The 144179-nt window shown below is 42.4% G+C and overlaps 1 protein-coding gene and 1 pseudogene across 1 annotated transcript; one reads left to right on the top strand and one right to left on the bottom strand.

Annotated features, from left to right (window-relative positions):
* Positions 1 to 34399: 34399 nt before the first annotated feature.
* On the bottom strand, positions 34400 to 34532 carry LOC141113038 (U2 spliceosomal RNA; annotated as a pseudogene).
* Positions 34533 to 39028: 4496 nt separating this feature from the next.
* SLC22A6 (solute carrier family 22 member 6) lies at positions 39029 to 137333 on the top strand. Its single transcript, XM_073604949.1, has 10 exons — positions 39029 to 39615; positions 49538 to 49641; positions 49740 to 49894; positions 54203 to 54371; positions 65059 to 65182; positions 78398 to 78513; positions 86806 to 87020; positions 87102 to 87210; positions 132879 to 133082; positions 135689 to 137333. Exons 1-10 carry the CDS (start codon positions 39232 to 39234, stop codon positions 135771 to 135773), a joined length of 1665 nt encoding a protein of 554 aa, XP_073461050.1. The 5' UTR covers positions 39029 to 39231; the 3' UTR covers positions 135774 to 137333.
* Positions 137334 to 144179: the final 6846 nt, after the last annotated feature.

Raw genomic sequence — 144179 nt, 5'->3', positions numbered from 1 at the left:
GCCAGGTTGCGTGCTCGGATAAGGGTCTGGTATGGATTTTTGGGGGGACCCCACGCCGTTTTTTTTTTTTTTTTGGCGCGGGGTTCCCCTTAAAATCCATACCAGACCTGAAGGGTCTGGTATGGAATTTAGGGGGAACCCCACGTCATTTTTTTTTTTTAATTTTGGCCGGGGTTCCCCTTAATATCCATATCAGACCTGAAGGGCCTGGTATAGAATTTAGGGGGACTCCCACGTCATTTTTTTTTTTTTAATTTTGGTTCGGGGTTCCCCTTTGGGGAATTCCCATGCCGTTTTTATCAATGAACTTCTATGTGTATTGTCGGCAATGCAATAGCCGCGGGTAGTTTTAAATGAGTTTTTTCCTTCAAAATGTCATTTTGCTGTCAGACTGTTCTAAACACAGGAAACATGCGCCCCTTTACAGGCATACTATAGACACCCCCCAGGTACGAAATTTAAAGGGATATTACACTTTTATTGATTGACTTTAAGCATTATTAAAATCACTGCTCTTGAAAAATAGGCCGTTTTTAAAACTTTTTTTTGCATTGATCCATGTCCCCTGGGGCAGGACCCAGGTCCCCAAACACTTTTTATGACAATAACTTGCATATTAGCCTTTAAAATTAGCAATAAAGTAGAAAAGAAGGCTATATTAGCCTATAGGGGGATAGGGGAAAAAGAAGAGAAATATTCTTTTTTCCCCAGGGACTTTTAAGGTGCTTCTTAACTCAACAATTTAGACAATAAATTCCGTACCAATTATAAAAAATTATTATTTTTATTTGATAAAGATTAAAAACATCTGTGCCTCACATAGAAAGAATGAGACATAATTCTAAAAATGCTTAAACATGAACAATTTAGCTTAAATTCATTCACTTTATACAGTGCTACATAAAGCAACTACTTAAAGGTGCCATGACAATCTGCCGCTTGCTCGACATGTTTCGCTCAAATGTGAGCTTCTTCAGGAGTGTTTAAAGGCAATGATTGTAGTGAACTCTGAATAATGAGAAAATAAGCAGTAATCAATACATCAATAGTTTAAATATGTACAGAATGTGAACCAAAGCTATTGGATATTGGTTAATAGAATAGTACAGAATATTACAATATGTACACATAGATTTGAAAAACAAAACAATCCAAACAATTGTATATGAAAAAGATTTGAATTTGCATATCTTACCAAGCTGTAGTACACCCGTGTAGCATAAATGCCCGCATAGAATAGAGCTGCTGCCAACTTAAAAATGGGGGGTTCTCATAAAGGTGGGACCTCACTGTCATAGAGTGACCACAGGGGAATATAAAGTATTTGAAGAGGCCCTTTAAGAAATACAGATAGAATGTATATTAGATGAGGGATCGCATCAGATATCAATTTGATACCAATCACCTTTAATTTAAGGAATGTGTTACCTTCAGTAGAACCAAATGTAAATCCTGACCTAGAACATGAGAGTCTCACAGCCAGTGCAAATTCTATAAATGGAGATAAACACCAAGTTCTGATGACCTAATCCCTGGTAAAAGCACAATTAAATTGTCCTAAGGGAGCGATTCCCATTACAGCAGTTTTCTGAATAGAGAGAAAAAAAGGAAATATAATAAAAGGACCATTAGAAATCAAAGAGCGCAGCACACAATCAGTGGTGACAAGGCTGCAAGAGAGCAACTTACTTTGGAGACATAAACACGGCACGTGGGCTTGAGGGGGCTTAACGCATCCTCTGTAGATAAGCACCGATACCAGAGCTGTGAGCGGTGTATAGCCACCTTTATATACCCCCATCTCGGCGGCGTCTGATTTCACCGCCGGGATGCGGACGTTCATTGAGATTGCCTGCGTCATGACGTAGGAGGGCGCAGCGGCGTCATTCTGACGCCAGCGGCGTCCATAAATCATGGTGCGCATGTCTGAATGGTTTTAGAGCCTGTAAAGCATGCAAGCGCCACCGGCGCCATCTTGGATAAGGGAAAAGATGAGGGAAAGGCAAATGTTTTCGCCTTAAAACAAAAAATATATATATCAGTCCAAGGTTGCTGTTAATGTTCTAGAGCTTTAAAGGAGATGTTTCCTAAAGGACTATTAAAGGCTCCTAAAAGTAGTTGTCTAGTCTAAAGACCTAATCCTACCATGACCAGACTCAATTGTATAGGGCCACCATCGTGGGGGTGATTGGTTCTTCATCCCCAGCGGTGGGTGCCCCGGGCGTCCGTGTGGTCTAGATTGACAGGGATGGCCCCAACCAGAGAATCTTTTGGAAAATTTTTTTTCTTTTAAACCAGTGAAGTGAAAACGGGAGCAAAAGTGTATTAATGACTACAGCCTGTAAGATAGGCAACCAATCCAGTGGAAATCCGATGATATCAACACAACAATACAGTATACATGGTCATATTACATCTATTAATATCCGTTTTATACCACACACAAATGCAGATAATACCAGCTAAATTTAGAGTTGGAAATATTGGATATAATGAATGACCTAGAAAAGGAAAAGAGGAAGAAGAAAAAAGGAGGAGGGGGAGGGGAGGAAGAAGGGGGGGGGGGGGAAGGGGGGGAAGGGGGGGAGGAAAGGGGGAACAGAGGGAAGGCCAAGTTAAGGCTGATAATGCCACAGTTTTTAAAGGAAGGGCTTGAAACTGAACGCATCATTCATGCCCGGATATTTGAGGGCCGACAACTCGTGTATCCAGCGCGTCTCCTTTTGAAGGAGGAGCCTCTCATAGTTTCCCCCTCTATCTCCAGGAGGAATATGTTCCAGCGCAAAAAAATGTAGGCAATTAGTGTCAAAATTGTGATGTAGACCTACATGGCGACTGATCGGAGTCTCCATTCTTTTTTTCCGTATCAGGGAGACATGATCCCTGATGCGACAGAAGAAGGGTCTTTTAGTTTTACCAATATAGAACATCTTACACTCGCATAGCATAATGTACACGATGCCAATAGATTGACAGGTTATTGCAAATCTTGGTTTGTATAGATGCCCATTGGGCAGTAGAAGATTTCGGGTCGCCAAAATATACCTACAGTAAGAACAATGATGGCACGGTCTACTGCCTCTATCAGTTTCTTTAACTTTAATGGTGTGGCTTTCATAATGACTGTGTACCAACGAGTCCCTCAGGGATCGACATCGTCTGAACGTGATCTCCGGATATGGGTTTAAATGTTTGGCCACTTTTTCGTCCCCCATCAGCAAATACCAATACTTGCTGAGAATTTCACGTGTTTGTTTATGTTGACTAGAGTAAGTAGTGATGAGTCTGACTCCAGGATTTGCTTTTTTGGGTCTGCTGTTGTGTAAAAGAGAAGCTCTATTTTGATTCTTAGCTCTGAGATATGCTTTTTTAAGGCATTTATTACTGTATCCTCGGTTAAGGAAGCGCAAACGTAAACATTTGGCCTCCTTTTCGAAGTCAGACTCATCACTACAGTTACGTTTAGCTCGCAGATATTGCCCATAGGGCACACTAGTGATGAGGGGGACCGGGTGGGAACTGGTGGCATGCAGCAGAGAATTTGCTGCAGAGGATTTGCGGTATAGGGTCGTTCTGATCCTGCCATCTGGTTTCAATGTGATTTGAGTATCCAAAAAGGTCAGACTGGATTGACTAAATTCAACCGTAAACTTGAAGGTTGAACCTATTGATTTTTAAATTTTCCAAAAAGGACAAGAGAAGATCTTGGGGGCCCACCCATATGAAAAAAACATTGTGAATAAATCTCCTCCATAGGGGGATTTGATCCATATATTGCTGCATGTCATCACTGGAGAATAATTCCCGTTCCCACCCCCCCAGATACAGGTTGGCATAAGAGGGGGCACACTTGGTCCCCATAGCCACCCCCTGTATCTGGAGGTAGTGGGATCCCCCAAATAGGAAGATATTGTTGGAAAGGATAAACATCAATAGGTTCAGAATGAACCCATTGTACTGAGAGGATGTCTCATGGTTTTGAGAAATGAAATTTTTGACAACCTCCACCCCCTGCTGATGGGGGATGGAGTTGTATAAGGCCTCCACGTCAAGGGCTACCAGCCACGCGCCCGGGGGAAGGGAAATCCCATCAAGGGCGCGTAGCAGGTCATTGGTGTCCTGAAGATAGGACACCAAGCCCTCGACGTGGGGCCTGAGAAAGTCATCAATCAGTTGACTGGCTGTCTCGGTGAGACTGCCATTACCAGAAACAATTGGGCGGCCCGGGGGTTTAGTCTGACTTTTATGGATCTTAGGAAGTGCATATAATGTGGGTATTCGCGGAGATGTGACATTTAGGAATTCCCAAGTGGACTTATTAATGAGGCCGCTGCGATAAGCAGAACCAATTAGGTGTTGGTAGCGGTTGATGGTTAAGGTGACATGAGTTGGTGATATTTTGCGATACCATTCTTGGTTCTGGACAATAGCCAGTACCATGGACTCGTATTGGCCCCTGTCCATCACTACCAGATTACCGCCCTTATCGGCAGGCTTGATGATAATATTTTGATTTAGTTGTAAGGATTTTAGGGCCTTGGTTTGGGAGGGGGTTAGATTGATCTCGGAAGTATTCCTCCATTTTGTTTGCATGATCTCTTTAGTGACTTGGTTTGTGAACGCCCATACGTTGGGATTGCCTTGCAGAGCAGGAAACTTGGAGGATTTAGGTTTATAGTTACGAGGTGAAACAGTATTGGGAAGGTGGGGATGGATCAATGGAGGTGGGGAAGGGGGCGGGGGGTCAACAGCCGTTTCGAGGGCACAGGCCTCGAGCAGGTCTGTTTCATTGATCCCCCCCTCCTCCCACAGCTCCATTAAATCCTCCATAGCCTTGATATCATTGATGGACATCTCCTTCCAAAGAGGATTGTCAAATGATGAACTCTGGATAGATGGAGGAGGCCTATCATATAGAATTTTAAACATAAGTTTCCTTGAAAATAAATTAAGATCTTTTATCAATTCGAAGGGGTCTATCTTTCGCGTGGGGCAGAAAGTAAGGCCAACTTTTAACACAGAAATTTGTTCTGCCGATAAAGGATATGAGGAGATGTTGATCACCTCGAGTTGAGTTTCTGTGGCTTGGGATTCCCCAAATCTGAACTCATGGGTCTTTTGGGATCCGGCATCATCTGAGTGAAAATCGGGGCCGGACGAAAATCCTGCTGCGAAGGGAAAGTATTAGCATTACTTACCGACGTGTTCAAACCAGTTGTGGGTGCACAGGTGGTTGTACAAGTGTTAGGAAATGATTCAGAGTGAACCGGTGCGCTAGTGAGTGAGCTTTTGTTCACACCCGCCCGAGTGACCATAGGTGTCTTAGGGTTTGGAGTGCGTCTAACTGAACCCATGGGTGCATTTTCTTTAACATATTTGGAATTCGATGAATCCTGAGTTCTTGTGAATCGAGTGAAATCTTGTGCCTGTAGTGAAGAAACAGAAGAGACGGATGAGTCAGAATCACTAGGTTCGCTATTCGCCTGTTTGGATTGGCGTGTTTGGTTGTTGCGTTTTTTTCTTTTATAATTATTTTGTGACCAATTGTAGGCTTGTTTATTGTCATACGCTAATTTGTCTCTGATATACTTTTTTTCCTTTGTTTTTAGAATTTCTGTTACATATGATTCTAAATTTGATTTAAGTTCGTTTTCCCGTGTGGAAAAGAGAGCATCTGCAATGATTGCTGGATTGTCATAGTATAACTTCTCAATTTCCTTGTCCACAAGGGACAACTCAGTTGTATAATGTTTGCATAGGAGCTCCATCATTTTTTTGGAGCAACTCTGCAAATTCTCCTCCCATTCAAGTCTGAATTCTGGCTCTAATTGGGTAATAGTGGGGAAGATCTGAATTCTCAAACCCCAAGGAGAGATATTCTCTTCAGTGTACTTCAGAAAGAACCATTTGTTCCAAAATAGTCTTGATTTCTTCTCGAGCATGCGTTGCAGTCTCAAGAAGAAACGTTCCATAGATAGGCCTCCATTGGAGGTATTTTGTGATTTATGGATGTGATCCATCAAACCATCGAAGGCATTCCCACAATAGTTGGCCATTATTTAAAATTGATAGTTCTCCACGATCAGACCCTCAGGAGGCGACCAAAAGAAAATACCTCACCGAGACGAACCAAAAGTTAAACCCTACCTCTCAAGAAAAGATGTCTACTCATTCAAGGAAGAAAACAACAACAAAATATAATGAATAGAAAAACAACAGAGAGATTTATCATCGAACAACGAGTACCACTGAATATTTTAATGTTAATCAGATCCAAAAAATGGATAATCCAGTGACTATATTTGTCCCAATAAGGTGAAGGGTGGGTAACACCCCAAATTATAAATAGAATTTAGAAAGGACAGAGATAGTCAACTGACCGCACCACATCCCGTATTTGACTATAAAGTAGAAAAGAAGGCTATATTAGCCTATAGGGGGATAGGGGAAAAAGAAGAGAAATATTCCTTTTTCCCCAGGGACTTTTAAGGTGCTTCTTAACTCAACAATTTAGACAATAAATTCCGTACCAATTATAAAAAATTATTATTTTTATTTGATAAAGATTAAAAACATCTGTGCCTCACATAGAAAGAATGAGACATAATTCTAAAAATGCTTAAACATGAACAATTTAGCTTAAATTCATTCACTTTATACAGTGCTACATAAAGCAACTACTTAAAGGTGCCATGACAATCTGCCGCTTGCTCGACATGTTTCGCTCAAATGTGAGCTTCTTCAGGAGTGTTTAAAGGCAATGATTGTAGTGAACTCTGAATAATGAGAAAATAAGCAGTAATCAATACATCAATAGTTTAAATATGTACAGAATGTGAACCAAAGCTATTGGATATTGGTTAATAGAATAGTACAGAATATTACAATATGTACACATAGATTTGAAAAACAAAACAATCCAAACAATTGTATATGAAAAAGATTTGAATTTGCATATCTTACCAAGCTGTAGTACACCCGTGTAGCATAAATGCCCGCATAGAATAGAGCTGCTGCCAACTTAAAAATGGGGGGTTCTCATAAAGGTGGGACCTCACTGTCATAGAGTGACCACAGGGGAATATAAAGTATTTGAAGAGGCCCTTTAAGAAATACAGATAGAATGTATATTAGATGAGGGATCGCATCAGATATCAATTTGATACCAATCACCTTTAATTTAAGGAATGTGTTACCTTCAGTAGAACCAAATGTAAATCCTGACCTAGAACATGAGAGTCTCACAGCCAGTGCAAATTCTATAAATGGAGATAAACACCAAGTTCTGATGACCTAATCCCTGGTAAAAGCACAATTAAATTGTCCTAAGGGAGCGATTCCCATTACAGCAGTTTTCTGAATAGAGAGAAAAAAAGGAAATATAATAAAAGAACCATTAGAAATCAAAGAGCGCAGCACACAATCAGTGGTGACAAGGCTGCAAGAGAGCAACTTACTTTGGAGACATAAACACGGCACGTGGGCTTGAGGGGGCTTAATGCATCCTCTGTAGGTAAGCACCGATACCAGAGCTGTGATCGGTGTATAGCCGCCTTTATATACCCCCATCTCGGCGGCGTCTGATTTCACCGCCGGGATGCGGACGTTCATTGAGATTGCCTGCGTCATGACGTAGGAGGGCGCAGCGGCGTCATTCTGACGCCAGCGGCGTCCATAAATCATGGTGCGCATGTCTGAATGGTTTTAGAGCCTGTAAAGCATGCAAGCGCCACCGGCGCCATCTTGGATAAGGGAAAAGATGAGGGAAAGGCAAATGTTTTCACCTTAAAACAAAAAATATATATATCAGTCCAAGGTTGCTGTTAATGTTCTAGAGCTTTAAAGGAGATGTTTCCTAAAGGACTATTAAAGGCTCCTAAAAGTAGTTGTCTAGTCTAAAGACCTAATCCTACCATGACCAGACTCAATTGTATAGGGCCACCATCGTGGGGGTGATTGGTTCTTCATCCCCAGCGGTGGGTGCCCCGGGCGTCCGTGTGGTCTAGATTGACAGGGATGGCCCCAACCAGAGAATCTTTTGGAAAATTTTTTTCTTTTAAACCAGTGAAGTGAAAACGGGAGCAAAAGTGTATTAATGACTACAGCCTGTAAGATAGGCAACCAATCCAGTGGAAATCCGATGATATCAACACAACAATACAGTATACATGGTCATATTACATCTATTAATATCCGTTTTATACCACACACAAATGCAGATAATACCAGCTAAATTTAGAGTTGGAAATATTGGATATAATGAATGACCTAGAAAAGGAAAAGAGGAAGAAGAAAACCTTTATGAGAACCCCCCATTTTTAAGTTGGCAGCAGCTCTATTCTATGCGGGCATTTATGCTACACGGGTGTACTACAGCTTGGTAAGATATGCAAATTCAAATCTTTTTCATATACAATTGTTTGGATTGTTTTGTTTTTCAAATCTATGTGTACATATTGTAATATTCTGTACTATTCTATTAACCAATATCCAATAGCTTTGGTTCACATTCTGTACATATTTAAACTATTGATGTATTGATTACTGCTTATTTTCTCATTATTCAGAGTTCACTACAATCATTGCCTTTAAACACTCCTGAAGAAGCTCACATTTGAGCGAAACATGTCGAGCAAGCGGCAGATTGTCATGGCACCTTTAAGTAGTTGCTTTATGTAGCACTGTATAAAGTGAATGAATTTAAGCTAAATTGTTCATGTTTAAGCATTTTTAGAATTATGTCTCATTCTTTCTATGTGAGGCGCAGATGTTTTTAATCTTTATCAAATAAAAATAATAATTTTTTATAATTGGTACGGAATTTATTGTCTAAATTGTTGAGTTAAGAAGCACCTTAAAAGTCCCTGGGGAAAAAGGAATATTTCTCTTCTTTTTCCCCTATCCCCCTATAGGCTAATATAGCCTTCTTTTCTACTTTATAGTCAAATACGGGATGTGGTGCGGTCAGTTGACTATCTCTGTCCTTTCTAAATTCTCTTTAAAATTAGCACTTTTGATTTCTCCCATAGACTTTTAAAGGGTGTTCCGCGGCATTCGAATTTGCCGCGAACACCCCAAATTGTTCGCTGTTCGGCGAACTTGCGAACAGCCAATGTTCAAGTCGAACATGAGTTCGACTCGAACTCGAAGCTCATCCCTATTCACGACTTTGAGTGGTTATACCAGAATGATGCTTGCAGGTTTAGGTATCATCTTGGTATCATTCTTTTCAGCCAGCGGTCGGCTTTCATGTAAAAGCAATCCTAGCGGCTAATTAGCCTCTAGACTGCTTTTACAAGCAGTGGGAGAGAATGCCCCCCCCCACCGTCTTCCGTGTTTTTCTCTGGTTCTCCTGTCTCAACAGGGAACCTGAGAATGCAGCCGGTGATTCAGCCAGCTGACCATAGAGCTGATCAGAGACCAGAGTGGCTCCAAACATCTCTATGGCCTAAGAAACCGGAAGCTACGAGCATTTTATGACTTAGATTTCGCCGGATGTAAATAGCGCCATTGGGAAATTGGGGAAGCATTTTATCACACCGATCTTGGTGTGGTCAGATGCTTTGAGGGCAGAGGAGAAATCTAGGGTCTAATAGACCCCAATTTTTTCAAAAAAGAGTACCTGTCACTACCTATTGCTATCATAGGGGATATTTACATTCCCTGAGATAACAATAAAAATGATTAAAAAAAAAAAAAAATGAAAGGAACAGTTTTAAAATAAGATAAAAAAGCAAAAAAATAATAAAGAAAAAAAAAAAAAAAAAAAAAAGCACCCCTGTCCCCCCTGCTCTCGCGCTAAGGCGAACGCAAGCGTTGGTCTGGCGTCAAATGTAAACAGCAATTGCACCATGCATGTGAGGTATCACCGCGACGGTCAGATCGAGGGCAGTAATTTTAGCAGTAGACCTCCTCTGTAAATCTAAAGTGGTAACCTGTAAAGGCTTTTAAAGGCTTTTAAAAATGTATTTATTTTGGTGCCACTGCACGTTTGTGCGCAATTGTAAAGCATGTCATGTTTGGTATCCATGTACTCGGCCTAAGATCATCTTTTTTATTTCATCAAACATTTGGGCAATATAGTGTGTTTTAGTGCATTAAAATGTAAAAAAGTGTGTTTTTTCCCCAAAAAATGCGTTTGAAAAATCGCTGCGCAAATACTGTGTGAAAAAAAAAAATTAAACACCCACCATTTTAATCTGTAGGGCATTTGCTTTAAAAATATATATAATGTGTGGGGGTTTAAAGTAATTTTCTTGCAAAAAAAAATAATTTTTTCATGTAATCAAAAAGTGTCAGAAAGGGCTTTGTCTTCAAGTGGTTAGAAGAGTGGGTGATGTGTGACATAAGCTTCTAAATGTTGTGCATAAAATGCCAGGACAGTTCAAACCCCCCCCAAATGACCCCATTTTGGAAAGTAGACACCCCAAGCTATTTGCTGAGAGGCATGTCGAGTCCATGGAATATTTTATATTGTGACACAAGTTGCGGGAAAGAGACAAATTTTTTTTTTTTTTTTTTTGCACAAAGTTGTCACTAAATGATATATTGCTCAAACATGCCATGGGAATATGTGAAATTACACCCCAAAATACATTCTGTTGCTTCTCCTGAGTATGGGGATACCACATGTGTGAGACTTTTTGGGAGCCTAGCCGCGTATGGGACCCCGAAAATCAAGCACCGCCTTCAGGCTTTCTAAGGGCGTAAATTTTTGATTTCACTCTTCACTGCCTATCACAGTCTCGGAGGCCATGGAATGCCCAGGTGGCACAAAACCCCCCCAAATGACCCCATTTTGGAAAGTAGACACCCAAAGCTATTTGCTGAGCGGTATAGTGAGTATTTTGCAGACCTCACTTTTTGTCACAAAGTTTTGAAAATTAAAAAAAGAAAAAAAAAATTTTTTTTTTTGTCTTTCTTCATTTTCAAAAACAAATGAGAGCTGCAAAATACTCACCATGCCTCTCAGCAAATAGCTTGGGGTGTCTACTTTCCAAAATGGGGTCATTTGGGGGGGGGTTTGTGCCACCTGGGCATTCCATGACCTCCGAAACTGTGATAGGCAGTGAAGAGTGAAATCAAAAATGTACACCCTTAGAAATCCTGAAGGCGGTGATTGGTTTTCGCGGCTAGGCTCCTAAAAAGTCCCACACATGTGGTATCCCCGTACTCAAGAGAAGCAGCAGAATGTATTTTGGGGGTGCAATTCCACATATGCCCATGACCTGTGTGAGCAATATATCATTTAGTGACAACTTTGTGCAAAAAAAAAAAAAAAATAAAAAATAAATTGTCACTTTCCCGCAACTTGTGTCAAAATATAAAATATTCCATGGACTCAACATGCCTCTCAGCAAATAGCTTGGGGTGTCTACTTTCCAAAATGGGGTCATTTGGGGGGGGGTTTGTGCCATCTGGGCATTTTATGGCCTTCAAAACTGTGATAGGTAGTGAGGAGTAAAATCAAAAATGTACACCCTTAGAAATCCTGAAGGCAGTGATTGGTTTTCGGGGCGCCGTATGCGGCTAGGCTCCCAAAAAGTCCCACACATGTGGTATCCCCATACTCAGGAGAAGCAGCTAAATGTATTTTGGGGTGCAATTCCACATATGCCCATGGCCTGTGTGAGCAATATATCATTTAGTGACAACTTTTTGTAATTTTTTTTTTTTTTGTCATTATTCAATCACTTGGGACAAAAAAAATGAATATTCAATGGGCTCAAAATGCCTCTCAGCAATTTCCTTGGGGTGTCTACTTTCCAAAATGGGGTCATTTGTGGGGGTTTTGTACTGCCCTGCCATTTTAGCACCTCAAGAAACGACATAGGCAGTCATAAATTAAAGGCTGTGTAAATTCCAGAAAATGTACCCTAGTTTGTAGGCGCTATAACTTTTGCGCAAACCAATAAATATACACTTATTGACATTTTTTTTACCAAAGACATGTGGCCAAATACATTTTGGTCTAAATGTATGACTAAAATTGAGTTTATTGGATTTTTTTTAGAACAAAAAGTAGAAAATATCATTTTTTTTTCAAAATTTTCGGTCTTTTTCCGTGTATAGCGCAAAAAATAAAAACGGCAGAGGTGATCAAATACCATCAAAAGAAAGCTCTATTTGTGGGAAGAAAAGGACGCAAATTTCGTTTGGTTACAGCATTGCATGACCGCGCAATTAGCAGTTAAAGCGTCACAGTGCCAAATTGTAAAAAGTGCTCTGGTCAGGAAGGGGGTAAATCCTTCCGGGGCTGAAGTGGTTAAAATGGCAACTTTCAGGTTCGTGGGCACAGTAATCGTTTGTAGTAAACATCATTCGTTCGCCCACTAATACGATGTTTAGGGCAGATGCAGGTCAACTACATTTGTTCATGCCTATTTGTATTGAAAGAAGTTTAGTACGTTGTTGTCTAGATGTTGTGGAAGAAGAAACTAATTTCACAAGTGCAAGTGCACACGTCCTCATCGGGGAGATCATGGTGTGCAATTGTGATTTACAAAAGATCAAGGAAGACATGATGTGGAAAAAAGACTCAAAAACATCATTGATGTTTTAGGCAGAATCTAAAACACACCAAAATTCTTCAATTTGTTGAGATTTTATAAATATTTTACCATTTTTTTTTTAAATTTTGAAGATGCACACAGTGTGTCAACATGTGCTATCTGCCATCACGGGATATCAAGGTACACTTTTTGTGGGTGCAACTCCTTCTTCACAACTAAAGTAGCTGAGAAAAAGGGGTTGCACCCCCGAAACATGTCCATTGATCTCCCATGATGGCAGCTAGCACATGTTGACATTAGTCATGGGATCAGTAGTGAAATCCCCATTTTGACTCTCAATTTGTGTGCACCTTCAAAATTTGTCTTTCATAGGGGTGACATCACCCCATCTGATGAAGGCAATATCAACACAGTTTGGGCATACTAATGTCTGATATTGCCTTCAATTTATCAAAGTTGAACTTTGTAAGTTCCTGAGTTGTGTATTGTTTTATGGTTTTAAACATGCCTGTTTACCACAAAAAGGCTATTTGTACTGTTAAACTCAAAAATGTTATTCCAAAAATATGTTGGTTTGTTTAAAAACCCTTTTCTAAAGCACATGTGAATGTGCACAGAGTAAAAAATTTTAAAATCCACAATGTGTGGCTTCTTCTTTAAATGCTCAATAGCAGTTTTGGTACTAAGTTGGTGTTTACAGTGGCAATGGGGGTTATTTACTAAAGGCAAATCCACTTTGCACTTTCAGTACAGTTTCAAGTGCACTTTTGCAGTGCACTTGGAGTGCAAAGTGGATTTTCCTTTAGTAAATAACTCCCACAGTGCTTTATAATTTGCCACAATCACGCCATTTTCTTGACTCCCAAAAATTAATTCATGGTGCTATAAATTATGAATCTTTTCATCATTAATGCATTACATACATTAACAACAAAAACAAGGTGTGTGTGTAGCAGACCCACAACATAACAGTTCGCTGAAGAAGAGATTGTCACCTCATGTATCAAATAAATTACGTTTGCACTATTTAAGAAAATGGCCAAAAAGAAAAGCCTATTGGAGAACCTAAGAGACAGCTAAAAGAAACACAAGGATTAAATTCAAGGAACTCTTATTTCAGTTTATCTAAAAATTTAGTTTAAAAATGTTTCTTAAACATTGTCTGGCATATCAATGGCCCCCCTACCCACAAAGCACTCTAGATACTTTTCGCTAACTTCGCGGGTGCTTTGGGGTGGCAAACCAGGACGGCCAGCTTCAAGAGCCGTCAGATGTGTTGGATCCGTTAATAAGTCGGCCTCAGTCCCAACTGAGTCCACATAGTTTGATGCATTTTTTCTTAAAAAGTTATGTATTATGCAGCAAACAAGAACAATGTGATTGATTTATATTCCGCCATGTTTATTGCAGTGAGGAATAGGCGGAACCAGCTGGCCATTATCCCAAAAGCATTCTCCACCACTCTTCAGCAGGTGGCAATCCCAAGCCACCATTCTGGAGCCGTCTGTAAAACTCGGTCTGGGCGATAACTCCACCATCCGACATCTGGCCACTCTTCCCCACATCCACATAGAGAAACTCATATGTCACCGACACATGACTGCTATTCCACCGCCAACATCACAAAACTATTAAACCCCTTATAGTTGTAATAGTATGACCTCGAGTTGGGGGGTGGGACTATGTGGACGTGCTTCCCATCAATTGCCCCTCCGCAGTTGGGAAAGTCCCACCGCTGGGCAAATTGGGAAGCCACAATCTGCCATTCCTGTGGTGTTGAAGGAAACTGTGGAGTCAAACAAGAAAAAAAGAATTAGTAATTTTGCACATAACATTGCAAGCAGATTAGACACAAACCTTCTTGGCCAACATCAGTATTAACATTTATTTTAAGGAGTATTTAAAGACAAAAGTATAAGGTCCACTTATCAGATTCCTCACCCCCTCTGATGGCCCATTTTGTGGGGCATTTTGTGCGGAGGGAGGAGTCGGATGTGGGCGGCTCACCTGACGCGATGCTGAGCCCGGGAGGCTTGGATCCCCTCCCTGAGACGCCGACCTATGCATAGCTAGGGCCGGCGCGTCCCTTCTCCCGTCCGCTCTGCTGCTTGTCTACCCCCCCCCTCTGCCCCGCTGTATCTCCCCACGGGGGAGACGATCTTCTGGCCGTCCGCCTGCATGACTGGCGGCTAACAGTCTCCTCGTAGCCCCGTAGCCTGCCCCAGCCTTCGCTGCCTTTCCGTTCACCCTCTGGTACATAGGAACGCCGTCGCTACGAAGATGCTGCGCAGCTGATTAAAGGGATCGAAAGCGGCAGGGAGCTGAATGCGCCCGTCCCCTGGCTGCCTCTCCTAAAACCAGACGGAGAAAGACGCGGCCCTCAGTGCGGGGGGCTCCGGGCTAAGGTAAAAAAGATTGGACTTCCAAAAAAAAAAAAAAAAACAAAATAGGAAAAAATAAAATGCAAATTAAAAAACAAACATTAAAGGAAAGAGCCTGGAGAGAGCCTGGAAACTGCAGGAAGGGGTAAGTGCTGTTAACCCCAGTTTTATCCCAGTAAGGGGGACAATCGAAGGTAATAAAGGAAAAATTAACAGCCACCAGAACAGAACGGTGAAAGAGGAAGACGGGCAAGTAGTTTTATACCTTATTTCTGGTTTTGTCTACCTAGTCTTATAGTGTGGACTGCATATTCTGGTGATGATGTACTCTATATTACAGTTAATATTGTTAAACACTGCATAAATTTGGCCTAATGGTTGCGTTCTAGAGGCTCTGCCCCCAGAGGGAAAGGATATTAATTTAAAAAAAAAAAAAAAACAGGAACATTTTAGTAAATTATATTTAAACCTGCACCTCATGACCACATATAATATAATATCTGTGGGCCTGGAAAAAAGAGGAGGAAAGAGGATTAGCTCTATCCACATAAAAGAAAAAAAAAAAAAAAAAGAGGACGGTTGTAACTCAAGTTGGCCATAGAGGAAAATCTGTCTGACCACACACCAAGGAACACCTGCGCTACATATCTATGATTAGAGTATAATTGTGGACTTGGTTGTATAATCATTCATCCCGAGTTAAAAGGCTGTTTCGTGTTATCAACATATTTTTTCATCCCCCATTGCTAATATATAGCTTAGGGGAGGAGATCGATGCCCCTGTGTGAGCCCCTGCGAGAGCAGAAAGACTGAACGCTCGGGAGGGGGTACCCTGCTGAGGGGGACGGGATTTATTATCCTACTACAGGGCAAAAAAAAAAAAAAAAAAGGGGGACAGTTACAAAAATTAATTTGTCAGAGTGTTGAATCACCCGGATAAGACGGCCCTAATTATACAGAGGGGAGCCAGTGGGCTGTTTAGTCGCCAAGTAGCAGTAATTAAGTCGAGTAAATTGTCCGGGTAGCCAATCTAGTCAATGGAGACGTCTGTCTAGAGACTCAGGAGCCCTCTTCTGATAGATATCACAAGTCTGGGCCAGTCCTGTTAAAGGAAGCAGGAGCTCCCTGGGTCCTAGAAGTGAGCCCTTGGAACAGGGCAGGCGGCTGGAACAAAATTCAAGAGCAGCCCTAGGAAAGAAATGAAAGGTAAAACCACGAAAGGATCGTCTGCTAATACAGCTAACCCACCCAGGACAAGCGCAAGCCCGGGAACCATCAGAAAGTACATGGTGCAGGATTCCGGCAAGAATAGTCCAGGCAAACAAAAAGAAATCAAAATCAAAACACCTGAATGCACCCCTAGGATAGGGACAAGAAGACAGACGGTGGAGGCAGACACCCATATAGGGAGCAGCGAAACAACTGAAGAGGCAACAATGGAACCCCAGCAAAAAAAACTACTCCCCACTAAAAGTGAAATGGCGGAAATGTTTGCCAAACTGGAGGTAACTATAAAGGGGGAAATAGGTTCTCTCCGAGAAGAGATGAATCATATGTTGCAAAGAGTGGAAGAAGCAGAAACAAAGATGGACAAACAAAATGAAGAGATAAAGGAACTTAAATCCCAGATGGAGGAGCTACAAAGAGAACAGAGGAATCTACGTTACAGAGCGGAAGACCAGGAAAATAGAAGTAGGAGGAAGAATTTACGGATCAGGGGCTTGCCGGAACCACAAGGGGGAACCGAAGACCTTCAAGGAGTAATGGACGATATATTTGGGAGAATGGTGTACACCCCGGAGAATGTGAAAAAAATAAAATTCGAGAGAATACATAGGATAAGAAAACCGGCAGAAATAAAGGGTGAGGTCCCAAGAGATGTCATCGCAAGATTTCACAAGTACAGTGACAAAGAGAAAGTCAAGGAAAATCTGAAAAAGAACTACCCAGTGAAGTACGGCGAGACAAAGTTGCAGATATTTCCGGACCTGGCAGCAGAAACTCTAGCTAGGAGAAGAATACTAAAACCACTCCTTGAACAGTTAAACGCTCATGATGTTCATTATTCATGGGGGTTCCCAGCCTGCCTTATTGGTCGTAAAGATGGCAGATCGGCCACTTTAAGATTCCCAGAAGAAACAGCTAAATTTTGCGATCGATTAGAGGTTCCTCTGGTTGAAATACCGGGGTGGTGGGTTAAAACTGGGGACGTAGAAGCTCATGGGATACAGCAGGCTTGGAAGCCAATATTTAAAACGAGAAAACCGTAATAGATCAGTCATAAGACCTAGTCAAACAGGGTTAAATTAAGATCTGGGGGTGTGTGGGGGATGGGGGGGGGGTGGGGGGGTGGGGGGTTGGAGGGGGGGGAAGGGGGGGGACTAACCAGGCTTGGGCACCCCCCAATATTAGGGGGAGCATTGTGAAAGGGGCGGCCCAGTCCGATCTTAACCTCAGGGGTAGAACCGAAGGGTCGGGTGGAGAAGGAGGAGCCACGGTTTTTTTTTTGGGCCATGAGAGGGCCTAATATACCCATGGGTGAAGGGGAGGGAAGGGGGAGTGGGGTGGGTCTTGGGAGAGGTGGGAGGGAGGGGGAGGGAAAGGGTTGGGGGAATTGGAAGGAATGGAGGGTAGGTAGGAAAACACAGCGACTAATTTTGAATCTTGAATCCCCCGGACACCACTCTGCTGCAGGGACTAGGATAGATGAGCAATATTAAAATAATTTCATATAATGTACGAGGTCTGAACGCAAGGGTGAAGTGTATTAATATTCTGCAGGAACTGAGATTTCGGGGGGCTGACGTGGTTTTTCTTCAGGAGACTCATTTTCTCCTGGAGAGGAACCAAAAAATCTTCTCCAAGGACTTTCCAGTTTGGTTCTATGGTGACTCATCCACACCACGCGCAAAAGGAGTAGCCATTGGGTTTGCCAATGGAGTAAGGTTCGAATTACATGAGAGAAGGACTGACCCAGAAGGTCGGTTTTTGTTCCTAAAAGGGAAACTCAATGGCGTTGAATGTTCATTTGCAAACATTTACGGTCCAAACAAAAATCCACATAACTTTATGATCAGGAGGTTGTCAGAATTTACCGAATTTAAGGAAGGACTAGCTATAATGGCTGGGGACTTTAATCTATGTTTAGAGCCAGAGAAGGATAAATCGTCCCATGTGCAGGGGGCAAGTTCGGCCTGGGTCAGTAGAGTGAGAAAGAAAATGCACCAGTGCCAAATGGTGGATGTGTGGAGGACGCAACACGCCGACAGTAGAGATTATACGTTCTACTCCCCTGTACATGGGACTTATTCTAGACTTGACTTCTTTTTGATTGAGCATTCCCGGTTGGAGGAGATCGTTAGTTCAGAGATAGGGGTGGTGACTTTCTCTGACCACGCGCCTGTAGATTTGACGGTAAACATGAAACAGACCCATAATAAGAGCTTTTGTTGGAAGATAAATGAAGAACTAATAAATGATAAAGAGATACGGGACTTGGTGTCGAGGGAACTAGAGTTTTATTTTAAAACTAATGAAACAGCTGAAGTTTCAGAGTCAATAATATGGGAGGCCCATAAAGCCTATATTAGGGGGATCCTGATTAAGGCAGGCGCGGAAAAGAAGAGAAAGAGAAGGGAAGATAAACTGGTAATCATGAGGGAAATAGAGGAACTTGAACAGATCCATAAAAAAGAGGGGGGGAAGAAGGTGCTCCTTAGACTCCACAACAAAAGAGAAGCCATGAGAACCCTAATAGAACAAGACACGCGAGAAACGTACAATTTATTAAAGAAAGAGAGATATGTGGGAGGGAATAAACCGGGGAAGTTTCTAGCAAAGATCTTAAAAAAAAGGAAGTCCAATAATTATATTGAGAAAATCAGGACTCTAGAAGGGGAGGTAAAATATAAAACAGGAGAAATTGCCAAAGTTTTCCAAAAGTACTACGAGGGATTGTATTCGATTAACAGGACTACCTCAAAAAGAGAGACAGAAAAAAAAAGGGAAAGAACTAAAGTTTTCTTCCAGGAACTCGGTTTAAGGAAAATAAAAGAAGATACATATAATCTACTTGAGGGTCCCATCACGGAAGAGGAAATCAAAAAAACTCTGAGGGAGACGTCTGTAGGGAAAAGTCCCGGGCCTGATGGTTTCTCCGTATTATACTACAAAAGGTTTCAAGATCTCCTAATTCCGAAACTCTGTACGTATATGAACGGGATAGGCACGAAGTGGGAGATGGGAAAAGAAGCGTCAGAAGCAATCATTGCCATTATTTTGAAGGAGGGCAAGGACAGTACTCTCTGTTCCAGCTATAGGCCAATAGCGCTCCTAAACGCAGACACGAAACTGTTTGCGAAAATACTGGCAGGGAGAGTGAAGCATATTCTAAATAATATGATACACCCAGACCAAGCGGGATTTATCCCGGGTAGGGAGGGACGGGACAATGGGATTAGAACACTTATGGTAATTCAAAAAATGAGAGACAGCGGAGCCCCAGGTCTACTCCTGTCAGTAGACGCTGAGAAAGCTTTTGACAGGGTAGACTGGGGCTTCATGTTCAGTGCGCTGGAGGAAATAGGATTCGGACCAATTATGATTAGAAGGATAAAGGCACTGTACACATGTCCCTCAGCAAAGGTCAAGGTCAATGGAGCGCTGTCAGAATCATTTATAATGTCAAACGGAACAAGACAGGGCTGCCCACTGTCCCCTCTTTTGTTTGTGTTGACGCTCGAGCCTTTGCTCGAACGGATAAGGCTCAACCCGGATATTTCAGGGGTTTCGGACGGTGAGGAAGAACACAAATTGGCTGCTTTTGCAGACGACATTTTGTTGTATATTACTAGACCTAGAATAACTCTTCCTAACCTGCTAAAAACTCTGAAAGATTACGGAGAAATATCAAACTTTAAGATTAATTCAATTAAATCTGAAATATTAGAAATCAAGACTGACAAGAAAGATCATATAGCCCACAAAGATTTCCCATTTTTATGGGGAAAAAAGGAGATAAGTTATCTCGGGGTAAAAATAACAGGGAATAGAGAGTCACTGTTTCAGGCTAACTTTATTCCCCTCCTAAATGAGATCAAGAAGGAGTTGAATAGAATCACAAGAGGACAGTTGTCATGGGGGGGGAAGAATCAATATTATTAAAATGGCAATCCTACCAAAAATTCTATTTAAAATGCAGATGTTACCAATTCCGCTTCCACAAGTATATCTCAAAAAACTGCATTCTCTTATTATTAAATTTATTTGGAGGGGGAAAAAGTCACGTATAAGTTATGACACTTTGGCAAGGGATAAAGAGAAAGGGGGGTGGGGAGCACCAGACATTAGATTATATCACGAAGCTATCACTTTAACTAGAATTATAGACTGGGCAAAAGGAAACAACGAGAAGAGGTGGGTAAAAATGGAAAACACAATTAGCAAAGTAGAGTTAAGTAAAGTCATCTGGATACCTTCACATTATAGGAAACTAGGTTTTGAGGCACACAGTATCACAAGACATACTCTGAAAGTATGGGATAATTTGCACAGGAGGGAAAAATGGGAGTACAACTCTCCTCTGATCCCTCTGAGAGACACCGAGTTTTTTGCACCGGGAATGGAGAATCTTAGTGGGAGATGGATACTGCAAGGAGGAGCTCAGCTAAAGGATGTTATGCAGCTAGGTAAAATATGTTCATTTCAGGACCTGAAAAGTAGAAGTGACCTTCTGACCCTCAACAGGTGGCGATATAGTCAGTTAAAAAACTTTATCGAAACGCTCCCCCAACCAATTAGAATGACGGATAACCTTAAACCGTTTGAGAAGCTCTGCGTTGGTCAAGATGGGAAGAAGGGGATCTCAAAAATTTATAGGATACTAGTGGACCTGAAGGGAACAGACATTCCAGCATACATCAAAAAATGGGAATCAGAACTAAAATCAAAACTTAAAGAAGATGAGGTTACAACCCTATTGAAACGAGTCCATAGTACTTCGGTAAATTATAAAATGTCTGAGCTAAATTACAAATGCTTGTCAAGATGGTACATCACCCCAGATAGAGTTTCTAAATACCAGAACGAAATTTCACAACTATGCTGGAGGGGATGTATGGAATTGGGCACAACGGCACACGTTTGGTGGTACTGTACAAGGATAAGGGAATTCTGGGACGATATTAGGAAAATCACTGGTGAGATAACCCAAATAGTTGTGCCGGATGACCCATGGGCATGTCTGTTCCACGGCTTCAGAATGTCAACTGAATCATATCTGAGAACACTAGTCCCTCAAATGTTGAACGCAGCTAAGAGTTTGCTTGTAAGCCATTGGCAGGAGAAACAAGGTCCAACAATACAAGAATGGTACGACAAAATAAACGAAACTCAGAATTTAGAGTATTTGGGGTGTACTGAGGAAGCGGAATTGGAAGAGTTCGAGGAAAAATGGAAGAAGTGGCAAAAATTTAAAAGTTCACCAAGGGTACTAGAGGTCTTGAGAACTGAATAGAGCTTGCTGGGGAAACCCAGTGAGAAGGATTGAAGAATATGCAGCAGAAGTGGTGTCCATTGTGGGAGGGGGATTCAATTAACATGATGGAGTACGGAGAAAGAAATATAAGTTTTTGTGAAAGAGTAGACCGAGGTAGGGGGAGGGAGGGGTAGGGTAGGGGGCTTGATTAGGGGGGTTTAAATGGGGTTTAAGTTTAGATCTATGATTAAAAACTAGTTAGATCAGTTTGATGCTACCAATAAGTAGATAGTTACAAAAGAGATTTGTAATACGGAAGAAAGAAAAAAAAAAAAAAAAAAAAAAAAAAAAAAGTGATTAAAGCCACCATGATGTGAGTAACGAGTCGGGAAAGTATTGAACCGTTAAGGTGAAACTTTTACCCCCCGAAAACGAACACTGATGTGGAAAAAAAAAAAAAAAGATGTGTTGGATCCGTTAATAAGTCGGCCTCAGTCCCAACTGAGTCCACATAGTTTGATGCATTTTTTCTTAAAAAGTTATGTATTATGCAGCAAACAAGAACAATGTGATTGATTTATATTCCGCCATGTTTATTGCAGTGAGGAATAGGCGGAACCAGCTGGCCATTATCCCAAAAGCATTCTCCACCACTCTTCAGCAGGTGGCAATCCCAAGCCACCATTCTGGAGCCGTCTGTAAAACTCGGTCTGGGCGATAACTCCACCATCCGACATCTGGCCACTCTTCCCCACATCCACATAGAGAAACTCATATGTCACCGACACATGACTGCTATTCCACCGCCAACATCACAAAACTATTAAACCCCTTATAGTTGTAATAGTATGACCTCGAGTTGGGGGGTGGGACTATGTGGACGTGCTTCCCATCAATTGCCCCTCCGCAGTTGGGAAAGTCCCACCGCTGGGCAAATTGGGAAGCCACAATCTGCCATTCCTGTGGTGTTGAAGGAAACTGTGGAGTCAAACAAGAAAAAAAGAATTAGTAATTTTGCACATAACATTGCAAGCAGATTAGACACAAACCTTCTTGGCCAACATCAGTATTAACATTTATTTTAAGGAGTATTTAAAGACAAAAGTATAAGGTCCACTTATCAGATTCCTCACCCCCTCTGATGGCCCATTGTAAAAATTTGAGGGGGGGGGGGGATGTTTTGGACAGGTACATGAGAGGGGTGTGGAGTCTATGGGGGTGGGTAGTATGTACATGAGAGGGATGCGGAGTGTATGGGGGTGGGTAGTATGACATGAGAGGGGTGCGGAGTGTATGGGGGTGAGTAGTAAGTACATGAGAGGGGTGCAGAGTGTATGGTGGTGATTAGTATGTACATGAGAGGGGTGTGGAGTGTATGTGGGGGGTGGTATGTACATAAGAGGGGTGCGGAGTGTATGGGGGTGGGTAGAATGTACATGAGAGGGCTGTGGAGTGTATGGGGGTTGGTAGTATGTACATTAGAGGGGTGCGGAGTGTATGGGGGTGGGTAATATGTACATGAGAGGGGTGCGGAGTGTATGGAGGTGGGTAGTATGTACATGAGAGGGGTGTGGAATGTATGGGGGTGGGTAGTATGTACATTAGAGGGGTGCGGAGTGTATGTGGGGGTAGTATGTACATGAGAGAGGTGCGGAGTCTATGGGGGTGGGTAGTATGTACATGAGAGGGACGTGGAGTGTATAGGGGTGGGTAGTATGACATGAGAGGGGTGCGGAGTTTATGGTAGGGTAGTATGACATGAGAGGGGTGCGGAGTGTATGGGGGTGGGTAGTATGTACATGAGAGGAGTGCGGAGTGTATGGTGGTGATTAGTATGTACATGAGAGGGGTGTGGAGTGTATGGGGGTGGGTAGTATGTACATGAGAGGGGTGCGGAGTGTATGGAGGTGGGTAGTATGTACATGAGAGGAGTGCAGAGTGTATGGTGGGGGGTAGCATGACATGAGAGGAGTGCGGAGTGTATGGTGTGGGGTAGTATGACATGAAAGGGGTGCGGAGTGTATGATGAGGGGTAGTATGACACAAGAGGGGTGCGGAGTGTATAGTGGGGGGGGTAGTATGCATATGAGAGGGGTGCACATGGTAGAAAAGTGGTATATGATGTGAATGAGCCCTGATTTATTGCTACATCACTGCAGAGGCCACCTTGCAGTGGAATGTATAGAGCAACTGAAGTTGCACAGCACCAGAACTGGCCTCCCAGCCTGCTGCAGACACTGCTCTCACCGCCCCCTCCCACATCTCAAGTCCCTGCACACAAGTCCCTGCACAAAGCCTGCCAGCTCACCTCCCTCCACACGGCAGAACGAAGTCCTCTCCTGCATGCGCGTGCATGCATTGCATCCCTCCTGGGTTCAGCAGTGGCCGGCAGCTCTGCCTCCACCCCTATAATCTGTCTGCAGGTGGCGCTGCCTGGAGGACACAGAAGGGGCGCTGGAGAGAGCCAAGTGTGGCAGAGGTAAGAAGCTTTTGGTCGGCGCAGAGCTGAAGATATAGAAGCGCAGTGGCTGCATACTAGGAGCGACCCTCACTCATCCATCTGGCCCACACAGTGGGGACATTGACAGGGTCACAGGGAGACATTCCCTCCCACTCCTACACACACTTCAGGTAAATTACGTGGCTGCGAGGCCCCTGGGAGTGCGAGGCCTAAGGTGACTGCCTAATTTTCCTAATTAGGAAGCCGCCTCTGCTCCTCCCCCCAGATGATTAGACTGCAACATTGTCATTTTTAAACAAGTCACTAGGTAAGAGGCTAATGGACGGAACAAATCTTGCTCAGACATTTTTGAACACAGCCATGAACTGCACAGGGTCTAGTATTCAGATGAAGGCACTTTCGAAGGGGAGTACTATGGTTTCTGTAAATAGTAATAAATATCTGTGGATAGTGCAGTGGCTTAGTGGTTAGCACCTCTGCCATGAAACTGTGTGGTCCATAGTTTGAATCCCAGCCAGGAAAATATCTGCTCTACCCGTGCTTTTGTGGCTTACCTGCTACCTACATTTCCTCCCACACCCAAAAGACATGCTGGAAAGTTAATTGGTTCTAGTTTGTGTTTGTATGTATGCATGTGAGATAGGGATTGTAAGGTCTTTGAGGGCAGAGACTGATGTAAAGTGTTATGTAAATTTTCAGTGCTGTTTAAATACCTCTAAAAAATATATCTGCATGTGCTTCACTTAACACATTGAAATGCATGCACTTCACATGAAAAAATATATCTGATACTGGGTCTACCGTACGGAGTGTTTGTGCATATAATATATATTGATTCCATAGCTCTATGATCTGTGGTTTCATTCCCATTAGAGGCCCAGAATGAGTTTGTATGTTTTTATGCCTCGTTTTTGTGAGCTTCTTTCATTTATATTTTGCTCTACAATCCAAAATGTACTGGTTCTGGCCAAAAACTGGCTTTAATATGTGTATGACATTGGTAAAGACAGAGTACGGCTCATATTCTAAGCTCCTTTGAGACCAAGGAATGATAACGGGCTCATAGAGATCTCTGTATAGAAATGTAACAAAAACAATTGAGAACCGTCTGTGATACTTTTCTCTTTTTTTTTTTTGCACTAACATTCAAATTCTCAGAAGAAAAACAGGGTAAACCCCGACAGCTTGTCCTGGAAAATGTTAGTGCAAATAACAAAATATCACAGACAGTGCTCAGCTTTGTTTGTTGCACATGCAATAATATACCTACAATCACTTCAAGCATCTAAAGAAATGTGAAATATGATTGCTTAATATAATTTACTAAAATATGTATATTAAAACGCCTTCCTGCCCACCCCAATGTCCCTTGAAAAAGTTCTGAATGCCTGGAGGGTTCAAAAGAATCGGCAGTCATGTGATCGCTGTGATTGGCTATCAAAGTGATCACATGATGAGGAGCTGGTCCTGCTAGCTACTGACTGTTAGTCCAGACCAAGAACTTTATTTGATAGCTCTATTGATCGCACAGAAATGTTGTCTGTCCAGTGAGGCATATGTACGGCTGTTGCCACTGCATATATGTGTTATGCAGACAGCAATAAGTTAAAGAATTTGAACACTTGGGTGGTGGTAAAAGTGGGGACCTTTTTGGTTTATACACAGAAAGGTTTATTTGTTGGGACACCTTTTGCTTGACATTAAATCTTATTACAAATATAAAAGGGAAGGTATGTTGCGCTAACCATAAGAAAAAGAAAAATTAATAATAAGTGCAGCTGCTCGTGTTAGTCAAAAAAATACACAAGACCCAAAAACAATTAATATATCCCTTTCATGACTAAGCCTATTTTTGAAATTTGGTGTTTACAAGTTAAAATCCGTATTTTTTGCTAGAAAATTACTTAGAACCCCCAAACATTATATATATTTTTTTAGCAGAGAATCTAGAGAATAAAATGACGATTGTTGCAATATTTTTTATCACACGGTATTTGTGCAGCGGTGTTTTAAACGCAAATTTTTGGAAAAGTGACACTTTCATGAATTTAAAAAAATCCAAACAGTAAAGTTACCCCAATTTTTTTGTATAATGTGAAAGATGATGTTACGCCGAGTAAATAGATACCAAACATGTCACCCTTTATAATTGCATGCACTCGTGGAATGGCGACGAACTACGGTACATTTGAATTTCCATAGGCGACGCTTTAAACATTTTTTACGGTTACCAGGTTTGAGCTACAGAGGAGGTCTAGGGCTAGAATTATTGCTCTCGCTCTGACGATCGCGGCGATACCTCACATGTGTGGTTTGAACACCGTTTACATATGCGGGCGCGACTTCCGTATGCGTTTTCTTCGCTGCGCGAGCTCGCGGGGACAGGGGCACTTTAAAATTTTTTTTTTTTTTTTTATTTACTTTTGTACTTTATAAATTGTGTTTAAAATTTTTTTTTTTTTTTTTTTTTACTTTTATTGCTGTCACAAGCAATGTAAACATCCCTTGTGACAGTAATATGTGGTGACAGGTACTCTTTATGGAGGGATGGGGGGTCTAAAAGACCCCCCATCCCTCCTTTACACTTCAAAGTATTCAGATCGCCGAAAACGGCGATTCTGAATACTGTGTACTTTTTTAAATTCGGCGCCATTGGCAGCCGAGTAAACGGGAAGTGACGTCATGACGTCGCTTCCGCGTTTACAACAAGAAGGCTGGAACGAAGCCGCTCGCAGCTTCGTTCCAGCCCGCCCCCAGCCGCCGAAGGCAGCCGAACGGACACCGGGCCTCCCGATCGCACGGGAGACCCGGTAACAGAGGCGGGAGGCGGCGGGAGGGGGGGGATGTCCCCTCCCGCTCCTCCGGTATAACAGCCGAGCGGCTTTTAGCCGCATCGGTTGTTATACACGGGTAGCCGATCGCCCGCTGTAAACAACGGTACCGGGATGATGCCTACAGCTGCGGGCATCATCCCGGTATAACCCCGGAAAGCCGAGTACGCATATCTGCGTACGGTCGGCGGGAAGGGGATATAATGTGACAAGCGCGCATCTTAACTCAGTGTATCCTATACAATATATGTGATCCCAATAGTTCTGAATACTATTAATGTGATAATAAAAAATATATAAACATTTCATGTGAAAAAAACTCATGTGCAAAGATTATTAAAAATCATGTGAAGAAATTACTTAACATCATTTAAATATTAATATAAACTAAACATAAATCACCATGCTCCAAATGATATTGTGAACGTAAATACAGTGCCAATAGCCACAATGTTGCTAAAAAAGAAATTTAAATCAGCAACAATGTAGCAACTACTCTACATATCAAATTAGTGCTGAAAAAAAGAGAACTTCTTCCCCCTGAATATCCTGTATGTAGGAATAGAAATTGTAATAAAAATCAGTCCTCATAAAGATATATCATGCTGATGGTGACACAAATCTTCTACTGGAAAACACAACAGTGATCTTCCCTCTCTAAGATATAGTAGAAAAGGCCGCTTACCGGATCAGATGGATCCCAAGTTAATGAGATCAAATAGGCATGTTGCAATAGCCTGCCGGCTTCTTTTATTACCACCTGGATGTCGATCGCGGGAGGTTCCCTCATCCACTTCTCCCAATCCGCAAACACAGGCACCCTCCGTTTAGTATAACGGATTTTCACAGCTCCACAAGGTTTTAAATCTTTGATTCACCCATAGGACAAAAGGAGCACCTCAGTGGGAACAAAGCGGAAAGGACTCCATAGTGCAGATGTGTATTTACAAATTTATTATAAAAACTCTTCACGGTCACTTCAAAAATTTTCAAAAATTCCACTGCAAATAGTCACAGCAATGATACACAGCACACCAGGAACCGCAAATCAACAACTTCAAAGTGCACAGCAAACGGGAACCAGATAAAATACAGCTAAAAATTAGCAGACATGCAGCGAGGGAGCAAACCGACTAACTGCATGGGGAAAAAACAGCAAAAACGTGAAGGCGTCACAGCCTCTAGCTCCACCCAACGCGTTTCCCCGTAACATTTCCACATTCCCTTCCTGTTGTCATTTAATATACAGTTATTTTCCTTTCCAAAATTACTTTTCAAAAACTAAAATTACTAACACTCCTTGTCCCCTAAGTAAGGGGGAAAATTGGTTAAAAAATGGGACTAAAAAAGTACAAAAAATATTCATTTTGTTCTTTAAAAAATGTTTTTCTTTTCTAAAAAAATCCTTTTAAAATTGCACTTATTTAACCAAAGGAGGGGTAGCAGATATTGTCTTTTTTTCTCTTTCGGAATACCTATATATATATGCATATCTTTCCAGATGTGTTATTAGCGTTCTTGATTTGCATTTCCATTTATTATACATATATCAAATATATATATATGCATATCTTTCCAGATGTGTTATTAGCGTTCTTGATTTGCATTTCCATTTATTATACATATATCAAATTATAAAATTACACATATATAAAATTACACATATATAAAATTACAATCCTCTGACTCTGTTTTACGAAATTCCTCATATAGGGTTATTGTCCTAAGGTTATGCAGCAGTCTAACCAAAAACAAGGAAAAAATCTTTTATTGAAAAAATCTTTTGAGAAAGACGATATAACCTTTAAACAAGGAATTTCCATTAAATTATTAAAATTCAGAAGACTTTACCACTCTTATCTATTATCAGTGTAGCAGTTAATATCCCATTCCACATTGAGTCCACAAATTTTATAATAAATTTGTAAATACACATCTGCACTATGGAGTCCTTTCCGCTTTGTTCCCACTGAGGTGCTCCTTTTGTCCTATGGATGAATCAAAGATTTAAAACCTTGTGGAGCTGTGAAAATCCGTTATACTAAACAGAGGGTGCCTGTGTTTGCGCATTGGGAGAAGTGGATGAGGGAACCTCCCGCGATCGACATCCAGGTGGTAATAAAAGAAGCCGTCAGGCTATTGCAACATGCCTATTTGATCTCATTAACTTGGAATCCATCTGATCTGGTAAGCGGCCTTTTCTACTATATCTTTGAGAGGGAAGGTCACCGTTGTGTTTTCCAGTAGAAGATCTGTGTCACCATCAGCATGATATATCTTTATGAGGACTGATTTTTATTACAATTTCTATTCCTACATACAGGATATTCAGGGGGAAGAAGTTCTCACTGAGAGACTGCTTTTTTCAGCACTAATTTGATATGTAGAGTAGTTGCTACATTGTTGCTGATTTAAATTTCTTTTTTAGCAACATTGTGGCTTTTGGCACTATATTTACGTTCACAATATCATTTGGAGCATGGTGATTTATGTTTAGTTTATATTAATATTTAAATGATGTTGAGTAATTTCTTCACATGATTTTTAATAATCTTTGCACATGAGTTTTTTCTCACATGAAATGTTTATATATTTTTTATTATCACATTAATAGTATTCAGAACTATTGGGATCACATATATTGTATAGGATACACTGAGTTAAGATGCGCGCTTGTCACATTATATATTAAATCTTATTAACCAAAGAATTAAATGTATTTTATTTTCCAGCACCACCCCCGCCTGCCTCTTTTCTTTTTCGGTGGACACCCCAAGCTGCCACAGAAATTGCTGGCTAGTTCTTTGGGAACTGAACGCCTCGGACCTTTGTGGACCACCACTTCTTTAATCGTGCCCCCTTCCTCTGCATCTATTTTCAATACTCCACCACAATGGTTGAATCTACTCTATGTCTTAATAAAAAGAATTACACATACTGTACATTTTTGGACCATAGTTAGACACTGGCACTATCTTTGCAAATTTTCTTTTCAAAATGGAAAAGCAATCAAAGCACAGATTTCTAATCCTCTTACTTAATTTCATAATTCATGTTCTTGCCCTAATTATAGAAATTGAAGAGAGAATACTTTAACAATGCACTTCTCTGCATCTTTCAATAGCAAAATGGTTCAATTGTCTCTAGCTGAAGCTTGGATTTCCATTAACAGTAAGATGCAAAGAATAAACAGGCTGTTGAACTATATGTCAGTATGCTCATATGTAATGCAAAATGGAATGTGTGCAGTTATGTCATTCTCTGAATCTCAAGGTATTCTGCTTTATCATATAAAACATACACAACATTTTTTTATAACAGTCACTTGTCACCCTTTATACCCCTTGCACTTTGCCCATGTTCCATTGCATTCCCCACATTTTCCACTTCCCCCTCATTAATCCCCCACTGATTGTAGTGATACTTTAACTCTGCCGGACTCTGACTCTCTATATAATCCTGAACCTCGAGCTCAAATACCTGTAATAGCTGTGCCCTGAGCAACAGCAGCCACATGTTCTTACTGGCATTCTCCATCAGAAAGGGGCACTAGGCTGAACTTCCAAAGTTCCTAAGCAGATCCTCAATTTTTACTGCTATACTTGTTTTGTCTAAAAAGCTTTAACCAAAAGTCCTCTTGTCACCTGCTTGATGGAACTCTTGACTAACTGCATATGCTGAAGGTAAGATTTTACTGTTAGCTCCAGAGTCACTCTTCAATGAGTATAGTTTATTAAGGAAATAAGTGAGTCAGTTATAATAAGCAATATATTGACATTTCATTGTATGACATTATTTTTAATTGCCTAATGTGGTTGTCAAACTCACTCAAATCACTTGTATTGGTGGTGTAAGCTGAGTACCTGCAGTATACAGATTTATGTATTCTACTCTGCAAAGTCTAATTGTAAGCCATGAAGCACTGTGTACTGCATACACAGTAAATGTTCCCTATTTAAATCTGGTCTGTAGAGTAGCTCAGGTATCTTAAAAGTCATGGCTAAACTCAGCATGCTTTAGATAAGTTGTGCACAAATGACAGGTCAGATTCCACAGGGTATAAGAATTTGTTTTGGGGGTCCTCTGTTTTTTAATATATTGACACACAGATTATTTCTGGTCCCAGACAAAAGAAAAAAAACTTTTTGCATCACACCTGTAAATGCACACAAGTAAAATTTATACTCCTTATTGGACTATGGGGTTGATTTACTAAAGGCAAATAGACTTTGCACTTTACAAAGTGCATTTGCACTCTGCAAGTGCAGTTGCTCCAGAGCTTAGTAAATGAGCAGAAGCCATGCTGACTTCCATTAATCGTGTTCAAGCAGAAATGCTATGTTTTTATTTCCCTTGCACGTGATTGGGTCTTTGCAAAGTGAAGCCTTACCTGTGCAAAGTATTATTGCCTTTAGTAAATCAACCCCTATATGTCCTTTGGCAAAGCATTCCATCTAATGCAGAACTGTCTGGAAAGGAAAGCATTAAAATTTAGTTTACTACTCAGTTGAAGAGAGTTTGCTAATTCCTATTTTGCTGACTCCGTGGGATGTGAAGCAAATTCTCCATAACAGCAGCACCAATAGCAATTAGAGTTAGACAGGGGTTCTAACCTCTTCAGGCTGGACATGGGATACACTCCCCTCGTGCCACCTTCATAGCTGCCGGATATTGCCCTGAACCACTAACAGCTGTAAGAAGAGTTACACTGCTTGCACACCCCCTTTTGCCCTTTCTGCTATTCAGGAACCCTGTAGTACTTTTTTACCACAATGTAACACACTCTGTGATTTGGCGGTGAAGATTTTGTCATTCAATGGCTCTCCCTCCATTCACAGAATAGTATTATCTCTGAATGGTTTCTGAATGGCAGAAAGAGAAAAGACAGGCCAGAACTCTTTGTGACTGCTTTCAACTCATACAGCAATAAAAGATAACTACAACTCACCAGGTGCATAGACATTCTATGCTCAATCTTTTAATACCTGTTTAATTGCTACTATTTGCTTTGCTCTCCTTTGGTGGACAAGGCATTTTTGTAGTTATTTTTTGGACTTGAGTCCAAAAAATAAAAAAAATAGTCGCAGCTATTTTTTTATATGTCTCTTTTTTTTATACATGTACGCTAAGGCCCCTTTCACACTGGGGCGGTGGGGGCGTCGGCGGTACAACATCGCTATTTTTAGCGCTGCTGTACCGTCGTTCTTGCAGCGGTATTCGGCCGCTAGCGGTTCGGTTTTAACCCCCCGCTGGCAGCCGAAAAAGGGTTAAATCCGCTCGTAGAGCGCGGCTACAGCCGCGGTATTACCGCGGTATTACCGCGGTATAGCCGCGCTGTCCCATTGATTTCAATGGGCAGGAGCGGTTTAGGAGCGGTGAATACACCGCTCCTTCCCCGCTCCAAAGAAGCGGCTTGCAGGACTTTTTTTACCGTCCTGCGAGCGCACCGCTTCAGTGTGAAAGCCCTCGGGCTTTCACACTGAACAAACAGCGGAGGCTGTTTAGGGGCGGTTTTCAGGTGGTATTTTTAGCGCAATACCGCCTGAAAACCGCTCCAGTGTGAAAGGGGCCTAAGGGAAGTGATATTGCACGCAGTATTCTGTGATACAAGATTGCTCCGTATATGGTTTTGTATAAAAAGATAACTGCTTAGGGCAATATCCAATAGCTATGAAGGAAGGAGCAGAAGCCTGCAAGATATTCATCATAATTCTCCTTTTTATAATTTATATTACTTTTCTAAATAGCCTGTATGCATGGCCAGGGTTGGGCAGGTGCCCTAGACGCAGTGTTTCCATGTCTTGGGGGACAGCTATGCCTACAAAGGATGCCAGAAAATCCGTCACCCTCTCCTGCAATTTAAATCAGTGTCGCTGATCAGCCTGGACAAGCAGCAGAGCCTTGTAGAAAAAATGATCGGCACTTCGGTTGTTGCTCTTAAAATGTTTTCATTTTATTGAATAGCCACAGTAAACAAACGCAGATTAAGTCAGTTGACAAGTTTCAGCCTATAAGGCCTTAATCATAAGACTAAGGCCTTATAGGCTGAAACGCGTCAACTGACTTAATCTGCGTTTGTTCACTGTGGCTATTCAATAAAATGAAGACATTTTAAGAGCAACAACCGGATTACGGATCATTTTTTCTACATTACTCTACTCAGCCAGCGACTGTGGATCATGCACCTGGGAGCTCTGCTATCTATGTAGTGTATGGGTAGTAGCACTGACTTTTCTGTTTAAACAGCAGAGCCTACCCCCATCCTGCAGCAGGCTGCCTGCTGCAATATCAATCCCTGCACTGTGATGCTGAATTGCGAGAGGACTTCTATGTGCCCAAAGTCATTTAGTTGATAAAGTGAACTGCTTGCAAGCTCCCTGATAGAGATGTGCTGACAGCTTTGCAATCATGTCAGCACACCACAGTTCAGGCAAACTGTCTGCAGTACAATGTCACTGACTCCAAAAATAAAACAGCTGCAAATACACTGAACCCCTATCCAGCAATTCAGCCATAGTGCAGGGAGGGATATCTTGGCAGGTGGGACAATAGCGGGCCCTGCTGCTGGTCCAGGCTGACCAGCGTCAAGGATTACTGCAGGAAACAGTTTTGGCTTTGCTGCCATCCTCTGTGAAAATCAGCAGCACCAGATCTGGATGAAAAGCCCTTAGTGTCAAAAGTCTGGTGAACAGAATATGCCTCCTTTTTTTTTTTTTTTTTTTTTTTTTATTGAAAGCCTATGGCGTGCATAACACACCCAAAAAACTTCACTCGGTGCCAAAAAAATGTGCACACACATAAAGAGTGTTCACAAAAAAGTGTGGGTACACAGACGTGCCAATTCCCTGATCCCCCCGGGCGTTAGGCTCCAGACGGGGACAAAGGTACTTTACAATGGTCTATCTGGCCGGAACCAGACAGGCCCCATTCTCTGGAGGCTCTGCCGAAACAGAACCCACCCAAGTACTAGGTGGGGCTCCCCCAAAGGGAGACCCCATGAGATAGGGCGAACTAAGCCAAAAGGCCATGTCCACCCCTTCCCAAGACTTTCATGGCTGGCCCGAGGACCCGTCCTTACTCGCCACACAGTGAGACAAACATGTACAAGATGTGACAAAACATAGGATTCAATCAAAAAAGAAAATAAATAAAAGAAAGTGGGGAAGGGATAGTGGAGAGGAGAGTGAAAAAGGTGGCCATTGTGTAAAACAACGACCAGGCCCTCCGGCCAGGAATAAAAAATTCCTCTGGTCCTAGCCAAAAGGCCCGGCCCAAGAGGCAGGTACTAAAAAAGCGTGTTCTATAGTGCAGTGACCGTGGTTCCTCAAATCAAAGTGACTGCCACTCACAGTGATTTTATGGCACCCCTGGACTGCCACTCCAGGGGCACTACTCCATAGGCTTTCAAGACCAACCCTGGCCACCAGCCCAGACCACAGCAGCCCCCACCCCAGGCAGGAAGGCATGGAGTTCTGGAAGCTTGGTGAGAGCCCTATACCATCAGGCCTCACCGTCGTTCCGTCCCTCCTACCTAATTACATTCAGGAAATACTGGCCGCTCCCCCGGTGGGAGAAAGGGGAGCCAGCGTTCTCTCCCGAATAACTGTCCGGAGCTAGAGCTGCTCCAATCCAGGCCAGAAGGCCAGGGTCCTGACCCTCCGGATCAGACCCCGTGGTTCTCCATCCCCATCAGAAGGCTTCCCTTTCGGCTACAAACCGCTCCAGGTCACCTTTACTCCAGCAGGTTTTGCATAGCAACCGCCATCCCATCTCCATCTCGCCATGGATCAGGGAGGGAAGCAAGCGCCACCTCCTGGAAACTGATAAGAACAGATACTACACTTGATCTTAGCCAAAAGGCCGAGAAGCCTGGAAGTTGATGGCAACATTGATGAGGACCACTAGTGACAACACTGCCCTCCATCCCTTCTTCTTTACAGTCCACCCCCTCTCCTAGTCACAGTAACTCCCTGTCTCCTTAAATATCCCCCCATACCACCTCACCTTCTCTCCTCTAGTCACAGCGCCTCCCACTCATCTTCCTCTCAGGGCACTGTACCTCTCTGCAAATTTTCTACCCTTCCAGATCACAGAAACTCTGAACCGTTTCCTCCTCATACCATTTGCATATCTCCATTCTACCCATTTTTTACTTCCCTTGGGAATAAGGTGCAGTTCGGCATCTTTGCCTGGGGCGCTACATGACCTTGTTCTAGTACTGCCTATATGTGCCTGCCAATTTGATTAGTCGGTCAGCTCATCCAAAACTGATTTTTCATAAATATATATATATATATATATATATATATATATATATATATATATATATATATATATATATTGGCGGACGGACTAACCCTCTTGACTTCCGATATGTCTTGTGACCTTTAGAAGTTAGGTCTGCCTACTGGAGTTCCTGGCTCAGATTCTATGAATAACAGTCTCTTAAACTGCTTGTACAAGCTACAGTAAAATCTCACTATGATCTGACAACAATTGTATAAGGTAAGGCCCTCCTTGATTGAATATAAACAAAAAGGATTGCTTAAAAATGTCCTTGGACTATACAGTTACTATTAAATCAAAAGATTGTACAATATGATTGTAATGTGTGTGTCCAACTTTAGATCTGCTCCATGAGTTGGAGCATTCTCCCTCATTCAGGTACAATGTCCATGACATACAGTACAATAAAAGAAAATCCAAGAAAGAAGAGGGAAACACAATGACAGCAACTGTTTGTCAAAAGTAGAAAATATGTTTCAGATATCTTTCTACATGATCCTCAATCTACTCCCATGCTACTGAACAAGGTATCTAATTATTCCTGATAGATTAGTTTTGGGTGGACTGAGTTCTTCAACCACCTCCAATCATAAAACGTTCTTGTAGTCATAGGAAGCCATACACATCCCCTTAAGAAGACCTACTATAGCGCCTCCATGTGACTGATGCAGTGATCTTTTTAAGAGCTGTGTATCCATAAATGAATGAACAAAATGTTAAACTGCAGCAGACATTTTATATTCACAGATCTTGGCAGTGGCAAGCGGGAATGCAGGAAGGGCACTTCTGCATATAAATATGTAGGGTGATCTTGATTAAAGAGGCTGTAGGTAGCTAGATCTGTTATGAGAAAAATAGCTGCCATTACCCAGACAGCAAGCAATTGAGCTGCATTTGAAAATTACTTGTTAAGCTATTGCTAGATTTTCCAGGCTTCACAAGTTTGTTGCACAATTGCAGCAAGTCCAAATTGCATGACTCCAAATCAAGTTTCTTTGCAAACATTCTGCAAGTCTGCTTCAAGTCCTGGTTCAGTTATGTTTTGCAATAGTCATCCCACCACAGTGGTCACTGTGACTTGCAGAGCTCTTGCTGTAGACTCTTTAGGGTTGATCTACTAAAGGCAAATTGACTGTGCACATTTGAAAGTGCAGTTGCACACTGTAAGTGGAGTTGCTCCAAAGTATAGTAAATAAGAGAGAGCTCTGCTGACTTCCATTATCCAATTATGTGCAAGCAAAAATGCTGTTTTTTTTATTTTCCTTGCATGTGATTGGGCGTTCTTTGCAAAGTGAAGCTTCACCTCATTTACTAAGCTCTGGAGCAACTGCACTTGAAGAGTGCAACTGCACTTTCAAAAGTGCACAGTCTATTTGCCTTTAGTTAATTAACCCCGCTGTCTCTGCAACTTTGCTCTTGCTAGAGACTTACCACACAAATTTGCAATAAATTGTAAAAGTGTCAACTAGAACTTGTGCTTCAAGTGTCCTGCAAGTGTACAACTTGCTAGTGAAAATGTGCAATTAACAAGACTCGCAATTCATCACTGTCACAAATTATTGGCATTTTTTCCTTGTTTTCAGTCATAGACCCAGAATAGTCATAAAGTCAGAACTCCTAATGTGAATGATTGTCTCAAGTAAGTAACAATAGATTATGAAACCAACATACCAGCATGGCAGCCTACATATTTTTCCCAGTACAAGATTCTTTAAAGGTAAAGTTTGTTTAGTTATTTATTTTTTGATAGAGCACCAAACACATTAGTTATGTATAATGTCATATATATCCTATTGGATCCAAGCGGCTGCTGCTGGTAAAAATCTTAGGATGGGTGCCTCTTTCACAACCACCAGATACCTGCCTGAGTGCCTGTTTTCTGGAGCTGTGAAAGTTAACTGCAGCCACTGCTACTGAGCAAAGTTGCACTGTCTGCCAGCCCCCTTCTTCCCTGTTTTCACAAAACATACTATTTCCCTACAGTGCATTGCATTCTTTAAAGGGCAGCTGAATGCCCACTGCCCACTCAATGCGATGCATTGTTGAAGAGTAGTTTTAGAGTAATATGTATGGCTGTGAGGGCAGAAGGAGGTGAATGGTGCAACTTTTCTCTGTAGCAGAGGCTGCTGTTAACTCTCACAGCACCAGAAGGCAACCGCTCAGGGCAGTCTCTGGTGGCTCTTAAGGAAGCATGCAACAGGAAATCTTTACCAAAAGCAGCAGCTCGCTTCCATCTTACATGGAACCTTGGGTACTTTATACCTGCCATAAATAAGGAGTGTTACTGTAAGTACATAGTTCTATATGCTTTACAATTAGATGTCGGAGTAAGATCATTTCATGTACGCATGTACTCAATATTAATGACACCACTTGTAATGGCTGGGATTTCACTTTAAAATGATTGTAAAGGCTTGTTTTTTTAAAATAACAAACATGTTATACTTACCTCCTCTGTGCAGTTGGTTTTGCACAGAGCAGCCCAGATCCTCTTCTTTTCAGGTACCTCTCTGCTGCTCCTAGCCCCTCCCTCCTTCGAGTGCCCCTCAGCCAGCAGCTTGCTACAGGAGTCACCCAAACCGAGTCAGAGCTCCGTGTATTCATTCAGACACGGAGCCCCCCCTCCCCTGATTGGCTGACTGACTTTGATTGACAGCCACGGGAGCCAATAGCGCCGCTGCTATGTCTCAGCCAATCAGGAGGAGTGTACTGGATGGCTGAGGGGATCGTGGACATCCCTGGAGACAGAATGAGCTCAGGTAGGTAATTGGGGGTGCTGAGGAGGCTGTTACACACAGGTTTTTTTATCCTAATGTATAGAATGCATTAAGATAAAAAAACCTTCTGCCTTTACAACTCCTTTAACAAGGATGTGCTATATAAAACTCAAATCCAAGATAACCTAAGATTTCGATGTTTAAGCATTTTGAATGAATATGGTTTAAAGGAAACCTGTATTGAGGACAATATACAGCATTCCTTTCCTGGCCCTCTGGAAGTTCTATTTGTCTGTCTGTCTAGGCTTCAATACCATCGGATTTAGGCTGGGTTCACATTAGCTGTGGCCGCGGCTCACAGTAGGGGGTCCGGTGCATCCCTGTTCTCCATTTCAGGGGCGAATCAGGTCCGAATGTTTGCCTGAATTTGGACCTGAAATGGAGCCAAAGATGCACAGGACCCTTTTCCAGTATGTTTCGTGGCTGTCCCAGAGATGTGTGAACCAGCTCCATTGAGAGCCGGTCACAGTCTCCTGTCATGCAAATTGGATGCAGGGAAACCACAAGTGTGAACCCAGCCTTACTGACTTAGAACAAGCAAGGCTAGAATTTCTGCTGTGCATTTTTATTTCAGATCAATTACGCAGTATGACAGCCAGGCAGCTAGCATTTTCAGGGGGAAGGTCAGCAGTTGTAGCCTCTATTATGTGTCCCAGTATTTTGCAAGGTTTTTGTTATTTTATTTTTTTTATATGTGAAGAGATTTCCCTGTTTAAATCAATTGAGAAATCATCCATCACAATCAGCACAGGTAGTGGAGGGTTGGAGTAAAACACAGTGGGGGTTTCTGGGAAATTATGTAATTCATATATAAACAGGAGAATTTTATATGTCATAGTCACTTAAGTTAAAACCATTCACATGATGTTCCCTTTAAACATTGTTGGATTAATAATCTCCTTTGTTTTGTGATTTGGTTGAACTAATTTGTTTTGAAGTTTTTCAAGAAACTGATAACAATCTTTAATCACTTTTTCTTCAAGAAGAAAGACATTTTATAACCAAGGAAAGTCACCGTCTTGACGCTGAAAAGGTTAACAAAGGAAATTACTTTCCAAGACAAAACATTAACTCAAGCACTGAACGCGATATTTTGCCTAAATTGGTGTGGAAAACAAAATTATGAACACCCATTACAGAGAGATGAAAATCTAAAGAAAATTCAAAGATTATCTATGAAACTACAGTGCTTATCAAAGAGTTTTTATAAGGGTTTCCAATACTCAAAGAATAAAGAACATAATTCTGAGCAAGAAGAGAGGATTTCATTATAATCCTGTTTAAGAATGCCTGTGGAAATGCTGGCATGAGTTCCTCAGAAAACAGAATATAAAAAACAGTGAATTTTCTCCAGCATTGTTCTGTCCTCTGTGCTGTGCTGTGGAAAAGTTATTGTTGAACTCCAATCTCAAGAGGAAAAACAACTTTATCTACAGTTAAATAAAGACCATTTTTTCCATATTTGGGTGGTGAAAGTGATTAGGGAGGTCAAAGTTGAGTTATCAGCCATGGCATTTGCAGAGCTTTTGGAAAAAGCTGGAGGCATGGGACGGTTCCAGATCATACAGGTTACATTACTATGCATTCCCATATTGTTGATGGCCAGCCATAACCTTCTCCAGAACTTCAGTGCTGCAATTCCAAGCCACAAATGCAAAATAAATGACACTGGGGTTGTTAACAGCAGTACGGAAAGCGGGGTTTGGGGGGGGGTCTTCATACCACTGGATGATCAGGGGAGGCCTGAGTCATGTCTGGAGTTTGTTGAAGTACAGTGGAGAATGGTGGATTCCAACAGCACATGGCATAATACTACAGATGCAGAAACAAGATCCTGCACAAATGGTTGGGAGTATGATCGGAATGAGTTCAGCTCAACCATAATCACTGAAGTAAGTGTATGGGTGATAAAGTTCTGAAATGTTGCACAGTTATAATGTATCCTGCTCAACTGAAAAGCACTCAAAACATCTGTACAAACTAAATTGATATTTCAGTTAACAGAGAACAGTAGCATTATTATCCCACTGGTTCCCTATAGTCTTTGGTAACTCGTTAATGTCTCCCCATTACGCTTTACCATCTTTGCCCTCTTGACATAAAGTTACACAGTCTCCTAATGGCTACAGTAGAGAAGGGTTAGAAAGTCTGATGCAGAAATCTTTTGGCCAAAGTCAGATAAAGGAGACTGATTATTAAGCCAAGACTAAGCTTCCAATCAAAACTCAAATATAGCTTTAGGTGAGCTAACCTTCTGATGCCTCAACTACAAACATCTTTGAAGCTTTGCAGTGCCTGTATGGCAGAGACTCATTAGTAGGCATGAGCTTTCTTTTCACATTTGTGGAAAATTGTGGACAGACATGGCTATGACCATATCTAAAAGATTGAGATGTTAAATGCTTAAATTTTTTCCAGAATTTTTAAAGCACTGAATTATTACACAGTGATGTACAGAAAACATAGATCCTTTGACATTAACCCTTGTTCCTCAAAGCAGCTCACAATTAAATACCCCCGCACAATAACATACACAGAAGGGGCAGTTTCAGAGGAAGCCAATTAACCTATAACTATGTTTTTGGACTTTGGGAGGAGAGCCACAAAAACCTCAAACTCCATGTAGAGAGTGTCTCGGGAGAGATTTAAACACAGATGAGGCAATCTCTTAATTTGCAGAAAATTGGGTAATTTGGCCAAGAGGCAACATGTTTTGCAAATGTGCTTGATTCATCTAGTAACTGGATAAGTGGTCAAAAAGCTCACTTCACTTTAGGTGGTCCAAAAAGGAGTTGCACACTCCCGCTACAGGGGTGACCTCTGGTCTTAACACATTCTTTGATTATTTGAATTCCTCAAATGATAACCCTTAATGTTGATGCATATTGCTTCTTTAGTTGGCCACAAACACAAGCAAGGATTCTCATTCCATAATCCCCTGCAGTATTGAAAGCAGGATTTTTATTGCATCCCACCCACTAGGTAGCTGGAGGCTAATTAGGGTGCAGGAGTAATGGTCCCGTTTGGCCTGTTTGGCTGCTTTGCCAGCCTACAAACAAAATAGCAAACTGAAAATCCAAAACCAGCACTAACAAATATAAATTCTGTGTACTGAAATATACAGTACATTATTATTTAAAATAGAACACTGATCATTGCTCCTTTGTGGTAAATGATCTGCTATTTATGCTGGGAGAAAAGAATATGCTCCCAGCAGTGCAAATTATGTTCTCCCACAATTCAGTGGTGGAGCAGATTTTCTATTATTTACTTGTATTGCAGGAGCTTGACTCAAGAACAGGGAATCCTGCACAAATTATACGCTTCCACAATAATTGCATACACTGACAAATGTAGTAATAAAGTCACAACTGTTCTCAGGTTTCTTCAACATTTGACCAAAATTTTATCAGCAGTGGTAGTGGTTTATCTTTTTCTCTCTGTATGCAGAGCGATTAATAGTAGACTAATCTTAAACAGCCTAGTCTGCAGAAAATGTCTAATTTAAACTAAAAGCTCATTGATCTTCACAACACATACATATCGTCACATGTCAAAAATCACTTTCTTTCAAGATTTTAGTATATAAGCAATTAAAAGTAATATACAATATATATATATATCTGAATACAAAGAAAGGGGATGAACAGAATTATGGAAAAGCCAAACCCTATCTTAGTATAGAGAACCTATTAAGAAGTAGGGTCAACCTTTCCTTCAGAACAGCTGTAATCCTTCCTGGAATGCTGGCATATAAGTCCGGAGTTATGTGTAGTAGGATTTTGCACTGTTCTGTATGAAAAAAGTCTCTAGTTCATTGAAGGTGTTAAACATCTACTTTACCTTTCTTGCCTTAAACTTCCTATAAATGTTTTATGGAGTTTAGGTCTGGAAACTGTAAAAGATTTGGGACATGTTTGATTATAAAAAAATGAGCTATTCCCACTGCACACCTTAATGGAAATGGCCATAGTAGCTAGGCTGTTTTAGCTATAGGCATTTCATTATTAAAAAAAAAAATATCTTACTAGTACATCTAACAAAGTCCAGAGCTTTATTCAAACATCAAGAAGATCACATCGCAAATAAGAAACATTTCAGAGCCATGCAGAGCCCCTTTATCAGATTTGCTTGACAATTTGTTTAGCAGTTGGCACATGGGTATTTTTATTCTGGCATTGGGAACATGGCCTTTCAAAGGCCCTTAACTTTCTTGGCTAATGCAGAACATGCACCAGAACCAATGAATCCAACAAGATGGCCACCCATAACATTTCAGAAGAATATTTTAGTTATATATTGTAACAATAATAAATCTTGTTATAGAGATGCACTTGCTTCAGCAGCCTCTCGATATCATTTCTCTGCACCAGATTCTTGATAGTAACAATAATGAACCATGCAAAATGCCTGCTTGCATGCCTACTTGTAGACTTTATCGGGTGCAGTTGAGACCCAATATAAAGAAGTAACTAAATAGGGGCCATTATGACAGGATCACCAGGTATTGTTTAACCGGATCCCGACCGGCTCACGTACTTATACTGCGGCACAATGGCACCGCTGGGCGAAACACCGTACGGGTACGGGGTTGCCTTTAAGAGCCACCAGAGGGCGCATGTGTGTCGCCAGAGGTGGGGGACCCGATGTGTGTGGCCGATGGGCGCAATCGTGACCGGCCACATGCGATCGCATGCATGAGAGCCAGCATGAGGATTTGTATGTGTAAACACACAAATCCCTGTTCTGTCAGGGGAAAGGAGACATATCGTCTAACTAAGTAGGAACAACGATCTGTCTCCTCCCCCAGTCAGTCCTATCCCCATACAGTTAGAACACATCTAGGGAACACACATTTAACCCCTTGATTGCCCCTTAGTGTTTTTATCTACAGACCCCCTTTACATGAGCAGTTGTTTGGTAAAGGTGAACTAACCCTTTACCAAATAGGGTGAAATTTGATTCATCACAGTGTATTATATATTCCACTGCTCAGAAGTCTATCCTACATTGTCCAAAAAAAACTGCAGTTATTGTTGCTGCTGGCATTACAGATCCCTTTCTGTGCTTAGTCTTTTCTGTGCCCAGCAAAGTCTTATGCCCCGTACACACGGTCAGACATTGATCAGACATTCCGACAACAAAAACCTAGGATTTTTTCCGACGGATGTTGGCTCAAACTTGTCTTGCATACACACGGTCACACAAAGTTTTTGGAAAATCCGATCATTCTGAACGCGGTGACGTAAAACACGTACGTCGGGACTATAAACGGGGCAGTAGCCAATAGCTTTCATCTCTTTATTTATTCTGAGCATGCATGGCACTTTGTCCGTCGGATTTGTGTACACACGATCGGAAATTCCGACAACGGATTTTGTTGTCGGAAAATTTTATAGCCTGCTCTCAAACTTTGTGTGTCGGAAAATCCGATGGAAAATGTGTGATGGAGCCTACACACGGTCGGAATTTCCAACAACAAGGTCCTATCACACATTTTCCATCGGAAAATCCGACCGTGTGTGATTTTTGTTTGAAGGATGTTGGCTCCAACTTGTCTTGCATACACACGGTCACACAAATGTTGGCCAACAATTACAAACGTAGTGACGTACAAGACGTACGTTATGTCTCCATTACAAATGCTAGTTGTATCTCTGGCTCGTACTTGATTCCGAGCATGCGTGGACTTTTGTCCAACGGATTTGTGTACACACGATTGGAAAGTCCGACAACAAACATTTGTTGGTAAAAAATTTGAGAACCTGCTAGCCAACATTTGTTGGCGGAAAGTCCGACAACAAATGTTCGATGGAGCATACACATGGTCGGACTTTCAGCCAGCAAGCTCACATCCAACATTTGTTGTTGGAAAATCTGATCATGCATACAGGGCATAACAGAAAACAAACACAACCTTATCCTGTAAAAGTTTCCAAATTTTTACAGCAAAGTTAACAGGCTTCAATATTTCTCACTGGCTGATCTAGAACAAGTTTTTAGATTGGGAAAATCAGGATATGAAGACATGAAAAAATTCCTTGTCTGTATATTTATTGCAGGTAAAGACAGCATAACAACCAGGGTAACTAGCATTTTGAAAAGGAGAGGTTGGGAATTGCAGACTCTATTTTTATTTTATTACAAAAGCTGAAAATTTCACTAACTGTATAAATCTTGCATAGGTACATATTGATGAGGTTGAATAAAGACACCAGTCCATCCAGTTCAACCTGTGTGGGTGTATAAGTGTGTACAGTGCCTTGAAACGATATTCATACCCCTTAACATTTTCCACATTTTGTCATGTTACAACCAAAAATATAAATTAATTTTATTGGAATTTTATCTGATAGACCAACACAAAGTGCCACATATGGTAATTGAGAAGTGGAAGAAAAATGATAAATGGTTTTCAATTTTTTTTTACAAATAAATATGTGAAAAGTGTGGGGTGCATTTGTATTCAGCCCCCCTGAGTCAATGCTTTGTAGATCCACCTTCCACTGCAATTACAGCTGCAAGTCTTTTGGGGGATGTCTCTACTAGCTTTGGACATCTAGAGAGTGACATTTTTGCCCATTCTTCTTTGCAAAATAGCTCAAGCTCTGTCAGATTGAATGGAGAGTGTCTGTGAACAACAATTTTCAAGCCTTGCCGCAGATTCTCAATTGGATTTAGGTCTGGACTTTGACTGGGCCATTCTAACACATTAAATATGCTTTGATCCAAACCATTCCATTGTAGCTCTGACTGTATGTTTAGGGTCATTATCCTGCTTTAAGGTGAACCTCCACCCCAGTCTCAGGTCTTTTGCAGACTCTAATGCCGCGTACACACGAGCGGACTTTTCAGCATCAAAGGTCCGACGGTTTTTCTGACGGACTTTCGACTGAGTTAATACGGACTTTCGAACGACGGGACTTTCCCACACACACGAACGGACTAAAGTCCGTTTGGAAGTCCGTTAGTTTGAACGTGATGACGTACGAAGGGACTAGAATAAGGAAGTTCATAGCCAGTAGCCAATAGCTTCCCTTGCGTCGTTTTTTGTCCGTCAGACTAGCATACAGATGAAAGGATTTTTGTTCTAAATGTTCATGTTCTAAATCTAAAGTCCGTCTGATTTTTTGACAGCAAAGGTCCGATGAAGCCCACACACGATCGAATTGTCCGGCGGATTCGTTCCGTTGGACCTTTGCTGTCGAAAAGTCCGCTCGTGTGTACACAGCATAAGAGTTTTTCTTCTTAGATTGCCCTGTTTTTGGCTCCATCTATCTTCCCATCAACTCTGACCAGCTTCCCTGTCCCTGTTAAAGAAAATCATCCCCACAACATGATGCTGCCACTACCATGTTTCACAGTGGGAATGGTATGTTCAGGGTGATGTGCAATGTTAGTTTTCCACTGCACAAAGCATTTTTTAGGCCATAAAGGCCAGATTTGTGGAGTGCACGACATAGGCCTCTTTCACACAGGCGATCCGTTCAGGTCTGCCTGTCAGTTTTTTTTTAAGCGGACCTAAACGGACGCTCCATAGACCTCTATGGAGCGTCGGATGTCAGCGGTGACATGTCCGCTGACATCCAACCCGCTCCGATCTGAAAAAGTGTGATGGAGGAAAAACCTACTTTTCCATCCGTCTGCGGATCGGATCGGGTGATGACGGACTCTACGGTCCGTCGTCACCCGATCCCCCATAGGGGAGAGCGGAGCTCTGACAGGTCCGTCGCTGCACACTGTGCAGCGACGGACCTGTCATCTGCCTGCTCAGCGGGGATCGACGGAGCGATCCCCCGCTGAGCAGAGTGGACTCCGTGCACGGACACGTCTGTGAGAAGGAGCTCTAATAGTTGTCCTGTGGACAGATTCTCCCACCTGAGCTGAGGATCTCTGCAGCTCCTCCAGTTACCATTGGCCTATTGGCTGCTTCTCTGATTAATGCTCTCCTTGCTCGGCCTGTCAGTTTAAGTGGGCAGCCATGTCTTGGTAGGTCTGCAGTTGTGCCATACTCTTTCCATTTTTGGATGATGGATTAAACAGTGCTCCGTGAGATGTTCAAAGCTTGGGATATTTTTTTATAACCTAACCCTGCTTTAAACTTCTCCACAACTTTATCCCTGACCTGTCTGGTGTGTTCCTTGGCCTTCATGATGCTGTTTGTTCACTAAGGTTCTCTAAAAAACCTCTGAGGGCTTCACAGAACAGTTGTATTTATACTGAGATTAAATTACACACAGGTGGACTCTATTTACTAATTAGGTGACTTCTGAAGGCAATTGGTTCCACTAGATTTTAGTTAGGGGTATCAGAGTAAAGGGGGCTGAATACAAATGCACGCCACACTTTTCACATATTTATTTGTAAAAATATTTGAAAACCATTTATCATTTTCCTGTCACTTTGTGTTGGTCTATCATATAAAATCCCAATAACATACATTTACGTTTTTGTTTGTAACATGGCAAAATGTGAAACATTTCAAGGGGTATGAATACTTGTTCAAGGCACTGTATATATTTATGTCTTTGGCACTTACCATATCCCTGTATATTGTGTTCGCTAAGATTCCCATCTAAGAGATTTTTAAAATTTTTGACACTTTGCACTGACACCACCGATTGTGGAAGGGAATTTCACATCCTTACCACTCTAACAGTAAAGAACTCACTATGCAGTTTAATGTTAAACCACTTCTCGTCCAACTTCATTGAGTGGCAATGTGTCTTCTGCATAAATAATTAATGTCACAATGTAGAGCAGCAGTATCAATTTTCATAAAATCTCTACTGTTAATCATTTAAGTGAATATAAATCTGATCTATAAATTTATAGCATTTCAAAATGTGTTTTAAATGTTTTTTTTTTAAATCAGCAATTTCTATGAAAACAATACCTAGTGACTCTAAGGCCCCTTTCACATGAGGTGGACTCCGCTTCCACGGAGTCTGCCTCTGTCCGCCGGCTCAGCTGGAGATCAGTCCGTTGATCTCTGCTGAGCCGGCGGATGACAGGTCCCTCTCTGCTCACTGAGCGGGGAGGGGCTTGTCAGGCGCCGCTGCCGCCTGTGGAGGGATCGGATGAAAACGGACTGCATGTCCGTTTTCATCAGATCTCACCCGATCCGATCCGCCAGGGACGGACCTGGACATAGGGCCATCCGTCTGCTTTTAGCGGATCAGACCGGGTCGGATGTCAGCGGACATGTCTCCACTGACATCCGTCGCTCCATAGGCTAACATGGAGCGCCCGTTCAGGTCCGCCGTCAAAGCTGACAGGCGGATCGGAACGGTCCGATCGTGTGAAAGGGGCCTAACATGAGGGCTCTTGCTCAAGTATTTGATCATATAGTATCTGTTATGGAGTGACAAGTGCCTCCCCAATCTGCACCTGCATTGACACACTGTCACATTTGCCTCTGACAGGCTACCAGGCTACTGTTGTCATTGCAGAGCCATACATGCTGAAATAGGTGCATGTAGACATTAACACTTGAGGAGATCAGCAGAGCTAATAAATACCAGGATGTGCAATACTTGAGCTGGCCCTAGACGGAGCGATTTTCTTTTCTGCAACCACGGGTTGCAGGAAATAAAATCACTCAATTCCCCCCTGGATCTACTGTGTTCTCTCTGCTAGGGGGCAGGGAATGCCATCTCTGCCAGGAGAACACAGTGATTATTGCTAGTGGCTATAACAGCTTCTAGCAATAATTGCATGTAAAATCCAACAGGCTGGTTGTACCCAAGTGGATTGATCGATCAGCTTGGGTACATTGGGTACATTCAGCCTGCCCATACATGGTTGGAATCTTGGCTGGTTTCTGCTAAACCAGGCTAGATTCAAACTGTCTATGGCCGGCTTTACACATTACATTACCAGACATCCCAAGTCTCCTGCGAGGTGCGGGAGCCGCCTCTGAAATGCACCACCAAGTGCTGCCCAATATCCTGGCTGCAGGGCTGATCCTGGATTGTCTCCTGGTTCAAAGCCGGGGATGATCGGTGCAGCATGAGGGACAGCTGTGAACACCGATCTCCCTGTATAGTTGATAGCCGCTTCTCCTTCTCTCCCTCCCGCGGCTGTAGGCTAAAAAGCTATACAGGGAGATCGGTGATCACAGCTGTCCCTCCTGCTGCACCGATCATTCCCGGCTGTTCCCTGTATCCTCCTCTTCCAGCCCCCCTCCATGGCCTTCTACCCCCCTTCTCCTCTGGCCCCCTTTCCCATGCCCCCCCCCCCTCATCGCCCTCCACCGGCTTCCCTCCTCTCCTGCCAGCTGTGGGGATCTGTCAGGATGGCGAGTGGAGAAAGGGACCGGTCATTTACCGGCCCCTGCCTTTTCTGAATTGGACACAGTGAGTGAGATCGCTCCTGTGTCTTGTGAAAACTGAACATAGTAATAATCTGTGTGTTACTCTGCTCAGTTTATGAATGGACAGAAGCCTCTGTCTTCTGTCCATTCATCTTCAATGCTGAGAAAGGGACTGGGGAATCCTCAGCCTCTTTCTCTGTCTCAAAGAGGAGCTGTCAGGGGATTGTTTAGACCCCTGATATCTCACCAACCCCCCCCCCCCCCCAAGAGGGTTGATTACAAAAAATGCAAAAAATATTTGTAAATAAAAATGATAAAAAATGAAATTATAAAAAAATCTATAAAATAAAAAACTACTGACACCACCCCCCTGCCCTAGCAACACTACCCACTGCCCCAACTCCCTCCCCTCAAAAAGCATTGTGAATAAAAAAAAAATTGAATTATTGAAAAACAATATGTAAAAATGAAAACTACTGACATCATCACTGCCACATACTCCCCACCCCTTCCCCAGAAGCACTGTGAAAAAAATATTTAAAACAAATGATTTAAAGAAAATAATAAACAACAAAATTGTAAAAAAAAGAGAAAATAATAAAAACAAAAAACTACTGACACACTGCTCTACTGGCACTGTCCACTAACACCCCCCCCCCACCCCTAATCATTGTGAAAAACAAAAAATAAAACAGTAAATTGTAAAAAATAATTTTAAAAATACAATTGTAAAAAAATAATAATAAAAATAAAGAACTACTGACACCATCCTGCACATACTACTCACCGCTGTACACTCCACACTCCTCACATGCACATTATACCCACCTACATACTCTCCACACTCCTCTCCTGCACATACTACCCACCGCCATTCACTCCGTACTGTATATTCCCTATTTAACATTACTACATTCTGCACTATGTAAGTCATCTCAGACTAATAAACCACACCATTTAAGCCACGCCCAATATGTAGCACGGCTTAAGCCACTCCCACCTCCCTGAAATTAGTTTTTGCAGGTTGGAATGACTGCATTACATCCACATAACATTATAAAATATATCTGATGTCAACTTTGGTTGTGCATGAACTGCTTTGAACTAATTTGCATAAGTCTTTATGCATGTATGTGTATATATGTAGATATTTAATGTGTTTTAGGGCAGCCTGTTCATTTCAATCAGCTGCCCTGTGCATTAGAAATGTGCAAAAAAGGTTCCAACATGATTTTTAAAACCAAGCTGCACCAAAACCCATGGTACTGTGGTACCATGGGTTTTGGTGGGTGTGAATGCATGCACGTTTGCTAGATGCAAGGGATGCTTATAAAAACGAGTCCTTAAGTTGCAGTAAGGTGAAAGTGGCCTGGCATGTTTTCGTTTAGAGATCTTGTAGCATACACAGCTCCAGAAAGATAGATGTCTTTATGGACACCTCAGTTATGTACTGCATCTGCACTATGTAGAGTTTCAGTTATCTATATTTACTTTTATAGTGGGATTTGGTGTGCAGCAAAAAACACAGAAGACAGCTGGCTCAGTCCTTGTACATGGCAGGTGTGCTTGTGGGAGCCATCATCCTGGGAGGCCTGTCAGACAGGTGGGTGACACTTTTTAAATCTATCTTACTCTAATAATCATAGATCTCATTATATGCATACCATGACCTTAAAATCACTGCTTCTTCATTTTTCCTAGGTATGGTCGAAGGGCATTGTTAATTTGGTCATACCTTCAAATGGCCATCAGTGGGATCTGCACTGCCTTTTCTCCAAACTACCTCTCCTATTGTGTATTCCGGTTTCTTAGTGGGATGGCTCTGTCTGGCATTGGACTGAACACTACTGCCTTAAGTATGTAGAAAGGCTATGTATAATATAAATATACACTATGTTGGCCCACCCTTTGCAGCTATAACAGCTTCGACTCTTCTGGTAAGGTTGTCCACAAGGTTTAGGAGTGTGTCTATGGGAATGAATGAGCATTCTTCCAGAAGGGCATTTGTGAGATCAGGCACTGATGTTGAATGAGAAGGCCTGGCTCGCAGTCTCCTCTTTAATTCATCCCAAAGGTAATCTAATGAGTTGAGGTGCAGGCCAGTCAAGTTCCTCCACCCCAAACTCACTCATCCATGTCTTTATGGACCTTGCTTTATGCACTGGTGCATTGTCATGTTGGAACAGGAAGGGGGCATCCCCAAACTGTTCCCACAAAGTTGGGAGCATGAAATTGCTCAAAATGTCTTGGTATGCTGAGGCCTTAAGAGTTTCCTTCACTGGAACAAAAAGACGAAGACCAACCCCTGAAAAACAACCCCACACCATAATCCCCATCTATCAAATGATTTGGACCAGTGCACAAAGCAAGGTCCATAAAGTCACGGAGTTGCGAGTTTGGGGTGGAGGAACTTGACTGGCCTGCACAGAGTCCTGACCTCAACCCGATAGAACACATTTGGGATGAATTAGAACGGAGACTGCGAGCCAAGCCTTCTCATCCACATCAGTGGCTGACCTCACTAATTCACTTCTGGAAGAAGGTCAAACATTCCCATAGACACACTCCTAAACCTTGTGGACAGCCTTCCCATAAGAGTTGAAGCTGTTAAAGCTGCAAAGGGTGGGCCAACCCAATACTGAACCCTACGGACTAAGACTGGGATGCCATTAAAGTTCTTGTGCGTATAAAGGCAAGTGTCCCAATACTTTTGGTAATACAGTGTGTATATACTGTATATATATATATATATATATATATATATATATATATATATATATATATTTATTTATTTAATATTATACAGTATTTATATAGCGCCGGTTTGCGCAGTGCTTTACAACATGAGGGCAGACAGTACAGTTGTAATACAATGCAATACAAGAGGAATCAGAGGGCCCTGCTTGTTAGAGCTTACAATCTAGGAGGGAGGGTCAAGTGATACAAAAGGTAATAGCTGTGGGGGAAGATCTGATGGAGAAAGTAAAAGTACAGTTGTTAGGTGGGGGCTGGATAGGCTTCTCTGAAGAGGAGGGTTTTCAGGGAGTGTCTAAAAGCAAGCAGAGTAGGAGATAGTCGGACAGATTGGGGTAGGGAGTTCCAGAGGATAGGAGAGGCTTGGGGAAAGTCCTGGAGGTGAGCATGAGAGGAGGTGATGAGGGAACTAGAGGGCAGGAGGTCTTGGGAGGAAGGAAGGGAACGAGTAGGCTGGTGTTTTGAGACTAGGTTAGTGATGTAGCCGGCGGACAAGTTGTGGATTGCTTTGTAAGTTGTTATTAGAATTTTGAATTTAATTTGTTGGGTGAGTAGAAGCCAGTGGAGGGATTGACAGAAAGGGGTAGCAGAGAGGGGTATATCTGTGGAATGTTAAGTGCACTGAAAATGTGTGAACAAAAGTTAAGATGTATCAATAGCTTTGGATAGAGTAGGGAATGGTTAGAACCCACGGTTTTACTTTTTGCTGTCCCCATTGTCAAGATTTCATCTTACTTGTGACCCTGAAGACTTAGCAGGAGGTAAGACGATATCTCTACAAAGTGGAGTTGCTGGTTACAATGGTCACTAGGGCAAATAGATAGGGTGAACCTCCTCAGCGGGGACACAGACATCAATAAAATCATAACAGGGGTTCTAACACTTCTACACTGTATTCAATATGAAAATACAATGTGGCGATAGACACACTTTAACTTGTTCAACATACAATACATGATGTAAAAACAGTGTCAAATTTGACATGGCAAATGGGATATAATTGTACAGATATTTTTCTACTTTACTGCAATTTTAGATCATTTTAGATGTATGCAATCAGCACTGTAATCACTGCCAATGGCTTATACATTTCTCATGCAGCTGTGGGTCTCATCTATAAAGTGGTAAAAAAAAGCCTAAAAAAGAAAATAAATGAAGCTATCACATCTAGGAACCGATAAGCTGCAATATAATAAAACAAATAACAATGTTTGCTTGTGGGTTTAATACTGAGATGCATATAGGAATCAGCAAAACGTATGTTAAAGAAAAGCTCTGGTCTGGGCAAAAAAAAAAAAAAGTCAGCAGCTACAAGTTTTGCCACACAAAGTTTTCCACACTAGGAACCGACAAGCACTGCAAGCACACTCACTAGAGACCAGAAGAAGAACAAATCTGATGTGACCTGTCATGTGACTGCAGTTTCATATAAGAAATTGGGTCTTTTAAAACTTTTTTTACATTTTTCCTAAATAGGTGAAGAGGAACAGAATTTTTCTTTTGATGCTTGGTGCGATTCTATATTATATTATTTTATTTGATGTTAGCCAAGAAAAAAAATTGTGACAGATTTTAAGCACTCTTTTAACAAGTACAAAGGTTGTAAACATGAAGTCAACAGAAATTTAGGAAATGTTGTACAAGCGTCTTGTTAATGAATATATTTTGTAATGCATGTAGTAGACTTGGTTACTCTTTGACTACTAGATGCTTTCTCACATACAATACTTACAACACTTCCAGTAAGACATGTCTCTAAAAAAACTTATTTACATCTTAAAATAGTTATTTATTATTTACATTTTATGCAGTCTCAAGTCACCTACCTAAAAAATCTTTATTCTTCGTACAAACGTACTGTATGTTGTATATTGTATTTATTCTCAGATAACAATCGTGGGGTATTTATGTGATTAAACTACAATGGTTTGGGGTACATTTTTTTGGTTCAGAATTTTTTAAAGCTCGACCATAGACAAACACAAAAAAAGCCAAAAACACATTTTAATAGTGAGGAAAGGTCAGGATACCTGACAATGCTTTAGTTGTTGTCTGCTCCTTCAATCTAGCTGACATCTGCAGCCCCTATTTCTAGTATGGAAGCAGTTAGGGCCATGAAGATAAGGTGGGAAGTGCATCTCAGTATCAGTTAGATGAGAGAGTGGAGACACTATTAACACCAGACAATGATGAGAGAACTGCCACAGATGGAGCCTCTGGTGAGAACAGAATTGTAATAAATCTAGTTGTGTAAAGCTGGGTACACACGACCTGAAGATTGGCCAGTGTAGTTTTAGCTATATACAGTACACAGTGCTGCGTTCCAGATTTGAGACAGAGACTTCCCCTCTCACATCTGGAAAAATATAGAGTTGGTCTAAACCAGGGATCCTCAAACTACAGCCCTCCAGCTGCTGCAGAACTACACTTCCCATGAGGTATTGTAAAACTCTGACATTCACAGACATGACTAGGCATGATAGGAATTGAAGTTCCTGAACAACTGGAGGGCCGTAGTTTGAAGACCCCTGGTCTAAACGGTGCTCAGCCATTTAAAGGCAGCTTTGTATTCTGTGAAGGAATACAAAGCTTTCTCTGGTTGACCGTTGATGATGTCACGCTCTCCGACTCAGCCAATCAGAGGAAGCTTTGTATTTATGCAGAGAATACAAAGCTGCCTACGAATAGCTGAGCACCGCTCAGACCGACTCTGCATTGTTGAGACAGGAACACTCTGTTTTACAGTCGGAACTCGGAACTGTGTACTATATCTAGCTGAAGCTACAGTACATGCAGTACTTACAGTGCTTAGATACACTGCAGCACTTAGTGAAGGAAATTATTAACTTGAACCGACTTGGTCTAAACAAACTATTTAAAATGACAGGAAACATGGAGATCAGCTTTAAACCCAAGAACAAATATGCAATATATTGCAGTTTACCAGTTCATAGATGTGGTGACTGCATTCATTTTTGGATTAGAACTTTTTCTATATTTACCAGACAATAGCTGTTAATGTTGTCAGAATTCCAGTCTCCATGTAAATTCCTGTGCACTGAACTGCCATCTGAAACAATGTTATCACCTTTCCCAGCTAACCACAAAATAACTTTTTCCTATGTAATGGAGATGGGAAGATGTTTTAATACCAATCAGGAGAGCAGCCTCGAGTGACAACATGACTTTTTCATAGATTTTGTTTAGTAAGCGAGCGCTGTCACTCTAGGACAGGAACTGTGTTACTGAACTAATAAGCTGCAATATATTACATTTTTGTTTATGGATTTAGACATACTTTTAATAAACTAAAACAGGGGAATTGTATATTTTCTGTGAAATAGGAAATAAACTGCAGACTATGATCTTCCAGCTTTTTGTATTGTTTATATGGTGCTTTATCATTTCAGTTGTGGAATGGGTCCCAACTAAAGTCCGCACAATCACTGGCACCCTGGCAGGATATTCCTATACTGTTGGACAACTCCTTTTGGCAGGTTTAGCATATGGCATCAGAGACTGGCGATGGCTTCAGCTTTCTGCTTCTCTACCATTTTTTGTGTTCTTCTTCTACTCCTGGTAGGTCAAATTAATTTATGATGTTACAGTTTTATCTGCTGGAGTCTACTAAAACATCTGAATGGCAGCTGCATCTAATTAATAATCTCTCAATTGAAGGATATTGGGCAGGAAGGGGCCAACAAGGCTGACAATTTTTGGCCTGGCTTCTTTGAATTCTTAATCCAGGAGCATCAGATGTGATAGGGCCAACAGGGCCACCCTCAATGCAAATTTCAGCTGGTTCTTCATTAACTGGACAAAACTCGTACAGTCTATGTCCAGCTTTAGACCTACATTGAATGTATTATTACTCCACATGACCACTTCACCTAGTAAAATTGTAGCAGCTGAGCTTATATAAAAAAAAAAAAATGATACAGTGCCTTGAAAAAGTATTCATGCCCCTTGAAATTTTCCACATATTGTCATGTTACAACCAAAAACATAAATGTATTATATTGGGATTTTACCCGATAGACCAACACAAAGTGGCACATAATTGTGAAGTGAAAGGAAAATGAGAAACGGTTTTCAATTTTCTTTTACAAATAAATATCTAAAAAGTGTGGTGTGCATTTGTATTCAGCCCCCTGAGTCAATACGTTGTAGAACCACCTTTCACTGCAATTACAGCTGCAAGTCTTTTTGAGGATGTCTCTACCAGCTTTGCACATCTAGAGAGTGACATGTTTGCCCATTCTTCTTTGCAAAATAGCTTAAGCTCTGTCAGATTGGATGGAGAGCATCTGTGAACAGCAATTATCAAGTCTTGCCACAGATTCTCAGATGGATTTAGGTCTGGACTTTGACTGGGCCATTCTGACACATGGATAGGCTTTGATCCAAACCTTTCCATTGTAGCTCTGGCTGTATGTTTAGGGTTGTTGTTCTGCTGGAAGGTGAACCTCTGCCCCAGTCTCAAGTCTTTTGCGGACTCTAACTCTGACCAGCTTCCCTGTTCCTGTTGAAGAAAAGCATCCCCACAACATTATGCTGACACCACCATGTTCACGTTGGGGATGGTATTTTCAGGGTGATGTGCAGTGTTAGTTTTCCACCACACAAAGCAAATTTTAGGGCAAAAAGTTTAATTTTGGTGTCATCTGACCAGAACACCTTCCACGTGTTTGCTGTGTCCCCTACATGGCTTCTTGCAAGCTGCAAATGGGACTTCTTATGGCTTTCTTTCAACAATGGCTTTCTTTTTGCCACTCTTCCATAAAGGTCTGATTTGTGGAGTGCACGACTAATAATTGTCCTGTGGACAGATTCTCCCACCTGAGCTGTGGATCTCTGCAGCTCCTCCAGTTACCATGGGCCTCTTGGCTGCTTTTCTGATTAATGCTCTCCTTGCTCGTCCTGTCAGTTTAAGTGGACGGCCATGTCTTGGTTGGTTTACCGTTGTGTCATATGCTTTCCATTTTCGGATGATGGATTGAACAGTGCTCCGTGAGATGTTCAAAGCTTGGGATATTTTTTTATAACCTAACCCTGCTTTAAACTTTTCCACAACTTTATCCCTGACCTGTCTGGTGTGTTCCTTGGCCTTCAAGATGCTGTTTGTTTACTAAGGTTCTCTAACAAACCTCTGAGGGCTTCACAGAACAGCTGTATTTATACTGAGATTAAGTTACACACGGGTGGACTCTATTTACTAATTAGGTGACTTCTGAAGGCAATTGGTTCCACTAGATTTTAGTTAGGGGTATCAGAGTAAAGGGGGCTGAATACAAATGCACGCCACACTTTTCACATATTTATTTGTAAAAAAATTTGAAAACCATTTATCATTTTCCTTATACTTTACAATTATGTGCCACTTTGTGTTGGTCTTTCACATAAAATACCAATAAAATACATTTATGTTTTTGGTTGTAACATGACAAAATGTGGAAAATTTCAAGGGGTATTAATAATTTTTCAAGGCACTGTATACTCAGTTTGAATCACCATATGCCCAGCATATAAATTTTTACCCACTTACTGTCTGGGGCAATTTTATTAATTTTGCACACACGGTAAAATGAAATTTTTTTGCAAGAAAATTATCTAGAGCTCCCAAACATATATTTTATGAAAGCAGAGGCCCTAGAGAATAAAATGATGGATGTTGCGATTTTTTATGTCACAAGATATTTGCACAGCAAATATACTCAAATGCCAATGCCAACATGTCAAAACTCAAAGTTGTGTGCACCTAAGTAATGGTGATCCATTACCTAAAAGTTTTCATAGGTGATTATTTACAGGTTATCAGTGTATTTGTGAATGGTGGCTCTAGAATTATTGCTCTCACTTTGATGTTTGCTGTAATACCTTAAATGTGTGGTGCAATTGCTGTTTACATATGCATGTGGGATCAACAGGGGCAGGGGGCTTTTCATTCTTTGAATTATTTTTATTTATTTTATTAAAATTATATTTTTTAAGTTTTTAAAAATAGTTTTAATTTCACTTTATTGCCATCACAAGTGGGCTAATAAGCCCCCATGTGATAGCTTTGGGCAGACATCATTTATGAAGACCTCAAGGGTCTATGGGACTCCCAGTTTCTCCCCTGCCCTCCAGAACAGCTAATCAAGCACAGGATGTGCTTGATTAGCTGCTCCCTTGGCTGTAACATTTAGAGAATGACAGCTCTGAAACCAGAAATGACAATATCATTATCACTTCTAGCTTAATTTATCATAGAGGTGATGGGAAAATGGATGTTCCTCCATCTCTTCTGTGTTCACCAATCCTGGATGTTTACTGCAGTCCTACCATCACCTTCATTACTTTGACTAAACAGTTGATACTGTAAAGAAGGACATCAAGATCTGCAGCAATGATTATGGTGTAACCATTTGCTGGCATGCTGTATATATAAAGTACATACGGTGGTCAGCAAGTGGTTAATGGATGATTTTAAGTTGAACAGTCCAATATAGTTTTATACATAAAGAAACACTGTAAAATAAAGCGCAAAATACATTTGTGAATTTCTTCAGATAGATACAAACATAATCCACTTCCTGTCTACTGTTTATAAGTGTCATACAAAAAAAATGCTCCAATTCAATAATCATTCATATATTAAAGAATATTGCGTAGCCACTGCAGATGATGGCTGCTATTGATTGCCAAATAATTATTTCTGTAGACAAACTATTTCCCTCTCCAAAAATGGTTAAGTCAAGAAAGTTGACCACCTCTTGACTAAATTGATATTCTAAATGAATATTAATAGAGTTTCTATTAAGTTCAGCTTAAAACTGATGTAAAGAATCGAAAGAGTCACGCCATGCCACGTCAAACCAAGCCACAGCAACCACTTCCAAAACCTCAGAGTTATTCACTTTTTTAAAGTTAAAAGTGTGTGTAAAATGATTTATGTAACTCCACTCTGTAATAACAAAATTAAAAAACAGAAGATTAATGAAATACCCAACCCATCTTTTTTTAAAACAAATACAAATAAATCACTGCTGCTACATAAACACCCCTCAATGCACAAATTTAATATAATAAACACAAAAAGTGCTCATTACTTGCAGAGCTGTGGCTAAATCAAGCGTCTATACAAAAGTGCACTTTAAACAAGTTCATAGTGTTCATTTAATAACAAAGTGCAAACTGAAATATATACACAGGTGTCCAACGTAATTCCTCTTCCACCAAAGAGCACCAGTGCTTTTGGTGATCACCAAACCTCACAAAGCAGAATAACACTAACCAAATTAAATTGCCTCTCATATTTCAGACAGACAAAAACAGCTCGATAGGCAACCTGGTAAAAATCCAGCTCAATGTGGCGATCTACCACATCTTCTCCTCATCACATGGGGTAAGTAATAACGCATGCAACATAAAAAAAAAAACACTCCAATAGTGAAGTATTTCCAAACTTCTAAATTTATTCCATAAAAATTAGCTCGCCAGATCAATTCTTGGTATAACACATGCCATATGGAACATAAAGAGCATAACCAGTAACATGTAAAACTGCTTTGCGCCACACTACAATTCCACCGAAATCTCACTGCAACAATTGACACCAGTATGGTGTCACTTCCTGTTACGTCATTTCCATTTACCGCCACACCATGCACTACTGCATTTTGTACATTCTGACTATTTCAAGGGCATGGTTTGCCAAAAATAGCAGCCGCCTTATATACGCTACCTATACCAGTAAGCTCCTTCATTACCATAAATGAATATGAATGGACACAGTTGTTTGAATACCACTATAAACTCATAACTTCCACAGAAAATTAAATAACTAAATTATTCAGTAATTAAATAGATAAATAAATCTATACGTAGATGAATACGTATATAAAGATCACAATAATATATCTTTACAAAATATATAATAAATGTAAAAACCACTAAGTCCATAATGATAATAAATATAAATATCTATATATTCCACATGTCTAATCTTAAAAACTCACAAAAAATTCCTACCTAACTTCATATATATTTTTATATGAAGTAGATAAAAACAAATATCGCATTTATTCAAAAAATAAATTAAAAGATTAAAACAAAATATAAAAAGAGAGATAATCAATAATCACTTATAAAGCAGTTGATATACAGCATAATTTTATACTCAGACCTGCTGGATGCAGAGAACCCAATGTACAGCATAAAATAGGTTTCCCCTTGGAAAGATCCCTCACTCTATTTGATCCTCTCCAAAAGGTAAAGACCCTGTTAATTCTCCTAAACTGGAGACTTGAAGGGTATCTATTGTGAAATACCCGAATTGTGCTGACACACTATGCGGTTTAAAACCAAGTAAAATATTTTGGATATGTTGAGCAATATGCTTCCTAATTGGACGTTTAGTTCGGTCAACATATTGCTGACTGCACAGATATTCAAGATCATACACCACATGAATGGTGCTACATGTTATCAGATCTTCAATCTTATTTTGTTTCCCGGTTGTTCTAGTACAAACGTATCTCTTCTCTCCTGTTTACTCTGCATGTGGTACATGGTCTACACAGCCTACAAGAGAAAAAGTCCTACTTTATCCAAGAAGGTAAGTGATTTTTAGGAGGATCTAAAACTCTCTTAACTACTTTGCCCTCAAAAGTAGAGGCCATTTGGTACACAAAGTAGGTTGTGGAGGAAGGTGTGTGCCCAAAACCTTATCCATCAAAAGTATGGGCCAATGTTTGCGGAAAATATCCTCTACTTCCCTGTAGTGTACATGAAAACCAAAGATAAAAGCCAGTTAATGTTTATTATAAGATATAGCACCCTGTTCACATTGTGTTTTCTCTCTCATACAGACTTCCCTCAGGATAGCTAGTGTATTTTGAATGGTCTTATTGATAATATTTACAGAATACCCTTTTTCTATAAATTTTTTCCTTAACGCTTGTGATTGTTCTAAAGAGTCACTATCTTTGGTACAGATTCTTCTTATCCTTAAAAAATAGTGGATGATGGCTGCTATTGATTGCCAAAGTAACAATTTGTGTAAGTGGCTTTAAAAAAAAACTTTAGTAAACAAACCATTCCCCTCTCTAAAATTGGTTAAGTCAAGAAAATTGATATTCCAAATGAATATTATCAGAGTTATTATTAAGTTCAACTAAAAATTATATAAAGAATCCAAAGAGCCATGCCTCGCCAAGCCATGGCAACCAACTGCATACATAGCTACAGATTTATTCACTTTTTAAAAATTAAAAGTATGTGTAAACTAATTGATATAACCCCAACCCCGCTCTGAACAAAATTAAGCAAATGAAATGAATGAAATACCTAACCCTACCTAACCTTTTTTCAAATAAAAACAAATAAATCACTGTTGATACATAAACACCCCTCAATGCACAAATTCAATATAATAAAGGCAAAAAGTAAATAACTCAGGTGGTACATTTCCTAAATAATAGAAGTCTTGATCTGGATATGGCTTTTCACCAACCTCAGGAGAGCAACCATATGGAGAGTTATAATAAGATCATGAGATCTCTGGGTTATTCTTTAGATAAACAGGTTAAGACCTGGTGGGATATTATTTCTCTAGAACGTTATCTAAAGGAAGGAATAATTGTAAGACGGCTGAGATGGGATGTGGCCCCTTAGGATGCTTTAAATTATCAGGAATCTAAGGAAGAGTTGCTTAATGTTATAATAGGGTGGGTAAGGAACTCCAGGAATTAAGTTTGAAATGAAGAAAATAAAAAAATTCAATACTGGAAGCTAAAATTAAAGATTTGCAAACCATGTTAGGGATTCTGTGGAATGTACAAAGTAAAGCCGGACTTTACAGATAGGAATAGAGAAAGTTGATCATGACATTCAAATTAAGAAAGGTAAGACATTTAGGAGGGGTTTGACAGACTTTAAGAATAATAAGGTGGCAAAAAAGGAGTCACTAATGAGCAATCTTGGTCTGAAATTGTAAACTCCACCATGGAATCTGTAAAGACTGACAGCAGTAATCCTGCTGAAGTACCGGATAGAAACAATGCAATCAAAGTTCTCAGAAGAGAACCTGTTATAGAGAGGCAACTAGGGGACAATTTGGCCAAGTCAGGGAACTGACCTGCAGTAAACCAATATTCAGAAAGGTTCCCTCAAAATAATTCAGGTTGGAGGGGTAGCCCTTACACACAAATGGGTGGTTTTATGGTAGTGGACATAATTTAACTAATTATAATGCCCCCATGTACACTAAATTTGAACCTCTGTCTAGTTATTGGGGTGGTAATAGAGAGATGGTAATGATTACTGTCCTACTTTCACTACTTCTAATTTTATGCCCTCGGGGAACAGGGGGTACTTAGGGAGACCTCAGGGGGTTCCATCCAAGGGCAAATGCATCAGAAAGGAGCTTGGCAGGGAGGAAACCCAGGGGATGTAGGGCAGGGAAAAGAGTCCAACAACAACAAAAAAAGAATTAGGGATTTGTGAACAATGGTATTTTTAATTTAACTAGTGTGCAATTGACCAATAACAAATAACAAAGCTTTTAAAATTGGGTTTAAAATCTGCACCCAAAAGGGAAATTAATACATTTGAGGTGTTTATTGACACTCATAAATATATTAGAACATTGAACTTGAAGAAATATTTTTAGGTTATCCTTTGGATTAGAGAGTAAAGGAAAGAGTGGGTTGTGTATTAAAGATTTTTTTAAAGCCACTGACAGAAATAGTTACGGTAATCTGCAGTGGCAATGCAATATTCCCAAAGGCCAATGATAAGAAAAAACTGTACCAAAGATAGTGACTTTTTAGAACAAGTTTTAAAGAAAAGATTTATAGAAAAGGTGTATTCTGCAGGTATTATCGATAAGACCATTCAAAATACACTAGCTATCCTGAGGGAAGCATGTCTGAGAGAGAAAACACAATTTGAAAAGTGTGTTATATCTAATAATAATGTAATCCTGCGGGTATAATTGAGAAAATGGTGCCACTACTCAAAATACCGCCACTGTGCCTCTGGATAGATACAGAGTATGTGGAAGCTGCCACTTAAAAGGATAAAATATAAAAGCTGAATTTTAACTACTGGTCAATCTGGGATAATGACACAAAGTCAAAATAGCGGCGCTAAATGTTTGTGCACAAGGAGTATTAAATCCCCTAAAGTGACATGTGACTCACAATTTACAAATGAGAATATAACTGACGTGCTAAAATATAATAAATGCTAAAGCAGTTTATTGACAAATAGCACTAAACACCCTGTGACAAGTGAAGTGATATGATGGAGCTAGTGAAGCTACAAAAAAAAAATAAATAAATAAATTTCCAAAATATAAAAAATAAAGTCCATAAAATATTGAAGAGGATCTATAGTCGATGTGAAGATCTCTTAATCCATTCACCACACCAATGTGTCTGTGATTCCACTCCCCTAAAGAAACGCACTCACCGAATTCCAATGTCTACATTCTCATGTTAGGCTAAAGCGCATTTAAACCACATGGATAGGGTTTTAGAGCAAGCATCCGAACTCCAGCCGTGCGTCTCATATAATCTCCACATGTGAGTAAAAAAGTGTACCAATAGTGTAAACAATAACCATAAACAAAGCTTTAATAAAAACACTAAACAGCCTTCAAGATTTAAACTCACATGGTACAAGTTAAAAGACAGCAAAAGTGACTAAGGTAAGCCTTTTTAAATCCTCCAGAGCAGCAGATAAAACGGCCACAGCGGACCCAAGGTGTGCAGGCATAAGGTTGAATCTCACCCCTCCCTTGGTCCTGGATCTAAACCTGCTCGTCAACTTGCTGGTGTGTCAAGCAACGTCCTGCCTCAATGATGTTGATTGCCGTACAGCCACGTGCCACATGCAGAATAACTAGGAGAAGAAGAGATAAGTTTATATCTAGAACAACCCGGAAAACAATAATGAATTGAAGATCTAATAATATGTAACACTCATGTGGTGTATGTTATCGAATATCCGTGCGGCCAGCAATATGTTGGCCAAATGAAACGTCCACTTAGAAAACGTATTGCTGAACATATCTAAAATATTCAACCAAACCCTTAAATAATCGGAAATGACGAAACGCAGGAAGTGACATAACCGGAAGTGATGCCATACTGGTGCTGATTGTTGCTGTAAGATTTAGATGGACTTCCATCTAAATGGATGTTCCATATGACATGTATAATGCCAAGAATTGATCTGGAAGCATTTTTTTTATGGAATGAATTCAGGAGTTTGGTAATACTTCACTATTGGAGTATTTTTCTTTTTAAGTGGCATAGGTTATTACCCCATGTGAAGAGAAGCAGAGGAGGTGAAGCACCCTATTGAGCCGTATTTTTACCATTGGGTCGCCTATCGAGCTGTCTTTGCCTGTCTGAAATAGGAGAGGCAATTTATTTGGTGAGTGTTATTCTGTTGGGTGAGGTTTGGTGATCACAAATAGCACCGTGCACTTTGATGGAAGATGAATTATGTTGGACACCTGTGTATATGTTTCAGGAGTTTTATTAATGGACACTATGGACTTGTTTTAAGTGCACTTTTTTAAATAACCCTTTTTGGGTTTATTATATCGAATTTGTATATTTTAAAGCATGCCGATGCATTTCACTCCACCTCCGTGCTCCACCTCTGTGCCTGCCAACCTTGTCCCAGGTACGTTTACCTACCAAAAATGATCTTTTATTTCTAAGAAAGGTCAGTATGCACTTCTGGGTATTAATCCAGTAGTTTTCCTGTAGGAACACTCTGTTTACACTCCTCTTCTATACTCCTCTTCTCATTCCTCCACACATGTAGTTGAACACTGAACAAGACACTGTCACGTACCTTGTGAATGAGCCCGACTTGCAGGGGATGGCCTCTCTTGCGGCTCCGACTCGAGGGCCCTGGTAGGATGTACAGGAAGCACAAGAGTCAGGAGTGGCACGAGTGCCTGGCAGGATCAACAGCAGGAGGTGGGTCTGGAACTCAGGAAGCGCTGTGCAGTAGAACTTCAGACTGAGTCGGAAGGTAGACTGGAACCTGGAAGGAGCTGGATCAGCAGACTGGTGCAGCAGACTGGAACTGGACAGCAGACTGGAACTGGACAGCAGACTGGAGCCGGATAGCAGACTGGAACTGGACAGCAGAGTGGAACTGGACAGCAGACTGGAGCCGGATAGCAGACTGGAACTAAAGTCAGGATACTAAGGCTGGAGAGTCAGACAAGCCAGATCGGTAGCCAGGCGGACAGTGGATATGCCAGAGGGTCAGGCAGAAGAGTAGTCAGACAAGCTGGGGTCGGATGCAGGCAAAAGACAGGGATGGTCGGAGACAGGCCGGGATCAGATGCAGGCAGATAACAAGGATAATCAGGAACAAGCCGGGTCTTAGCACAGAAACAGGTTCTCAAGGATCAAACACATGTAACGCTGTAGAGCAGACAGCAAGATCCCAGTGTGACAGCTAGGTTTAAATAGCCCGCCTGGTGCTAATGGGCGTGTGCGCGCTCCCGTGCGCCCGCGTATGTGCATAGGCACACGCGATCGCGCAACTGCACACTCAGGATGGCTGTTACTGGCAGGATCTTCCCGACACACTGACAGCCACAAGCATGATACCCAGAGGCAGAGGCATGATGGGACTTGTAGTTTTGCAACAGCTGGAGGTCCGCTAATTGCATATCCCTGGGTTAGAGGATGGTGAGAGAGAAGGGTAGTAGAAAGCTAGTTTTGGTCTGAGTGGGGCTTTTATAACCACAGATCATAGTATACACAAAATATTCCCGTCATATTATGCAAACCTGGTAGACTACTAACTTCCTTCTTATCAAAAGTATCAAGAAAAATAATAAAATGAAAACACAACTACAATTTATGGAACACATAGGTTCATACCTGGTCCTTCAAAGAATCATCTCCACTTACTATTGATGACCTTAAAATAAGAATACTAGTTAACTGGCAGTTTCTGGAGTAAGTACTTTTTGGATTACTGACTTGGAACAAGCATGAAGAAAATTTAGAGTAGTCAGAGCTCATGATCTAAATTTGTGTCCCCAGGTGACTCAGAAAGTACTGATGCCCATGGAAACTTTTACACAGTTTCCAGTTTGAAGGTCCCAAGAGGCCATCATCAGCCCACAGGGGTCTGTCATATGTGGATGGTGTTGCAGACTTTGGAAGCTGCATGAACTATATTCCTGTAACAATGTATTGTAGCATTCAGAAAAAAAAAAACTCTTCTGCTTTTTTCTCAGGTGGTTTCCTGAATCTGCCCGCTGGCTTGTTCTCTCTGGTAAACCTGCCAAGGCAGTCAGTGAGATGAAGAGAGTGGCCAAGCTTAATGGAAGGGAAGAAGAAGCTGAAAAAATGACTTTAGAGGTAGGTTACTGACTTTCAAAGCAACCTAAGAAATAAAATTAATAACATTCCACTCATTAAAATGGCCCATCTTTCAAAGGTTTACAAGTATAAAGGTTTAAAAAATAGAATAAAAAAAGGAAGCTACACATATCAGCTAATAAGTATGTTACTAATAATGTGTGTAGTGCTTAAATCGGAGTTCCACCCACTTTTACAACTTGGTCTTAAAGGAAAGACTACTCCTTTTTGGATAACAGATTAAACATTCTCTTTCTTACCTTTAATGAAGTACATAATGTACTTCCATCCTAGCTTGCCACAGCCAAGGGCGTCATTTCCTCCTGCTCCTCCGCTGTCTTTTGGGACCTATGTGTGTCCCAGAAGACGACGGGGCCATTCAGAAAGCACCGCCCGACTTGCGCATGCTCTGTAGGAAACCGGCGGTGAAGCCTGAAGGCTCCACTGCCAGTTTCCCTTAGTTAGAATGGTGGCACCTGCACCTAACCGATGGACGGATCGACCTCGGGGGCCGACATCGGGGGCTCCCTGGACAGGTAGGTGTCCTTAATAAAAGTCAGCAGCTACAGTGTTTGTAGCTGCTGGCTTTTAAAAAAGAAATGTTTGCATGTGGAACACCGCTTTAAAGAGGAACTGCAGTCTGCTCACATCATTTGTAATAAAAACATCTTTGGCATTCTGAAGCTTCCCTCCAACCACTTTGCATATTATGTTATATATACTGTGATTCTGTACTTGCCAAATATGCTGCAGAAATCTCCCTCCACTGATTCTGGCTGCAACCATTTTGCTGTGGGCAGCTGAAGCTGCTGCCTGTTCACTTCCTGGATTTACACAGACACTCAGATGCACACCTCCAGCTCTGCAGCCCTGCAGCTCTCATTGGCCATCTTATGACTCATCCCCTCTCCCTTCCTGGCAAACTCTCACGAGAGTTAGAGAGAGAGCTGTACATGATGTCATAAGCCTAGGCTTTTTACCAGACAAGAAACAGGAAATGGGCTGTATAAGGTATTAAGGCCTCTTTCACACGGGACAGATCCATGATGATCCGCCCCGTGAATATCCGCTTGCTCAACAGGGATTGCTCCGCCGATCCGCGCTGAGCAGGCAGATGACAGGTCCGTTGCATGCACACTGTGGGGGATCGGATGACGATGGACCATAGAGTCCGTCGTCACCCGATCTGATCCGAAAACGGATGGAAAAGTAAGTTTTTCCTCCGTTACACTTTTTCGGATCGGAGCGAGTCGGATGTCAGCGGACATGTCACCGCTGACTTCCGACGCTCCATAGAGGTCTATGGAGGGTCCATTCAGGTTCGCCTAAAAAACTGACAGGCGGACCTGAACGGATCGTTTGTGTGAAAGGGGCCTTACTGTCAGAAAAAAAAATGTTTTACTATCCAAAGTTAAAACAACAAAGGCAAAAGATTTAATAGATAGAAAGTTGAAAAAATCCTTCCTCCTGCAGTCCGTGCGGTACAGGAGATTCAGTTTCCTGTTCCCGGCCGGACTGACAGGAAGTGCACACACTGAGTGCTCACTTCCTTTCAGTCCGGCCGGCCGGGATCAGAAAACTGAATCTCCTGCTGCGCGGTACGTGGTAGGGAGGGGGGTTAAAAAGAACACGGGGGGGGGGGGGAGTAGTAAGGGGGGGAGACAGTCATCAAGACCCATTTAGTAATAAAAATATGGTAGCTTGCTGACCATAATAAAAACAATTACCATAGCTTTCTTTCCATTTTCTTCTTTCTTTACCATCCCATTTCCATCTTATTGCTTCTTTTTTGAATCAGATAATATTTATTAAAGCTTTTTGCAAAAATTTACAAAGCAGAGAAAAGACTCTACAGTACACTCTACTGTAGAGTCTTTTCTCTGCTTTGTAAATTGTTGTGAACCCCCCAAAAACTAAAAACCACAGAGGTGATCAAATACCACCAAAAGAAAGCTCTATTTGTGGGGAAAAAATGATAAAAATGTCATTTGGGTACAGTGTTGTAAGACCGCGCAATTGTCATTCAAAGTGCGACAGAGTTAAAAGCTGAAAATTGGTCTGGAATAGGGATGTGTGCATCCCTATTCGGTAGAGGATGGGCTTGACACTAGGGTTGCCACCTGTCCGGGATTCACGGGATTCATCGGGTTTGGAGTCATGCGTCTGGGTTTCAGACTGCCTGAAACCTGGACACATTATTCAGACTGGACTATGCCTTCCCAGCAGGGTTGCTGGCTGCAGTTGTCTAAGTTGAGAGTGTCTGTTACACTCTCTTTCATGCTGCCCAAAGCCAGCACTAACAATCATTTATGTACAGCAGCAGCATAGGTGTGCGCAGCCTATTGCATTAGGGTGTGCACCCCAAAGCTCAAACACACGTGCGTGCGTGTGTGTGTGTGTGTGTGTGTGTGTGTGTGTGTGTGTGTGTGTGTGTGTGTATATATATATATATATATATATATATATATTCTTATAAGTAAACAAACATTTTAAAATGTCAGAAGTGCTTCCACACTTCTCTTATAAGCAGAGCCACTCATTGGGAGGTCTTTCCCATCTCCCTGCCGGCACAGTGAAAGAAAAGTGCAAAATGTGGAGGGTATGACAGTGAATAGTATGTACAGGAGACAAGTGTGGAGGGTGTGACAGTGAGAAGTATGTACAGGAGATGAGTGTGGAGAGTATGACAGTGAGCAGTATGTACAGGAGACAAGTGTGGAGGGTGTGACAGTGAGAAGTATGTACAGGAGATGAGTGCGGAGAGTAAGACAGTAAGCGGTATGTACAGGAGACAAGTGTGGAGGATGTGACAGTGAGAAGTATGTACAGGAGAGGAGTGTGGGAGGTATGACAGTGGGCAGTATGTACAGGAGAGGAGTGTGGGGGTATGACAGTGGGCAGTATGTACAGGAGAGGAGTGTGGGAGGTATGACAGTGGGCAGTATGTACAGGAGAGGAGTGTGGGGGGTATAACAGTGAGTAGTATGTACAGGAGAGGCGTGTGGGGGGTATAACAGTGGGCAGTATGTACAGGAGAGGAGTGTGGGGGGGTATGACAGTGGGCAGTATGTACAGGAGAGGAGTGTGGGGGCATGACAGTGGGCAGTATGTACAGGAGAGGAGTGTGGGGGTATGACAGTGGGCAGTATGTACAAGAGAGGAATGTGGGGGGTATGACAGTGGGCAGTATGTACAGGAGAGGAGTGTGGGAGGTATGACAGTGGGTAGTATGTACAGGAGAGGAGTGTGGGGGGTATAACAGTGAGTAGTATGTACAGGAGAGGAGTGTGGGGGGTATAACAGTGGGAAGTATGTACAGGAGAGGAGTGTGGGGGGGTATGACAGTGGGCAGTATGTACAGGAGAGGAGTGTGGGGGGGTATGACAGTGGGCAGTATGTACAGGAGAGGAGTGTGGGGGGGCATGACAGTGGGCAGTATGTACAGGAGAGGAGTGTGGGGGGTATGACAGTGGGCAGTATGTACAAGAGAGGAATGTGGGGGGTATGACAATGGGCAGTATGTACAGGAGAGGAGTGTGGGCAGGGCTGGACTGGGACAAAAATTTGGCCCTGGACTTCCTCATGACCGGCCCACTTTAATTTTGAGTGTCCCCAACAGCGTCCCCCTTACATCAGAGTGTCCCCAACAGCGTCCCCCTTACATCAGAGTGTCCCCAACAGCGTCCCCCTTACATCAGAGTGTCCCCAACAGCACCCTCCTTACATCAGAGTGTCCCCAACAGCATCCCCCTTACATCAGAGTGTCCCCAACAGCGTCCCCCTTACATCAGAGTGTCCCCAACAGGAGAGGAGTGTGGGGGGTATAACAGTGAGTAGTATGTACAGGAGAGGAGTGTGGGGGGTATAACAGTGGGCAGTATGTACAGGAGAGGAGTGTGGGGGGGTATGACAGTGGGCAGTATGTACAGGAGAGGAGTGGGGGGGGTATGACAGTGGGCAGTATGTACAGGAGAGGAGTGTGGGGGCATGACAGTGGGCAGTATGTACAGGAGAGAAGTGTGGGGGGGTATGACAGTGGGCAGTATGTACAGGAGAGGAGTGTGGGGGCATGACAGTGGGCAGTATGTACAGGAGAGGAATGTGGGGGGGTATGACAGTGGGCAGTATGTACAAGAGAGGAATGTGGGGGGGGTATGACAGTGGGCAGTATGTACAGGAGAGGAGTGTGGGAGGTATGACAGTGGGCAGTATGTACAGGAGAGGAGTGTGGGAGGTATGACAGTGGGCAGTATGTACAGGAGAGGAGTGTGGGGGGTATAACAGTGAGTAGTATGTACAGGAGAGGAGTGTGGGGGGTATAACAGTGGGCAGTATGTACAGGAGAGGAGTGTGGGGGGGGTATGACAGTGGGCAGTATGTACAGGAGAGGAGTGTGGGGGGGGTATGACAGTGGGCAGTATGTACAGGAGAGGAGTGTGGGGGCATGACAGTGGGCAGTATGTACAGGAGAGGAGTGTGGGGGGTATGACAGTGAGTAGTATGTACAGGAGAGGAGTGTGGGGGGTATAACAGTGGGCAGTATGTACAGGATAGGAGTGTGGGGGGGTATGACAGTGGGCAGTATGTACAGGAGAGGAGTGTGGGGGGTATGACAGTGGGCAGTATGTACAGGAGAGGAGTGTGGGGGGGCATGACAGTGGGCAGTATGTACAGGAGAGGAGTGTGGGGGGTATGACAGTGGGCAGTATGTACAAGAGAGGAATGTGGGGGGTATGACAATGGGCAGTATGTACAGGAGAGGAGTGTGGGCAGGGCTTGACTGGGACAAAAATTTGGCCCTGGACTTCCTCATGACTGGCCCACTTTAATTTTGAGTGTCCCCAACAGCGTCCCCCTTACATCAGAGTGTCCCCAACAGCGTCCCCCTTACATCAGAGTGTCCTCAACAGCGTCCCCCTTACATCAGAGTGTCCCCAACAGCGTCCCCCTTACATCAGAGTGTCCCCAACAGCACCCTCCTTACATCAGAGTGTCCCCAACAGCATCCCCCTTACATCAGAGTGTCCCCAACAGCATCCCCCTTACATCAGAGTGTCCCCAACAGGAGAGGAGTGTGGGGGGTATAACAGTGAGTAGTATGTACAGGAGAGGAGTGTGGGGGTATAACAGTGGGCAGTATGTACAGGAGAGGAGTGTGGGGGGGTATGACAGTGGGCAGTATGTACAGGAGAGGAGTGTGGGGGCATGACAGTGGGCAGTATGTACAGGAGAGGAGTGTGGGGGGGTATGACAGTGGGCAGTATGTACAGGAGAGGAGTGTGGGGGCATGACAGTGGGCAGTATGTACAGGAGAGGAGTGTGGGGGGTATGACAGTGGGCAGTATGTACAAGAGAGGAATGTGGGGGGTATGACAGTGGGCAGTATGTACAGGAGAGGAGTGTGGGAGGTATGACAGTGGGCAGTATGTACAGGAGAGGAGTGTGCGAGGTATGACAGTGGGCAGTATGTACAGGAGAGGAGTGTGGGGGGTATAACAGTGAGTAGTATGTACAGGAGAGGAGTGTGGGGGGTATAACAGTGGGCAGTATGTACAGGAGAGGAGTGTGGGGGGGTATGACAGTGGGCAGTATGTACAGGAGAGGAGTGTGGGGGGGCATGACAGTGGGCAGTATGTACAGGAGAGGAGTGTGGGGGGTATGACAGTGGGCAGTATGTACAAGAGGGGAATGTGGGGGGTATGACAATGGGCAGTATGTACAGGAGAGGAGTGTGGGCAGGGCTTGACTGGGACAAAAATTTGGCCCTGGACTTCCTCATGACCGGCCCACTTTAATTTTGAGTGTCCCCAACAGCGTCCCCCTTACATCAGAGTGTCCCCAACAGCGTCCCCCTTACATCAGAGTGTCCTCAACAGCGTCCCCCTTACATCAGAGTGTCCCCAACAGCGTCCCCCTTACATCAGAGTGTCCCCAACAGCGTCCCCCTTACATCAGAGTGTCCCCAACAGCATCCCCCTTACATCAGAGTGTCCCCAACAGCATCCGCCTTACATCAGAGTGTCCCCAACAGGAGAGGAGTGTGGGGGGTATAACAGTGAGTAGTATGTACAGGAGAGGAGTGTGGGGGGTATAACAGTGGGTAGTATGTACAGGAGAGGAGTGTGGGGGGGGTATGACAGTGGGCAGTATGTACAGGAGAGGAGTGTGGGAGGGTATGACAGTGGGCAGTATGTACAGGAGAGGAGTGTGGGGGCATGACAGTGGGCAGTATGTACAGGAGAGGAGTGTGGGGGCATGACAGTGGGCAGTATGTACAGGAGAGGAGTGTGGGGGGTATGACAGTGGGCAGTATGTACAAGAGAGGAATGTGGGGGGTATGACAGTGGGCAGTATGTACAGGAGAGGAGTGTGGGAGGTATGACAGTGGGCAGTATGTACAGGAGAGGAGTGTGCGAGGTATGACAGTGGGCAGTATGTACAGGAGAGGAGTGTGGGGGGTATAACAGTGAGTAGTATGTACAGGAGAGGAGTGTGGGGGGTATAACAGTGGGCAGTATGTACAGGAGAGGAGTGTGGGGGGGTATGACAGTGGGCAGTATGTACAGGAGAGGAGTGTGGGGGGTATGACAGTGGGCAGTATGTACAGGAGAGGAGTGTGGGGGCATGACAGTGGGCAGTATGTACAGGAGAGGAGTGTGGGGGGTATGACAGTGGGCAGTATGTACAAGAGAGGAATGTGGGGGGTATGACAGTGGGCAGTATGTACAGGAGAGGAGTGTGGGTAGGGCTGGACTGGGACAAAAATTTGGCCCTGGACTGCCTCATGACCGGCCCACTTTAATTTTGAGTGTCCCCAACAGCGTCCCCCTTACATCAGAGTGTCCCCAACAGCGTCCCCCTTACATCAGAGTGTCCCCAACAGCGTTCCCCTTACATCAGAGTGTCCCCACAGCGTCCCCCTTACATCAGAGTGTCCCCAACAGCACCCTCCTTACATCAGAGTGTCCCCAACAGCGTCCCCCTTACATCAGAGTGTCCCCAACAACGTCCCCCTTATATCAGAGTGTCCCCAACAACGTCCCCCTTACATCAGAGTGTCCCCGACAGCGTCCCCCCTACATCAGAGTGTCCCCGACAGCGTCCCCCCTACATCAGAGTGTCCTCAACAGCGTCCCCCCTACATCAGAGTGTCCCCGACAGCGTCCCCCCTACATCAGAGTGTCACCAACAGCGTCCCCCTTACATCAGAGTGTCCCCAACAGCGTCCCCCTTACATCAGAGTGTCCCCAACAGCGTCCCCCTTACATCAGAGTGTCCCCAACAGCATCCCCCTTATATCAGAGTGTCCCCAACAGCATCCCCCTTACATCAGAGTGTCCAAACAGCATCCCCCTTACATCAGAGTGTCCCCAACAGCGTCCCCTTTACATCAGAGTGTCCCCAACAGCGTCCCCCTTACATCAGAGTGTCCCCAACAGCGTCCCCCTTACATCAGAGTGTCCCCAACAGCATCCTCCTTACATCATAGTGTCCTCAACAGCATCCCCCCTACATCAGAGTGTCCCCAACAGTGTCCCCCTTACATCAGAGTGTCCCCAACAGCGCCCCCCTTACATCAGAGTGTCCCCAACAGCGCCCCCCTTACATCAGAGTGTCCCCAACAGCATCCCCCCTACATCAGAGTGTACCCAACAGGTTCCCCCTTACATCAGAGTGTCCCCAACAGCGTCCCCCTTACATCAGAGTGTCCCCAACAGCGTCCCCCTTACATCAGAGTGTCCCCAACAGCGCCCCTCTTACATCAGAGAGTCCCAATCAGCAGCCCAGTTCACATCAGAGTCCCCATCAGAGAGTCCCCACCAGCAGCTCCCTTCACATCAGTGTTTCCCCATCAGAAGCCCTTCACATCAGAGAGCCCCCATCAGCAGCCCCCTTCACATCAGAGTGTCCTCCCCCTCCCACATGTACCCACAGTTTTGAAGGCAGCTTCTTGTTCCTCTCTCCAGTCATGTGATAACAAGTGATAGGGGAGAGAGGAAGGAAAGTTTACCGTTGGTCTATCTCCCCCTGCAGGCTGGAGGGAGCATAACGCCTTACGCTCTCTCCAGCATATGACGGAAGCTGCTCCTCCTGACAGGAGTGAAATTGCGATCACTCACTGTCAGAGAGGAGCGGCTCAAGGACCGCATCTGACTGGCCCACTGAGCCATCGGCCCACCGGAAATCTCCCGGTAGTCCCGATGGCCAGTACATGCCTGAGTGTGGGGGTATGACAGTGGGCAGTATGTACAGGAGAGGAGTGTGGAGGGTATGACAGTGAGCAGTATGTACAGGAGAGGAGTGTGGAGGGTATGACAGTGGGCAGTATGTACAGGAGAGGAGTGTGGAGGGTATGACAGTGGGCAGTATGTACAGTAGAGTGTGGGGGGTATGACAGTGGGCAGTATGTACAGGAGAGGAGTGTGGGGGTATGACAGTGGGCAGTATGTACAGTAGAATAGTGAGGGGGGTATGACAGTGGGCAGTATGTACAGAAGAGGAGGGTATGACAGTGGGCAGTATGTACAGGAGTGTGGAGGGTATGACAGTGGGGCAGTATGTATAGAAGAGAAGTGTGGAGGGTATGACAGTGGGCAGTATGTACAGAAGAGGAGTGTGGAGAGTATGACAGTGAGTGGTATGTACAGATGTACAGGAGGAGTGTGGAGGGAATGAAACAAGCAGTATTTGTATGTGTTAAAAGAAAGCACTCTGTGTGTGTTGTGTCCAGATAATGTGAAGTTAATTTATGATCATTCCATTTAACCCTGTATTGATCCAAACTCTGCACAATCCAAAGTGTAAATTCCCGACATAAACTAAACACTCTAAGGCTAAGTTCACATCTATGCATGTGGATATTGCATGCAAAATTGCATGCCCTCCCAACATGCAAAGAAATGTGCTGTCCTTAAGCAGATGTGCAGCAGTGCCATTATTTGTTAATGGCACCTCCATGCATCTGCAAACATGTGGACCAAACTACAGGGTGCTGCACACTTTTGGAAAAAATTCAGGACTTCTTTTCCATGTTGCTCGTGCGTAGGGCAGCTCATTGAAATTAATGGGCTGCCCTACACGTAGTGCATGAAAACCACACATGTGAAAAAAGCCTAACTGAGTAGATAAGTAACTGAGTAGTAAAAAAAACTCAATAAAAAAATATATTCTCTAAATAATCAGTGTTCATAAAATTGCACTACCATGTAAATAACTGTGAACGCTGTGCTCTGCTCTGTTTATTGAGGACTTGTATATAGAGTGTTTAGTTTATGTGGGGAATTTACATGTTGTACAGAGTTTGGAGAAGACAGGGTAAAATTGAATGGTTATAAAGTTTCTTCACTTTATCTGGACATACACAGAGTATGGGGTTATTTATATAGTGATAAGTGCCAGCTTCCAACATTAGCTGTGAGCAGGGCTGAAGACTCAGCCCATTCCCTCATACACACTCTCTTTTCCAATCCTTTGTATTAGCTTAATCATTCTCATCACACTGCAAACAAATCCTCCTGATTAGTCCTCATGTGAAACTGCCAGCTTACCTATCCAAATTGACTTTTCTTAGAACATCAGCTCAGCTCACCCCCTTCCCTGCACAGTGTCAGCAGCACCTGGCAGTAGCAGTGCCCCGCCTCCGGGTTCTCTGGGCATACGGAATTGTGGATAAGGGGGAGGATCTATTGAATGAGGGTACAGATTGAACATACACAGGAGACTTGGGGAGATGGAAAAACGAGATTAGAAGCTTCTAAATGCATACACTACAAGCAATGATACTGCTGTTGTCTTCACAGCCTTGATCCCAGGACTGAGCTGTGGCGGGACGGTCACTGCTGTTTGCAAGTATGTAACGTACAGGAGGTGATTAGGGTGTGCCCAGGCACACTTGGCACACCACCTGCGCACGCCTATGTACAGCAGGTAATAGTGTTATACTGGAAAAGAGATTTACTGTCATATTGACAGCCCTGGCACAGGCATTGTGATTGCACCTAGCACATACATGTGCATTAGAAAAAAAGAACATTACGAAATGCCCTCTCAGAACAACAGATGCCCTAACCACACATTTAATCACAGATGCTGGTCATGAGGTGGTTACAAAACTCTTGTGGACAGGCTAGAAAAGCCTTATTTAACATTAGGTTCTCTTGATCAGGCTCTGGACATTCAGATATTTATTTTATATAGCAAAAGTGCTTTAACAAAACTTATTGACCTCTGCTGAGTCACTGATAGAAGGGGGAGCAGGGGAGCTAAGCTGCTGGAAGCAGGATTTCAGTTCTTCTGCTGTGAGCAGGCAAATTATCCTCAGCTATGGAGGCGAGAGCTTGTGTTAAAGCTTATTTACAGCTTATTAAAGTAATACTAAAGCTTAGTTTGTTTTTTTCTATAACAACAAACATGTCATACTTACCTGCTCTGCGCAATGGTTTTGCACACAGCAGCTCTGATCCTCTTCTTTTTGTGTCCCCTGCCAGTGCTACTGGCTCCTCCCCCTCGAGCAGTGCCCCCAGAGAAATCTGCTTGCCCTGGGGGCACCGCTGCATGCTTGATCCCGAGCCACTACTCTATGTATTAATAAGACGCATAGAGCTGCGGCTCAACCCCACCCAAGCTCTCTCATCATTGGCTCACTGGCTGTGTCCCCATCCAGCCAAGGCTATCGTGAATATTGCTGGATCGGTAAGAATTGGGGGGGGGGGGGGTTGCACACAGAAGGTTTTTACCTTCATGCATATAATGCGTAAAGGTAAAAAAACTTCAACCTTTAGAACCACTTTAAGAACATGTTTTTATTTAAATATCCATAGCCTTGTCACACGGTCGCTTTAACTCCTTCGTGACCGCACTATAGCCAAATGACAACTATACAGAGCGGCCCCACTTTGCTGGGAAGCTGTCATATGATGTCCTCCCGTCTTTGCAGTGCCTGCATGCCCCCTGCGGCTTGCATCGGCAGTGATCTGTGATCGCTGCGTTCTTCGAATGCAGCAGTTCACAAATCTGGGTAAAGAGCCAATCACATCGGCTCTTTACCACGTGATCAGCTGTGTCCAATCACAGCTGATCACGGATGCAAACAGGATTTGCCGGTTTTTGGCAATCCTCCCCTCACGCTGACAGTGCATGAGGAGAGGAGAGCCAAAACCGGCAAATCCACACAGGAGATATCTGCACTGACAAACAGGGCATGGATCATCTATGTCCTGATTATCAGTGCAGCCCCAACAGTGCCCACCAGTGCTGCCAATCTGTGCCCGCGAGTGCTGCCAATCAGTGTCCATCAGTGATTCCTGTCAGTGCCATCAGTGCCACTAATTAATGCCCATCAGTGCTGCATATCAGTGCAGCCTCATCAGTGCCTCCTGATCATTGCCCATCAGTGCCCATCAGTGCCCATCAGTGCAGCATATAAGTTCAGTCTCATCAGCGCACATCAGTGTAGGAGAAAAAAATACTTATTTACAAAACAGAAACTAAGAAAAACGTTTTTTTTTCAAAATGTTCGGCCTTTTTTCATTTGTTTAGCAAAAAAGAAAAAACCCAGTGGTGATTAAATACCACCAAAAGAAAGTTCTATTTGTGTGAAAAAAAGATAAAAATTTCATATGGGTACAATGTTGAATGACCGTGTAATTGTCATTCAAAGTATGACAGCACTGAAGGCTGAAAATTGGCATGGGCAGGAAGGGGGTGAAAGTGCCCAGTAGGCAAGTGGTTAAAATATTTTATGGAGGCATCTTAACACGCATCGTTGAGGTTTCACTAGTGATATGGTAATTGATGGAAGGTATTTGTCCCTGCTTTAGTAAGGAGTGAGCTGATCAAGGGAGGTTTACTAGCTATTCACTTGTTCCTTGTGAGGTATGTAACCCTTGTCATGGCATACTGTAGGTCACATAATTAGAAGTGTGGCTAAAAAATTCTTAAAGCGGAGTTCCATCCAAAAATATAACTTCCACTTTAAGTGACGGCGACCCCCTGACATGCTACATTTGGCATGTCATTTATTTGGGGGGGGGGAGCGGATACCCTCTTTTTAGGGGCATCCAGTTCCCACTTCTTCCCGGGGCTCCAAACAGCTGGGCATGCGTAGTGCGTGCCCAGCTGTGAAGCCACAGCCAGGTGCCCACAGTAGTGATGCCGGCGCCGCAGAGGGGGAGAGAAGCAGGGCTTTGTTCTCCCGCATCTCTGGACCGTGGGAGAGGTGAGTATCTGATTATTAAAAGTCTGCAGCTACACTTTTTGTAGCTGCTGACTTTTAAATGGGTGGAAATCCGATTTAAAGTGTATTTAAATCTCAAACGTTTTATTTTACATTTTTTAATACAGTGGTGAGGGGTTATGACCCTTGCTAGATTTTATTGTTGTCTGTGTCCCCATTAGGGAGATTTACTCTCTCTGTTCATCCTGGAGACCTATTGTCTTTGGGACTAAAAATGAAGCATAATTCAAAATGTTAAGGTGTCAGCAGATAAGGATTAGAGAAGGAATCTACCAATGTGGACACTTGCCCCAGTGACAGCTGTATAAGAGGAGATGTACATCATTTTGAATAGATTTCTGTATCTACAGGACAGAAAATGAAATGTCCCAAGTGGAACAAAGATGGCACCAAAACCCTTATTAGAGTTTTAACCTATTCGATATCCATTACCTACTGTATCCAAAATGAAAAAGTTTTATTTTTATTGTATGTAATCTATTTATTTTTCTTATTTTTTTTTTAATAAAACTGAATTACTTTATTTAATGTAGCATTTCATGTCTTGCATTTGCTTTCCCTAAAATAATCAATCATAGACAAATTTGACAACATTAATCAATCAATTGCAGGCATACAGGCATGGCCAGAAAAAAATTGCATAAACTATTATCTGCACAGAATTATCAAAAATACAATGATATAATTATGATATTTATACATAAGTGAATTTTTTAAATAAAAGTGTAACAGTAAAACACTGGAAAAACTCCTGTTATGGTGTTTTTCCTGAACTTTCTTTTAATACAATTGGGCAAGAAAAGCCCTTAAAAAAAAAGAAGAAGGTGAGTGGTTGGGTCCTTAAAGCTCTACCTTTGATGTTAGTTCTCACAATATATAGAGCTCATAGAGCAGTTCTGCATCATAACCATGAGCACCTCAATGTTTCCCTTTTCCTGCCCTTAAATATGCCCTTATGCTCTCATTTTCTTTAACCGTAGACACTAAAAGCTGATATGGTGAAAGAGGTGGCTTGTGGGAATTCAACGTATACAGTGTTTGATCTGGTTCGAACTAGTACTATCCGCAGAATATCCTTTGCTGTGAGCTTTGTGTGGTAAGAAGACTGTCAAAAGTAGCACTACCCTAGAACATTTGCTAATTTTGTATGTTAGTTGTTAAAGCTGCAAGAGAAGGTAAACTGGAGTATTTTGATATGGAGCTAGAATTTCAGCTTTTGACAAACAGATCCAAAAAGTGAGCATCCCTAGGTAGTTACTCTTGAAACTACCTTGTCAAGTGAAGACACCATCAACATGAAAGCTCCCTGCAAAAAAAAAGAGCTCTTATACTCACCTCTATGGTGGGAAATGTCTCCTAACTTCCCTCTATCCCAGTGCTGTGACCGCCACCAGTGTCTTCTCCCAGGGCCGTCTTTATTATGGATTGGACCCTGGGCAAACATTTTCTTGGGCCCCCCCATGCAATTTGCCCCCCCCACCATCATTACACAAGACCCCTTTCCCCATGCTACCAGGGCCATTTTTAAGTCAGGCAAAAGGGGCAGCTGCCCTGGGCCCTGTCGTTGTTGTGGGGCCCAAAGCATCTGCCTCATACTTGCCAACTATCCTGGTTTAAATTCCCTTGTCCCTGGAGGTTTTAGTCCCGTGCTGTGTCCCAATATCTCAGTATGAAGTGCTGCTACTAATGCTGCCCAGCTCTGCCCTTTTGTTGTGTACAGATGACTCACCTGCAGACCCTGTGTTTACATGTAAATCACCAGCATTCATATGTAAATAGCGACGTCATTCATATGTAAATAGCGACGGCAGGCGGCATTGATATGTATATCATACCCCCCTGAGGTCATATCCACAGTAATCTCAAGCAGCCAATCAACAAGCAGAAATCATGTGCTGTAATCTCTAGCAACTAATCAGTGAGCCGTAATGTGTGCTGTAACCTCTAGCAACCAGTCAGTGAGCTGTAATGATACACTGTAACCTCTGGCAACCAATCGCAATAGCTGCCTGATCTGATTCAGTAAACTGATTGTGAGTCTAGCTGCTATTTATTGTATGTCTCAGAGCAGGTGAAGAGCGAAACTGCATGGGGGGCCCAAGAAAAGTTTTGGCCAGGGTTCAATCATAAAGACGGTCCTGCATACTACCCCCATTATTACATAGGACCCCCCTCCCCCATACTGCCCCCATGATTACACAGGACCACCTTCTCTGCTCCCTCCCCCAGCATTCTCACCTTGACAGTGTCCAGAGGATGTAAGGAGAACACCAGGCACAACCCGCCAACCCCCCCGGCGAAGAAGGTCTTCAGCGGGCCATGGTCTGCGGCTTCTCAGACATGGTGAGGGAGAGGCGTTGATGAGACTGTGCCCGGGACTGACAGGCGCTCTCCCCAAACAAGGTTTACCTTACCAAGCTGGCCAATCACCGCACAGGCAGCAGACATAACACCCAAACAATCTGCTTGCATTGCCTGAGTAATAGCCAAACTCAACTATTTGTGGGCAGCGCAGGCTCATGGAGCAGCTGCTTTGGGCCCCCACAGCAATGACTGGACCCAGGGCAGCTTCCCCTTTTACCCCACTTTAAAGATGGCCATATCTCCAACCATCACTTTTGGGAGTGGTGGATGCCTTTACTCCCCCTTTACTAACGTTGTTCCATCCATCCAGTCCTGTAATGATGTAATGGTCAAAAGATGGAACCACGGGAGTCTCCTCACTCCCACAAGCGTTGAACAGTGAAGAGTCTTAAAGAAGCAGCAGCATTGGGATGAAGGGAAGGTAAAAGACATGGATCACCAGGGAGGTGAGCATCTTCTATTGTAGGGAACTTTCATTGTGATTTTATCATCACCTAACAGGATTGCTTTAATAGGAACTTGCCAGGATAGAAAAATGAGAGCTGCTATAAATTCTCTGACCTGGAACAGATATGTGCGTATGAAGTGGTATGATATGTAATATGCACACACTTGTTTTGGTTCTGTGCCTTGCTTACTAGTAAAGCATGGACAAGGAGGCAGCCCTAAATCATGCAACTTTAAAAACAAATCAGCAAGGGCAGCTTCCATATTCTAATTCCAGCAGATTCCCTGTAATCTGCATTTAAAATGCCGGAAATGAGAAAAATGTGCAGCGAACTTCACAAGTCTTATACTGGACACCTGTTACAGTATTCTGGTGGCAGTGGCTCTATCTATCTATCTATCTTTATTTATTTTCAAATACTATCACTTTTCATCTTTGCCTCCTTACCTCAAATACAAAGATATCTCTATTTGTCCTGGTGACCATGACACTGTAGGACTTAAGCCCATATACCTAATACCATCCTACCTGTACATACCCTCCCTCCAAAAACATCATGGATGACTCGGACTAGTTTTTGGAGTAAAATGGCCTTGCGGCCTTTTATTCAAACGTATAAATTAACATAAATATTATAAATAACTGTACTTTCTTAAATAACTTGTGAGGGTAACTTTCTCAGTAAGAACGATGACTATGACCCTGGTCACTGGTACAACCTCCTTAATTTAAAACCTGCCAGTCGGAAACCCCTGACACGGCATAATCACAACATACCCCAGTGACCTCGCATTTTTAACTCCTGCAGGTTAACCCTTAAGGCCTGAAGGTACCAACTTCAATCCCCATCCTTCCATGTATGGGTACCAGCAAAACAACACCCCCATCCTTGGATGGGTACACATGTTACAACTTGTAACCAAACTTATCCTATTAAAGGAAAACAACAACTGCCACAGCACGAAAGGGGTAACCCCTTACCCTTGCGAGCACCTCCACACACTAAGCCCTCTATGTATGCCTTCCTGTAAGCCTAATGACCATAAGTCCGTGCCCACCTCATTAAGATGTACACCATCGCTGCGCAAATAACGCCATGTGTCAACCTCGAACTCCCTATGACGAATGGCTAAGCCCCCATTCCTTATAAAAAACCATCTCACTTCTTTATTTACTTTTATCCTAGCCCTATCCACTTTTTTATCCGACAAAGCCCAGCGCCACGATAACCTCCCTACCATATCAGACCACACTAAGACCATCTTGGGATAAGCAGCTTTTAAACGCAAAAAATCGCACTTGATGTCTCTGATAAGGTCCCTCCACCCACATGCAATACCAATACGTCAGGGGCCCTGTCCAGGTGGGAGAATCTATGCACTTCCCCAAGCATCCTATTCCACTGCATGCCCGGGACCCAATCCACCTTATGAGGGCCTCTTGTCTGGGAATACGAAGCTGTCTGCCATTCGGCCGAACGTCCGCTCTCTTGGCCCCCCAAAACACGTAGGAGTGACCGAGTATCCAAACCAGACATACATCTTGACCTGTTAACGAAATAAATAATACAACCTCATGAACCTTAATACCCACTCCCACTCATAAACATCACCAAACTAACATTACATTTGAACCATGTGAGGGCGGACATACAGTTTGAATCTATCCGAATCCCATCTGCCAATACGTCTAATTACCTCTTGACTCAAGCCCGCCCTGGCAGCCTCTGTGGCCGCCCCAATCCTGAAAGAATGCAAGGAAAACTGTAAAGGGTCACATCCCACCCTGACCACGCATTTCTTAAAAACTGTTACAAACTGATATTTTGAAAGACACAAACCGTCCTCCTGTATCAAGAAGGGGCCGGTAAAAGCAGGCCTGACCTCCATGAAAGCTCCCACAATCCTAACCGGGCATATGCTATGCTCCGCAATCTTCCCAAACTCCAGATACTTGCCTCTCCCCGCTTGATCCGTTTTGGACCTATTAATCCATATGCGGACCCTATCCACCCATACTTCAACCTCCCCGTTGAAAAGCCCGCCCGGAACCGTCTTGGAAGGGCTCACCAGCTCACTTATCCTCAGCGCCCCAAAAAAGGCCAGCGCGAACGCTGCTTTGAATAGTGCACATTCGTACTCGGATCTGCTGACCCTTTCCAAACTAAGCATCAACTGCTTAAGCATTTCAAATGAGACGGGGCGCCTCCCGTCCCTCTGTTTGTACGCTTTTCTATATCCCTTGACTGCTTGTCCCAACCAAAATTCCTTAGTATGGTCCCGACTCCCCTGCCATTTAAAAAGGAAGGCCAAACCTGCCAATTCACGATTGATTGCAGCTGCCGAGATACCGTTTTCAAAGTCCCTAATGATAAAGTACAGCACTGCCTTGTCCACGTCCGGATCATCAGATCCCATGCCCAAGTCATTCAGAAAGGCGAACCACTCCTTCCATACATTAGAGTAGGCATTCCATGTAGCCATACTCACGGAGCGCTGAATCCATTTTGCTGCTGTTCCAAGGCAATGTTCCATATCCAGCTGGGACAGGCGACCCCCTGATGATCTGCCTCTGGTGCCAACCTCCGGAACCTGTCCCAATGAAAACGAGACAAAGCGTCAGCCAAGGTGTTCTCGGTCCCTGGTAGATGCACAGCATAAATGAACGCATTCAATTGTAAACAACAAAGTACTAGATGGCGCAAAAGCCTGACCACCGGCCCTGATGCCGCGGTCAGCCGATTAACCACTTGCACCACCCCCAGATTGTCGCAATTGAAGCGGACCTTAAGGTTTTTAAATGACTCGCCCCACAGCTCCATGGCCACAACAATGGGGAACAACTCCAAGAGTACCAGGTTCTTTAAGAACCCAGCTTCCCGCCAAGCCGCTGGCCACTTGTCAGCACACCAGTGGCCCTTACAGAAAGCACCAAACCCAGTTGAACCGGCCGCATCAGTAAATAATTCCAGGTCGCAGTTGCTGGTCGGCCCAGACATCCATAGAGCCCTTCCATTGAAAGACTTCAAGAATACCTGCCACACCCGTAAGTCCTCCCTGTGGTCCCTATTCAGACTCACGAAATGTGACGGTGCCCGGATCCCTGCAGTGGCGGCTGACAGCCGCCTGCAGAAAACTCGGCCCATAGGGATGATTCGGCAATCGAAATTTAACTTACCTAGCAGAGATTGGAGTTGGCGAAGCTGCAATTTCCTAACTCCAATAGTCCCGCGAACCTCCTCTTTCAACTTCAACAGTTTGTCCTGCGGAATCCTGCTTTCCATCCTCATCGAATCTATCTCTATTCTGAGGAATGTGATAGTCGCCGCTGGACCCTCCGTTTTTTCCGGGGCTAGCGGCACCCCAAATCTTTCCGCTAAATACTGCAATGTCCCCAAAAGCACTGCACATATGTTGGAACCCGCTGGACCCACACATAAGAAGTCGTCCAAATAATGGATGACTGAATTGATACCTGCCACATCCCGAACTGCCCATTCCAAGAACGAACTGAACGTTTCGAAAAGAGCACAGGATATAGAGCATCCTATTGGAAGACATCGGTCTACATAGTAGGCCCCTTCTCATTTACAGCCTAGCCACCTGAAACTGTCGGGATGAACTGGCAAAAGCCGAAAAGCCGATTCGATATCGGACTTGGCCATTAAAGACCCCTGCCCATATCTCCTCACCCATGCGACCGCTGCGTCAAAAGATGCGTACGCAACCGCACACTCTTCTGGAGCTATCGCATCGTTCACCGACCCTCCCTTCGGGAAAGAGAGGTGGTGTATGAGTCTAAACTTGTTTGGCTCTCTTTTTGGTACCACACCCAAAGAGGAGACCACTAACTCTTGTAGTGGTCTTTCCCGAAAAGGACCCGCCATGCATCCCAATGAAACCTCTTTCTCCAATTTTTCAGAGACCACTGCTGCATGCAGCAAGGCCGACCGCAAATTCTTGGCCTCCGGCGGCACCTCTGCCAAGGCACAAGGAATGTGAAAACCATCCCTAAAACCTGCCTCTAGCGTGGCGGCCGCTGCCGGTCAGGGTATCTATTGAGGAAAGGCCGCATCCTTTCCACCCGTACCAGAGTCCTCCCTCTTACCTGAAGTATCTGCGGAGCGTCCTTTTCCTTTTTTGAAACATTTTGCCAATGCATGGGATCCCGCGCAGCCGGAACACAAGTGCTTGAAACGACAGTTGGCTCCAAATCTGCAAGTTCCTTCATTAAATTGCCAGCCTTATCCCCATTTCTTCTCGGTCGGCTGTCCTGGGGCTGCTGAACCTCCGACCCCTGCCTGAAAAAACTGACTAGGGGCCCTCGCTGCCGTCATCAACCTCATCCACAAGCTGATGTCCTTGTGATCCCAGCGTAGATTCGGTCTCACAGCCATCCTCTGACAAAATTGCTCATCATAGCGTAGCCACGCCATGCCCCCGTATGTCCTATGGGCCTCACTAATGGCCTCTAGGTACACGAACAGCGCTGAACAATGTTCTGGCGCTTTCTCGCCTACCACACTCGCCAAAATGGCGAACGCTTGTAGCCAATTGGAGAACGTTCGCGGGATCAAGCGATACCTACGCTTCTCCTCATCCTCCTTTTTTCCCTCCACCGGTTTTAACCTATCAAGATTAAATTTCTCTAACGGCAGCAACGTGAAAATTTCCACGTATTCGCCCTTCCATATTTTTTCCTTTATCTCGGCTTTTAAATGAGCCCCCAACGGGCCCTCAAAGCAGACATATACCTCGCTCCTTGCCGCATCTGCTAATCTAACCAAATCGGCTTTTTTCTCAGTTGTCTTCACCTGGTCCCCTGAAGTCGTAGCCACTGCTGTGGTAGAGGGGGGCACCCCAACCGCTGTAACGACCGCCACCGGCGAAACCGGGACGTCACCCGCAAGAGGTGGGGTGGTCCCCGTCTGCGGGGTATTCCTCTCTGTCGTCCACACAGTCGCCGGACCACCTCCTGACCCTGATTCCACGCTTGCTACTAGCTCTTTTAGGCCAGTTAGCAACTCCCGCAAACCCTCATTCCCTGTTTGGGGCGCTGATGCTGGCGGTGGAGCCAATACGTTCTCCGCCCCCCCAGCCTGACTATACCCCCCGACCAAGAACTTCCCCCCTGCACCTTCCGCCCCAATAGATTATGCAAAAGAATAGTAACAGGGTTAGAAGAATCGCACTCACCGGGCTGCCCTGGACTGGGGCCAACAGCCGCCACTCCTGGAACCAGCGATGCCTGATGTCCCTGATCGTCGCCTCCGTCAGACCTGGACAGCTCTCCTTCCGACCGATCGTCGTGGTCGTCCATCCTGCCAACTTCTTGTTGCACCCCAGCTGCGGTCGCAGTGGTTGCCGAGGGCCTGCGGTGCTGAGCTCGACCACTCCTCCCTTGATTACCGCTAGGCCCGCTGGATGCCCCTGGTGACGGACTCCTACGTCTACTGTGTCACGGGGTGCGTGCTGACCATCCATTACCTCCCCTCACGCTGGCCCTGGCGTCTCTGGCTGACCCACTGTCGCCCTGCGGTGGACTCCTGGCCATCTCTGTCGCCTGTGCCCCTCCTCCACTTGCCGCGGTGCGTTCTCGTGTGTCCCGAGCCCTCCGTCCCTCTCCTGCTGACCCCTCAGGGGGTTGTAAGCATCTGCGCCTTGCTGGGGAGGAAGAGCCGCGTGCATTGCTGGGCACCCTTCCCCCAGTCACTCCGACCTTCCTCCGATTCCCCCAGGCCTCTCCTCATCCATCCCTCTGCCTCCCCTGCATGCTGGGTGTCTGGGCCTCTCCCGCTGCTATCCCACGCTGCTCCGATCTGGATGAGCCCGAGCCAGCCTCAGGGCTGTATCTCTCTGGCGGCCGTGACCGCCGCGCCCGAGGAGTTGGTGGCCCCCCCGCTCACCGTCGCCCCGCCGTCAACGATCACCCGCAGCTGCTGCTGGAGCCAGTCCGTGCCATTAGCGGCAACCGCCGCTCTGAGCTGATCTATAAAGCCCTCCATCGCCGCCATGCTGTATTAGAAGAAGGGGAAGGTGAAGAGCGGTGAGGTGTGCTGCTAATCTCGTCCTCCACCGCTCTTCGACTGACGTCACTTCCCCTTCCTACATCTCCTACACTTTCCTCATCCAGCCCCTCCCCTTCTCTAAAAGGAGAACTGTACCATTCTGAGACAGGCAGATGTGCAGTCCAGCACTGTCATGCCGTCCCTGCGTTTAGGGTCCCCCTTTGGCTCCGTGACTCTCTTTGTTACCAAGACAGACATTAAGGGGAAATACTAAATTTTATAGATGTCATATATGCAAGAGGTGAGGGGAAATCTTCCCATGGGGGTGGGGACATATTCTGATGACAACACTGAGAAGTGAACATCCCCTACTTTTAATAATTTGTTAATAAAGTCCAAGGCCAGAAATTGCCCAGGAAAAAAATGCAGACAGTAAATATTGCAATGTCCAATTTCCCTTTCCCTGATTTAGCCAAAACTCAAATAAAAAAAGTTTGGGCTGCAGTTGCGCTTTAATAGTCTGTACTTTTCTGTACCATATTGTACTTAACTTTTCTGTATTTTCATAGGTTCTCTACTAGTTTTGCCTATTACGGCTTAGCAATGGACTTACAAAAATTTGGAGTGAGCATCTATCTTATCCAGGTGATCTTTGGGGCTGTCGACTTTCCAGCCAAGCTAGTTTCCACCACATGCATGATCTACATTGGTCGGAGAGTCACACAGTTCTTTTCCCTTTTGCTTGGAGGACTGGCAATCCTAGCTAACATATTTGTGCCAACTGGTAAGACAAAAGGCCCTCATATTATTGGTGCACCATTAAAATAGCTGCATTGAGGAAATTAATAATTATTTATCTTTTTAGAGCTGCAGGCATTGAGGACCAGTCTGGCAGTTTTTGGAAAAGGCTGTTTGGCTGCTTCTTTTAGTTGTGTTTTTCTATATACCACAGAACTCTATCCTACAGTCATCAGGTAGGTACAATCAGTCATGTTCTGCACTCATGAAAAATGATGAATGTGAACAATATTTTAACTCTAGGATTTGCTTGAAGGGTTGGTGTTCTTGCAGCTGGACATAGATGATTTAATAATTAAAGATGAACTTCAGGCATATGAAAATACACATTAATGCAGCTAGGTAATAATTAATAAATACATTTTTTTTTTTTTTAATGCAAGTAGAGTAGGTATGTTCATTTGACTTGGTGTTGGCTTTTTTGAATACCCTATACAGCAGTGTTCAGTCTGAGAGAGAGGGTGGAGCAGGACAGGTAGCCAATTAGGTATGCTGCATGCAAATATGGTGACATAGAACATGAAGATGGTGGAAGAGAGATGAGTGAGCAGAGGGATGAGCTCACCAGTCTTCTGCTGCTATTTTACTGTCCAGTCAGAAGGTTCAGGGTGAAGAGAGGACACGATTGTATTTGTTAAAGTGCATGTATAGCCTTAATCTTTTTATATTTTGGATGAATTAGAAAAGGGTTAAAACCCTTGCCAGGTTATTTTTGCTTCCTGTGTACTATTATGGAAACTTCTAATCACTGGAGTTCAGCATACCTCCCAACATTTTGAGATGGGAATGAGGGACACCTACTAACAAACATATGTAGGCATAGGACGCACCCCTTGCCACACCCCCTTAAAGGAGAATTACCAAAAAAAGGTTAATTAAATCCACAAGTGCTTTTTTTTAACAACTACTATTCCATTTTATTTGCTTTTAAAATGTACAAATGCAGCAATATAGAAATTGGATGAAAGGTTTAGAACTGGGAAACACTTTTTGAAAGATAAAAAGTGCATTTTATATACAACTATATAGATCAGACCAAAATGAGGGACAAATGAGGAGGAAAGAGGGACAGAGGGACATTTCTCCAAATCAGGGACAGTCCCTCCAAATCAGGGACATTTGGGAGCTATGGTTCAGTCTTGAGGCTGGGTTCACACTTGTGCGATGCGGAAACCAGCATGATTACTGTGCGGGTTCCCGCATCGCACCTGAATTGCAAAACTGAACCTGGGAACCACTGCGCGTGTCAAAGTAAAGTTAATGACACCCATAGATCACTTTGCAGATCACAGTGCGAACTGTCAAATGGTGCCATGGTGTGAACACCCATGCAATCCGATTGCACTGTAGATCAAAAAAAGGGTCCTGCATCATTTTGGTGTGAATGCAGTTTGTATGGCTAAATTTGCATCGCACAGACATCGCATGTGATCTGCACAGCAATGCGGTGGGAATCACATGCGATGTTTGTGATCGCACAAGTGTGAGCTCAGCCTCAAAGAGCTTCTGATTTAGAGCCTGATTTGTATGCATGCAGAAAAGTCAAGTCTTAGAAATCCATGTGTGCATCACTATCAGCAATGATAATGGCAGACCCTAGCTTGTGTGCAAAGATGGACAGATATCCTCTCGTCCATCAATCTCAAGTAGATCTCTGTATTTCTGCTGCCATTAACACCTGTAGGTACATCAATTGGCGTTATTGAAACTATGGAAATTTCTGCTTATATGCCCTATCTGTAATGAGTTAATACGTCAGTATAATATTTATTTATAACAATTTATAACAATATTTATGTCTTGTTGCTTCATTGGACTTCACAAAATGTTCTCTGCATGAAAATATGTATTTTTTCATAATGTCAGGGTCATTTTGTAACTCCAGTTTTACACTGGAAATGAGTCACGCTGAATACATTAGTTGGGAACCTTATTTCCCAAAGAGAATCTAGTCTTTGTACCAGCAATTATCACTGAGTGTTTGCACCACTAGGTGTTGCTGCTGTTGCATTTGCAATTAGAAACAAACCCTGCTTTCTGTTTTTTATTGTTTTAGCACATAGGAAATCTATTATTTATCTTCTGGTTTGCACAGGATAATTTAAATGTCATGCGGGCAGGTGTTTCAGTAAATATTTATTTATGTTTTAATTGCTTTACTGACCTGATATGTCCACTGTGATAAATTTCATTACGTATTTAAAATAAAGTTAAAATGAAGATAACCAAAGACTTTCTCTCAAAACATTAGCATTTTTTTTTTCATTCCTGGTAAACATTTGAAAATGTGTATTATTTTTTTCAAATATGATAATTTTTTATCTTGTCAATCCTTTTCATGCTTGTAAAAAAAGGTGATTCTATATTCTATCTCTGTAGATGCCTTGTTATGTTAAGGATATGTGCGCACTTACTCTATATGTGTCTACACCACCAGGTGGGACTGCCTGCTGTGACCGCACCAGCCATGTCCCATTACCAAATGAACCAAAAATATGTTAACCACTAGATTTTTGCAGCAGACACATGGGTGTATTTCTGTATTCCTGAAACCTGATAGTAAAATCTGTAAAAATATATTTTATATGGGCTTTTGAAAGAAACAGAACAGTCATGTAGGTGCTATGGACATTGGCCCAAATCTATGGGGTCATCATGTAAGTATGTGTATATATATATATATATATATATATATATATATATATATATATATATATATATATATTCATATTTATACCGTATATTGGATTTTAGGTTGATTAGATATAGATAAGTTTTTTACTTGCTGTTAATTTTGTGGTTGCAAGCAAACTGAATTATCTTTTGCTAGCATAGAGCTTTGAAGGAGTTACACAATGCAATTGTATTTTTCAAAAGATGTTTTACTTCCCAATGCTTTTTACAAGTTGCTTAATACTATGGCTGCTGTTAAGATTACCTTTTTATCCATTTGACCTGGAGTTCAGACAAGCATTGAGTTTTGTGACTGTGTGCCACATGCAGTGGATATAAAAAGTCTACATGCCCCTGTTAAAATGTCAGGTTTCTCTGATGTAAAAAAATTAGACAAAGATAAATAATTTCAGAACCTTTTCCACCTCTAATGTGACATATAAACTAAACAACTCAGTTGAACAACAAACTAAAATCATTTAGGTGGAGGGAAGTAAAAATAAAAAAATAAAATAATATGGTTACATAAGTGTGCACACCCTTAAACCAATACTTTGTTGAAGCACCTTTTGTTTTTATTACAGCACTCAGTCTTTTTGGGTATGAAATAGGAATGTGGAGGTATAGGGGGATTATAACGGTGCCAAAACATGCAGGTAGATAGATATATTAAAAATATACAAAAAACACTTTATTGAAGTATATTAATACATAACGTAGACAGGGCATATACAGATCTAGAACCTTAAAAGAGGTGCAATACACAATTAAATTGTAAAAAACAATACAGACAGATAGGCCTAGTGGTGAGGGCCTCCAAATCAATTCCTACACGTCTCGCCAAAACATTGGCTTCCTCAGGGAAATGATATAGGCCTGTGCCAACATTGAAGGTTTCTACATGAAAAAAAAAATAAGAAACTTTGTGCAAAAATAATACAAGACACAAGTAACATAGTATAATAGATAAATAACTGAATGAGTGTGTGACATGACAATACTCCTAGAGTGGGAAAGAGAACCTAGCGATCCAAGCACGTACCTGAGAACCACTCACCAGAACCAAATCGGGAGAGGGCACCCCAACCTAGGGCCGACAAGGCCGCATCGCATCTATGGTTGTAGTGGGCATACAAAGACCTAGCGATCGAGGGTTAAAGAAAGAAAGATTGTAAAAACAATAAAAGAATCACCAAACAAGGTGGGATGGACATTATCCCAAACCAAATCAATAGGGCTAACAAAGCCTTAGCAACTTACAGTTTAAAATCAATATAATCCGAAAAGGAGCGCCTGGAGAGTGTTAGGAAGGCATAATTGAGAGGTGAATGAGATGTTGATCATTAAGATGTATGTCTCTAAGGGAGATAAATCCAAAGTTAGCCCTGATCGTGTAAGGTTAATATAATAAAAGAAGATATTATAAGTGTGGATTAATGTATGAGAAATCAACTTACCCAAGGGAGAGCAAAAAGAGGCTCAAATGAGCCAAACAGTACTCTTATGGGAATGTAAGGATCACTAAAGTTAGAGGGTATAGTAATGCGAGGCAGCAGGAGTTCTCACGTCCTGTCAAAAACCAATTTGTATAGGATCAGAAAATAGGCAAAATGGTCTATCGTGATAGTAAATGGATAGAGGGAAATAGACATGCTCGTGGACATTTCTCTTGAGACCTTCACTACTATTATGTACTACTTTAGTTTGAAGCTAAAAAAAATAATTTTAGATATAAAATTCATTTGTCCAGCCCTTTGTTCCTTCCATTTCTTATCTTGTTTCAGTCTCCCTCTCTCTACCTTCCTTCTTTTTCTCCCACCCCTCCTTTTTATTTTTATTTTTGTCTTTTCCCCCCTTTTTCATCCTTCCTTCCTCCTGCCCTCCTTCCCTTTCTTTCCCAATCTTCGGTTTCTTCATTTCCAATCCTCATCTTTTTTCTTTAGCCATGGATCCTGATTTTTGGTCTCTTGTATTACAGTTCTATTCTTTTATGTACTTTTTGTATGTATTTCATTCATAATGACCATTTGAGTGATGTAAGTAAATCAACAATGGGTGTTAAAATAACCCAACCTACTCGATTATCCATATAAATAATTTTTTGTTATCCAAAAAAACGTTTTTCTTTTTTTCATTTCCTTATTAATGTGTGACCTGGCTATATGCGGTGTGACGTACCCGGGGCTTGCCTCCCATTCCCCCCAGGTGCTGGGTTGCGTTGGCTTACTTTGTGCCCCGTTCCGTCTCACCGCCCCTTTTTCTCCCCGAGTGGGGATTCACCTCGTTCTCCCTAAGTAGTGCCCCTTGCCCTCCCTCTGGTGCATGGTGTAATCGGGATCCCCTTTCTTTGGCCCCCAGGCTTGCGCTGCTGTTGGCTGTATGGACGCCCAGGGCAGCACCCATCCAGTGCTTGCCCGCCCTCGCCCCCCGCCCTCACACTCTTCGTCATCTTGCCCCCACCTATACCATCCTGCCTCGGGGTATTGGGTTGCTGCCCTTTGGCTATTGCTGACTGACAGCATACTTTCTATATCCTGCAGAGCCGCACTGACACACTGTCACACGATACCGTCCGCAATGCACCATGGACCTTGTAGGCTCCTTGGTTGTCATTGCGGGCGCATGCGCGGGAGCTCTTTTTGTCCGCTCACCTAATCAGCCATGCTGATCAGGTGTGGGGGACTTACTTTTTTTTTTTAATTTCTTTTTATTAATTTTAAAGACAAAACAAACAAAACATACATTCTCCGACCGGCAACATACCAATCGAAGTCGGCCTCGCAGGGCCTACAATAACTAATTAAAACATTCTTAATCCTCCCTCCCCCAGACCTTCAACCCGACCAACAGTCATATAATAACGGATAAGAACCTTTGCATCAAGAATTTCAAATTATTTATAAGGACATCCTCTCTTTACCCCTACAATATTTTACATACAAGGCATATATATCAGGGAACAAAAAATAGTTAATTATTTACCAATAACAGATAATCGGTAGAATGTTAGGTGGACCACTCCTTTACCACCTATCTATTGAATATCCCTCCTAACTCACTGTAGCAGTGGAGTCCAACCACGCCTGCCATACCTTTGTGAATTTCTTGGGACAACCTCTAGAATGGTACGTTGCCTTGTATAAGGAAATAACCGAATTAACCAATTTTTTCCAAAATAATAAAGTAGGAGCAGTAGTTTTTTTCCAGTTTAGTAAGATAGCTTTCCTGCCATAGAATAACCCAATATTTAATAATGTGCGATGCGCACGGGAAGGAACAACCTCCTCCACTAGTCCTATTAAACAAACTCTAGGCGTTAATGGAACTGGAGTACTAAGTACCTCCGCCAAACATTCTATTATATCTGACCAGAACCTTTGAATGTGCGCACAGCTCCAGAATATATGCTCTGCGTCAGCTGGAGTGTGAGAGCATCTCCCACACTGGCTACTCACTGTTGGGTGAATGCGAGACAATCTGGCAGGAGTGAGATATATCCTGTGTAGAAATTTAAAATGAATTAAGCGGTCCCTTGCCGAAACTAGATATTTAAACGGATGATCCCACATATCGTCCCAATCCTCGCCCTGAATATCTGTAATCTCTCTCTCCCAACTTGCTCTACATTTGGTGACCCCCAGAGGTGTTTTCTTAAAAAGAGATTTGTACACTGAAGATAAAGGTTTGGCTAAGTCCTCCTCCAATAGCATGGTCTCCAATAGTGATGGCAAATATTCTATCCTTTGGCCTGCAGTTCGCTCTTTAAAGGCATGACGCAGCTGTAAGTAGCGGAAGAAGAAGGAGTTGGGAAGGTCATGCCTGGTCTTCAGCTGGTCAAAAGTACAAAGTTCCCCCTCACTAGTAATGTCCTTCAAAACCTTAATACCTTTGCATGCCCATAACATAGGATCAGGAAGAGAGAAAAAATGTGGAAGCTTCGGATTCATCCATAAGGGAGCTGATGGCGTAATTCCCGTATAACTGGGAGACATTAAGGTAGTGGTTATTTCCCAAGATTTAATCGTTGCTTTCATTGATTCCGTCAGAGGTAGACAGGATTTCGGGCCCCTATACAATGCCAGCTTTAAACTTTCGTAAGGCCCCAGGTGTGCAGTTTCAACTACTGTGGCAGAGTCACCAGAATCCGCCATCAGCCATCTCCTGGCAAAGACCATCTGTCCGGCGAGAAAGTATTTCTGCTAGTCAGGTAGAGCCAACCCCCCCTGACCCCATGGTTCCTGTCGTACTTTAATACTTATACGTGGAGAATGTGAGGACCATATGAAAGATCCTATGATGCTGTTTAGTGTTTTAAAATACCTTTTGGGAATCCACACCGGGGACCGAAAGAAATTTCATTTTTTTGAGACTGACCCGCCCCATCAAGGAGAGGGGTAGGTTCTTCCATGCCAACGTTTTTTGCTTATGACTATTTACCAAGGGTCGGAGATTTAGGGACAGGTAATCCTGAATATTGGCTGTGACTTTAACCCCTAAATAAGTTATTGATGAGACCCCTTGTAGCGACAAAGTATCATCTGCTAATTTTTTTGCTTCAGTTCCCAACAGTAAGATGGATGACTTACCCCAATTTACTCGCAGACCTGAAAAGGTGGCGAATCTATCCATAACTAACAAGGCTGCCCTAAGAGACGGGCCGGGATCTCTGAGAAACAGAAGCAAGTCATCGGCGTATAAAGCAATACATTCTTTTATGGACCCTACCCGAATTGCCTGCACCTCCTCCGAACGCCGAAGGGCCCTAGCCAAGGGCTCCATCATCAAGGCGAAAAGAAAAGGGGAGAGCGGGCACCCCTGCCTGGTGCCTCTACCTATTTGAAAGAAGTCAGAAACCATGGTGCCAAGCCTCACCGCCGTCCTCGGTGCACTGTAAAGTAAATTGACCCAGCGACGGAAGCCAGGACCAAACCCCATGCTCTCCAAAACCTTATGCATGTATTGCCAGTCCACAGAATCGAAAGCTTTCTCGATGTCTATAGAGACAACCACTTTAGCCGGGAACTCCGTATTATCCATCTGAATATGTGTAAACAGCCTCCTTAAGTTTGTATCCGTAGACATACCTGGCATAAAACCTGTCTGATCAATGTCAACCAGAGTCGAAATGACCGTGGCCAGTCTCGTAGCCAACACCTTGGCAAGAATCTTTAGATCCAAATTAAGTAAAGCTATTGGGCGATACGAAGAGCACAGCTGTGGGTCCTTGCCTGGCTTTAGGAGAAGCACCATATAAGCCTTCATCTTTGAAGTCGGCAAGGAGCCATGTTCCCAACAATGCTTAAACAATAAGTTTAGTCTAGGGGCCAGCTGTGACATGTAGACCCTATAGAAGTCAGCAGGAAAGCCATCCGGGCCCGGAGCTTTTTTTGGGGGAAATGCAAGTATGGCCGCCTCAATTTCCAGATCAGAGATATCTGCATCCAACAGTGTAGCTTCTGTATCTGTTAATTGAGGCATGGAAAGGCTCTGAAGAAGATCTTCCAGCTCTGCCACATCATAAGACTGAATTGGGGAGTATAGAGTTTGTAGAAACTCACAAATTCATCCATGATTCCCGCTGGATCTGATATTAATGTCCCTGCGCTGTTTTTTATTACCGGAATACTAACAGGAATCTTTAGGTCAGCCACCAGGTTGGCCAGCAGCTTACCATTTTTATCCTCCTCAGCAAAAATATTTTCTGCCTGCCTTTTTACCTCGGTATGAGCCAATTCTGTGAAATTTACTTCTACTGCCCTCCTACTATGCAGCAAGCAGGTATAGTTAACCTTCGAGGGGGAATCAGCCTGAAGCTGTGCACATTCCCTCTCCTTAGTCACAAGGGTTTCATATTCTTGATTATGATCTTTCCTAGCTGTTTTAATTGCCGATATAAATTCACCTCTTGATACCGCTTTCAAAGTATCCCAAACAATAGGCGGGTCAGCCGTATCCACATTTGTCACCCAAAAGATTTCCAATGCAGTTTGAACTTGTGTAGTTACTTGTTCCTCTTGCAGCCAACCCGGCGCCAATGTCCAACCCCCTTTTTGGCCTCTGGTGGGAGAGGTCAGGGTAACCAACAGAGGTCTGAAGTCCCCCCAGCTAAATATTCTGATTCGTATAGACTGTTCAATAGTAGAGCATTCCCAAATACTAAGTCTATTCTAGCTGAAGATTTATGGGTGGTAGACAAATGTGAATAGGACACGACTCCCGGGTTTTTCCACCTCCAAAATTCAGTCAAACCCGCTACCGATGCCCACGTGCAGAGATCCACCGAGGCTGTCCTATTAGCATTAGATGATATATAACAATTGCGCTTTAAAGGGTGGTGGTAGGTAGACATTCACAAGTAATTTTTTTTTGATATGCCAGATCTAACACTAATGCCACATATCGTCCTCTTGGGTCAGTGAACACCCGGTGAATGGTGCATGGTGCATGCAATCGCTTTACTTATCAATATAGATGTTCCTCTAGCATAAGATGAATAAGAGGAGTGAAAGGACCTCTGTATCCATGGTCTGCGCAAAGAAAGAGACTTATTTCCCTCCAGATGTGTCTCCTGCAGGAGAACGACATGTAGCCTTACTTGTTTAAGATATTGGAATACAGCTGCCCTCTTGAATTTATTATTCAGACCTCTAACATTCCACGATATGATTTTTATCCTACTATCCATCATCTTTAGGTAACTAATGTACGAATCTTCCCCAATGACAACACAAATATGTTCAAGCAGAATAATTCTGAGAGTGTGAGCAAGAAAGGAACATCAGATGCAGTTTGTACAGAATATATGACTGTGGTCTAACCTTCCCAACCCCCCCCCCTCCACTGTTATACCAGAAACTGGGAACCTTACAATTAAACAACACCTACTAAAAAAATTTAAAAAACTAAAAAAAGTCCGGTATGCAGCTTTGACCCTATAACAAAAAACTCCAAAAGAGCTCAACCAAAAGTGTCGATAGTTCAGCATAAAGAAAAAAAAACAAAGAAAAAAATAATTTACAGTGTCTACTTCTTGAGACTCCTTGTTGATTCCATATAAAAGTGCAGCCGATTGAACATGACAATGCTAGAAGTAATACAGTAACAGTGGGAATAGTTGCGGTATTATTTATACATCTCCATATAGGCCTCTCAGTTTCCAGTGGCTATCAGGTTTAGCGTAGAGAATAGTACCTCACATGTTGAAAATACCCCAACTGGGGGTGACCCATCAAGGCACAAGCAGCAACAATTCTGTGCTAACATTTGGGCCCCTTCTTCCTCCTGGTGCTTCCTCCCCCAAGTAACATGTGTAGAAAAAGGAGAAAAGTCATGCAGCGTAACAAGGGGGCAAGAAAAAAACAAAAAATGGAAAAGGCCGGAGTATAGATCCAGAAACTGTGTGGCAAAGAAAAGAGAATAAACAAAAAGAACTTTGTTATAGTCACGCCAGCAAGGAACAGTGCTATCACACATTATGATCCAGCCAGTCGTTAGCATCTTGTGGGGTTTCAAAGAATTTCACAGTACCTTTATGTTGCACTCATAGACGACTGGGGTAAAGCATGCTGTATTTTAGTTCTCTCTCCCTGAGCCTTCTCTTTACATCCGTAAATGAACGACGTCTTTTCTGGGTTTCTGCCGAGAAATCTGGGAACAGCATGATACGGGCATTTTCGAATTTTAACTCCTTATGCTTCCTGGCCTCTGCTAGTAACATGTCGCGGTCCCTATAATTAAGGAACCGAACCAGAAACGGCCTCGGTGGGGCACCTGATGGTCTGGCTCCTGTGGGGACCCTGTGCGCTCTTTCGGCCACATACGTGGGAGGGAGCTCACCAAGAGAGAGCAATGATTTAAAAATTGTTCTGCAAATGCGGTCGCATCAGTGCCCTCCGCTCCTTCCAGGAGCCCCATCACCCTCACATTATTCCGTCGCTGGCGGTCTTCAGAATCATCTGCTCTGCATTGCAAAGCGCCCACCATTTCCTTCAGTTCCCTTAATTGCGACCCTTGACTGTGTGAGGCATCTTCCACTTCTGAAATGCGATCCTCCGCAGTGGTTAATCTGCCCCTAATCTTATCCAGATCGTGATGAATGAGATTGCACTCGGAAGCTAGGAGGTCAATGCGCCCCATTAGCTCCGATTTAGATGCCATTATGGCCTCTATGATCGGACCGGTTATAGCTGCAGTATCCAGCTCAGTCTCTGCTGGTGAGAGGGGATTATCCTGCGGTGCAGAGGCTGTGTCCCGCTGCGCCATCTTTACCTTCGTCGTCTGGGCGCGCTGTGTTGTATTCACAGGAGCTGGAGCGGAGGAGGAGTGGGCGGGACTAGTCGCCATGCTGCCCTGGGAGCGGAGATTTCTCTGTTCCTTCGGCGGCTGAGAACGGGGGTTTCTCTGCTGTTTTGAAGCCGAGGGTGGCATAGCAAGCCACCCAGATGCCGCCGCTCGTTAAGAGACACCTTCACTAGTATTTCAAACCGCAAAATCAGCTGTAATCAGGATAAAATACCGGAGGTTCACAGGAGCTCAGAGCAAACACGTCCTGCCTCGATCACATCCCGGCCACGCCCCCCGTGGGTGACTTACTTAAACCAGCCCGTCCTTCATTTCATTGCTGGACAGTCAAGACAGAATTCATAATACAGAGTAAAATGATGGAGCAAGTGTTTGTGTTTTGGGAGGGACACAGGATAGTGGCGAGGTCTGGGGCATGCTCTGCACCACCATCCTGTAATGGTTAATCGTCTTGAGAATATGACGGTGGAACACTGGTATCCGTTGGTTCCAGGTGTGAAAAGGTTAAGTGCCTGGGAAAGTTTTGGAGGGTGGCAGCCCTATGTGGTTTACTATATAGACATATAGTAATAAAAATGATATTTGAATAAAAACGATTTTTTCTGTAAAAGGCATGTTGATGTCAGATGGCCTTAGAGAGTTGCTACAATTGAAAGTAGAGGAATACAGCTGTAGCGCTTACCCCCGCAGGTGCTGCTTGATATGATGAGTTCTTTGTTCTGCCATGACTCTTTAAAACCACTTGACTGCTGGAAGATTTACCCCCTTCATGACCAGGTCACTTTTGTGATACACCACTGGGTTATTTTAACTGACAATTGCGCAGTCGTGCAACACAGTACCCAAATAAAATTTATGTCCTTTTCTTCCCACAAATAGAGCTTTCTTTTGGTGGTATTTGGTCACCACTGGGTTTTTTATTTTCTGCGCTATGAACAAAAAACACAAACAATTTTGAAAATAAACAATATTTTTTACAAACTATGGGATATATTTAGGGATTTTTTTTTTAAACTAAAAATGGTGGCAATCAATGACTTATTGCGGGACTGCGATATTGCAGTGGACTGTCGAGATACTAATTGACACTTTTTGGGAACCAGTGACACGAATGCAGTGATCAGTGCTAAAAATATGCACTGTACTAATGACACTCGATGGGAAGGGGTTAAACATCTAGGGTGATCAAAGGGTTAAATGTGTGCTTAGCTAGTGTTTTTGTGTTTACTGTGTGCCTGCTCCCCCTGCAGGCAGAAATGCAGAATCACGCATATATACATGATTCTGCCCACAACTGCCTCCCTGTAGCAGTAAAAGTACTATAGGACGGTCAGCAAGTGGTTGAGCTGCTTGGTCCCCACTGATACACTTGATTATAGGCTTATTAGAAGGCTTTTCACATCTGTGTAACTTAAACATTAGTATGCCACCACTCCATCAACTCCACCAACACAAAAAAAATAGCACACAAATAACTTGAAATGAAATAGAATAAATATATTAAGCCAAGGCAAGGTAACACAAAACACAAACCATTAAATAACCAAAGATCACATTAAAATATGTTAGGCTAACTAATTTCAGTACTAGCCTTATGTATGGCAATTAGCTTAAATGACATTAACCAAAACTAAAGCTAAACCAAACTAACATGATATCCACAATATTATAAGGAACCACATAAACTGTGAGGCATATATAGCAGTAAAGGGAATCTAAGAGTAACTCTGTAATAGCCAATTCAAAGAAAGTGTTTCGGAGTGCACACTATAATCATGCTCCCAGATGTGGGTATGCGTAAGTGTTCCTGAATAGGGTACCCCTGGTACCCCTTATGTTGTGTACACACGGGTGGACTTTTCAACCGGACTGGTCCGACAGGATGAATCCGTCGGACAATCTGAACGTGTGTGGGCTTCATCGGACCTGCAGCCGACATTTTCGGATGAAAATCAGACGGACTTTAGATTTAGAACATGTTTCAAATCTTTCCGACGGACTGGAGTCCGGTTGAAAAATCCGCTCGTCTGTATGCTAGTCCGACGGACGAAAACCGACGCTAGGGCAGCTATTGGCTACTGGCTATCAACTTCCTTATTTTAGTCCGGTCGTACATCATCACGTACAAATCCGTCGGACTTTGGTGTGATCGTGTGTAGGCAAATCCGTTCGTTCGAAAGTCCATCGGAAGTCCGTCAAAAGTTCGTCGAAAGTCCGTTGGAAAGACCGTCGGACCTTTGATGACGAAAAGTCCACCCGTGTGTACACGGCATTAGGCAGCGCTCCTCCAGCTGACAGCACAACAGCAGGGGAGGGATCAGCCTAAGGAGAGCGAGCACAGAAGCACAAGCCTGCTCCTTAGCTAGTTTTTAAGGAACACATTGATTTTAAGTCTAACACACAGGCTTGGTGTTTTTCGAAATGGGACATGGTAAAGTAGGGTTTTGGTAGTACAACAAGTACATTTTAGAAGAAGGCAATTAAAAAATGTAATTGTCAACTTTTATAACAAGTACAACATAAGGTGTGATACCAAAATGTTTCCTCTGCAAGCACTGTGCATTTGCACTGTTATTAAAGGAGAAATAGGGCCAAAGCTCTTTAGCCCTACTTCTCCTGTGGCTCACAGGAGTGCACTAAATTCTTTGCTCTTTTGTGACTCATATTCAGCTGACAGCGGGTTAAAGTCCGCTGTCGACTGACATTACGGAGCCAGTCCAGGCTCTGTAGAGATCCCAACTAATATCGGGATCCACCCAGATGCCTGACCTGCAGCTGAAATAGAAGCAGAGGGGCGCCAGACTGAGTGCAGTAGGTTTAATGATAAAAACAAGTAGTAACCCACAAATTAGATGAATAAAATCAACATGGGTGGTGAAATAGCCAGTCCTAAAACTCTAGAAATCGTCCTTATAGCCGTGGAAGCCTGGGGCACAAATGGTGTTGTGATGAATCCACAGAAAACCAAGGACCAGGAAGCAGTCGATCATGGCCGTGACCAGCGTGAACCGCACGATGGCGCCGGGCCAGACGTGACATCACAGGAACATTATTATCGGCGTTCACACACAGAGGGGGCGGTAATGCATTTCAAAGCAACTGCTTATTTTTCAGTCCGTGATTGGCTGTGTGTGAACGCTGATAATCTTGTTACTATGATGTCATGTCCATCCCGCTGCCATCTTGCTTATCACGCTGGTCATGGCCGTGATCGGCTGCTTCCTGGTCCTCGGTTTTCTCTGGATCCATCACAACACCATCTGTGCCCCAGGCTGCCATGGCTATCAGGACGATTTCTAGAGTTTCAGGACTGGCGATTTCACCACCCATGCTGATTTTATTCATCTAATTTGTGAGTTACTACTTGTTTTTATCATTAAACCTATGATTAACACTGCACTCAGTCCGGCGTCCCTCTGCTTCTATTTCACTTACAGAGTTCATTGCTTCGCTCTAATGCCCTGTACATATGGTCAGACTTCCCAACGGAAAATGTGCGATCGGACCTTCTTGTCGGAAATTCCGACTGTGTGTAGGCTCCATCGGACTTTTTCCATCGGAAATTTCCGACACACAAAGTTTGAGAGCTGGATCTAAAATGTTCCGACAACAAAATCCGTTTGCATAAATTCCGATCGTGTGTAGACAATTCCGACACACAAAGTGCCACGCATGATCAGAATCAAGCAGGAGAGCAGCACTGGCTATTGAAATTCATTTTTCTCGGCTCGTCGTACATGTTGTACGTCACCTTAACGTTCGGAATTTCTGACTAACTTTGTGCGACCGCGTGTATGCAAGACAAGTTTGAGCCAACATCCGTCGGAAAAAAATCCGATGGATTTTGTTGTCGGAATGTGCGTTAGTGTGTACACGGCATAAGAGTGCTGCCCCCAGGTGCTGATCTAACAACATTACGGACTATTTGGACTACATGATTTATTATCCATTTGTTCATGTCCATACACATATATGTGTGCATCTTGATTATTCCAGTTGCTATATAATCTTTATCTTATCACTAAATCTAGAGCCAGCGGGGGACAGGTGCTGCACCAGACCAATGCTGCACCCACCTAGGTATATAAATGTTTTTGCATTAACATACTTCTCTTTCTCAAATGAAAAACCTGTACATATGTCAGCTTTGCTGCCTTGTAATCAAGAATGCAGCCACAATTTGTCTCCTCTGTAAGCAACTTGCCATACGTGCAAGCACTCTAGTGAACAGTGAAATGCAGATGTAGAATGTCTCTCGTGTTTTTTCTTGCAGTTTAAAAAACGGAGATGTGATTGAGAGCAGTTAAATCATTATCATAGACTGTAATTAATTCTGATTTGTGCAAAGTCTTTACCTTACAGCTGTCACTAAGCTCTCCCATTATTCTAAATAGTCCAAAGTACATGAAATGCTGTGACCAGTGGTAAACATTTTTCCTAAGTCAGAGGGGATGCTAGGGATGAAAGGGAGGCCCGCCAATGTCTCAAGAAAGGCATCTATTTCAAATGGTGGTGGACCTGATCATCCAATACCAGCGAGATACAGCTTGATTCATTGTGAATTCATGGAAGCTGGTTGACTCATTTCTGATTAAAGCAGTATTAAATCCAAAACCAAACATTTATTATTAGGGTTGTCCTGATACCACTTTTTTAAGACCGAGTACAAGTACTGATACCTTTTTTTCAAGTACTCACCAATACTGATTACCAATACTTTTTTTTAATGTCATGTGACAGTTTTCAAAGCACAATGCAGATTAGGTGGCACTGATATGCAGGCACTGATGGGCACTGATAGGAGGCACTGATTAAGCAGCACTAATGAGCACTAATAGGATTAGATGGTATTGATATACAGCACTGATGAGGACTGACTGATGGCTGGCACTGATGGATGGCACTGATGGGTACTGACAGATGGCTGGCACTGATGGCTGGCACTGATGGCTGGCACTGATGGGTACTGACAGATGGCTGGCACTGATGGCTGGCACTGATGGCTGGCACTGATGTGTACTGACAGATGGCTGGCACTGATGGCTGGCACTGATGGCTGGCACTGATGGGTACTGACAGATGGCTGGCACTGATAGGTGGCACTGGCAGGTGGCTGGCACTGATAGGTGGCACTGGCAGGTGGATGGCACTGATAGATGACACTGACAGAATGCTGGCACTGATCAGCGGCACTTATAGACATTGGGCACTGATAGGTGGCATTTATTGGCACTAATGGACAGGCACTGAAATGCCATGAGAGAAAAGGCTGCCTGCCAAGTGCCCAACTTGGTACTCTTGCACTCGGCCGCATAAAAGCAGCAGCAGCCATCTTGTTACACCCAGCCCAAACTATATGGGCTGGACGTAACAAGCTGTCCGCTGCTGGCTTACTGCGGCCGAGTGCAGGGTATACCAAGATGGGCGTCAGGATGTCGTCACTTCCGTTGATCCGTTCTCTGACTTGCGGTCGCGCCAGGTCGTCTAATCTGAAACACGGCACCTCACAGGTATCGGTACAAGTATCGGGAACATTTGCGGGAGTATGAGTACTCCTGCAAATGCTCGGTATCGGCCCCGATACCAATACTAGTATCGGTATCGGGACAACCCTATTTATTATATTGCAGCTTACCAATTCTTAGATGTGTTGGCTTCTTTTTTCAGGTTTTCATTCCTTCATTTTCATCTGGCGATTCAGCCAGTAAATCTGTTGCTTTTCAAAAGAACAAGATCCGTTTACAGGAATAAGACAAACCATTTTACCACTGACAAGGGTGCTTACAATGATCAGCTTTTATTTATTCATGTAAAACGTTTATCCCAAACCTTTATTTTGGGTTTAATAGTGCTTTAATATTGAAACACACTGACTGAATGTGTATTGACCACCTGAGGACTTGAAACATCTGAATTTACAGAAAATATAAAGAAAAGTTAATGATACTACCCCCAATCACACCCTATGAATAGAAAAACACAGCTTGAATCATTTTGCTAGAGACATGCAGAGACATTTGCTATATAGTCTTATTGGTAATGTGTGTTTAATTCATTTTTAAAGCTTATCAAATCTACATGAAATACACATTACAAAACTAATCTGAATAAAATCTGCATGCAAATGTTATCAAGTCTAAATAAAGAAATGTGTCTTTTCAAAAGTTTCTGGTGTGTTTTGCTGCATGTAAATACATCCAGAAGAGACAAATCCATTTGAGTCCTACTTTCTGGATCTGTTTATTAAAGGTGCAGGAAATTATCAACATCAATGAGAACAAAGAGGCTGACTCTGATAAATGACAAGGGTGGGTAGATGAAATGAATACACAGCAGGGGCATTTTTTTTATTGCGGTATCAAGTCTTGTAGCATTTAGAAAAACTAAAGAGGAAGCCACAGTCACTGAGGATCTGATTGATGAAACATGGAGCAAAAGTTTATCTCAGTGGTGAAGCACGTCTGTAGGCAGGTGGAGATTTTCCTCCACTTAGTAGGTGGCCCTGTGCCATTATGCAGATGGAATTGAGTTTGTCCCCTCTTGGAGTCTCTTAGTGTCTCAGAGGGAGCAGAAGTCTAATTGGGCACTGCAACGTCTGGGGAACTTTGGTGGCCATCTAGCCTGTGGCAAACATTTATTTTTTTAAAATAAGGGTCCCCATGTCATTTGGCAAGCTTTTGATGACTGAATGGTAGGGAGAGGCAACTATTTGTGAAGGACAGTGAATAGATCAGGGTTAGATTCCTGGTGAACAGGAACAGTTTAAACAAGGATTACACACGCTCTGGTGCAGGAGCCAGTGCAGACTGCAGGAATCTTGCTTACAGAAGCTGCCCTTTTTTTTAAACATATTCTGTAAATGCTGGGAGACTGTACATGTTCTGAACTGTTAATATCACTGCTGAAGATCAGTTTATTTGTTACTATGGTCTACTATGCAAGAGTTATATAAAGTATTAGAGCTATATACACTGTGTGCCAGTACTGCCTCCCTAAGGTCAGCCATTGACAGTCTCACCCGGTTCCATGGGAATCGATCAATCAACTTGGGTACAGCCAGCCTAGCGCATTCACTTTCAATTATCGCAATCGGCTGCTATAGCCACTAGTGATAATCATTGTCTTCTCCCAGCAGGGATGGCTTCCCCCGCCAAGATAATTGCTCAGTAGGAGGGATTCCCCTGTCAACACTGTCTGTGGTTATACATGGTACCCAACTTGGGCCTCGCCCACAGGCCCATAGTTTACCACTGTCACTCACTTGGAGTGAATGTGCTTCTTTTGGAAACATGGCTGGGGCACATCCTTAACCTATCTACCTGCATGGCACTAAAAGATGCCACTCTTTCTCATCTCAGAAAGCGGGCAGTATGTGATTCATAGATTTGTGCAAGCATACTGAAACAGAGAGGGGGTTTTCAAACACTCACTTAGGCTTCATGCACACAGGGCGTTTGCCCATCTCTTCTAGATGCCTTACCTCCTAGCAGTAGTGTTTTGGCAGAACAAAATGCTTTAACGCTCGTTTAGACGCGTTTACAAGCGCCAAGTGTTTTTTCTGCCAAATCACTGCTAGACCTGGACGCACTGGCAGTGGGGCTTTTTTTCTGCCTCGAAAAGCCTTTGGGGGTTATTTACTAAAGCTGGAAAGTGCAAAATCTGCTGCAATTCTGAATAGAAACCAATCAGCTTCTAGGTTTTATTGCCAAAGCTTAATTGAGCAAGTTGAAGTTAGATTCTGATTGGTTACTATGCACAGATGCACCAGATTCTGAGTGCACCAGTTTTAGTAACTCTACCCCCTATGTGTGCATGGACACATAGGCTAACACGCAAGGGCATTTAGAGGCAAGAAAAAAAAAAGCCAGACGCCCCTAACAGCTGCGTTAAAAACGTCCAGTGTGCATGAGGTCTTAAAAAACATGCTTGCAAAATAATCACAATTTAGAAACTTGCTTTATAATAATTTACCAATCTTTTGAAGTTGCAGTTTGGTATTGTGAGAATCCGAGATAAATTATCTACACTACAAGACCCGTATTCTAGCTGTCCTTCTAGGCAAGCAAGTATCACAGGAAATCATTCAAAGACTCTCACAATTGTAAACTTGTACAAATAAAAAGCAATTACAGCTAAAATCATTTAGTGAGCTAATGACAAATTGTCCTGCTAAAGTCAGAAAGTTCAATTTACCTTGAAATACACAAACACCAATAATAAAATCTATCCTAAGCTTTAATATGTTAAAGTAATTTTAAAAATAATTTTCAATATTTTTACATTTGTAGCTATAAAAAAATAACTATATCCAGGAAATTGCTGGAAATTTGATGCAATTGCTAGGTCATTACCAAAACTTTTAGATCTCTCTGTGAGAATGATAGCCACAGTGAGTGCAATAGCTGTGGTCCCACAGTTCACGGAATGTGCTCACGCATTGTAATGTATAACCAATAAGACATCTTGACACTGCAGTAAGTCTGAAAGTTCTAATACATGTGACAGTGTCAGTACTTTCCTGATTGGCTGCAGTTCCAGAATGTCTAATGAAGAGACTGACCCTCTGCAGAAAACCTTTCATCCAACCTTTAAAGTGACACTGTCACTACATTTTCAGGGCCACCTATTGTAAGGTGGGTAAATTTCTCCTGTCAGGTTAACTGTACAGTGCCCCATAATTAATAATGGTGGCCCTGACTGCAGCTGTTTTTTTTCACACCTTTTGCCTGTCACAAGTGCACACCATTAGCCACACCCATCAGCTTGCCCCGATTCTCAGGATTTATGATTTTCTAAAGTTCCCAGGTGTGATAATATCTGATGATCCTTACAAAAACGTCATTGTTCACGCATTTCCCTTTATAGAGTGACAACACTCTGTCCCTTTCTTCCAATTGCTCTCCTGTGTTGTCACCCTGTCATCCTAGTTGTGAACCTTCTGGCTTTCACCTAAAGTTGCTAGCTAAGCAACATGACTACCAGAACTCCAGCTACCTCATTTCAATTTCAAGTACCCTTGCTAACTGACAGCGCTAGAGTCACTGATAGTTGATAATAGTAGATAGTAAGGTACTCATAGACACTTGAATGCTTTTGGGAGTATAGGTACAATTCAGCCACTTAGAGTCACTTCTACAGGCCAGTTTGTCTCCAAAACCTGAGTGTTGAGTGCAGAGGTGGGGAGGATACACTACCTTTCCTCTCAGAGAATAGCAGTAGTGATTGGATAGGGCTTTCTCACCGGTCCTGTCTTTCTATCCTTGTTTGATGAGAAGTGTCTGTGGGAAGTTCCAGGAAGAGGTCCTCTGGCACCAAAGGTAAAGATTCCACAGTGCACCCCCTCTGTCCCCCCCAAAGCTTAGATGGATGGAACCTGCACATTCGTCTGTTGTCCAGGCCAGCACTACAGAAATGACAGCTACTGTTTCATGGGGGTCCAAGGCAAAGTCCAGATTTGTTTTGCAATTTACCCCTATTATAAACACATTAGAATCATGTTTCTGATACAAAGCATTTTTTTAAATACAGCACTACAAAAATGAATGAACAAACTAACACATGATTTTGCTGATTGTGAACAAAATAGTAGGCATTCCGTATGCATATATTATGAAACCACAGCAAAGTATATAAGGTTCTCCAGGAATTGCCTTTAAATAGGACCACCGTCTGATAAGAATAGTATAATAGAAATAGTCGTCCAAATAAGGAGCTCCTGCTTTCTGCCAGCTTGACCTCGGGATTTGTCCCACAAGCCACTGGACAAATGCAACTCTACCTTGCTTTGCTATATTGTGGATAGTGGCATTGACCACATGAACTGCTGTAGCCAGAATATATATACTGTGCATCACGCGAGGCTCTACACTGACTTTATCAGTACACTCTAGTGGAAAAAAACATGTTTCTACTGAGAGTTTATTAGCAATTAGCACTATTTACTGAATTTCTACTGAGATTTTATGGTGATTATTTAGTTATTTATTTATTTTATATACAAGATTTATATAGCGCTGACAGTTTGCGCAGCACTTTACAACATTAGGGCAGACAGTACAATTCGATACAGGAGGAATCAAAGGGCCCTGCTCGTTAGAGCTTACAATCTAGGAGGGAGGGTCAAGTGATACGAAAGGTTAATAACTGTGGGGGATTTTCTTGTTAAAAAAAATAACTGTTAGGGATGAGCTGATGAAGAAAATAAAAGTGCAGTTATTTGGTGGAGGCGGGGTAGGCTTCTCCGAAGAGAAAAGTTTTAAGGGATCACCTAAAAGTAGATCGATTTGGAGATAGTCTGACAGACTGGGTTAGGGTATTCCAGAGGATGGGAGAGGCTCGGGAGAAGTCCTGGAGGCAAATATGGGAGGAGGTGATGAGGGATCTAGAGAGCAGGAGGTCTTGGAAGGAACTAAGAGGACGATTAGGTTGGTATTTTGAGACTAGGCTAGTGATGTAGCTGCGGGCAGAGTTGTGGATGGCTTTGGAACTTATTGTTAGTATTTTGAATTGAATTTGTTGGGCGAGTGGTAGCCAATGGAGGGATTGGCAGAGATGGATAGCAGACGCTGAGAGGTTTGTAAGGTGGATGAGTCTGTCAGCAACATTCATGTAGGACTGAAGAAGGGTTAGTCTATTTAAAGGTAAGCCAATTAGGAGGGAGTTGCAGTAGTCGAGGCGAGAGATAACCAGGGAGTGAATCAGGAGCTTTGTAGTTTCATTGGTTAAGGAAGGGACAAAGTTTGGAGATGTTGCAGAGGTTGAGGCGGCAAGCTTTGGAAAGGGATTGAATGTGGGGCCAAAAGGAGAGTTCAGAGTCCAGGATAGCACCTAGCACCCTGGCATGTGGTGATGGGTGGATGGTTGTGCAATTGCTCTTGACAGAGAAGTCAGGGGAAGAGGCACGTGGAGGAGGAAATATTATGAGCTCGGTTTTGGACAAGTTGAATTTGAGAAAGTGGTGTGACATCCAGACAGATATGTCTGTTAGTAAGTTAGTGATGCGTGAGGAGACTGATGAAGTGAGTTAACCTCCCTGGCGGTATTCCCGAGTCTGGCTCGGGTTGGATTTTTTATACCAAAAGCGGTATCCCCGAGCCAGACTCGGGCTTGCATCGCAGGATCCAGGAAGAGTATACTTACCTTGTCCCCTGGATCCTGCGATGTCTCCCCGCTGTGATCGGCGAGCCGCTGTGTCTCGCTCGATTCACAGTGCCGAGCTCCGTTCCCTGCGAGCGTTGCGACGCACGGGGACGGAGTTCGGCGGTAAATTCAAAAGTGAAACACACAGTATAGATACAGCATACTGTAATCTTACAGATTACAGTACTGTATCAAATAATTACACATCCCCTTTGTCCCTAGTGGTCTGTCCAGTGTCCTGCATGCAGTTTTATATATATAAAACTGTTCTTTCTGCCAGGAAACTGGAGATTGTCCATAGCAACCAAAACTGTCTCTTTACATCAAAAGTGGTTTTAGAGCAGCTAGAAAAAAGCGATAATAAATTAGAATCACTTGCAGAATTGACAGAATTGAGCGATAGTGATTTGTGGGGAGATCCGTCATCAAACACTAAAAGTAACGAAAGCTAAAATTCTGCAAATGAGCAAATTTCAGTGTTTTTGATTTGATTACATTATTATATAATTTTTATTATTATTATATTATTATTTGTTATAATTATTTATAGTTATTTATTATATTATAATTTTTTATTTTGTTTTTCAAACTTTATCATACCCGGGATGTCTACTAGACTCTTGTTTGGACAGATTTAAGTGAACTATTCCTAAGAATTACAGGCCTACAATATAAAACGCCAAATTTCTGTGCAAAATAATTGTACCGCTTTCAGCACCTAAAATCAGAAATAATCATACCGCCAGGGAGGTTAAGAGGTGGAGAGATAGATTTGGGTTTCATCAGCGTAGAAATGATATTGATATTGGTGATGATCTTATTTACCACTCAGTCTAGAACAGTGGCTGTTATTGCTTCACTATGCACATTAAGCTTTCCTTGGGCTGGCATCTGCTTTACTTTACACCATGCATTCCTTTAGACTGACCGAACACATGACAATTTGTCAATCATAAGATCTTGTTGGATTACAATTATGATGCTTAACAGAACAGTATTCTTGATTTTATACATGTACTAATAGGGCTGATGCATGTTTCTGGCAACACTCACTAAGCAATATTACTAAGATGACTATATTTGATGACCCATAAGATTTTAGATCAGAATTTCAATAAAACTATTCCTATCAGACCGGGTCTTGTTTAAAGGCAATTGTGGAGAACTTGATATACTTTGCTGTGGGTTCACAATATGTTCATATAAAATGCCTACAATCAGCAGATTATTTAGCAGATTTGCCATTAATGTTGTTTACAACAGTTCATATGTGTAATGCATGTAATTATTTGTATACAGCAGGGCCCTGTTAGATATATTGCATTTACAATAAATTGCTGTCAGATAATAATAAAACTATAATGTTTTATTAATACTGGCATTTTTCTACATACTTTTTACTAATGTCCATTACATTGGAACCTTTAATATACCAGTTTCTCATATACATATAGGGAAGGAAACTAGCTTTATTGCTTATTTGGAGGTTCCATTGGTTCAGTTTTACCTTTTATATTGTCTTATACACTATATTGTCAAAAGGATTGGGACGCCTGTCTTTTCACACACATGTACTTTAATGACATCCCAGCCTTAGTCTGTAGGGTTCATTATTGAGTTGGCCCACCCTTTGCAGCTAAAACAGCTTCAACTCTTCTGGGAAGGCTGTCCACAAGGTTTAGTTTGAGGGGGGTTGTTTTTTAGGGGTTGGGCTTGACCCCTTAGTTTCAGTGGAGGGAACTTTTAAGGCGACAGCATACCAAGACATTTTGGACAAGTTCATGCTCCCAACTTTGTGGGAACAGTTTGGGGATGGCTCCTTCCTGTTTCAACATGACTGTGCACCAGTGCACAAAGCAAGGTCCATAAAGTCATTAATGAGCGAGTTTGGGGTGGAAGAATTTGACTGGCCTGGACAGAGTCCTGACCTCAACCCTATAGAACACTTGTGATGACGCAAAGACTTCGAGCCAGTGCCTGACCTCACAAATGCATTTCTGGAAGAATGGTCAAACATACACATGGCACATTATTCAGCATTCATTGTTGGATGGGGCCTTCGTTGTAGCATGTTACCTACTGTGGTACTCGTGATGGTATGTCATTCTCAATAATATTCAACACGTTCTCTGCATGCCTTGCTCTGGATATTTACTGCTCAATGATCTGGGTTATTTTAACAGTGAAATGATGTGGAAAAATATTTTCCTTATACATTAAGGTAAAGACATGTTTATCTGTATATGAATGCTTTTAAACAACCCTATGTAAGAAGTAAAGGTGGTTGCTAGCACACCTTTCCCCATCAACATAAGTTCTTCTATGGAAAGCCTTTATGAAATCTAGTTTGCTGTAGTTAAACATTTTCTTGCAAGGTTAACTGCAGAGAAAATCCAGAGTGTTATTTTTTAAACTGATATACTGCATTTCCCCACAAAAATAGAATTATTGCTATTAAATAATAACTATTATTATTATTATTATTATTCAGGATTTATAACTAAGTTTTGTCTTAATAAAATAAGTACAAGAACATTTCACAGTGAAACTGCTAATTTCACGTTCCACATTATTTTGATAAATTTTCTGTGTAATGTGTCCTATAGATATCTTTCCTGTACACACTACCTGCAATCACGCTCCTATTATTTCTCTCCTGCACATACGGCCAGCTATTGGACACTCAACATTCTTGTTCTTGTTCTATAGCCTGCTGTTATAGCCTCCTCGCTGCTGTCCTGCACATACTATTGACTTTCATAACCTTTACACATATTTCCTTCTGTTATATCCTTTACATTTTTCTTCTGTGCATACTGCCCACCATCATACCCTCCATAGGTGTGCGCAGCCTATTGCATTAGGGTGTGCACCCCAAAGCTCAAACACACATGCCTTTCTTTGCAGCCTCAGCTGAACATGGCAGTGAATGAATGGGAAGTGCTCTGTGCTAAGTGGCTTCCTGTTCATTCTCAAGCTGAAGTATAGCAAAAAAATGTTTTCTATGCTTCAGCTATGAATGGACACAGTGAGCGAGTGTGTTCACTGTGTTAGTTTAGAAAAGGAAGGGGCTGGTAAATTATATATTTTCTAGCCCCTTTCCCCGCTCTCCAGCCTGAAACATCCCCCACAGCAGCCAGGGGGAGAGGAGAGAAGCCAGAAGCACTGTGGGACGGGGGGGGGGGGGCAACAAGAGGGGAGGAAGCCCGGGCAGCAGGGGGGAATTGTCATAGGGGTTGATTTACTAAAACTGGAGAGTGCAAAATCTGGCACAGCTCTGCATAGAAACCAATCTGCTTCCAGGTTTTTTTTTGTCAAAGCTTAATTGAACCAAAGTTGGTAGCTGATTAGCTACCATATAGTGTTGCACCAGATTTTGCACTCTCTGGTTTTAGTAAATCAACCCTTTAGTGATTAGGGTGTGCCCAGGCACACCTGGCACACCCCCTGCACACGCCTATGATACCCTCTGTACTCATCTCCTGTACAGACTGCCCACTCACTCCACACTTCTCTCCTACACCTATTACCTTCCACAATCCCATCCCACCGTCATACCCTCGGCGCTCCTTTCCTTCACATATTACCAAAGGGTATACCCTTTGAATTCCTTTCCTCTCTCATACCTCTTGTAGTCCTTTTGTGCACATATGAAATTCCATCATATGCTTCATTTTTCTCCTTCACATGTTGCCTGCCATCATAACCTTTATAAACCTCCCCTACACATACTGGCCAATGTCATACCTTTTTCAATCCTCTCCTACACACATTATATTTTTTGTAAGATGCCCAATTCTGTCCGTTCTGGAACAGGCACACGTGTGCTAGAATAAATGAAATAATTGAAAAGGGTGCAGCAATCCTCCACACATTTGATGAGATGTAAACCATATCAGCCAAATGTAAGGCAGCCAAGGTTCATGGTGTAAAAGGTTTTCATAGCAATAGATATCAGATGAGGAATAACACAGTTTTTTTTAAAAGAATGTATTATGCTCTGCTGCATATTTACCCAAGCTTCCATTTCCACATATCCTGTATCACTCTGCTCAGCTGTACTGTCTGCATGGCCCATATACTCGTCTTTGCTGTGATGCCCCATGTGTTTGTAGCTTTGCATCTCTCCATTTACTGTATCCCAGCTGACAATGATCTCTTCCCTAGAGAGTCACTCCAGACATCTGTGTAGTTGTGGCAGACAGAGTTCCAGACTTCCTCACTCTCCAGGATTTGCACTTGTGCTTTAGAGATTTCATCTGATACCATATCCACTATAAATGTTTATTAAAAAAAAAAGCAGTTTGATTTTTAATATCAGAGCAATGCGTTAAATATTAACAGGCAGTGCCACTGTTTTGCTACTGCCGATCTTGTATTCTACACTTTTCAATAATTTTATGCAAGATAGCAAAAGAAAGTAAGATGGTGAAAGTCAATGGGGGTAAAAGAAGACATAAATAAATTAAAAGGCAAATGTTTTGCATTATTAGTATTTTACCAGTAATATTACATTTCTGAAATGACTCAAATCTACAAAAAACATATTAAAGGGACTATACCCATTTTTTGCACATGCACATGCACATGTTTCTTTTGGGTTATTTTTACATAAGTAGGTAATCAATCTTTTCTATGGTCTTCATTCTGGATTTCCATTAAAAAAAAATCTTCTTCAGGTTTCTCCCATCCTTATCACAAAGCCTAGCCAAATAAAATGCTGGTTTCTTGTATACTATTATTATTTACAGTTTACGCAGCATGTTACAATATAAAAAGGGAGACAGTACAGTTACAATACAATAAAATACAAGTGGGTTAAGAGGGCCCTCCTCATAAGCGCTTACAATCTAATAGGGTGGGGCAAGTGGTATAAAAGGTTATAACTGTGGGGGATGAGCTTATGGAAGTGATAAAAAAATAATTAGAGGCGTGATAAGTTTCCCTGAAGAGATAGATTTTCAGGGATCACCTAAAGGCAGCTGGAGTAGGAAATAGTCAAACAGATTGAGATAGAGAGTTCCAGAGGATGGGAGAGGCTCTGGAGAAGTTCTGGAGATGGGAGGAAGAGACAAGGGAACTTAAAAGCAGGAGGTCTTGAGAGGAGCAGAGAGGACAGTTTGGGTGATATTTGGAGACAAGATTGGTGATGTAGCTCGGGAAGAGTTGTGAATGGCTTTGTATGTTGTTGTTAGTATTTTAAATTGAATTCACTGTGCAATTGGAAGCCAGTGTAGGGATTGGCGGAGAGGGGTAGCAGACAATGAGCGGTTGGTAAGGTAGGTGAATCTGGCAGCAACATTCATGATAGACTGGAGAGGGAATAGCCTATGGAGAGGTAAGCCTTTAAGAAGAGTTGCAATAGTCAAGGCAAGAGATAACAAGGAAGTGAAGGAGTAGCTTGGCGGTTTCATTCCTTAAAAAAGGGGTGAATTTTAGAGATGTTACGGAGGTGAAGTCTACAAGCTTTTGACAACTATTGGATTTGGGGCTGAATGGACAGGTCAGAGTCTAGTATTACACCTAGTACCCTGGCGTGAGGGGAGGGATTGATGGTTGCATTATTGAGGGAGGAGGTGTAGATAGAGAAGAGTAGGGGTCCAAGAACAGAGCCTTGGGGGACCCCTATAGAAAGCAGAATTGGAGAGAAAGAGTCAGAGTTGTAGGCAGTAGCGGCCCATCCATTAGGGGCGCATGGGACCATGGATTCCAATGGGTGGGGTTGAAGCACGTGATTAGAGCCAGAGGCTCTAATAGGCTTCTAAAAAGGGTTGGCTCGGGGAGCAGAGCACTGCGCTCCGAGTTCACCCAGTTGTGTGAAAATAGCGAATGAATATTCACTATTCTCACACTGATTCTCCTCTCGGCCAATCAGAAAGTGGGTCCTGAGACCCGTTTCCCGATTGGCTGAAAGAAGAAGCAATCCTATTAGCCTAGAGGGAGGAGGAGGGAAGAGGGAGGGAAGAGAAGCACAGCCGGACACTGGCCAGCTCCATGTCCCACGTTTTGGACTCTGACTCAAATTTTCCGCTGTCCCTGGCTGGCTCAGAGGGGCCAGGATCGCTCAGGGGCCCCGAGATCTCCAAGAAGGACCCAGGCGGCGGGACCATCGATGAGAGGTTTCCCGCCTGTATCCGCGAGGCCGTGTCCCAGGTACCGAGGGGCTACAACTGGTCCTTGGTGACCATGCCGGTCCGGGGCTCCGGCTCCCTCAAAGCCAAGCCCCATGTCAAGAGATGAGGGGAAGCCCAACCCACCAACCAAGGCTAATACACAGACCAGGGCTGGGGTACTGGGCCTCTAATTCCGAGTCTTACGGTGCAAGGAGTGTTTGGAACATCTATGCAGCCATTCAAATTACAGCTTACCAGATGATCCTCTGCACAAACAAAGGTCCTGGCTGGGTTTAAGCCATCCGCCCGGTTTTGCTTGCCAGCAGGTAAGCAGGTTTTTCTTAAGGTGGCGGCACGTTTTATTTGATTAAGCTCACTTTGGTGTCTGTTTTCAATCAGCATTGAACTGTCATTGAATACCTGTTATCTACAAGCAATTGCTTGATAAAAACCTTCAAGCAGTGCAGCTTCTCTCTTCCATTTCCGACCCACAGATTCTCCATGAGAGAAGCCCGACCCACCAGTTGCCACTGCTTCCAGCACTCCCCAGCTCGGACAGTGGAGATCGGCATGTCATCATGTAAGTTAAGAAGGCTTTCCGCCTCCCTGTCCTTCTCCTGTGGAAGGGGGGGGTTGGGGTGGTGCTGGATTGCCGCCCATCAAGTTATTGAGCACCAGCCACCACTGGTTGTAGGTAACACTGAAGGAGAGCTGTGATAGATAGGAGGAGAACCAGGATAGAGCAGAATCTTGGAGGCCAAGGGAGTGGAGTTTATTGAGAAGGAGCAGGTGGTCAACAGTATCAAAACAAAAGAGAAATCCTAGTACTGAAGTACCTAATATACAGGGTGACTCTGTAGGTACTTAAAGGTCACTTGTGCCAACGTCCCCGATAATGTCTTAGAAGCAACAAAGGACTAAAAAATGGGACTTTTAAGGCACAACTGTAATGGACTACAAAAAGTATGTAAAAAGGTTAAATTTTATTAATAACATACAAAGAACATGGGGAGTGGACATGTTATTAATAAAATTTAACCTTTTTACATACTTTTTGTAGTCCACAACAGTATCAAAGGCTGCAGAGAGGTCTAGTAGGAAGAGTATTGAGTAGTGGCCATTGGTTTTAGCAGTTAGTAAATCATTAGTGAGTTTTAGTGGGGTCATTTCTGTGGAGTGTTGAGAGCGAAAGCCAAACTGTAAGGGGTCAAGAAAGTTGTTTTCAGTGAGGTAGGAGCTAAGACAGTTGTAGACTAAGCGTTCTAAAAGTTTAATGAGATGGGTCTTAAGTTGTTCAGCTTGGTGTGGTCTTTTGAAATATGGAAGTGATCTGTGCATGCTTTAGAGGGGAGGGAAAAGCGTCAGTTGTGAGGGAGAGATTGAAGGTGTCATAGGATAGAGGGAGCATAGGATAGAATAAGAGGGTGACTGTAGTAGTTGCAAGGAAATAGGATCCAGGGGACAATTGGTTAGGTGGGCATCTAAGAAACATTTTGTAACCTCTTCAGAAGTAGCCAGTTCAAAAGAGGAAAGTGTTGACTGCACTGTTAGACAAGGTATGTTAAGTGGGGAAGATAACTGTACAGTGGGGGTGTTCTCACGTATTGCATCAATCTTGTCTTTGAAGTGATTGACAATCTCTTGGGCAGTGAGTGAGTTAGTGGGTAGAGGGGGCAAGGGACAAAGCAGAGAGTTAAAGGTATAGAAGAGCCGACGAGGACTGGATGAAAAGGTATTAATAAGAGTGGCAAAGTAGGTTTGTTTGGCAGCATGGAGGTAGGAATTGTATTTTAGGAGGGCAAATTTATATAGGGTGAAGTCCTGAAAGGATTTAGTTGTACACCAGTCATTCAAAAGCACGGCAATGTCTCTTGAGCTTTCTAGTGTTGTCAGTTTGCCAGGGTTATAACATGACTAACGGAGTTGTAACAGGGTTATACATGACTACAAACTCAATATTCATAGTTGTGAATATTCTGACGCCCCAGGAAAGCCATAGGGAAGTCCTCGTGCGCCAGAGGGGGGCGGGGTCACCCGGGAACATCACGGTGTGGCCCCGCCCTCAGTTATAAAAGAACTATCAAAGGGAAGATGCGTGATACGGCGGGAGCCTCCCATGGAGGTGGGTCGGTCGTGATTTTTTTATTCTTTTTTGGTCTAGTGCAGAGCAAGAGAAGAAGAAGAAGACTTTGTGGGACATTTTTATTTTTTTATTTTTTAATAAAGGACTTGTCCCAAGCTGTGTCTTGTCATTTTTACCATTTTGACACTTTTTTTGTGAAATGGTAGGGGTACATTTGTACGTCCTTAAATATCGGGGATGTACGGGTTCCCCTTAATATTCATACCAGACCCAAAGGGACTGGTAATGCACTGGGGGGATCCCATGCCGTTTTTTTCAATTACTTCTTTTATCTATATTGCCGGGACCGACAATTCATTATAGCCGCGAGTAGTTTTAAATTACTTTTTTTCCTTTAGAAATGTAATTTTGTGCAGGGACTGTTCTAAACATGGGAAACATGTGCCACTTTACAGCATACTATAGACACTCCACAGGTACGAAATTTTAACGAGTATTTCACTTTTATTGTTTCACTTTAAGCATTATTAAAATCACTGCTCCCGAAAAAACGTCCATTTTTAAAACTTTTTTTTGCATTGATACATGTCCCCTGGGGCAGGACCCGGGTCCCCAAACACTTTTTATGACAATAACTTGCATATAAGCCTTTAAAATGAGCACTTTTGATTATTCATGTTCGTGTCCTATAGACTTTAACGGTGTTCGCGTGTTCGAACAAATTTTTTGCCTTTTCGCATGTTCTGCTGCGAACTGAACCGGAGGGTGTTCGGCTCATCCCTACTACAAACCATGTCATTACCTGATGTGTGACGCCATCAAACTCCCTGCTCCCAGCCCTGGCTGCACTCTCTACAGCAGATTTCTGAGGATGTAAAAAGTGAGATGAGGAAGACAAATAGGGCAGCCACAAATGATATACAAACAATATATATATATATATATATATATATATATATATATATATATATATATATATATAAAATATTACCAAACGTATTGGGACACCTGCCTTTACACGCGCTTGAACTTTAATGACATTGCAGTCTTAATTCGTAGGGTTCAATATTGAGTTGGCCCACTATTTGCAGCTATAACAGCTTCAACTTTTCTGGGAAGGCTGTCCACAAGGTTTAGGAGTGTGTCTATGGGAATGTTTGACCATTCTTCCAGAAGCGCATTTGTGAGGTCAGCCACTGATGTGGACGAGAAGGCCTGGCTTGTAGTCTCCTCTGTAATTCATCCCAAAGGTGTTCTATCGGGTTGAGGTCAGGGCAGTCAAGTTCCTCCACCCCAAACTCGCTGATCCATGTCTTTATGGACCTTGCTTTGTGCACTGGTCCAAATAATTTGGTGGAGGGGGTATTATGGTGTGGGGTTGTTTTTCAGGGGTTGGGTTTGGAACCTTAGTTCCAGTGAAGGTAACTCTTAAGGCGTCAGCATACCAAGATATTTTGGACAATTTCATGCCCCCCACTGTGTAAGATGGACCCTTCCTGGTCCAACATGACTGCACACCAGTGCATAAACAAGGTCCATAAAGACATGGATGAGTGAGTTTGAAGAAACTTGACTGGCCTGCACAGGGTATTGAACTCAACCCGATAGACCACCTTTTGAGATGAATTAGAACAGAGACTGTGAGCCAGGCCTTGTGGTCCACATCAGTGCCTGACCTCACAAATTTGCTTCTGGAAGAATGGTCAAATATTCCCATAGACACACTCCTAAACCTTTTGGACAGCGTTCTCAGAAGAGTTGAAGCTGTTATAGCTGCAAAGGGTGGGCCAGCTCAATATTGAACTCTACATACTAAGACTGGGATGCCATTAAAGTTCATGTGCATGTAAAGGAAGGCATCCCAATACTTTTGGTAATTATTAGTATTATTATTATTATACAGGATTTATGTAGCACCAACAGTTTACACAGCGCTTTAAAACTTGAGTGAGGGTAGACAGTGCAAATACAATACACTTTGATACAGTAAGAATCAGAGGGCCCCACTCGATAATATATTGTATATATATATATATATATATATACATATACATATACATATACACATATATATATATATATATATATATATATATATATATATATATATATATATATATATATATATATATATATATATATCACCCTCTACCTGAAGGTAGGTGCTAGACTAGTATTTTATATAGCTTAGGGTCCAAGTGCAGGTAAATTTAGCCAGGCCTGTGCTTTAGGCTGGGCCTGATTGTTCTGATTTGGGACTGGGGGTGTTGGTGTAGTGGTAGGTGTGGCCACCTGTGCTCTAACTCAGAAGCGCCTCCCCTGCTTTCAGACAGATTGTTCTGGAAGAGAGGTTAGACCTGAGGTTTGAGTGGTAATCAGCTCATGTGAGGATCTCTGACCAATTACCCTTGGGTATTATCAGGGGGCAGGCCTCCCATATAAGCTGGGGTCACATGCTGCCAGGGAGGAGTTCTGGAAATCAGGAAAACACAGAATGGAGTATTGAGCTGCTGTTCTGGGCATCCCCATGCGGGGATGCACTGAGCATGGAGGAGGGATGGAGGAACCCCTATTAGGGAGTCCTAGGTAAAGATCTTCATCTCTGAAGTGGTGTCAAGTTGCTGTGACAGGGGAACATGAGACTCGTATGCCGGAGAAGATCAGTCCAGAAGAATTAGCAGCACAGCGGAGGAGAGTAGATCAGCTTTCTGTGACCGGGGACACAAAACTATCCCTTTTTGGGAGAAGGTCAGTGTGAGAGAAACAGAAGAGGAGAAGCTATTGAGAGTAATGCAGAATGCTGTGGTCGGGGAATGCAGCATTGACAGTTATGGACTGGCTGGGAACAGTAGTCCGCCCATTACAATGTGTCAGGCCGTCGGGGGGAGGTACCGTGTATCTCTGGTCTGGTTAAGCGCATTGGTAATACCTTCCAAAAGACTGTGTGGTTGTTTGGTTCATTGAGCCATCAGGGAGAGGCTGTGTAGGCTTCTGGTTCCTTGGTTTGCTGGGGCAATACCATTATAGTCTGCAAGGAGGAATTATTCAGAGTGATTCTTTCTTGTCCCAATGGAAATGAAGAAATAGCATTTCAGTAGTTTGCAGTAAGGATTTGCACAAGAAGGAGCAACAGTCTACAGAGAAGTTATTTAGGGGAAGGAGACAAAGGGTTCAAAGTGTGCATCAATTTGCAAGGCCAAGGCCACTGAATAATGTCTTACAATGTTCTAAATGCTATGGGCATCTCATATCTTCCTTTATCCCACCCAAGTTGTATCCTGCAATAAACGTAAAAAAACTGCGCAAATGACTGTTCATTGTCTTAACTGATGGATGGGGTCTGGCAGCAGTGTGATTGGCAGATTGCTAGTAACCAAGTGGTGACCACACCGCTACATATAAATATAAAAATATATATAAATATATATATAATTATGTAGACAGGCAAATTGGTCATAGCCCATCTCATGTTCTTGGTTTTGTAGAAAGAAAATTATTCTTGTAATTGAGATTTTGTTATAATCCTTATAGTTGAACAATAGATTAATTGTGATGTACTGTACATTGAACTTTTGCATGAAGTTTTTAGCTATGTCACTGATATAATGAAGTGATGTAATGCTTAGACCAAGCCTAATAGCTTCTCAAAAAGCCAGTAAATCTAGCTTACACAGGGATTTTACAAAGAAGCAAGAAATACAGTAGTATTTAAGAGCTCACGAAATAGAATAAATTACAGATTTTTAGTTGTGAATGTAGATTACATTTTCCTACATGTAAAAGTAGGTTTTTTTCAAAGGTTAGAATGCTAAACATAGAATAAGATGCTATACATAGAATGATAACAAATATAAATTTCAAATATATCAAGTTCTGCGCATGTCTTCATTTATTGTCAATTACAGTTGAATCAGTTTTTTTTCAAAGAGAAGGTATACACTGTTTGCAGGTACTTCTTTTATTTGGTATGATCATAACAAAAAGATAACACCAAATATGTAAAATTGCATATAAATACATCATATTTACAGTTACAACCAACAAATGGGCCATTAGGCTCCTTTTCACATATTTGCCAAACCAATCTTAACTGCTTTGTGGGCAAAAAAAACAGTTGTTTGCAAAACTAAATAGCTTAAACTCAGATTTGCTCCCAAAATGGAATGATGTTGTTTTACTTAAAGAGTAGAAACTGTTAACTTGGCTTAGGGGATAAGGTGAGGCACTGTCTATTTCAATCATACAATCATGTACAAGAAGAAATCTTGTTATTTTTGATGGTTGGACAGTCAAAGTGAATGCAGCTACACTTTATTCACTAAGATTAAAAGATATTTTATACTCCTCTAGTATATCTACCATAATGAACCACAGGAGTGACATATTCTCCCTACCTCACCCTATCTGCCTGCCCACTTGAGACTGAGCAGTTATCACGTACCTGGTAGCAGAGCCTAAAATGATGAGAAAGACCCCTCTTACATCTCAGATTTGGGGCCCCTGGTAGTGTGGACAGAAGGTGCAGGAGTGCAGAGTGGCACGAGTGCCTGTGGGTCTTGCCAGCAGCAGAGTGGGTATCCATGCCAGGCAGAAGAGGTCGACAGTAGACGTCAGTGCAGCAGACAGGCTGGTAGGCAGCTGGAGCATGGCAGACTGAAGCAGGCTGGTACTGGCGACAGTGGGCAGGTGAGGTATGCGCTAGCAGCAGACTGTAGAACCGCAGGTACAGCAGGATGAGACAGGAAGCAGGGTCAGGCAAGACAGGTCATACACTGGCAGGACAGAACAGGTACAGAGGAGCAGGCAATAGCGTGGTCTGGGTACAAGCCAGGTCAGGAGCCAATCAGTGCAATAGAAGCCAATGGAGCAGGCAAAAGCAGAGGTCAAGGACAAGCCGGGGTCGGTGCAAACAGGGTTCAGAGAGTGGTCTGACAAGGCAGGTCAGCAACTGGAATCAGGATACAGGATAACAGGAACACAGGATGCAGAGAAGGCTGAAAGACAAAGCAGCACTGATCTTGAGCACTGGCTGGTTTTAAATAGCCTGTTTGGCACCAACATCTGTTACAGGTGCACGTGTGCGCGCAAGTTCCCCCATGCGTATATTTTTTTGCCAGTGCCCAATTCTTGTGAGCATGAAAAGGAACATGTTTTAGCCTGTGCACAAAAGAAGACCTCCCCTTACCGCAGTATAATGTTTCACATAGACTGGGAGAGATCTGAATACCTGATGCTGGCCCCCCTTTTAGGAAACCCATGATACTCTAGGAGTGTAGTGTCATTAAATAAGAAAATTATTATCGATAGTAAATATTTAAACATAATATGAATATTGATCAACAATAAAGTTTCCATGTACGTTCTCAAAGTGGTGTTGGCAGAAGATATAACATTTTATATTGTACACACAGACATTAAAACAGGCAGTTTTCAGGCTTTAGGGGGGCCGCACTGTGGCCAGTGAGAGTAGGAAATGCCCCGGCGTCAGTGCCCCATCATTGTTTTTAATGGGAGGAATAGCACTCCATTGTTGATATCAATCAGAGGAATAGCACCCTATTGATGGTCTCAGTAGTAGGAATGGTGCTCCATCATTGTTGTCAGTTGGTGGAATAGTACCTCAAGGGCCAGATAAAGGCAAACAAATGGCCACGTCTGGTCCCCGGGCCACAGTTTGGAGACCACTGATCTATAGAATTGATTGTTTCCAGTCTCTCTTTTGGTTCTTTGCTTCTAATGCTTTTTAGCACTCCCATTCTTTTAGTCATTTTCTAAAGCCTCTTTCCATCTTAGGTTATTCCTATGTAAAGGACTTTTATCATTACATTAAAGTTCTACTTTGATGATTGTTGTTTTCACAGTACACTTAATAAGACTATAAAGGAAGAATGTTTGATACCAAATGTCCTTTCAAGCACATTTATGTGACACTATGCTATTTATCAACAGGTAATTCGTTTATGAAATTTGATACATTTTCCCAAAATAAAAAAAACATGATTTTTTTTTGCAAGTTTGGATAAGGGAAGTCAATAAAGGTTGACTCTTGGTTTGACTCTGGGCATTAGCAAGGGGACTTGGCCGAATTTTCGGTCCGAACTACCACCTAAGGTTTCTTGGCCCAGTGACCCCAGTTGAGTCCCCTCTTTCCTGGGGTGGTATTTTTGGGCTCTGGGCTTAGCAGGGGGACTTAGTCGAATTTTGGTCCGAAATACCACCGAAGGGTTCTTGGCCCAGTGACCCTAGTTGAGTCCCCTCTTATTTTCCTATGGGGTGGTATTTTGGGCTCAATCGGAGACAAACTTCCAAACGGTTGGTCACAGGAGGGTCGGTCTACCCGCTTCTTGATTCTAAAATCCACCGATACCCACCTGCCAAATTTGGGGTCCGACCCATGGTGCCCACCAAAGCCAAGGGGGCAGCGAGTGACCGCTAGATTGGAACCGGTCCCTTGGTGCCCCTTGGTCGATATGAACTTTTCGCTTTACCGGTCCATATCTCCAGGACCATAGGTCACAGGAACTTCAAACTTGGTAGTTGGGGGTTCCTAGAGGTCCCCTAGCTGTAGGCCAAAGTTGGGGTCTCTGGAACCAAAGGGGCCCAAAATGACATTTCTCAGAAAGACCAAGCAGGCTTTGTGTCGACCTAACTTTCAAACTCAAGTAGTTTTTGTGGCTCAAAGAATGTCATTTTCCAAACCGTTTGAGCTAGGAGTCCAATTTTTGGATATGTTGTAGATCTAGATTCCCTGAGTCTGCACACCAAATTAGGTTCCTAGACCCAAGGGGTCCGGAGATATGAGCCATCAAAGTCATCCATCCGGGAGATGCCAAAACCTAAGTCCGAATTTTTCTGGGTAACTGAGCTTGGTTGGTCCCGGTTGACTTTGAGGGCCACCGCCGGGCCGTCATATGGTCCCTGGACCCCAAATTTGGCAAGTGAGTACCTGAAGAGTTTCCCTACAGCCTCCCGGTGTCGGTGTATTTTTAGGACCCATGGCACCGGGAGTGCCGCGCACGTCTTTGCCGGTGTTCTGTGAAGCGGCTACCGGTTCCCCAAACTCTCATTGTGTAGAAAAGGCCTGAAATATTCTAATGAGACCCCCAGAGCTTTCCCCGGTTAACTGGGTCCGAGCTACACCGTTTCAAAGTGTCATTTTCCGGTTACCGGAAGGTTGCGGTTGGGGTACCGGGCCCGGGCTCGGTGTGGATGTACCCATACAGTCCCTACAGCACTCCCAAATTTGGTATTTTTGTGACCCATGGCCGGGAGCACCGGTACCGTTTGGTGCAAGTTTGGTGTCGGTAGCACATTCGGTCCTCGAGATATTGAGCTATAAGTGAAACTCGCCATAATTTGCCCTGATTTCCCCATAGACTCCAATGTTAAATTTTTGGTCCTGGGGTGCCATTTTTGGGGGACTGGTACCGGTCAACCGTAGAGTCCAGGAACACCAAATTTGGCCCACATGTAGCGCACGATCTCCACTACAAGTGTACTATGTTTGGTGGTCCTAAGCCTCACAGCCGGGGAGATACGGGGCCCCCAAGCGAACTGAGACCCCCCATAGACTCCAATGTTAAGCCTGAATTTCTCTGGGTAAGCAAAACCGGTTGTCACTGGTTTTTACGGTCCTAGGGGTGCCGTCTTTGGGGGACCAGTACAGGCCAACCATAGGGTCTAGGGACACCAAATTTGGACCACATGTAGTTTGGTGGTCCTAGCCCCAAAGGCCGGGGAGATATTAGGCCCCCAAGCTGACCAAGTTTCCCCATAGACCCCAATGTTAAATCCAAATTTTTCTGAGTACCAAGTCCGGTTTGTCCAGGTTGACTTTTTCAGGTGCCCCCAGGCCGCCATACATTTCCTGGACCCCAAATTTGGCAGGTGAGTACCTGAAGAGTATCACCACACCCTCCCAGTGTCGGTGTATTTTTAGGACCCATGACACCGGAGAGAGCCGCACATGACTTTAGAGTGTTCTGTGAAGCGGCTACCGGTCCCCCAAACTCGAGGGGGGGTCTCATTCTGTATAAAATATTCTAATGAGACCCCCCGGAGCCTTCCCTGGTGAACCGGGTCCGAGCTACACCGTGCCATTTTCCAGTTACCGGAATGTTCCGGTTGGGGTACTGGGCCCTGACTCGGTGTGGATGTACCCATAGAGTGTCCCTACAGCACCTCCAAGTTTGGTATTTTTGTGACCCATGGCCCGGAAGCACCGGTACCGTGAAGTCTGTCAAATTTGTTTCCCCGGTAACTCCCTTGTATAAGGTCCCCGAAACTCTGAAAAAATTTTTATGAAGGGTACCTGCAAGGGTCGTGAAGAGTAGGTGCAAGTTTGGTGTTGGTAGCACATTCGGTCGTCAAAATTATTGAGCGATAAGTGAGACTCACCATAATTTGGTCTGATTTACCCATGGACTCCAATGTTAAGCAAGGGGCCCACTTTGGGGAGTCGGTACCGGCCGTCCTTTAGATCCCTGGACCCCAATTTTTTCCACGTGTACCCATGGGTCTCCCATATAACTGTGCCAAGTTTGGTGGGTTTTCACCCAGTGGGTTCCCGGAAACAGGAGCTCAAAGTAGGCCCCTTGGATCATTTGTGCGCGCCAAGCTGGCCAAAAACCTGCCCGGCCGGGGGGCCCCACGCCTCCACCACTGCTCCCCAAACTTTTTTCACACTACCCTCCGACCTTGGCACACTCCCCTGGGGCAAGTCCACCCAGCTTAAGTGTCGTTGGCCAGCTTGGGGAGAAAAGTGGGGAGTCGTTTTTCACTCCAAAAAAGTGGGGTCATTTTTTCAAGAAGAGTCCACCGGTAGCACCTGTATCCCTGAGTCAAATTTAGTTGACTCGGGGATACAAGTGCTACCGGTGGCCCCTTCTTCTTCAACCGGCAGCACCGGTGCTTAAGAGTCCACATCAACCGGCAACACCTGTGCTTAAGAGTCAACATGCTGAGCTTCTCTTCATTCACTGGGCCAAGGGAAAAAAATCTCTTTTCAAAGTTAAAATTCAAAGTTAAAAAGTAAGCAGCCCATTTGCCTTTAGTAAATCAACCCCTCTGAGGCCAGCCAATCACACTATTGCCTCACTCACACAACAATAACTAACTCTACTGCTACAACTACAATAATTACACCTACTCTGACACTTTATATACATACCTCAAATACATATCTATCCATGTCTAATTACAGTATATGGTATAGGTTGAAACATTCATATTCTAGATTTGTCTATAACTGAAATATTACAAAGTTATAGACAAATTAATTATAGACAAATCCTGTATTAACTTATTATTTGTAAAGATAAGATGTTATGCAAGTTTTTAAAATCTAGAATAATTATAATGTAAAACTATCACTATTATATGTATAATATATGTATAATACGTATAATTAGTTAAAAATGTATATCAATATAATAAAATTGATCAACAACCATTATAGGATTTGCCCTTAGGTTTCTGTGCCAGTCAATGCATCCCTAAACACAAGCAATTGCATTGGGTTACAGATTGTTGTCAGACTTCCAATCTATGCTAAACTGATCTGTGCTAATCTACAATGTCGAAAATTAGAGCAATTTTCTTACCTGTCCAATCACTATTTCTCTCTGTTAAAATGGCCATAGATGGATTGGAATTTGGCCAGTTTAGCAGAGACCGGCCAATATTTAATCAATCAATGCCCTTTCTTGCTTGACAGAAGTTGATCTAATGGTCAACTTTTGTTGAATAGGACTTTTCAAAAATTACAAATTGATCATTGGCTGCAGCCGCAGCTGCATTTGCTGATCATAATACCATAGCACAGAGGGGGAGAATGCCTCCATACACCTCGCTTGTGTGGATGGGGAATCTGTTTTCTTTTTTGATCAGCATGATCGCTTATCGAAAAAAGTGATCCATCTACTGTCAGCCTCGGTTAGTAAGTTTTAATCATCGCCTCATTAAGCTGAAAACAGTTGGGTCAGGGGACTGCCATCTAATGTCTAGGAGCACTTTGACTGCTTTTATGTTAGACATTGTTGCATTACAACTTGTACAATTTACTATCTTTATACTGTTGCTCTTGATGTAGACATTTAATGAGTTATGTTATAGTTATGATTTTCTTTGTTCATTTTAATGGTTTTTGTACTTAGAAGACCTGTAAAGTTCTTTATAGGACTATTGCATTCCCTTCAAAAGTCTTGTATTCAGTGGTGGCTGGTGCACAATATCTTTTATGGGGGTGGGGGGGCGTAAAAGCAACACCACCACCCCCCCTCCTGTGGGAGACAGACGGGAAGGCGACGATCCCCCCTCTTGGGAGACGGATAGGAAGGCAGGAGATGGACAGGAAGGGGGCGATCAGAGGCCTCCTTACCTTAGGAGGCACATGATGAGGATCCAGGGTAGGGCTGTTGCCCCACGCCCCGTGGCCATTGCTTCTCCTCCAGGCCGAACAGAAAGTGGGTCCTGAGACCCGATTGGATTCCTAAGACTTCCTGGCCAATCGGGTCTTGGGACCCGCTTCTTGATTGGCCAGGAGGAGAATCAGGAAGATAACAGAGAATATTAATTCGCTATTGTCACACAACTGGGTGGGCTCAGGGCGCAGTGCTCTGCGCCCAGAGCCCACCCTTTTTTGAAGCCATTTAGAGCTCAGGCTCTAATCATGTGCTTAAAAAAAAAAGAAAAACATTGAAATCCATGCGTCTGGCGCCCTGCATGTAGATTAGGGGCCGGGAGCATGGATTAGGGGGGTGGTGCCCCAGCGCCCCTTATGGGAGGGCCGCCACTGCTTGTATTCATTGGATGACATCCATTATATGTGACATGTAAGTTGTGGCTAAACGTAATGGTAGATTACAGAATGAATATAAAAATAGCTCTGATGGCAGAACTTTACTTGAGAATATACAAAGGAATTATTGCAATTGCGGGTTCTGAATAAATGAACAAGTGATAATTTATTAACGCCATATAATAACTTATTCAAGACCTTTGAGTGTAGTAACTTCTCGATATATACACGTTATACATTTAAAATACATTAAATGAACGTATCTCTCTTCTGGCAGGCTTCATCTTCAACAGTCAAGAGACTGCTCTAATTCACAGCAGACTGCACATATTCCACTATTCCCCAGTTTTCTGAGGCTCACAGATCATTCTGTCTGTTCTTAGGAGCCATCAATATGTAATTCCTTAGGCAATAGTTTATTGGAAAAAACAAAACAAAAAAAAACAGAACTGGGTCCTAAAAGTTCTTGATATTAATCAGAATTGCTTAGTTGTATCTTATGTCATTCAGTTTCATGTGTTCCAATTTACAAACATATAATAAGAAGGGTTATGCAAGAGAAAATGTCATACAGTAAATGAATGCATTCGGGAACTTGGTGGGCCATTGCTGCTGATATAGGAGTTTAGTGGGTTGGAAAAAAATGAACCAGTATGCTATAGCTCTTTGATGATATGGCAGATGTAAGCCAATGCCACGTCGCATTACCTACAGAAAGTAACAGATAGCTCACAGGAAAATCACTGGACTTTAAAGGTACCTGCTGTTTAAAAATATATCTTTGGAGGGATAAAAGGGTTTTAAAAGAAATTAACCATTATTATTTTTAGCTATCACTGTGGAAAAGCCCTAGGGCTAAGTGAAAAAAAAATCTTTGATAATTCTGAGATATCAGAATTCTAAAATAATTTCTTAAACTACTGAGATAATATCTTACAGCTGAATAAGATAATATTAAATAAAATTCTGTGTAATAAAATTATGTAAAGTATCTAAAATATTAACTCTGAGATAAGCGGCTGATTTACTAAAGGATTTGAGAATGTTCACACAATAAATTGTTTAACGCTTTAATCCAATTATCCAATGATGTGGATAAAAACCCCCATGGGGTTGATTTACTAAAGGCAAATCCACTTTGAACTACAAGTGCACTTGAAAGTGCACTTGCAGTGTACTTGGAAGTGCAGTCACTATAGATCTGAGGGGGACATGCAAGGAAAATAAAAGACAGCATTTTAGCTTGTACATGATTGGATGATAAAATCAGCAGGGCTTCCCCTCATTTCAGATCTACCCCTCAGATCTACAGCCACTGCACTTGTAGTGCAGAGTGGATTTGCCTTCAGTAAATCAACCCCTATGCCTACTTATTTCATTCTGCAAATTACTGAATAATTAAAGCATATATTCACACAATTTATGGTGAAAACCTTCTTAAAACCTTTAGTCATTCAGCATCATTTTGTCAAGAATATGAGATAAAGAGGCTGATTTAATAAAGAATTTGAGAGTATTCACAAAATAAAATGTGTGAAGATTCACTTCAGTTATTCAATTCCGGATTGCTTATTAAATGTGCACATGATTGGATAATTGCAGTGAATATTCTCCAATTCTTTAGTAAATTAGCTAATAAATGCTAGAATATTTATCTTAGAATTTTGACATAGTGGAACTTCATTTCTAAAGGAGAATATTCTTCCTTTATCACTCCAAGCACCCAATCATGCGCAAAGTAAAGTAAATACACATTTTCTTTTCACATGAGCAGATGATTGAATGCAGTTTAATTAAGCTATGTGAAGAATAAATAGCTTTAGTAAATCCACTTCTGCCTAAAAAATCTGCCATATTATGTAAAACTTTTTACCTGGCCCATGGCTCCAATGCCAGTGAATAACCAACATTTTCTTTATGACATCTTTTCTGCTATTATGAACACAAAGTAGTAGATACATGAAAATATAAGGTCTGATTTGCTGATAACCAGCATCACATAAATTAAAAAAACACTTACTCAATGGTGCCTAAAATATAGCTTTGTGGGAAAAGATTGAAAACATGCTTACCTTGGACCAAGCGTCTGCCCACCTCCTGGAGGTATTGGTGACATCTTTGTGCATCACCACTACCTAGGAAAGTTGGGTGCTTGAATGCGCCCCAGCACAGCTTCACAAATACACACAGTGCCATTTTAAATGAAAAATAATATCTTTGTATCACAGATTATAATGAGTAGTCCCTATTAACCAAAGTTGATAATGTTGATCCACAATATATGTTTATGCTCTTGTGTATGATCATATCTTGACTAAACTAAATATATGATTTTACGTTATTTATTGAGCCAGAGAGGTGCTGTGTTTGTTTGTTTGTTTTTTATGGATTTTGTTTAATTTAATTTGATTTAATTTATGTAAGTCAATGTATACTATAGGGAACTTCCTTTTGGGTTACCCCTACAACGATTTATATTTGTTATTGTATTTAAAAAAATGTTTAATAGAAAAAAATGACTTGAAAAAAGAAAAATAATAAGGCACATTACTGCAGAAGAAATAAAGTGCTAAATGAATAGCTTTTCCAGAAAACACAGTTTGACAAAATGTTCACTATACTGCCAATCATGTCATGTTTATTTTGAATGCAGATTTTTTTGGTTTATAACCTGCTTTCTCTTAAATGCCCCTATGTCAATAATTGTCCCTAAAAGATAAGTTCCTCCTAGCATCTGACCCTTTCCAACCTGACCCTTTAACAGTTAAGCTAATCCTTAAAGGAGTTATAGAGTCAGAAGGTTTTTTTAATCTTAATGCATTAAGATAAAAACCCTTCTATGTGTAGCAGCCTCCCCAGCACCCCCTAATACTTACCTGAGCCCCATCTCTGTCCAGTGATGTCCACGAGTCCCTCAGCCCTCTGGGACTCCCCCTTCTGATTGGCTGAGACACTACAGCTGCACCATTGGCTGCCGCAGATGTCAATCAAAGTCAGTTAGCCAATCAGGAGACAGAGGGGCGGGGCTGAACAGCAGCACCGTGTCTGAATGGACACACGGAGCTGCAGCTTGGCTCAGGTGCCTTCATAGCAAGCTGCTTGCTGTGGGGGCACTTGACAGGAGGGAGGGGCCAGAAGCAGTGAAAAGGGACCCGAGAAGAGGAGGATCTGGGCTGCTCCCAGTATGGCTGTAGGATATGGAAATAAACAGAATGATCAGTTAATTTAGTGTTGAGGCTTTGTTTAGGGGTTACATTATATTAGGGTCAGGCATTATGTGGGTAGTTAAATCACTGTAGAATGTGATTTTCTATTAGTATTTGGTGATGAGCAAGTGGTTTACAATGTTCAAACCATGTATTAAGAACTAGAGAATGGAAAGGAATCTGGTAATCAAAAAATGGATCAGCTACAAAGGAAAAAAGAGAAAGAAGATGAAAGTATGGAGTGTGGAAGTAGATGTGGTGACAGTCAATATTAGTATTAACTTTAAAGAGGTTGTGAACCCCAATGTAAAAAAACAAAAAAAAAACCTGTAGGACAAAGGCATATTGAGCTAGTATGCATTGCATACTAGCTCATTATGAAATACCTACCTTAAAACAAAGCCCTGCAGCGGTGCCCACACGTCGCTGACACAGCTGACATCTTTCCCGGTGTTTCTTCCGGGTTTGCGGGCTCCGGCAGTGTGATTCGTGGGAGCCACCGGTCACGGCATGGGCCCTGAAGAAACGGCAAGGGCGGCTGTTCCTTCAGAGCGCATGCGCCAATGACAAAATAGCCGGCGTATACAGTAAATATCTCGTAAATGGTGCAAGTTTAGGAGATATTTACAGTACCTATTGGTAACCCTTCTTATAGGCTTACCTATAGGTAAAAACAAAATAGGGGAGTTTACTTCCTCTTTAAGTATAATAGTTATTTTATGCAGTATTTGTAATTTTTTCTAGTTGCCTTGGAACAAAATATCCACATGTCTCTTAAGAATGACATCTGTAGGGCATAGGAATAAATATTCATGGTTTTGCACTAAGATATGCCAGTGCATAAAACTAACATTTCTTATAAAACGAGCAAGTGGGCTGCAATACTCAAACCATGTATTAAGAAAGAACTAAACAAGAGAATGGGAAGTTTAGGAAACTGGCAAAAAATCTGGCTATGACTTCAACTCCTGGATTCTTGCAGTTACAAATATCGATGACCCCCCCCTCGCTGATTATTTTTGTGTATGGGCACCTCCCTAGAGGGTTGGGAATATAGCTGAGGGGGACTTTGAGGATTTTATTTGTTGGTTCTCCACTGTAAACTGGCAATAAGAATTACATCTGTAGGTTATAAAAAAGACCTATATGAACAGCATAGAAGATATTTGGAGCTCCACACATAAAAGTAAAAAAGTAGCAAAAAATAAAAAAAACATTCCAGTGTACTGCATACCTTTACCAGATTTTGCATATGTTTTGTAAAACTATAAAATGCTATACAATTCTACACTGTGTTGTTGTCAATGTCACAATATACCCATATATATATATATATATATATATATATATATATATATATATATATATATATATATATATATATATATATATATATATATATAAAATTTGTATTATTTTTCTTTGCAGAAATATCTCAGTTCATCTTGTGTCTGTCTGTGCTGAACTATTTTGTTTAACCAATGTATTAAAATGTCACTCTATAAAATACTAATGAAATAATCAATTTCAGACAGAGTGGTCTCGGTTTGGGCAGTACCATGGCACGTCTGGGTGGAATTGTGGCTCCTCTAGTGAAGATGCTGGGTGAATTCTATCCTTTCTTACCATTGGTCATATATGGAGGTGCACCAATTCTATCTGGACTACTAGTATATTTCTTACCTGAAACAGTTAACAAACCACTGCCAGACACCATTGAAGAGGTGGAAGAAGGGTAAGTACAGTATTAATGTTTTCACATACTATAGATTTAGGATTATTCTTTCCATAGCTATATTTAGTCCAAAAATCTGCAACATTGTGAATGGAAGATTATAGATTACCCAGAAATAGAGAGGAAACAGGGTAAAAACTCACAATGGTAAGAAAAAAAGAACGATTAAATGTAAATATACCTGAATAACATTTAATTTGCTCAAGCACTAGGTACCATAAGCAAAACCAATTTTATTTTTACTTTTAAAGAGTTTATTAAAGATTTAACAAAGTAATAATGCAGGCATCAATACAAATGTACCACCAACAGCAGAACAAAATAAAAAAACAGGTGCACTACGTAAAATATTAATACCCACATTATCAGTCACAGAAATAAAAGTAACAGCAGGTTATGCAGGGATCAATGTTCAATCACTTGAAGCACCAGGAAGATAATACATACCCAGTGAAGACTACCCCAGGATCAAAATGCAGGGCTTGTTTGATGCTAGATTATTAGGCTCCCGGATACTCAAACATACAATAGAAGGAAGATAGAGGAACAGGCGAAGAACAGGAAAAGAAAAAGAATAAAGCAGGGTGGTAGAGGTCCTAATCAGAGTCAGGGGGAATAAAGTATTCCCCAAAACAAAAAAGACAAAATATACTAACGCACCAGAGAGACATGCATATAGGTTGCCCACGGCTCCCAGATCTGTTCAAATTTTTGGACTGTATCCTTCAATGCTAACAATATTCTCATGCAACATGGTCCAGGAGACTTATTTCCTAGCCTGTGCTAGGGATGCAGTAGGTTGTTTCCAGAATTTAGCAAGAGTCATCTTGGCCCCTAACAAAATAAAGAAAATTAAACATTGCAAGCATTTAGGTAATCTAGGCACAGGGGCATTGAGAAGTGCTATACGTGGAGTCTGGGGAGCTGACTGTCAGGTTATTCTATGAATCAGGGTAAAAATGCCACTGCAAAAGCTATGGATCCTAGGGCATTCCCACCAGATATGGCACGTTGTCCCCAACACCTGACAGCATCAAAAACACAAAGGCGACACAGAGGGGTACATTTTGGCCAGCCGAGTTGGCACCAAGTACCAATGGGTGAGCACCTCTAGATTTCTCTCTATCAAGGCAATATTCAAGATACCCTTATATGACCTTAGGAAACAATTATGCCATAATATATATATAACTCTGCGTCCCTTTCCTTGCCCAGATCTGTATCCCAGTTCATGTAAGGGAGTCTAGAGGGAGAGCCCAGTAGTAGCTCATAAACCAGGGAGAAACCCCCATGCTGATCTGCATCCTGTCCACCATTTTTCATATGGAGTTACTTGATCGTGGTCCAGCTTAACCTGCCAGAGGGATTGTAAAAAGTGCAAAATTAAAAAAAAAAATGGAAACGCTCCGACTTAGGCATTTCGAGAACCTCCGTACTATGACGGAGCGTAAAAGGTCCCCTGTGGGACCACCACTTAAAAGCCCTAATGTTCTGCCCTGGAGGGAAATCCGGGTTAATAAACAAATGAGCTTATGAGCGGAAAGGAGAGACCAAGTCACTGTTAGAGCAGAGCTTATCCCACAGCAAAACTGAATGGGAAAGAGTAGGATCCAGGATGGGAGGCTGGAGCCTAGGGGGGGCACCACAAAAGGTAGTCCAATGTGAAGCATGGAGTCGCCATTCTCTCCATATGTACCCAGTCTGGTTTAGCGTATCAAGAGTATACTACTAAGAGTTGTGTGAGGTGAGCCGCCTGAAGGTACCTAAATAGGTCAGACAACCCCAACCCTCCCTGAGGCTTTGGGTAAAATAGAATTTTCAACCATTTTTATTTTTAATAAAATACTTGTTTTCACCTTTTTCATCATCTGTTATATCTTAGTGTTGCTGATTTCTTGCACCTTCATTGCTATTATTTCCTGTCTAGATGCATGCACTCTAATGATCACTGCACGGTATTTCTCAGGGTGAGTTGATGACAGAGAACAATTCCTGCATTGCCACTAGCAATAATCACATGTAAAACTTGGCAAGCCAGTTGTACCCAAGTTGATTGATCGATCTACTTGGATACATTCAGCCTATTCATACATGGTTCGAATCTTGGCCAGTTCCTGCTGTGGTACTGGCTGCGATTTCAACGGTCTATGGTTGGCTTAGGCTCTGAGCTAGACTTACAAAGCACATAGTCAAATTGCCTTTAGTAAATCCACCCCAATGTGTTTTCAAATGACCACTTGTAGTCTCCATTAGAAGCCCTTGTGGCATTGTGATAATGCGGGCGCATAACAAGAAGACAGGACAGGAAGTGCCTAAACAATGACATTCATGATAAGATCATCCAGTGTTTTTTCATAAAAGCTGCAGATTTAAAATATAGAAATTACTTTTAAAATCACAGTGTTGCATGTTAAAACTTATATGAAATGTTAGCGATTGGGTTTACATATACTGTACTTTAAATGCCTTGTAGCATCGGAAATAGATTCTTAAAATATTATATGTTACCAAATTTGAAGGGACATACAAAAAACTTTGAACTTTAAAGGGGTGGATCACATACTTCATATTACGGTATTTAAAATATCATGTTTTTGTTAATACAGGAAAAAATCCCCAGTGAAAAAGGAGAAAAAGGAGATTGTACCTTTACAGACAGTGAAACCCAACCCTGTGCGTGAGGTCGTATGACATCAGAAGTGGTATCAAAGTCTGACAACCTCCAGGAATGCCTTAATTTACTTACCCCAAGTCTTAGGTGGGTTCACGAGACGTAGTCAGAAACAGCAGCAAGAACACTGTAGGAAGACAGAGGAGCTATGGGAAGTAGCAGGTCACTATGTCATATGTCTTTACAACCAATTCTTCCCTTCTGGAAGTGCAATATCGGTACTGCATTTTGGAAAAATGTTGGTACCCCAACCAAGTCACCCTAAGTCTTTAATCAAACCTACACTTCCATGAACTATGTAAAGCTTGTTGTAGTAATAATGTTGTCACAGGTACAAAGCAACGTCTCGCAGCAGGACATCGATCAACTGTCCCGGAATCTTCTTCATGTTGTTCAAATGCTAAAATTTCAATGATGATTGTCAAAAGCTTTCATGGGCTCAGGAAGAATACGTAGAGGCTCACAAGCCTGTTTGTTGGCCCACGGGCATGCAGCTGAGGCCACGACTAAGCTTGGAGCTTGGAGCAGCTGTATTAAATCCAATAGTTGGTTCTACTAATATACACAGCAATGCCATAGTTTGTACACGTTACATGCAGAGAATGAAACATAAGGTATACTGCTTATTTTAAGCTGTGTGAGAGTATGTATGAAATATAATTCATGCATTGCACACATCACTGCTCACATCCAAAGAGGGCACTTTCTGAAGGATAAAAAGACTGGCATGCATGCTGTAGATGAGAATGTACAAAGAATCAGTTCCTTTTGTCAGCTCTTTATCTCTCTTCATTTTCTGTGCATTAAAATATTAAAACATCCCTGTATCTTTTTTTTTTTTTTTTTTTTATAAATACACATCCTCGTCATTAAATATTCGGGCATAAAAAAGAAAAAAATAGGACTGCCCCATAGTGTTTATGATTAAAAAACTACTAAATGTCTATGATTAATTAGATACATTAAAGCAGTGCACCAATGGCATTAGCAGTTTCTTCAATGCAGTATGAAATGACAGATGACAGAGAAATATTTCAACTTTATTTTTTTGTATGTCTGGTCAAATGTATTACTCAATATGAATTTTCTCTGAGTGGATTCTGTTGGTATTTAATCTTTTAAAGCTTTGGGCATTGTGGCATTGTTTGCATATCTAAAGGCTGTATAGCTAGCCCTGGGTGCAAAGTACATATATGTCATCTAAAAAGACAATAGACATCCCTAGGCACCTCACAATGTAATGCTTACTAACACGCCACTTGCCCTATGTGCTCCTTGGAGATATTTGAGGTGAATTTAGCTCAAGGTGTGAATAAGTGTTGTTTGCCTTTCCCAGAGAAATGTATTGTCTCATCAGAGGATTTTCTTATGCTGTGTCCAGACGCAACAGCCTAATTCAAATAGGAATTCTTATTCTTCAGTATCATTTCTAAAATGCAGTAAAACCCAGCAACCAATCAGAATTACTCTTTTGAAGTCAGATCAGTACAAAATGGATTCTTATTGGTTTCCATGGATTAAGGCTCTTAAAATTCAACCTTTTACTTATTAGGGCTTTACGTGGACAGAGCTCACAATTTGCAATGGATTTTTACTATAAGTGAAATAAATTGGCCTCTTTGAATAAATTGTAATGTATCGATTTGAATTTATTTATTTTTTTTGTGTATATAGGTTTTTATTAGTTTTATCAAGTTGACAATAAGAACAAGTACTGACAGGATTACAACAAAAGAAGAATGTTAACAGTATGGGAAACAATATCATCAGGAAGCACCATTTCCACATAAACTGTAACAAAAAGTCACTCTCCATTCAGTAGAGCAGAAAGCAAGAAGAGTATTCAGTATGGCAGCTCAAGCCCAAGTGGACTGTTGGTATTTTGCGGTAAGGGTGGCAACAAGACTTTACTATACATTCAAATTATAGCAACGGTGTTTGGTGAGTGTTAGGAATATATGTAAGGGAGAAAAGAAGAAGAAAGGAAAATAAAAACAGAAAAAGAAGAGGATCAGGAGCGTTGGAAACGAACAAACTAGCTCTTTTGTGGGAAGTAGATGATGTAGGGGTAAGCAATTAACTGAACTTGCTTTCCAATGTATTTCAAAAGTATGGGGCAGAGCAGGGGTAGGACCTCGGCCTTTCAGTTGTTTTGAAACTACAAGTCCCATGACACATTGCAAGACCCTGACAATCACAGGCATGACTCCTAGATACAGAGGCATGATGGAATTTGTAGTTTCACCACAGCTGGAGAGGTGAGGTTGCTTAACCCTGGGGTAGAGACAAACTCAAAGCACCAGGAAGATAATGGTCTATCCACGGGTTCCAGGTTTTCCAGAATTTGCCGATGGATTTATTGTGTTGTGCTGTAAGCTTTCAACAATGTGTGTGACAATTGTGTCAAAGGGTGTGTTGGGATCTTCCAAGAATGTACAATCACCCTCTTGGTCACTAAAAGACATGTTGAAGTAATTTAAATTGGGTCGGGTAACATCTCTGCAGTTTCCATTTAAGTAGGGCATTAATTGGAAATGTATGCTGACTGAACCTAAATCAAAAACATCTTACCTCCAGGCAGTTGTGCGCAATGGTACCTTTTGCCCACAAGTGTGCACAATGGTAACTTCTGCTTGGCAACCTCTAAAGCAATCAAAGCTGTAACTTTCACAGAGCTGTGAAGGTTTAGATTTGGTCCTAGTTAGCAGCAGTTACCACACCACCTAGATATTCCTCCCATTTTGAGGTATAAGGGGGAAGAGATTATCTATGGATTGGGACCTAATGGAAGGAGATCATACCTGGTGTATGGGGGTTAATAGCACAAAGGTTTTCATACCAAGTTTTATGAGGTAAATCATGAACATTATGCCCTAGTCGTGCTTACGAGAATGGTTTCATACCAGAAGGTGCCTTTAGTTTGGGTATACGTATTAAGTTTAAATTGATCCAATTATGAAATGCTGCAGGATTCATATATGTCGGTTCAAAGGTAGGGTTTGGATGAATTCTTTATGGGTTAATTTCTCTAGTTCCTACTAGTTAGTGGTTTTATATCATTAACCAGCCACTGCCTTTTTTTGGCAGCACAATAATATATGTTTGCATCTTTTTACATCATTTTGAATATAATACATTTTATTGGCCTTTTAAAAAAGGTGGATTTCAGTGCATTTTAGCAGTATATCATAATCATAAAGCTTGTATCAAAATGATCTTGTAAACTACTAAATTGACAATTTAAACTCACAAACATCCACTCCATCTATAACTAGAGGAAGAATAATTATAGTCATATAACACCTGTCAATATTAGGCTCATATGCATCACTGTCAAACAGATTTTAAAAGGTCAATCAATAAAATATATTTTATTAAAAAATATGTAAAAAGTTTGCAATAATGTAATATTAGACTGTCAAAAGAAGTCAATGGTATATAACAGATGGCAAATTGACAGAACATTTATCTTTATATCTTTAACTCTTAAATCTTTAAATTTTATTTTCATTTTTTTTTTATTTGTAAGGGGTATAGCACACATTCCCAAAACTTCATCAACATTAGTTAGTGATTTTTCTAGTTTAATGAAAAAATTCAATACTTTAGGCTTTATTCTGTGCAGGATTGACAGCCTGGACACCCCATTTCTATGCTGTGCAAGCATCAACATTGTAGCTCCACATGGGCAAATAATAAGTTATTGGGGAACAGACCAGGGCAGGGTGTGTGTTCCCTGAAATTGCATCAGTGTGTTGTTTATAAGTTTTCTGTAAAGGTTGCCAAAGCAAAGGCAAAGGAAAGGGAACTACCAGTATTTTAGCTAATTCTATCACTGCCTACTTTTCAATATAGTAAGAAGTTCTATCTGAGTTCTGCGAAGATTGATAATATCTTGTAGGTTCCCGACACACTCTGTGTTTAAACTTCATCCAGCTACTATGCAGCTTCCATGTTGATCCCTGCAGAAGGGTCAATGACTGAAATAAAAACACTACTTGACAAAGGCAGCGTGAATTCAAAAAGTAAAAACAATTTCTGCGGTGTCTCGATTTCCTTTAGAGCACTGTGATCTTGCATCACATGTATAGATGCAAGAATGAAGTGCCAAACCCAAGATGGGAGTCCAAATAGAAATGTTATTAAAATGGTTAGATCCCTTCCAAACAGCCAAAGCCAGATGGATCTTGTCTGCTACAAGCAGTTGCCATGGAACTTGCCTATACACATTGTAAAATGTATCTACTCCACCAACTATCCCCAGAGTCCAACTCTCATTCACATAATAAATGTAAAACCCTGAAGAAGGTGGTACCCTCTATACTCTATTTCATACCTATTAGCTAAGTTTACATTTGGACTCTTACCTTGGCTTTAGTTTTTCATCTTTCCTCTTGTGGTTTCTATCCAAAGTGTTACTGTAAAACTTTTAGTATATGTACTCCACTGCGTAACACCTAACACATTTTAAGACATTCAACTCAACACAAACCTGCACAATTGTTTTTCCACTTAAGGCCCATTGCCAGGAGCTCTCGACTTGTTTGTAAGTCGCAACACTGCATTTGTAAGTGTAACTTCCGGTCAGAACATTGCATTCGTAAGTGGAACGTCCGCCTGTGCATGGATGTGGGATGTTTCGGGCTCTTGTTATGTTATCTGGGGCTCTTCTGGCCATGCAGTACATGTAGTACTGCAGTATGGGATGTGTCCGGAGGTATCCAGGACCAGTGTGGAGCACAAGTGGCCGGCATTTGAGGCCGTTCGTAAGTAGGAGTCGTTCCTAACTTGGGTGTTTGTAACACGGGGACTGCCTGTACGGACATTAATAAGTAATATTAATCTTATTAATCAACACCTACTTCTCACTGTTTGATAGTAGTAGGTCAGCAATGAAACACTTGTCACAAACTGTAGGTGAAAAATAATATATTGTTTAACCGCTTCAGCCCCGGAATATTTTACCCCCTTCCTGACCAGAGCACTTTTTGTGATTTGGCACTGCGTCCCTTTAACTGACAATTGCGCGGTCGTGCGACGTTGCACCCAAACAAAATTGACGTCCTTTTTTTCCACAAATAGAGCTTTCTTTTGGTGGTATTTGATCACCTCTGCAGGTTTAATTTTTTTGCGATATAAACAAAAAAGAGCGCCAATTTAGAAAAAAACGCATTATTTTACTTTTTGCTGTAATAAATATCCTCCAAAAATATATAAAAAAAAGATTTTTTTCCTCAGTTTAGGACGATATGTATTCTTCTACATATTTTTGGTAAAAAAAAAATCGCAATAAGCGTATATTGTTTGGGTTATAGCATTATAGGATTATGGTTTGGGTTATAGCATTTACAAAATAGGGGATAGTTTTATGGCATTTTTATTATTAATTTTTTTAATTAGTAATGGCGGCAATCTGCATTTTTTTATCAGGACTGTGACACATCGGACATTTTTGACACTATTTTGGGACCATTGTCATTTATACAGCGATCAGTGCTATAAAAATGCATTTATTACTGTGTAAATGATACTGGCAGTGAAGGGGTTAACTACTAGGGGGCGATGAAGGGGTTAAGTGTGTCCTAGGGAGTGATTCTAACTGTGGGGGGGTGGCTACTAGTCACATGACAGCGATCACTGCTCTCGATGACAGAGAGCAGTGATCTCTGTCATGACACAAGCCAGAATGGGGCAGTGCCTTGTTTACACTTCCCCATTCTGAGGCTCCGTGACACGATTGTGCGCGCCTGCTATCCCCGGCTCTTAAAGGGGATGTACAGGTACACCCATTTGCCCACCGCTGCCATTGTGCCGACGTATATCGGCGTGTGGCGGTCGGCAACTGGTTAAAAAATTAACATGAACAGCTTATTGCCTGCCAAGGAAATATTATATAAATAATACAGCCTCTGCACCAAAGAGGAAAAAAAACATATAAAACCAAAGATAATATGCAAGCCATCATAAACTGGAAAAATATCTAGCCAGCAAGCACATCCAATATTACCCCACCCAGGGGATTAACAATAGCGTACCTCTCTCTGGCCCCCTTCTCTGAGCCTGTCCAAGTGTCTTCCCAGATGTCTCTCTGTCAGATGTGGTCTCTCTTCAGTCAGATCTCCAATCAAGGTCTTCTCCTCTGCTCTTCAGTCAAGGTCTCTCCCAGTGTCCCATCTTCTGCTATTCTTATACTTGTTTCTTTGCTATTATTGATGAATCTCTGATTTGTCCAAATGGCTCAATAATAACTTTCTCAAAGAAGCGATTGGATCGAATTCAAGTCCACTTTAATGTGATGACTCTCATTATTTATAACTAATTAGATCTCTTGTTGCTATTTGTAGTCACTGTGTCTAAAGCAAGTATATGTCCGGTAAGTTTGCCCTCACTCATGACAAAAGGGGCAATGAAGGAAACTGTTAAAGCCAGTCCTTGAGAGAACAATCTCGTAAATATGTGCTTGTGCCCATCTATCATAATAATCATATATAAATATAATAATGGTATACATTTCCTAGACATACATTATTTTATTGGTCAATTACATTTCTTACAGGATTTCTGTCCAGTTATAATAATGTCTGTAACCCCATATCCACCTACTTCCTATGTGTTCACTGGGACAAAAAATGAATGGCATTATAAACATCTCTACTTGCATCTTGTGTTTTTTACCTGCAATAAGATGTGCATTCATTATTTAGATCCATGGTGTCTTTTGTTGACCTATAGGCACACAGTAAATATTCACATTTTTATGCCAGTTTTTTTTTTAATTTTTATTTTTTGAACATGAGGTATGGCAATGTATAGGTTAATGCATGACCTTGGTCTTTACTCTAAGAATTGACACTTCCTGTGAAGAAACTACATATCCCACAATTCCCAAAACCTCAGTCTAGTGCTCTTCAGGTGAGAGCTAGAAATTAATTAGATCTGACACAGACACAAACAGGCAGTGCAATTAACAGAGCTCACCATGGTAGAAGAGATGTGTTCCATCACATTGACACTCCCAATTGTGTGATGCAACAGAGAGGAAAAAGTGAGGCATGGATTGGATGCTGCATGACCCATCACAAAAAGTTGCTTGTCCCTTTAGCAAACAGGGACAAGCTAGGTAAAAGAATACATGAGCATAGAGGGATTGATCAGCCATGACACTACAAACTTCAACAGCAACATGCAAGCGCATTATTACAAGGTAAGACACACAAACAGCACAGTATACAATGCCTTTAACTAAAGTTCTCTATGGGTAATATGGACAGCGCTAAAAGCATTTTCTTTATTAGAATGGGTAAAAGTAAAAGCCTACAGTTCTTATTGCTTCTGCAACCCTGTTAGGGAGATTTTTCTTACCTCCTGTGCACTCACAGGACCACAGACAGCAATAAAAACCTGATAGGGATTCCACAGCTAAAAAAAAAAGTTTTGCTGGAAGTTGGGCTTCAATATTTTTGAAACTGAGCATATTACAAGCTGTTTATAGCATATAAAGGAACCGGTGGATGAGTATATACAATGCTCTATTGTGCTATAGATGGATTATTCCGACAATGACAGCCACATAATGAGAATGGGACTGATTTTCTTTGGCTCAGATTTACAGAATGTATTTATGAATGCAGGATTATGGAAACATACAAATGAAAAGCTAAATATCTGACTTTGGGATGTGAAAAAAAATCATGATCCAGTTTCACAACAGTTCTCTATTTGCTATTTTATGCTTATTTCATTCTCAAAATACTAGTTTACTGTGCTTTTAAAGAGAATAGCGATCTCAGATCCAAAATAATATTGCATAAAAGAGTTGAGCAGGTTAACATTACTGTTTTTATTAGACAGTGCATCATACATGTGCCTATTGTGGACACAGAAGGGATAATATTATCAAAAGTATACTGATCTCCTTAAGAAAATGCTAGTTGACTGGCTGTAATGCTGTCCTCTAGGTCAATGTTTTCTGAGTCACTGACCCAGAACCAATATGCATATGTAGGCACCCTGCCCTAAGCAAGAGTGACTAATAAAAAATTGTGTTTTGCTCTGCTGTAACCAGTCTCAGCTGGCTTTCTGTAGGTGTTTCCTAAGCTCAGAGTTATTGTTGGCTTCTGCCTGCTGCTGGGGAGTGTACCTGGCAAAAGTGTGGGAGGCCGCAATGACCTGCGTTATGAATATTTATATCTCCCTGACCAACCACTAGGAGGTTTTTTGCATGGGATGTAGGCTGGATATACTGTACATATTCAGGAGCACCTTCTGGTAGCTCTCTGGCCTTCCAGGCTCCAAGGTGTTATTGCTGAGATTCTTTTCATACCAGGTCTGCTGCCTGGGTAGGGTGTACTGAGTTACAAAGAAGCCCATGCCTTGGGCCTAAAGCTTCCTGCTAATTAATATGTAATTAGGTAATCCTGCTGTAG

The sequence above is a fragment of the Aquarana catesbeiana genome, linkage group LG11 (assembly GCF_042186555.1).
Source record: "Aquarana catesbeiana isolate 2022-GZ linkage group LG11, ASM4218655v1, whole genome shotgun sequence".
NCBI classification, from domain to species: Eukaryota; Metazoa; Chordata; class Amphibia; order Anura; family Ranidae; genus Aquarana; species Aquarana catesbeiana.
Note: the sequence above shows the minus strand (reverse complement) of the source record. Positions and strands in the feature narration are given on the sequence as shown.

Bases quoted from the DNA above. Each gene is read 5' to 3' on its own strand.
- SLC22A6 (XM_073604949.1), top strand. From the start codon at position 39,232: ATGGCATTTGCAGAGCTTTTGGAAAAAGCTGGAGGCATGGGACGGTTC. The intron at 39,616-49,537 runs GTAAGTGTATGG...TTACTTTTATAG, and splicing joins GCTCAACCATAATCACTGAA to TGGGATTTGGTGTGCAGCAA. The intron at 87,021-87,101 runs GTAAGACAAAAG...TTATCTTTTTAG, and splicing joins TAACATATTTGTGCCAACTG to AGCTGCAGGCATTGAGGACC.